At 50.5% G+C, this 141,904-nt stretch overlaps 2 protein-coding genes and 1 long non-coding RNA gene across 6 annotated transcripts; 1 reads left to right on the forward strand and 2 right to left on the reverse strand.

Moving 5' to 3' along the window:
* Positions 1-5,584: 5,584 nt before the first annotated feature.
* On the reverse strand, positions 5,585-6,475 carry LOC140844724 (olfactory receptor 9S13-like). The gene has a single exon (XM_073217754.1). The coding sequence runs from the start codon at positions 6,473-6,475 to the stop codon at positions 5,585-5,587; it is 891 nt and encodes a 296-aa protein (XP_073073855.1).
* Positions 6,476-28,249: 21,774 nt separating this feature from the next.
* Positions 28,250-61,527, reverse strand: LOC140844877 (uncharacterized). 4 transcript variants are annotated; one of them, XR_012123394.1, is made up of 5 exons: positions 61,347-61,527; positions 55,632-60,924; positions 55,287-55,514; positions 39,580-39,783; positions 28,251-29,410 (listed from the first exon to the last, which is right to left on the reverse strand). It is a non-coding gene; the product is annotated as an uncharacterized lncRNA (long non-coding RNA). The 4 variants fall into 4 exon arrangements; XR_012123396.1 differs by having other exon boundaries at positions 28,258-29,410; positions 56,921-60,924; positions 61,347-61,523; XR_012123392.1 differs by having other exon boundaries at positions 28,250-29,410; positions 55,287-60,924.
* An 11-nt stretch (positions 61,528-61,538) lies between these two features.
* NDUFA10 (NADH:ubiquinone oxidoreductase subunit A10) lies at positions 61,539-103,631 on the forward strand. Its single transcript, XM_037009611.2, has 10 exons — positions 61,539-61,696; positions 66,620-66,788; positions 67,503-67,718; positions 70,052-70,138; positions 72,685-72,806; positions 74,684-74,763; positions 76,882-76,936; positions 78,468-78,553; positions 84,397-84,505; positions 103,199-103,631. Exons 1-10 carry the CDS (start codon positions 61,622-61,624, stop codon positions 103,265-103,267), a joined length of 1,068 nt encoding a protein of 355 aa, XP_036865506.1. The 5' UTR covers positions 61,539-61,621; the 3' UTR covers positions 103,268-103,631.
* The last annotated feature ends 38,273 nt before the right edge of the window (positions 103,632-141,904 follow it).

Consider the following 141,904-nt stretch of genomic DNA (forward strand, 5'->3'; position numbering starts at 1 on the left):
GAACTGTCTGTTCAGCTCCTCTGCCCATTTATTAATTGGATTATTTGCTTTTTGTTTGTTGAGGTGCATGAGCTCTTTATATATTTTGGATGTCAAGCCTTTATCGGATCTGTCATTTATGAATATATTCTCCCATACTGTAGGATACCTTTTGTTCTATTGATGGTGTCCTTTGCTCTACAGAAGCTTTTTAGCTTGATATAGTCCCACTTGTTCATTTTTGCTTTTGTTTCCCTTGCCCGGGGAGATATGTTCATGAAGAAGTTGCTCATGTTTATGTCCAAGAGATTTTTGCCTGTGTTTTTCTCTAAGAGTTTTATGGTTTCATGACCTTACATTCAGTTCTTTGATCCATTTCAAATTTACTTTTGTGTTTGGGGTTAGACAGTGATCCAGTTTCATTCTCTTACATGTAGCTGTCCAGTTTTGCCAGCACCATCTGTTGAAGAGTCTGTCATTTCCCCATTGTATGTCCATGGCTCCTTTTTCATATATTAATTGACAATATATATCTGAGTTAATGTCTGGAGTCTCTATTCTGTTCCACTGGTCTGTGGCTCTGTTCTTGTGCCAGTACCAAACTGTCTTGATTACTGTGGCTTTGTAGTAGAGCTTGAAGTTGGGGAGCAAGATCCCCCCCTCTTTATTCTTCCTTCTCAGGATTGCTTTGGCTATTCAGGGTCCTTGGCGGTTCCATATGAGTTTTTGAACTATTTGTTCCAGTTCATTGAAGAATGCTGTTGGTAATTTGATAGGGATTGCATCAAATCTGTATGTTGCTTTGGGCAGGATGGCCATTTTGACAATATTAATTCTTCCTAGCCAAGAGCTTGGGGTGACTTTCCATTTGCTAGTGTCCCCTTTAATTTCTCTTAAGAGTGTCTTATAGTTTTTAGGGTATAGGTCTTTCACTTCCTTGGTTAGGTTTATTCCTAGGTATTTTATTCTTTTTGATGCAATTGTGAATGGAATTGTTTTCCTGATTTCTCTTTCTATTAGTTCATTGTTAGTATATAGGAAAGCCTCAGATTTCTGTGTGTTAATTTTGTATCCTGCAACTTTGCTGTATTCTGATATCAGTTCTAGTAGTTTCGGGGTGGAGTCTTCAGGCTTTTTTATGTACAATATCATGTCATCTGCAAATAGTGACAGTTTAACTTCTTCTTTACCAATCTGGATTCCTTGTATTTCTTTGTTTTGTCTGATTGCCGTGGCCGGGACCTCCAGTACTATGTTGAATAAAAGTGGGGAGAGTGGGCATCCCTGTCTTGATCCCGATCTCAGAGGAAAAGCTTTCAGCTTCTCGCTGTTCAGTATGATGTTGGCTGTGGGTTTATCATACATGGCCTTTATTATATTGAGGTACTTGCCCTCTATTCCCATTTTGCTGAGAGCTTTTATCATGAATGGATGTTGAATTTTGTTGAATGCTTTTTCAGCATCTGTGGAGATGATCATGTGGTTTTTGTCCTTTTTGTTGATGTGGTGGATGGTGTTGATGGATTTTCGAATGTTGTACCATCCTTGCATCCCTGGGATGAATCCCGCTTGGTCATGATATATGATCCTTTTGATGTATTTTTGAATTCGGTTTGCTAATATTTTGCTGAATATTTTTTCATCTATGTTCATCAGGGATATTGGTCTGTAATTTTCTTTTTTGGTGGGGTCTTTGCCTGGTTTTGGTATTAGGGTGATGTTGGCTTCATAGAATGAGTTTGGGAGCATTCCCTCCTCTTCTATTTTTTGGAAAACTTTAAGGAGAATGGGTATTATGTCTTCTCTGTGTGTCGGATAAAATTCCGAGGTAAATCCATCTGGCCCGGGGGTTTTGTTCTTGGGTAGTTTTTTGATTACTGCTTCAATTTCTTTGTTGGTAATTGGTTTGTTTAGATTTTGTGTTTCTTCCTTGGTCAGTCTTGGAAGGTTGTATTTTTCTAGAAAGTTGTCCATTTCTTCTAGGTTTTCCAGCTTCTTAGCATATAGATTTTCATAGTATTCTCTAATAATTCCTTGTATTTCTGTGGGGTCTGTTGTGATGTTTCTTTTCTCGTTTCTGATTCTGTTGATGTGTGTTGATTCTCTTTTTCTCTTAATACGTCTGGCTAGAGGCTTATCTATTTTGTTTATTTTCTCAAAGAACAAGCTCTTGGTTTCATTGATTTTTCCTATTGTTTTATTCTTCTCAATTTTATTTATTTCTTCTCTGATCTTTATTATGTCCCTCCTGCTGACTTTAGGCCTCATTTGTTCTTCTTTTTCCAGTTTCAATGATTGTGATGTTAGACTATTCATTTGGGATTGTTCTTCCTTCTTTAAGTGTGCCTGGATTGCTATATACTTTCCTCTTAAGACTGCTTTCGCTGCGTCCCACAGAAGTTGGGGCTTTGTGTTGCTGTTGTCATTTGTTTCCATATATTACTTGATCTCCATTTTAATTTGGTCATTGATCCATTGATTATTTAGGAGCATGTTGTTAAGCCTCCATGTGTTTGTGGGCCCTTTTGCTTTCTTTGCACAATTTATTTCTAGTTTTATACCTTTGTGGTCTGAAAAGTTAGTTGGTAGAATTTCAATGTTTTTGAATTTACTGAGGCTCTTTTTGTGGCCTAGTATGTGGTCTATTCTGGAGTATGTTCCATGTGCACTTGAGAAGAATGTGTGTCCTGTTGCTTTTGGGTGTAGAGTTCTGTAGGTGTCTATTAGGTCCATCTGTTCTAGTGTGTTGTTCAGTGCCTGTGTCCTTACTTATTTTCTGTCTGGTGGATCTGTCCTTTGGGGTGAGTGGCATGTTGAAGTCTCCCAGAATGAATGCATTGCATTCTATTTCCTCCTTTAGTTCTGTTAGTATTTGTTTCACATACGCTGCTGCTCCTGTGTTGGGTGCATAGATATTTATAATGGTTATATCCTCTTGTTGGACTGAGCCCTTTATCATTATGTAATGTCCTTCTTTATCTCTTGTTACTTTCTTTGTTTTGAAGTCTGTTTTGTCTGATACTAGTACTGCAACACCTGCTTTCTTCTCACTGTTGTTTACATGAAATATCTTTTTCCATCCCTTGACTTTTAGTCTGTGCCTGTCTTTGGGTTTGAGGTGAGTCTCTTGTAAGCAGCATATGGATGGGTCTTGTTTTTTTATCCATTCTATTACTCTGTGTCTTTTGATAGATGCATTCAGTCCATTTACATTTAGGATGATTATTGATAGCTATGTACTTATTGCCATTGCAGGCTTTAGATTCATGGTTACCAAAGGTTCCAGGTTACTTTCCTTACTATCTAAGAGTCTAACTTAACTCACTTAAGATGGTGTTACAAACACAATCTAAAGGTTCTTTTTTGTTTCTCCTCCTTTTTCTTCCTCCTCCATTCTTTATATATTAGTATCATATTCTGTACTTTTTGTCTATCCCTTGATTGACTTTGGGGATAGTTAATTTAATTTTGCATTTGCTTAGTAATTAGCTGTTCTACTTTCTTTACTGTGGTTGTATTACCTCATGTGACAGTTATTCCACCTTAGGAACACTTCCATCTATAGCAGTACCTCCAAAATAGACTGTAGAGATGGTTTGTGGGAGGTAAATTCTCTCAGCTTTTGCTTATCTGGTAATTGTTTAATCCCTCCTTCAAATTTAAATGATAATCTTGCCGGATAAAGTAATCTTGGTTCCAGGCCCTTCTGCTCCATGGCATTAAACACATCATGCCACTCCCTTCTGCCCTGTAAGGTTTCTGCTGAGAAGTCTGATGTTAGCCTGATGGGCTTTCCTTTGTATGTGATCTTATTTCTCTCTCTGGCTGCTTTTAACAGTCTGTCCTTATCCTTGATCTTTCCCATTTTAATTACTATGTGTCTTGGTGTTGTCTTCCTTGGGTCCCTTGTGTTGGGGGATCTGTGGATCTCCATGGCCTGAGAGACTATCTCCTTCCCCAGATTGGGGAAGTTTTCAGCAACTACCTCCTCAAAGACACTTTCTTTCCCTTTCTCTCTCTCTTCTTCTTCTGGTATCCCTATAATGCGAATATTGTTCCATTTGGATCGGTCACACAGTTCTCTCAATATTCTTTCATTCTTAGAGATCCTTTTTTCTCTCTGTGCCTCAGCGTCTTTGTATTCCTCTTCTCTAGTTTCTGTTTAATTTATTGTCTCCTCCACCGTATCCAACCTGCTTTTAATACCCTCCATCGTGCTCTTCAGCGATTGGATCTCTGACCTGAATTCATTCCTGAGTTCTTGGATGTCTTTCCGTACCTCCATTAGGATGTTGATGATTTTTATTTTGAACTCCCTTTCAGGAAGAGTCACGAGGTCCCTATCATTTAAATCTTTCTCGGGAGTTGTATTAATAATTGTACTCTGGTCGAGGTTCCTTTGGCGTTTCATGTTGTATATGGCGCCCTCTAGTGTCCAGAAGCTCTGCTCTGGAGCTGCTCAGCCCCTGAAGCAATGTTGGGGGTCACAGGGGAGCAGTACTGGTGCCTGGGGGAGGAAAGAGCTGTTCCCCGCCTCCTGGCTCCTGTGCCTGTCTCCACTGCCTGAGCCAGTGGGCCGAGCACACAGGTATAAGCTTTTGCCCCAGAGCAGCCGGATATGGATCCCTGCTTTCCACAAGCAGCCAGAATCCCAGTCTCCCCAGGAACTCTGCCTGTCTTAGCTTTCCAACCCCATAATCATTAGAATATGATGAAAGCACCATGAAATGTCGGTTGTGCTCCCAGCACACATCTCCGGAGCTGGGTATTCAACAGTCCCGAGCCTTCCACTCCCTCCCTGCTCCGTTTCTCTCCCTCCCGCCAGTGAGCTGGGGTGGGCAAGGGGCTCGGGTCCCGCCTGGCCACAGCTCTGGGACGTCACCCCGTTCGCTGAGGTCTGCTCTTCTCTCCAGGTGTGCGCAGTCTGACGCCGTCCTCTTCCTGTTGCTCTCTCAGGATTAGTTACACCAAGTACATTTTCTCATTGTATCCAGTTTTAGGAGGAAGCCTCTGTCTCTCCTCTCACGCCGCCATCTTTAATCCCTTTTCCCTTTGTTATCTTTTTTATTGTTAATTGATAATTTCTAAAAAAAAATATTTCATGTGCCTTACTGGTTTATATAACTTCATAACTTTGTTTTAACTTTTGGTGATTGCTCTAGAGTTTACAATGTTTATCTTTAGTGTGTCATAGACTACCTTTAAATTATATTATGCCACTTCACATATAATGTAAGAAACTTAAGACAGTGAACTTCTATGTACCACTTCCATACTTTGTGCTATTATTTTCATGTATTACCTTCTCCATATATTATAAAACAACAGATTTTATTATTTACCTCCATTGGATTGTGAGTTTTCAGAGAACAAGAACATTATCATATGTACCATTCTCAAGCATTAAGAAAAAGCCTGGTATATAGAGTGTTTTAAGTAAATGTTGATGGAAGGAAGGAAGAAATTAACTTGCTGAGTCCCATCCACAACCAAAAATTTCTTCTTCTGCCGAGTCCTCGGGACACTCTGTTTCTCTGGCCACCCACCTTCATGCGGCTGTGAGTTTCTGGCTCAGCCTCCGCAGGGCCTCCTGCACGTTCTTATTTCACAGACTGTAGATGAGGGGGTTGAGCATCGGGATGACCAGGGTGTAGAAGACAGACACCACCTTGCCCTGCCTCATGGACTCCACAGCTCCCGGCTGGGCATACATGACAAAGACGGTCCCATAAAAGAGGGACACGGCCGTCATGTGGGAGCCGCAGGTGGAGAAGACCTTGTGTCTCCCGGCTGCCGAGCGCATCCTCAGGATGGTCACTGTGATGTAGCCGTAGGAGATGAGGACCACGAGTGTGGTGCCCACGATGATGAGCCCACAGATGCCAAACAAGAGGAGCTCGTTGAGGGCTGTGTTGGTGCAGGCGAGCTGCAGCAGGGGGGGCACGTCGCAGAAGAAGTGGTCGATGTGGTTGGCGCATAACCGGAGGCGGAAGGTGGAGCTGGTCTGCACGATGGCGTTGAGGCAGCCCCCACAGTAGGTGCCCAGCACCAGGAGGGTGCAGGCCGAGGGGCACATGGTGACGGGGTAGAGCAGGGGGCTGCAGATGGCCATGAAGCGGTCATAGGCCATCACTGCCAAGAGGAGAGTCTCTGTAGTAGCAAACAGGGAGAGGAAGAAGAACTGGGCGGCACAGCCCTCAAAGGTGATGGCCTTGGACGGGGAGAGGAAGTTGGCCAGGGCGTTGGGGGCGGTGACAGATGAGTAGCACAGGTCCAGGAAGGAGAGGCTCTTGAGGAAGAAGTACATTGGGGAGTGCAGTCGGGCGTCCAGGCTGATGAGCACGATCATGCTGAGGTTCCCCAGCACGGCCACCACGTACAGCGCCAGGAACACAGCAAAGAGCAGGGCCTGGGTCTCCCGGCCACCCTCAAACCCCTCCAGCACAAACTCCTGCAGGGGCACCACTGAGAGGCTTCCATTTCTGTGGGGTGGCATGGCATTCAGGCCTCAGACCAAGAGAATTATACCATCAGTAACAGTAGACAAGGTAAATCAAACTAAACTTCTTGCTGAAGATTATTAGGAAAGATGAAAAGTAATAACAAAAAAACCTGATTAAATGTATGGGAGTTAATGATTTAGTAATGAATTAGTAAACAAAGTTCACGATAAACACAGAAGGTCAGGGACTCCATTATTGAGGCTCTTTTCCCTTGAGAAATATGCAATTTTGAAGAAGTCTGAGGGCATAAGTGGCTAAGCAGTGAGTTTTTACCTGTCTTGTGGAGCTAAAAGTGACAGTATTTGGTTACTAGGACCACCAAGGATACACCCAAAGGAGTAGGTTTAAATAAGTAGTAGGTATGCAGCTCAGCTTCTGACCATTTCAATAACTGAAACTGTATTAAAGTGAAATCTGAGTGCTGGTGACCTTGATATTTTACAAAAGCAAACATCTCTTCAAAAGGAAGACACATTAGCCTAGACCTCAAGTTTTTCCTGTAAAAATTGTGCATAATTAGTGACAGAAACACAACTTAAACATTGAGGAGTTAAGGCAATATGAATTAAAACAACAGGAACAATAGATAGTAGAAAAGTCCACAGAGGTTTCAGACTGAAAGACAAGAGCTATAAAATAACTAAACTATTATGTTTAGTGGATAAAAAATAAGATTGAGATTTCAGCAGAGATGTGGAAATTATGAAAAGAATTATATGTAACCTCTTAAATAGTACAGTCATATATAACTTTAAAAAGTATAAAATTAGGAACTCAGTAGATGAGTTTTATAGCAGATTAGAGGTAGCTAAAGAGAAAATTTGTGAGCTAGACTACCAGTCAGTAGAAAATATTCACAATGAAGCATGAAGAGACAAAAGGATGGAAAAATCTGAAATAAAGGTAAGAGACAGTATAGTTGAAAGATTTAACACATACATAGCATGAGTTTAAGAGATAAATAGGATGAATCAGAATTTGAAGAGATAATGGCCAAATATTTTCATAAGTGAATTAAAGATATTAATCTACAGATCCATGAACCCTACAAAATCAAAGCAGGCATAGTGCAAAGACCGCACATCATGGTAAAGATATTTCAAAATAAAAGAGAGGAAAGAAACTTAAACATAGCCTGAACAAAAGACATAGTCCCTTCAAAGGATCAACTGCAGAAGTAAGACTGCCAACTGGCTTCTTATCAGATTAAAAATGGAAGCCAGAATAAATGAAATTATATTTTCCTTTGCTCAAAGAAAATAATTGTCAACTAGAATTCTATACCTACCCAAAATATCCTTTAACACTGAAAGTGAATTCAACAATGAGTTGGAGACTTCAATACCCCACTTTCAATAATGGATAGAACAGCTACACTAAATATCAGCAAGAAAATAATAGATTTGGACAACATGATAAATCAATTAGACCTAATGGATGTATGAAAGGACTCCGTCCAACCACAACAGGACATATTCTTCTCAAGGGCACATGGAACATTATCTAGCATATGTTAGTTCACAAAGCAAGTCTCAGTAAATTAAAAAAGATTAAAGTCATGCTAACTATGCTTTCCAAAAAAATGGAATGAAATTATAAATCAATAACAAGGAAATTTGGAAAATTTACAAATATGTGGAAGTTAAATAACACATTCATAAATAACCAATGGGTAAAAGAAGAAATCCCAATGGAAATTTTAAAGTACTTTGAAATTAATGAAAATGGGAATACAACATACCAAAACAGATAGAAGATGCAATGAAAGAAAGACTCAGAGAGAAATTTATAGTAATAAAAACCAACATTAAAAAAATTCAAGTCAATAATTTAACATTCTATCTTAGGAAACCAGCAAAAGAAAACAAAACTAAGCTCAAAGCAAGTAGAAGGAGGGAAATAGTAAAGATAAGAGCAGACATAAATGAATTACAGAAGAATAAAATAATAGAAAAATATCAGTGAGACCAAATGTTGGTTCTTTGAAAAGTTTAACTAGTTTGACAAACCTTTAGCTAGACTGACAAAAAAGTCCGAAGATTTACATTACTAAAATCAGGAATGAAAGCAGAGAATAACTTCTGACTTTACAGAAATAAAGAGTATATACATTATATCTTTAAAAAAATATTTGTATTGAATTAAAAGAGTATATTAGAACAACTATATGCCAACCTAGATGAAATGAATAAATTCCCAGAAACACACACAAACTATTAAAACTGACTCAAGAACAAATAGAAAATCTGAGCATACCTATGACAAAAACATTGAGTCAGTAATCAAAAACCTCTAACGAAGAAAATCTCAAAACCAAATGGCTTCACAGGTGAATTCTATCAAAGATTTGAAGAGTTAACCCCAGTACTTCTCAAGTTCTTCAAAAAACGGAAGAGAAAACACTGGTAATTCAATCTAGAAGACCTGTATTATCCTGATACTAAAGTCACAAAAATATGCCATAAGAAAATAAGGCTACAAATCAATATCTCTTATGAATATAGATACAAAAATCCTCAACAAAAAACTAGTAAGTCAAATCCAATAGAACCTAAAGGGATTATACAGCATACCAAACGGGAGTTAGACCAGGAATTCAAGGTTGGTTCAATATAGAAAAATCAATCAATATAATACACCATTCAAATGGAATGAAGGTAAAAAAATACACGATTATCTCAATAAATGCAGAAAAACTACAAGACATTGCTGAAAGAAAGAAGACCTACATAAATGTAAAGCTATCTCATGTTCATGTACTAGAAGAATTAACAATGTTGAGATGGCAATACTCCCCAAATTGGTGTACATAGTGCAATTTTATCAAAATTTCACTGGTCTTTTTTTTTTTTTTTGCAGAAATTGACCCTAAGTAATGAAGACAATCTTTAAAAAGAAGGTACAAGTAGGAGGAATCACAGTCTGATTTCAAAACTGACCAAACACCAAAACAGTGTTGAGCTTTCAAAAGGACAGATGTATAGACCAATGCAATGGAATTATGAATCCAGAAATAAACTCATTTTCAACAAGATTCAAAGGCCATTTAAGGGGAAAGAAGTCTTGTCAACAAATGGTGTTGGGCCAACTGGCAAAAGAATGAATTAGGAACTCTATTTCACACCATATTCAAAAATTAACTCAAAATGGACAAAGACCTAAATGTTAAGAGGTAAAACTACAAAACTATAAAACTAGGAAGAAACATTGGTATAAAGTATTGTGACCTGAGATTAGTCACCAGTTTCTTAAATATGCCACCAAAAGCACAAGCAAATACTATTAAACCCGAACATGACCTGAAGACTGCAGAACAGACCATCTACACTTGAGGAAGAAGAGAAGACCACACAGAAAAGGGTAAAGTGGAAAAGCTAAGATTGAGTGGGACCCAAGCCCCCCCCGCCAGCGTATAAGCGGGAGAAAGAGGAACAGAGCCTGGAGCGGGTAGGGGCCCAGGAGCGCTGCACACCTGGCCCTGGAGAGCTGCTCTGGGAGCACGCGCCCACCTTACACTGGTTCTGGTGATTACTGGGGCTGGACCCCAGGGGCAGGGGGAGCACTCTGGGAGACTGAGACCCCAGCCAGTGCGGAGGACAGGCACGCTCTGCTGGTCCTGAGACCCAAAGCAGAGGCAGCGGTTTAAAAAACTTGCCAGCAGTGGGAGGGGTACCAGAAAGGGGAGGGCCGAACAGAATTCTCTCCTAAGAGGAGGTGGAGGATACCTCCTCAGCCCTTCCTTGGCCCAGCAGATCTGGAACTCTCGGGAGCTCCAGACACTCCGTTGCCCTTGTGGGCAATGCAGCCCTGAGGCACCTCCCTGCATGCTGCCAGGAACCAGCACACTCGGCCCAGAGCAGTGTCAGACTTTGCCGCCTGGCAGGCAGAGGGAGACTCCTCCAGCTTGCTTGGCTCCCTTTCAGCCCAGCCAGCGAGGAGCCTGCAGGACCCAGCCCCCAGAGCTCCTCCCTCCCTGTGGGTGTCCAAACGCAGTGCTGCATGTCTGGCCAGGGCAGAGCCATACGCCCCATTAACACTGCAGCCCTGACATTGCTGCCAGCCTGGCAGAGGGTGGCCCCACACCCAGCGAGCTCAGCAGAGATTCCCGAGCTAATCACAAAGGCAGCTGCTCAACCAAACTGCCCACCCAGACTCAGCCCACCACAGACACCAGACAGAAAGGCACACCACCCACAACATGTCAACAGCTGGGGCCCCCACAAAACCGAACCAGACACTAGAGAGTAAAGACTCTTGAGCTTCTGGGCACCACAGCACATGTTCTTCATAAAGCTATTATTCTATAGGCCAGAAGGAAGAGCAGAGACATCTAATAAAAAGGAAGAAACACAGAAAGCCTAAAAAATGAGTGGGCAGAGGAATATGATCCCAACAAAACTACAAGACAGAACCCCAGAAAGAGGGCTAAACGGAACAGAGATCACCAGTCTTATTAAGATTTCAAAATTAGAGTCCTAAACATGCTCACAGATTTACAGAAAAGTATTGAAGATCTCAGAGAGGACTTCAACAAAGAGATAGAAGACATGAAAAAGAGCCACTCAGAGCTGAGGAACGCAGTTATCTGAGATGAAACATACAATGGAGGGATTTAAATGTAGATTAGAATATGTAGAGAAGATGGTGAATGAAATGGAAATTAGAGAACAGGAATACAAAGAAGCCGAGGCACAGAGAGAAAAAAGGATCTCTAGGAATGAAAGAATAATGAGAGCTGTGTGACCGATCCAAATGAAACGGCATTTACATAATAGGGGTATGAGAAGGAGAAGAGAAAGACAAAGGGATAGAAAGTTTCTTTAAGGAAATAATCATTGAAAAGTTTCCCAGTTTGGGGAAGGAAATAGATACTCAGGTCATGGAAGTGCAGACATCCCCTGTACTTCCATGGAATAAAAAGAACCCCAGCAAGACAACACCAAGACATATAATGATTAAAAGGCAAAGATCAAGGATAAGGAGAGAGTTTTGAAAGCAGCCAGAGAGAGAAAAAAAGATTACTTATAAAGGAAACCCCACCAGGCTATCAGCAGACTTCTCATCAGAAACTCCACAGGCCAGAAGGGAGCAGCACAACGTGTTTAATGCACTGAAACAGAAGGACCTGCACCCAAGAACCCTCTGCCCAGCAAGGTCAGCATTTAAATTTGAAGCAGGAATTAAACAATTTCCAGATAAAACAAAAGTTGAAGGAATTTGCCAGCACTAAGCCAGTCTTATGGGGCATGTTAAAGGACTGCTGTGAATGGAAATGCTCCTCAGGCTCAACAGCTGTCACCAGTGACAGTGAACCCACAGTAAAGGGAGCGGACCAGCTAATCACCAAGCAAGTACAAAATTAAAACAAAACAAAAGAAGCAGCATCAACTATAAATAAAAGCAGCCAAGGGACACACAAAAGTGCAGATTATGCATCTGATATGAAAACTGTGAAGGAGGAAGAAGAAGAAAAATTGAAGCACCTGTATATTGTGTTTGAAATAGAGTTGAAATTAAGATAGACTATTATATACTAAGGAAGCCACCCTTGAACCTTGGGTGACCACAAAACTAAAGCCTGCAATAAATACATACACACAGAAATTAATTAAACAAAAGAGAAATCCAATTATGACACTAAAGAAAACCATCAATAACAAGGGAAGGGTATAAGAGAGGAAGAAAGGAAGTGAGGAGCTATAAAAAGCAGTGAGAAAACAATTAATAAAAAAGCAATAAGTATGTATCTATCAATAATCACCTTAAATGTAAATGGACTGAATACACTAATCAAAAGACACAGAGTGGCAGAATGGATCAGGAAACAAGACCCATCTATGTGCTGCCTAAAAGGGACTCGATTCAGACCCATACACAGACTAAAAGTGAAGGGATGGAAAAAGATATTCCATGCAAAGAATAGGGAGAAAAAGGCAGGATTAGCAGCACTTATATCAGACAAAATTGATTTCAAAACAAAGACAGTAACAAGAGACAAAAAAGGACATTACATAATGGTAAAGGGATCAGACCAAAAAGAGGATGTAACCATTACAAATATCTATGCATCTAACATAAGAGCACCTAAGTATATAAAACAAGTACTAACAGAATTAAAGGGGGAAATAGATCGAAACACATTCATTTTAAGAGATTTTAACATGCTACTCACATCAATAGATCAACCAGACAGAAAATAAACAAGGAAACAGGGGCACTGAACAATACACTACATCAAATGGATTTAACAGATATCTGCAGAATACTCTACCCAAGAGCAGCAGGATACACATTTTTCTCAAGTGTACATGGAACATTCTATAGAATAGATCACATACTAGGCCACAGGAAGAGCCTCAATAAATTAAAAAAGATTGAAATTGTATCAAGCAGTTTCTTAGACCACAGTAGTATGGAACTAGAAATAAATTACTCAAAGGAAACAAAAAGATGTACAAACACATGGAGGCTAAACAACATGCTTCTAAATAATCAATGGATCAATGAACAAATTAAAACAGAGATCAAGCCATACATGGAGACAAATGAAAACAAAAACACAGCAGCCCCAAATCTGTGGGACTTGGGAAAGGCAGTGTTAAGAGGAAAGTACATAGCAATACAGGCTTACCTCAAGAAACAAGAACAATCCCAAGTAAACAGTCTAAACTCACAATTAAAGAAACTAGAAAAAGAAGAACAAATGAAACCTAAAGTTAGTTGAAGGAGGGACATAATAAAGATCAGAGCAGAAATAAATAAAATAGAGAAGAGAAGAAATAAAACAATAGAAAGAATCAATGAAACCGGGAGCTGCTTCTTTGAGAAAATAAACAAAATAGATAAACCTATAGCCAGACTTACAAAGAAAAAAGAGAATGTGCACACAAAAAACAGAATCAGAAATGAAGAAGGAATAATCACAAGAGATACCACAGAAATACAAAGAATTATTAGAGAATACTATGAAAAATTATATGCCAATAAATTGAACAACCTAGAAGAAATGGACAACTTTCTAGAAAAATACAACCTTTCAAGACCGACCCAGGAAGAAACAGAAAATCTGAATAGATCAATTTCCAGCAATGAAATTGAATTGGTAATCAAAAAACTCCCCAAAACAAAATTCCAGGTACAGATAGCTTCACAGCCAAATCCTACCAAGCATTTAAAGAAGAGCTAATACTCATCCTTCTTAAAGCATTCCAAAAAGTAGAAGAGCAGGGAATACTTCCAAACTCATTCTATGAGGCCAGCATTACCCTAATACCAAAACCAGACAAAGACACCACACAAACAAAGAAAATTACAGACAAGTATTCCTGATGAACAAAGATGCAAAAATCCTCAACAAAATATTAGCAAACCAAAACTAAAAATACATCAAAAAGATCATCCATCATGACCAAGTGGGATTTATTCCAGGGATGCAGTGATGATACAATATTCGTAAATCATTCAGTATTGTACACTACATCAACAAAAGGGATGAAAACCACATGATCACCTCAATAGATGCAGAAAAGCATTTGACAAAATTCAACATCCATTCATGATAAAAACTCTCAACAAAATGGGTATAGAGGGCAAGTACCTCAATGTAATAAAGGCCATAATGACAAACCCACAGCCAACATCATGCTTACCACCGAGAAGCTGAAAGCTTTTCCTTTAAGATCGGGAACAAGACAGGGATGTCCACTCTCCCCACTTTCATTCCACATAGTACCGGAGGTCCCAGCCACAGCAGTTAGACAACACAAAGAGATAAAAGGCATCCATATTGGTAAGGAAGAAGTGAAACTATCACTATTTGCAGATTACATGATATTATACATAGAAAACCCTAAAAAATCCACCAAAAAACCGCTAGAACTAATAACTGAATTCAGCAAAGTTGTAGGATACAAAATTAATACACAAAAATCTGTTGCATTCCCATATACTAACAATGAACTAGCAGAAAGAAAAATCAGGAAAACAACTCCATTCACAATTGCATCAAAAAGAATAAAATACTTAGGAATAAACTTAACCAAGGAGGTGAAAGACGCATGCTCTGAAAACTACAAGACACTCATGAGAGAAATTAAAGAAGATACAAATAAATGGAAACACATCCCGTGCTCATAGGTAAGAAGAATTAATATTGTCAAAATGGCCATCCTGCCCAAAGGAATTTACAGATTCAGTACAGTCTCTATCAAAATACCAACAGCATTCTTCAATTAACTAGAACAAATAGTTCTAAAATTCATATGGAACCACAAAAGACCCCAAATAGCCAAAGCAATCCTGAGAAGGAAGAACAAAGCTGGGGTGATTATGCTCCCTGACTTCAAGCTCTACTGCAAAGCCACAATAATCAAAATAATTTGGTACTGGCGCAAGAACAGGCCTATAGATCAATGAAATGGAATAGAGAGCCCAGATATAAACCCAAGCATATATGGTCAATTAATATATGACAAAGGAGCTGTGGACATACAATGGGGAAATGACAGCCTCTTCAACAGCTGGTGTTGGGAAAACTGGACAGCTACATGCAAGAGTATGGAACTGGATTACTGTGTAACTCCGTACACAAAAGTAAACTCAAAATGGATCAAAGACCTGAATGTAAGTTATGGAACTGTAAAACTCTTAGATGAAAACATAGACAAAAGTCTCTTAAATATAAGCATGAGCAATTTTTTCCTGGACACATCTCCCCAGACAAGGGAAAGAAAATAAAAAATGAACATCAAATTAAAAAGTTTCTGTACAACAAAGGGCACCATCAGCAGAACAAAAAGGCACCCAACTAGTATGGGAGAATATATTCATAAATGATTTATCCAATAGGGGGTTAACATTCAAAATATATAAAGAACTCATACACCTCAACACCCAAAAAACAAATAACCCAATTAAAAATGGGCACAGGATGTGAACAAGCACTTCTCCAAAGAAGAAATTCAGATACAGACGGCCAACAGGCACATGCAAAGATGCCCCACGTCACTGATCATCAGGAAAATGCAAATTAAAACCACAATGAAATAACACTTCACACCAGCTAGAATGGGCACTAGGCAAAAGATAAGAAACAACGAAAGCTGGCAAGGATGCAGAGAAAGGGGGACCCTCCTACACTGCTGGTGGGGATAGAAATTGGTGCAACCGCTGCAGAAGGCTGTATGGAGATTCCTCAAAACACTAAAAGTAGAAATACCATTTGATTCAGTAACTCCACTTCTGGGAATTTACCTGAAGAAAACAAAATCCCTGATTTGGAAAGATATACATGCTACTATGTTTATCACCACACTCTTTGCAATAACCAAGACATGGAAGCAACCTAAGTGTCCATCAGTAGATGAATGGATAAAGAAGACGTGGTGCATATACACAATGGAATATTATTCAGCCATTAAAAGAAAAGAATCCTGACACTTGCAACAACATGGATGGAGCTAGAGGGTGTTATGCTCAGTGAAATAAGCCAGGGGAAAAAGGCATATACTAGATGATTTCAGTTATTTGTGGAATATAAAAACAAAGCAAAACAGAAGGAACAAAAAAGCATTGGACCCATAGACACTGAGTGGTCACTAAGGGGGAGGGATTGGGGTGGGTGCAGGGGGAGGGAGATAATGGGGCAATAATTCGCAGTCACATATAAGTCGATCATGGGGATTGTTGAACCACTGTGATGTACGTTTCAAACCAACATAAGACTGTATATTAATGATACCTTAATTTAAAAAAGGACTATTGTAAATGAAATCCCAAGAAAATAGAAGGAAAAAAAAGCAAAGAAAAAAAATTTATTAATTTAAGAACAAACATACAATAGAGAGACATTACACCAAAAGGTAATTATTTGAGAAGACTACTAGGATTGACAAGACTGATGGTGGATAAAGGAAAAATGCACAAATTACTGGTGTCAGGAATGAAAGGAGGGTATCAGCTGAGACCCCCAAAACATGGGGTGGATCATGAGAGAATGTTATGAATAACTAAGGAATTCAAAATTTCAACAAAATTGACAAATGGCTAGAAAAATACCACCTACCAAAACAGACTCCCAAAATAAGTAGAAGATCTGAAATTCCTGTAATTATTTGATAAATTTAATGCATACTTTAAAACCTTTACATGAAAAAGATTTCAGGATCAGCTGCCTTTACCTGTGAAAGCAGATACTTCTATGAAAACTACCAGAGTATTTCCAGAAGAAATAATGTTGATCTTACACAAACTCTTCAAGAAACTTTAAAAAAGGAACAACTGTCCACGTTATTGTGTGAGGCATGGGTGATCTTAATGCCAGAATATGAGAAGGACATTGTAAGAAAAGAAAAGTATGTGTTATTCTCAATCATGAACATGTATACAAATTTACCAAACAAAATATTACAAAACTTAATTCGGTAATATATAAAAAGGATGCTCTATCCAAAACAAAGTGGTGGGTAGTCTAGGAGTGCAAGGTCAACATCTGGAGATCAGCGCACTTCACCGCTGTAACAGAATAAAGAGGATTATCATATCATCTCAATAGATACATGAAAAGCACATGAAAGACTTTGATACCCAATCAGGAGAGGCTCTGATAATGAGTAGCTATGAAAAGGTAACAGCACACGCCTTTCATGGTGAAATATTGAAAGCTTTGCACTCAAATGGGAGCAAGACAAGGGGTCCGCTCTCAGCACCCTGCTCAGCATCGTGCCGGTGTGCTGGCCAGGCAGAAAGGCAGGGACAAGAAGTGGGGATCTCGTGCTCAGAAAGAAAGAGAGAAAAAAAATGTGTCATTAAAAACAGATGATATGATGGCATACATAGAAAACCCATATTAAGCTACAGGTAAGTTATTAAAATTAATGTGTGAATTTAGAAGCCTAGCTAAAGACATCAGTATGTAAGATTGTGGTTGGTCTGTAGAAATGAAATCAAGCAGCTAGAAAAGGAAAATTCAAAAGTGATACCATTTAAAATAACATACAAATACCCACTGCCAAGTATGTGTAAAACCTTTTTGCATAACGGTGTTGAGAGAAACCAACGTAGATTTGAACGGCGAGGCAGGAATACGCCAGGTTCACCCCGGAGAGCAGGTTGCCTGAATGTCAGTTCTTCCCCCAAAACTGAGTCAGTGTCCCAGTGCTTTTTCCTAACGGAATCTAAAGAGCTGCTCCTAAGATTTATATTGAAATGTGCAAAACCAAGTATGTCCAAGACATTCTGGAGAAGAGAGACAGAGGGGGCATCTGGGCTACCAGCCAGCAGTCAGTCTCAGCGATGAGAGCACATGGGCGGCATGAGGACAGACCCCTGCCCGGCGCCAGATCGCCCAGACAGCACCGGCATTTATAGAGACGCCCAATCTGCAAACAGGTAGTGCCATGGGAACGTGGGACGCCCTGGGACAACCGAGGCTTACATGCGGAGCGGTGGGATTCAGCTCCTACCTTGTCCTGTACACAAAAGCAATTTGATCTCGATTTAAAAGCAAAATGGAAGATCCTGCAAGACAAGATCTTCGTGGCTGGCCTCAGCGCAGGGGATGCTCAGCGGTCGGATTCGCATAAAACTGAGACGCTCTACCGAGTATGAACAGGCAGGCCACAGCTGGGGAAAACTTACCTGCAATGTATATTATGGACAAATGACTTTCTGAAAAATATACACACAATCCCAGACAAGATAAAGGCACCTCAGTGGAAATATGGGCAAGAGACTCACAGAAGCGCTGCATGGGAGAGAACAGCCGACTGGCCAGTGAATATGTGACAATGGGCAAAACCTTGCTAGTCACCCGGAAAAGGCAGCCCAGGCCTAATGAGACACCGCGTGCCCACTGGAATGGCTCCTATAGAAAAGACGGGCTGTGACCGGTGCCCTTGAGGATGGGTGTGGCAGGCAGGGAGTGGAAATTATAGAAGTTGGGCATTTTCTACCGTATCTGACCATAGCTGGCCTCACGCCTGGCTTCACATTCCCTCTGAAAGGCTTGCATGGTGGGGCTGTGCACACACACGTGCCCAGGGACACCCATGGGAGACTGTGGGAAGCACAAGCCAGCCTCCATCCCAGTAGAACAGATGAATAAATTATGGTGTATTTGCCTGGTGGAATACTACACAACAGTCAAAATGAACAGACATCTGGTACGTGAAACAACCAGGATGAATCTCACAGTGTAACATTAAGCAAGAGATGGGGACAGAAAACAGCATGTAACATGTTCCACTTAGATGGAGCTTCAGAGCTGGGAAACAAGCCTCAGACATGCCCACTTGGATGGAAACTAAGAAGGAAGGTGTAAACACGGTTCTCTTAGACATCAGGACCTTTTCGGGGACGGGAGGCCATAGTCCCCAGGCAGCTGAAGGTGGTGGGGAGGCTGGAGGTGCTGTCCTTGGCCTGCGGTGCTTGGCCGGGTGTCTTCCCTGTGGCCCCGATGCACGGTCTGGCCCCAGGTCTGCCCCTGCGTGTGTGGTAGCTGAGGGTGACAGGGTGGAGTGTATCACTGTCAGCCAGGCTGCAGCGTGGGGAAGTGGGGGCTGCAGGAGCTGTGCCCCTTGCTGACTGCAGGCAGCTGCCACCACCTGCTCCTTCCTAAAGGGGCTCAGACCAGACAGAAAGAAGCTTGGCCCCTTCACACACATCGGCTGAGCACCTGTCTGTTGGGGTCAGACGACACCTGTTAGAAGTGGCCCTGCCTGACTTCACGTGGGGTGAATGAGCGGCATTTAATGCCCTCCTTCCTCCTCTGTGACAAGGCTTTGCCCTTGGTGCTGGTGACCAGTCCTTCCTGGCTCTTGGCCTCCTTTGCCCACCTCGGCCCTCGTCACCCCCCTGCCCCACTCCCTGACCACTGTCAGTGTCCATTGGCATCACCTGGAGAGCTTGTTAAACTCAGGTGGCTGGGCTCCACCCTCAGAGGCTTTTCCCTGGCGGGTCTGAGGCAGGGCCTGCGAATTTGCATTTCACGCTCTCTAGGAGAGGAGGGTGACACCGGTCCAGGGACCACACTTTGAAAACAGCTGCTAATTACATTTCCTACTCACATTTCTCTCACTCTCAAGTCTCCTATTTCCAAATAGCAATTGGTGATGGGATCAGAGCCCAGGTCAGCATGTGCAGACTGCTGGTTCGCACCCTCATGTCGGGGCAGGGGCCTCACACCCCCAGCGACCCGGGCGGCCCCCTCCTCCCCGGAGCTGCCCCCTGCCAGCCCCTGCACCTACGCTCCTCCCCCCAGCTCTCCTGCCAACCCGGCCCGCCCCCACCGCCATCGGCGCGGCTGCCACGCTTGCGGTCGCTCCCAGCCTTGTCCCACCCACATGGCGCTCTCTGTGCAGGTCATAATGTCCCTAATGCAAAGGGGGCGGTAGTGCTCCTACCAACTGACGGAGGCCCGGAATGGAAGCCCTAGAAGGGTGGAGCCCAAGCCTGCCTGGGGGACCGTGCTCAGCCACGCCTGACCCTCTGGTCCCGCCAGCAGTGTCTGTCCTTCGGACTCTACCTTATGGGGTGACCAGCTCTCTCACCCCCTACACTGCCCCACAACCACACTGATGTGACTATTTCCCCCTTTGTGCCATCAGCAACCTGGTCCCCCCAAATTCCAGGTGGGCATCCCTGTGGAACCGCGAGGTCCCCGGGCTGGGCCCGGTCTCATCATCTCCGTGCACCTGCCGTAGGACCGCGCGCTCAGAAGTCTGCTGGGAACGGTTTGAGCCTGAGAAATGCACTCAAGCCAATGAAGGAGAGATGCTCTGTTTATAAGAAACCCTGAGGCTTATCTAAGTGGCCCGGAAGCCCTAGGGCAGGGGGTGCCCTGCAGGAGTGGGGCCACCACTGAAGCAGCAGGGAGCGGCCCCCAGTGCCTGCTGCACAGCGTGTCCTGCCGCCGCCCTCACTTGCGGCGTCCTCAACTCCTGGCAGCCCTGACGGGTGGCCTGGGCCTTACCTTCTCAGGTGAGGGTTACACCTGGCACGAGGCCACAGGCCAGGACCTGCCCTCCCAGGGTCTCCGAGCTTCTGACCTGGTCTGTGCCGATGACGATCAGGTGGCCCCGAGGAGCCCCAGCCCTCCCAGCTCAGCTCTGGCCTCCTGTGCAGTGAAGTGAGCGTGGGGAGGAGGGCAGGGGGCCCTGGGGTCCTGGTGAGAGGCCAGCCAGGCGCTCACCTGCCCCTCCACGTCTCGTCCTGGCGGCTGGCTGGCTCGTCGAGGCCCCTGCACCTCCGGGTCACTCTGCTGGGGAAGTTCTCTCCGCCTGGCACGGCTGGGACTCGGGGCCTCGAATGGCCAATTAGGGGAGGTTGTTTGTGTTCTGGGAATCCTGGTTCCTCTGGGTCCCCTGTCCCTGTCCTTTGTCCGATCCCGTCTCACCTACAGGGCTGGGACCAAAGCCCAGAAGCCCCCTGGGGCCCCAGAGGGGGGAACGGGAGACAAGCTCAGAATCCAAGGGCAGACCCCACGGCCCTTGACGGGCTGACCCCCAGGGGTGGCAGGTGTGAACTCCTGGGCCTAAAGCTGTCCCTCCAGCCGGTCACCCTGTGGAGGATGTGAAGCATCTCCTGTGAGCTGTTGGCCAGGGTCCTCTGGGCCACTCTGTGCGTGCTCTCGGTCTCCGCCCGGCAGAGCCTTGGGCAGGTCTCTCCCACGAGTGAGAGATGGACCCGAAATCCTTCTATTCTTGGAGGACGACTGGTTGGAGTGTAATATTGGAAAATACTGCTTTTCAGAATTATAAACCAAAATGTGTTTGAAAAATGAGAGTAATTACACAGTGTTTGGAGCCAACAGCTAGGGTCCCCTGGGTGCCCCGGGCACTGTCCTGACCTCTGTGGGTGGGTTGGTGTCTCAGCTTCCAAGCCTGTTGGGGGAGGAGGGGGCTTGGTTGTGCTCATGTCTTTAGATAAGTTTAAAAAAAATTTTCCAACGTATGTGGAAATATGAAAAATCACACTCTGCTCCAGGCTTACATTTCCCCCGTGAATCCTGTGTGGTCACTGTCTTTCCCTGCCCACAACTTTCTCTTTCAGTGTCTCCTGTGTCCCACTGTTTGGGGGACCATAACCCACTCATTAAACTCTAAATAAATAGGTATTTTTATTACGGAAAGAACACTTAACATGAGATCCGCGGTTTAACAAAATCCCAAGTGTACAATGTATTGCTGCTTATAGGTACAATGTTTTGCAGCAGATCTCTAAAGCTTTTGTTTGACTGAAACTTTATGTGTTAGTAACTGCTCTTGGCCCCTGGCAGCCACCGTTCCACTGTTTGATTCCATAGATTTCACTATTTTAGATACTTCATAAAAGTAGAATCATTACCATTCTTATCTTTCTGTGATTGGCTTATTTATTAGCATCTAGGTTCATCTATGTTTTCACATACTGAAAAATTTCCTTCTTTTTAAGCTCAGACGAGCACCCCACTGTGTGCATACAGCACACGCTGTGTCTCTGTATCTTGGCTGTTGTGAACAGGGCTGCGGTGAGCATGGGAGCGATGATATTTCTTGGAGACCCTGATTTCAATTCTTTAGGGTGTAAACCCAGAAATGGGATTCCTGGGTCATACGTAATTCTATTTTTAACTTTTTTAGCTACCTCCATACTTGTTCAAGCTGCAGCATTCTGCATCCCTACGAACAGTGTGCAAGGGCTCTACTTTCTTCACATCCTCTCCACATTTGTTGTCTTTTTTTTTTGATAATAGCCATACTGAGAGGTGTGATGTGGTATCTTCTTGTGGTTTTGATTTGCATTTCCCTAATGATCAGTGACATTAGCATTTTTTCATGTGCCTGTGGGCCATTTGCAGGTCTTGTTTGAAGATATGTCTACTCAAGTTCTTAGCCCATTTTGTTTAGTTGGGTTATAGGCTTTTTTAAAAAAACTTTTGAGTTGTAGGGATTCCTTATAAATGTGGAGATTAGCCCTTACCAGACATATGGTGTGCAAATATTTTCTCCCATTCTGTGGGTTGCCTTTTCATTCTAGAGTATTTCCTTTACTGTGCAAAAGCTTTTAGGGGAATATAGTCCCACTTGTTTTCATTGCCTGTGCCAAGACTGTCACAAAGCTTTCCCCCCTTGATTCTTCTAGGAGTTTTGTGGCTTCAGGTTTTACATTTAAATTCATTACATTTAAACCATTGTGAGTTGATTTTTGGGTTTGGTGTAAGATAAGGGTCCAATTCTATTTTTTTGCATGTAGTGGTCTAGTTTTTCCAACACCATCTGCTGAAGAGACTGCCCTTTCCCCAGTCTGTACTCTTATACACAATGTCAAAGATCAACTGAGCATATATGCATGGATTTATTTATGGGCTGTCTGTTTTGTTCTACTGATCTATATGTCTGTCTCTGTGCCAATATCACACCGTTTTGATTATTGTAGCTTTGAAATATATTTTGAAAACAGGAAGTGTGATCCTTCCAGTCTTGTTCTTTTTCAGACTGATTTGGCTATTCACGGTCCTTGTAGCTACGTATGAATTTTAGAATTTTTTTCTATTTTTGAAAAAATAGCTGTTGAGATTTTGATAGGGATTGCATTGAATCTGTAGATTGCTTTATGTGGTATGGACATTTTAACAATATTACAACTTTAGTGAAAACCATGTTAGTGTTTCACTGCTAAATATGTTTTTTACTATGGGGTGCTAATGGATACATTTTATCAAGTGAAAGCATTACTATAAAGTTTCTTATAAATATTGCTTTAGCTGTATCATCTATATTTTGATATGTAAAGTTTTCAGTATCGTTTAGTTTTACTTACTTAAATTTTCATTATTATTTCTTCTTTAACTTGTGAGTTGCTTATAAAGATGTATTTTAAATTTCCAGATATTTAAATTTTTTTCAGTTTTATTTTTTATTAACATCTATTTAATTACATTCAAGTCTTGGATCCTTTGTCATAAGTTAATTGACTATACATGCGTGGGCTTATTTCTGGGCTCTATTATCTGTTCCATTGATCTATCTGTCTGTTTTTAGGCCAAAATCATACTATTTTGATTTATATAGCTTTGTAATATAGTTTGAAATTAGGAAGTGCGGTTCCTCCAGCTTTGTTTTTCCTCAAGACTCCTGTGGCTCTTCAGAGGCTTTTGTGGTTCTATACAAATTTAACGATTGATTTTTCTATTTCTGTGAAAAATGCCACTGGAATTGTATTGGGGATTGCACTGAATCTGTAGATTTCTTAGGTAGCATGAACATTTTAGCAATACTAAGTCTTCCAATCCATAAGAAGGCTATCTTTCCATTTGTGTTTTCTTTAATTTATTTAATCAGTGTCATATAGTTTTCAATGAATGGATCTTTCATCTCCTTGATTAAATTTATTCCTAGGTATTTCATTCTTTTGATGCAGTTATAAATGGGAGTTTCCTTAATTCTTCTTTTTAATAGCCCATTATTAGTGTACAGAAATGCAATAGATTTTTATTGATTTTGTGTCCTGCAACTTTGCTGAATTCATTTATTAGTTCTAACAGAGTTTTGTGGAGTTTTCTACATATAATATCATGTCATCTACAAATACAGCCATATTTACTTTTTCTTTTTGGACTTAGATGTTTTCTCGCCATTGTTCTGGCTAGACTTCCAGCACTATGTTGAATAAAAGTGGCGAGAGTGGGCAATGTGATAATAGTAGGGGATTTCAACACTCCACTTTCAACAATGGATGGATCATCCAGACAGAAAACCAATAAGGAAACGTTGGACATAAAATACAAGTTGGTCCGGCTGAACTTAACAGACATTTACAGAACATTTCATCTAACAGCAGAATTGTTCTTCTCAAGTGCATAGGGAACATTCTCCAGGATCATATGTCAGGCCCCAAAATAAGACTTAATACATTTAAGAAGGTTGAAATCACATCAAGCACTTATTCTGACCACAATGATTTGAAACTAGAAATTAATTGCAAGAAGAAAACTGGATAACTCATGAATATATGGAGATTAAATATGTTGCTGACAACCTATAGATCAAAGAATAAATCAAAAGTTAAAAATATATATTGAGACAAATGAAAATGGGAATACAACATACTAAAACTTATGGGATGCAGCCAATGCAGTTCTAAGATGGAAGTTTATAATGATAAACATCTCCATTAAGAAACAAGAAAGCTGTACAGCAAAGGACACCATGAGCAGAACAAAAAGGCAACCTAAAGTATGGGAGAATATACTTGTAAAACTTTATCCGATAAGGGGTTAACATTCCAAAATATATAAAGCATTTATATGCCTCAACACCAAAAAAAGAAAAAAAATTATAATCTGTTAAAAAATTGGATGGAGGACCTGAACAGACATTTTTGCAAAGAAGAAATACAGATGGCCAACAGACACATGAAAAGATGCTCCACATCACTAATCATCAAGGAAATGCAAATTAAAACCACACTTCACACCAGTCAGAATAGCCACTATCCAAAAGATAAGAAATAACAAGTGTTGGTGTAGATGTGGAGAAATGGGAACCCTCCTACACTGCTGGTGGGAATGTCAATTGGTGCAGCCACTGTAGAAAACAGTATGGAGTTTCCTTAAAAAACTAAAAATAGAAATACCATATGACCCAGTAATTCCATTTCTAAGAATTTACCTGAAGAAAACAAATCCCTGATTGGAAAAGATATACACACCCCTCTATTTATTGCCACACTATTTGCAACAGCCAAGATATGGAAGCAACCTGAGTGTCCATCAGTAGATGAATGGATAAGGAATAGGTGGTACATATACACAATGGAATATTATTCAGCCTTACAAAAAAGAAATCATGGCATTTGCAACAACGCGGATGGGAGCTGGAGGGTATTGTGCACAGTGAAATAAGCTAGGTGGATAATACCATATGATTGACTTATTTGTGGAATATAAAAACAAAGCAAAACAGAATGAACAAAACAGTAGTAGACTTACAGACACTGAAAGTGACTGGTGGTTAACCACGTGGGAGGGACTGGGGTGGCTGGGTGGGAAGCATAAAGGGGATAAAGGGCACAAAAATTCTCAATCATAATATAAGTTAGTCACAAGGATAGTGGTACAGCATGGAGAATATGGCCAGTGACTCTGTAACATCTTTCTATGTTGACAGTAACTGTACTAGTTGGGAGGAGGATTTAATAATATGAGTTACCATTGAACCAATGTGTTGCACACTTGAAACTAATATAAGATTGTATATCAACTATAGTTCAATTTAAAAAAAGAAACAAGAAAGATCTCAACTAAACCTAATTGTGCATCTCAAGGAACTAGGAAATGAACAAGATAAGTCCAAAGTTAGATTTTCTTATATTATTACTTTCCAGGTAATTTAATATTTCCATTTTGATTTTCCCTCTTGATCCAAGGCATATCTAGAAGTGTTTTTAATCTCCAAAAGTTAGGATTTTTTGGTTTCTTTAATAAATACATTTAATTTTCTTGTATATGACTGAAGAACCTAGTAAAAAAAATCATTGTTTTTTAAACTTACTAAAATTTCAATTTATGGCCAAACCATGATCTATTTTTGGAGCATTCTATGAACAAACAAAATAGAACCAAAATATTTTTATGCAAGGCATCTAATGTTTCTCTCTATGAAGGTTACTGACTGATCTTTTGTATTTGTCCTGGCTTATAGTTTTGACTTAAATCTGTCCCATTCTATAAGAATTTTGTCTTAATATTTATAATGACTTTTACTTTATGGATTTAGCTCCATTTTTAGTGTGCATAGGTTCATTACTGTTATATCACATGCATAACTTTACCAATTTTCATTCCCTAATAAACTCTTTGTCCTGTTCAGAACTTTTATTTGTAAATTTGATCTTGTCAGCTATTAATAGTCACTCGTCTGCTTTGTGTGCATTTAGCTGCTATAGTTTTGTTCCTAACTTTATTTTCAGTAGTTCTTTATCATTTTAGTTATGTTTCTTGCTCTTTAGTCTGTGGCTGACTTTTATCTTATCCCAATATTACAATCTCTGTCTTTTAACAGAGTATTTACATTTCAGCACGTTTACATTTTGTGTGTGACTTTACTTCTTTCTCTCCCAATATTATTAACAACATACAGGAATGTTGTGCGGCAGCGCACAGTGGGCGATCAATCTGCGGGCACAAGCAGAGGCATCGATGAACACTGCGAGTATAGAATGAGCAAAGGAAGGCAGTCATAAAAGAATACCCACCACATAATTCCATTTATATAAATGTAAGAACAAAGATAATATTCAGCCTTGAAAACTAAGAGAGCAGTTACCTTTGGAGGTAAAAAAGAATGATTCTGAAGCGTGGCATTAGTCTATTTCTTATCTAGGTAGACTCACTTTTTTCAAAATTCACTGAGCTGTTTACTTCCATTTTATTCAGCTTCTGTAAAAATGTTATATTTACAAAATGTTTATTAAAATTTTCTGATCAACGAAGACAATCATATATTTGCAATCAAGAATTGCATCCTTGACTCACTTCCAATTTCTTTCAAATTTTTACCATTTAGGTATAATATTAGCTGTAAGTTTTTAGAAGATATCCTTTATAATGTTAAGGGAGTTTCCTTCTATTTCCAGTTTGTTAAGAGTTTTAATGAGAAATGGAATGTTGAATTTCATCAAATGCTGTATGTGTATATGTTCTTCTTCATTCTACTCATGAGCTAAGATACAACAATTGACTTCTAAGCATTTAACAAACCTTGCATATCTGAAATACACACAAGTTGGTTGTATTGAATAACCTATCTATCTATCTATCTATCTATCTATCTATCTATCTATCTATCTATCACCTATCTACCTTTCTACCTATCTACAGTTAGCTTTTTAAGTTTTATTTGTTTATTTGTTTGCTTGGAAAAACTTTCCATCTGCATTTATTAGTGAGGAGGGTCTGTGATCCTGTGACTCTCCTTGCCAGACTCAGGAATCAAGATTATGCCACCTGATAAAATGAGTTCATTAATGTTGCTTCTATTTCATTTTCAGGAATGGCATGATCATGCTTTTTGTTTTATATGTTTGAAAAATTATTGGCAGAGATTTCTGTGTCTAGAATTTTTCCACATGGAAAGTTTGTAATTTAAAATCCAATGTCTTCAATCTATAGATAATCATTCAGCTTCTACATTTCATTTTATGTTGGCTTTGGGAAGTTTGCATTGCTTTATAGCAATATTCGTCCTTTGCATCTAAATTGTCAGTCGACTTAAAGTTGTTCATAATATCTCCTTGTCGTTCTAAAGGTTTTGGGCTCTGTGTGATGTCCCCATTTTATTCCTGATATTGGTTATAGATGCCTTTCTCTTTGTTCTTGACCCACCTTGCTATGTGTTCATCAATTGCAAAAGCCTTTATGAAGAAGAAAATTTTAATTTGGTTGACCTCTATATTGAGTGCTTATTTCCTGGTTCATTGATTTTGGCTTTTATCATCATTTCTTCCCTTCTTCTTTCTTGGGATTAAATTTGATCTTATACCAAATTCTTGATATGGCCTCCATTATTAACACTGAATATACAGTTTTCTCTCCTATGAAGATAGGGCTTTTTTATGTGGTTACCTTTAGATTTTTCCATTTGTCTTGCCAATGGGTTTCATCCCCTGACAAGTTCACTCTTCATTCATTAAGACCAAAAAAATGACAGTGGAACATTCCTGGGGTGACAGGATTTACACCCAGCTTTATTCCCACAGTGGCAGGTCAGTCACTAGAATCCCGTCCACTCAGAACTGGTCTGCAGGCAACAAGCCGGTCTCTGCCCCTGGGCCCCTCTGCCCGCCCTGCAGCCTCTCAGCCTCTGTCCTCGGCGCTGCCCCCACTCCAGCCTCTGCTCTCCTGCAGCCGTGCAGCCCAGGGCCCTGGGCGGAGCTCTTTATATAGAGTCAGTAATGAAGTATTGCTCACACCTGTGCAGTGAGCCAGCTGACCAGGGCCAGGTGAGAATCCCAGCCACAGGAACCTTTACATTCTCCATACCATTTGAATCTGGTTTTCATAATTTTATTTGTTAGATGCATAGCTTTGTCTCAAAAAATATCCTATTTGAGGTTTTATCAATTTTGGAAAACTCATCTATTATCTGTTCAACTATAGCACCAGCTTATTTCCTCACTCTTTCATTTGAGGACTTCAATTATATGTATGTTAAGGATTATTACTATATCCTCTGTTTCTTACTACTTTTTCAGTATTTTTTATTCTTTTGTCTCATCATACTTAGTATTTTCTTTTGATCTGCATTCCAGTTTACTAATTCTCTCTTCTAGCTATACCTAATCTGTTGTTAGACCTATCCATTGAGTTCTTTATTACAATCATTTTATTTTAAAATTCATACTTTTAATTCCTTGAACATACTAGTCATAATTATTTTAAAGTCCATATCTGAGATATGTGGATATGTTTCTAATGTCTACTTCTTCTCTTTGTTTACTATCTTGGCTTCCTGAATGGATGGTTACTTTTTGTTACCATGCCAAATAATACATATTTTTAAATAAAGGGATAATTTGAAGCTCTGAATAAAGCTAATCCTGAGAAGACTTACTTTTTCTTCTAGTCAGCAGCCAGGCAAAGATACCCTGATCATGTTAATTAAATCAGTAACGAGAGTGATTTTGATCTGGGGAAGAAGTGTGAGACCTTGTTGAGCTGGTCTGATTCCAGTTTATGGTCACTTCCAGGATGTCGCCCTTCAAACTGTCCCCTATTCGGTACCCATTTTTGCCCTTCCAGCCCCATGAGTTTGCCAGTCTCTTCTCAGCATCAACTTTAGTAGTTGGCAACTTCCTCAAGGGAAAATTCCCCCTCGAAATTTTATCTCATCTGTCTTGGCTTATCTACATACCAATCGTTGTCCACAGATCCTTCCGGTGCAAGTTGCTATCTGTAAAGAAGAACATTTAAAAACATTTTACAATATTGCAGATTTCAGAAAGAGGGTGGGTCTGAAGTACTTTTTTCCCTTTGCCAGAATAGAATTCTGTTGTATCATTTCCCATTCTTTTCTTTATGAGCCTCCTATGTCATTTTGTTTTAGATGTACCTTATGGAATAAAGCATCAGAAAACATGTAGCTGTTTTTTCTTACCATTCTGAGAGCCATTTTTCTTAAATGGTTAATTTATTACATTTATCTTTGTTGTGGTTTTTGATATGTTTAAGCTTATAACTAATGTATTTTTAAATATTTTTGGCCATTTTTCTTATCTTTTATCTAACTAATTTTTGTACAAATGATTGATATTTTTCTTCCATATTTTACTCTCAGTATTTAGAAATTATACATTCATTCATTCATTTCTATTCTCCCAGTAGTTACTTTTACATTTTTAATACACATGGTAGATATTTTTTGCATTGATGTCTAGAGTGAATCGGAATTTCCTTTTTCAGGAAGCCAAGAACATTAGCATGCTCTTCTCCACACTATATGAATAACTCTAATATTAACATCATTAAGATCTTAGAACCAGATTTTATTTAAAAAAATATTGTATTACATTCCGTATCAAAAGTCATAAGGCTTAAAAATAATTTTTACTTTTTATGCCTTTTTTTTTACTATGATTTCTTTTTCTGAGCCATTTATTTTGCTGGGGTTCATCACATACATCTGTTTCATTGTTTTCTTGATAAATAGGATATAGCAGAAATCTGGTCTTTTGGTGCCCGTGGCTACCTACACAGGAGCACATCTCCCTGGCTCAAATTCCCACAAAATAGCACTTTTAGCCCTGGATAAATGCCCTGAAATGCACCCTAAGAAAGTGAGGAGGGACTGGTTGGTCTAGATTGGTTCAAAAGTAGTTTCCAGGTCAACCCCCCGGCAAATGCCCAGGAGCCCCGCTGCTTCTTGCACCTCCTGACGCGGCACCAACCGTGCCGGCCTCCACAGCAATCTTCTGCATACTTGGGGGTTTTGGTTTACACTGTATTGGGTGCTCCACAGATATTTTCCTTTCAGAAGTACTCTTTAAGATACCTACTCACTGAAGACATTATTTCTGATTTTCCAAATTATTGTGGGGTTATTACATTTGAGAAACTATCTTTTCTATCATTTAAAGGAATCTGGGTGGACAAGAGGAAAAGCAAATGTGCTTATTCAATCATCTTAATGCAATGCAGCTTTAATTTATGTATCAATGTAATAAATGGCAGCTTTTTTAGCCAAGTATTTGGATTTTTATTATGAATTTTCATTAACTGTCAAATGAATTAATCTTATTCAATAAAGAAGAGGTTCAAAAAGATTCAAGGGATTAAAAAAGATTAAAAAATTTCTGAACATGTGAACATTACTTATCATTTGTATGAACACAAGTATGTCACTTGAATATATTTGAAATATATATATTCGAATATATTCAAGTGATATGCGAGTAGTGTGTTGCGATACTATATTCAAATACGTGTTTCAAAATAATGATGTGAATAATCAACTTATTCTTACACTATGATGTGTAGCTAAAATGCATTTATGTGCTAAATACTTTCTAACGACACTATGAGTCATATTTATGAATCATGGTTGAGCAATGTTCAATGTCTTTCTTTTATTCAGAGATCCCACTGTTAGCGACAGAGCCAGGCCTGCAGCCCAGGTGTTCCAGCACTGGTTCTGTGTAGAAGCTGCCTTTCTATCTTCCCTCTCCCCCAGCCCTGTCAGCAGTGAGTCAACCATCACCTTGGCCTGTTTACTAATACTATCAGAGCTTATTTTTTCCCAACCCTGAAGTAACATACTCCCCTGAGCTCTGCCTTCAAACTAACTCTGCTGCTACCAGTCTTGAAACTCTCATCTCATTAAAGAGTTCCTAATGAGCTAACGAAACATGGTGGAATCTGGCCAAGAGAGGGCCCTCTGAGACGGGAAGGACAGGGATGTGAACCCCTGGAGAACTCAGCCTGATGACTCGGGGATCCTCACGAGCCCGGCGTGGCTCACAACAAGCCCCCAGGGAGCACGTCGGAGCGCCCTGCACATCGTAATGAGCATCAGCCTCCGGCGAGCCAGCCTGGCCGGTCACACCTGAGACGTTCCCACTGGCAAGTCACCAGCACCCGCGAACCTCGCCTCACAACCTGTGAGCCCCAGCAAGCGAGGTCCTGGCGCGAGGTCCTCACCTGCTGAAGCTATCAAAACACTGGATTCTAAATAGCTCGATTCCTTGTGGGACCAGAATCAGGAAACATCCCCAAGTCCACCTAGTTAAATCCCATCATTTCATGGAAGAAGAAAATGAGGCCTAGACAAACTGGGGTTTGAGATGCTCCATGAATTTGCATGTCAATCAAAAAGAGAAAAGGTGCAAAAATAACAAAGGAAACTTTGAAAAAGAACGAGTAGGGATTTTTTCAACAAGATATAAACATTTATTAGAAAAATAATGGTATCTTGTCCTGTTTGCTGAAACAACCAGCCACTTTCTCTATTATCTGTCTACTAGCACAGCAACCTGTCCATTACAGAGACTGAAAATACCAGATACTGTCTTTCTTAACCTCCCTTGCATCTGGGGGTACCTCTGTTTGATGTAGTTGTGACCAATGAGATGTGAAGGGGAATCATCTGCAAAATACTCATGAGCAAAGAGAGATGAGGCCAAGACAAACTGTAGAAAATACTAAGAATGCCCCTTTGCAGGGCATGTGTTGGCAATGAGCCATTATTGTCTGTGTTGCTGTACAAAGAGCTCCATCCAGGGCTCTGCCCAGAGGCAGGGGTGGAGTCTGAGGCAGATCACGGGCTTGCCTGATGCAGACGTGATTCTAGCACTCGAGGTGCCACTGTGAGAATAAAGTTTGGTATAAACCCCTTCACCCACAATGTTCCGTTGTCATCCTTCAGGCTCACCGAATCCAGAGTGAACCTGTTTGGAGCTGAAACTCTCTGGTGCTTTACTTCAACATCCATTTCCCTTATTATATTGTAATAGGATCCCTATTACTAACTGTTCATATGATCACCCAGAATAAAGACAATTTTTATTCTCTCACAATGGGTGTGGTGGTTACATAACTAAGTTAGGATTAAAATAACACAGCAACAAGTTTATCACAGACCAATGACCAAAACTTGGTAAGAACAACAAAAGCTATGGCATTTTGACTTGGGCTTCTCCCGTCTCCCTTTGCTGCCTTCAAGGGTTGGTACCCTTGAAAAGCTGCCTTGCAGACACAAGAAGGGGAAGATTGACTTTACAGTTCCTCAAAAAGCCTTACAGGGCACTGTCACTATGTGACTTGACCTGCAGTTCCCTAGAAAGGCCACACTCATGTTGTATCTGTTCGATCTGACCAGAGCTCGGTTCTTCCCCCAGGAAATTGCTGAGGAGTCAGCAGCAGCTGTTTAACATTGCGGCTGCCTGACGCTGCAACACCAGCATCACAACACCAGCATTATGGGGGCAAACAAGAGCTCAGTCAAAACTACCGGGAAGATATGGGAAATGAGAAGTCCAGAGGGGGCTTCAAAAATCTCACATTTTCCTGGAGCTCTAGAAGGCTGCGTGGGTAATATGACTGTTTGGTGCTCAAGAAACGCTGGAGGAACACAGACACTCTCCTTCCGTTTACCTTGAGGCCCTTGAGAGTAGGAAGGAAAGGCTAAGGCGACTTGCAAACTGCCTAAGCTTTGAAGGAGTGCTTCAGGCACCCTCAGATCTCAGCAAAGGGTGGAAGATTTACTGCTTGAAGGCATTTAAGAAAATCTGAACAACCACTGACTGACTAGTAAGTGAGGCTGATCCAGCACTAACTCTTAGGAATCCAGGCTTAAAAATAAAAACAAAATAAAGTACTCAGAGGTTTCAATGTGCACACACCATAGGGAATACAGACTAGAGAATTAAACCAGGAAAGACATTAAACAATCATCAGTCAAAGCAACTACAACAGCCCTGGTGATTATCTTATTCCACATTATATTATCTAAAATGTCAATTTATTAATGAAAAACTATGAGAGACACAAAGAAAGAGGAAAGGATGGCCACACTCAGAAATAAGGCAGTCATGTCCTTAAGGGGGTCTAGATGGTGGACTTACTAGCTAAACATGAAATGAATTATTATAAATCAAACATGAAATGAATCATTATAAATCAAAGAACTAAATAAAATAATACTAAAGAATTCAATGAAAGTATAACTGTCTTATCCAATTGAAAATATTAAAAGGTAGAGAAAATTATATATAATAAATATAACTACATATATCTCTAAATGGAAATTTTGAGATGAAAAGCACTGAAGTAACTGAAATGAAAAATTCATGAGAGGTGCTCAACAATAGAAGAAAGAATCAACTGGAAGTCAACTTGAAGACAGAGCGACAGAGATTCTTCAGCCAGAGGAACAGAAGAAAAAGAGAATGAATAAAAATGAGCAGAGCTTCAGACACTGGTGGGACATTATTCCACAAACATATAATAACATTCACAGCAGAAAAGGGAAAGAATGGAGCAGAAAAAAGATTTGAAGAAATAATGGAAATAATTGGAAAACTTCCCAAACTTTGTGAAAAACATTAATCTACACACACTAGAAGTTCAATGAATTCCAGTACAATGAATCCAAAGATATCCACGACCAGACGCATCATAGTCGGACTGTCAGATGCCAAAGAACATTGAGAGCATGAGATCAAAAATGACTCCTCACAAGAAATGAATCCTCAATCGTATTAGCAACTGAGTTATCAGAAACCATGGAGTTAAAAAATTAGTGGGATGACATCATCAAACTGCTGAAAGGGAAAGGTGCTGACCAATAAGTAGTCTATAGCGATCAATGGGATAATGTGAATATCCTTCAAAAATGAAGAATAAATTAAGACAGTTTCAGATTTAAAAAAAAAGACTGTCACTAGTCCTTACAAGAAATCCTAAAAAGTGTCTTCGTGGCTGAAAAGAAAGGACAATTGAAGGCAATTCAAATACACATGGAGAAATAAAGAACCCTGGTAAAGGTAATTATATAGGTAAATATAAAAGACAATAAAAATGCATTTTTGGTAACTTTTTTTCTCCTAACTTAAAAGGTAACTGCATAAAACAGTATTTATAAAACCACTGATTGCCTTATAACATATAAAAATGTAATTTATACAACATTAATAGCACAAAGGAGGAAGTAGAGAGGGAGCTATATTGGAATAACTGTTCTATATGCTATTGAAATTAAATCAGTATTTACCCACACTAAATTGTTTTAATTTAAGATGTTAATTTTAATCAGCAGGTTACTAAGAAAATTATTCTAAAAACATAGTAAAGAAAAGAACTAATCGTATACACTAGAAAATGCCTATAAACGTAAGAGAAATCAGTAATAGAGAAATAGAGGGGCAAAAAAGACATAAAACATACAGAATATAAACTCTACCATATTGATAATTACATTAAATGTAAATAGATTAAACACTGATCAAAAAGCCAAGATTTAGCAGAATGGGTTTTTAAAAAACAAAATTTACTGAATGTGCTATTACATAAGGCACACTTTATATTCAAACAAAAGATTGAAAATGGGAAAAAATGAAACCCAAAGAGAACTAGATTAGCTATACTGATATCAGAAAAAATAGACTTCAAAATAAGAAATCTTACTACAGACAAGAGGGAAGATTTTATACTAATAAATGGGTCACTTCAGTAGGAAGATACAGCAACTCTAAATGTATATGTGTCTAACATATGAGCCCCAAAATATATGAAAAATGTATATAAAATATGCATAGAATTATATTAAAGTAATAGAATTGCAGGAAGGCATAGACAACGATTCTGTGGATCAGAGAGAATCAGGACTGGGGTTGAATACGGAGCCTTTGAGGAATGATTCGGGGGAGTGCTGGGCAGACAGGCCCAGATGAGGAGGGGCACTTCCCTGGGGTAGGAAAGTCACTGGAGAATTCAGTACTCTCAATTATTGATAAAATAACTGGACAGAATATTAGCAAAAACAGAGACGACTTGACCAACACTATCAAACAATTTGATCTAAAAGACATCTATGAAACACTACGCCCAACAACACAGCACACAAAGTCTACTACAATGATAATTTTCAAGTATATAAATTCTACCATACTGATACTTTACAAGTCGACATGGAACATTCTTCAGGATAGACCTATTCGGATGCATAAAATGGGTCTTAATAAATTTAAAAGAATTGAAATCATACAAAGTATATTCCCTTACCGCAATGGAAATAAATTAGAAATAAATAACAATAATAACTTGGAAATCCACAAACACTTGGAAATTAACAACAGTTTATAAGTAACCCATGTATGAGAGAGAAATTAGAAAACATTTTGAATTCAATGAAAATGTAAACACAGCATATCAAAATTCATTGGATGCAGTAAAAGCAGTGCTTATAGGGAAATTTATAGCTTTAAATACCTATATTAGAAAAGAAGGAAGATTACAAATAAAAAGTTTTTAAACTTCTACCTTAAAAATCTGGGAGAAAAAAAGGAAAGCACATTTAACTAAAGGCAAACAGAAGGAAGGAAATAATAAATATTAGAGTGGGAATTAATGTACTACAGAACAGAACAATGACAGAGAAAAATCAATTAACCCAAAAGTTGACTGCAAAAATATCAGCAAAGTTGTCAGATCTTTAGCTAGATTAACAAACAAATAAAAAATGTAAGGGAATACGTAAATTCATAAAAAGGAGAGAAATAGTATATTTTACCATGGACTCTTCAGAGATCAAAAGAATTACAAAGAAATACTATGAACAACTTGATGCTAACAAATTTGGCAACTTCAATAAAATGGACAAATTCTCAGGAAGCCACAAATTACCAAGTACACTCAAGAAAAAAATATCCAAATCTGGATAGACCCATTACAAATAAATAAATTGAATTGGTAATTTAAAATTTTCCTACAAAGAAAAGCTCATGTCTGAGTAGTTTCACTGGTTAATTCTAGTAAACATTAAAATAGCCCCAATATTCCAAAAACCCAGAAATATGCCCATGCAAACATGACCAACTGATTTTTGGAGCTGTTGGATGTCCAGAGACAAAACAAACAAACAAACAAACAAACTATAACCTAAATTTTATATATCTTCTATAAAAATTAAAACAAATGGGTCATGGATGTAAATGGAGAACTTAAAACTATAAAACTATAAATTATTTCTCAGAACTGTATGTAAACCTACAAAAATTTCAAAGTAAAAATTTAATTTAAAGACTCATCAGTGAGCTTGCGGACAAAATGAAATTCATATGAACTAAGCTCAAGGTGCGCTAAACACTTCATAGGATGAGATGCAGAATCCATTGCCGAGTCGGGAGGGAAAACACAGGGGAGCTTCCATGAAGTCTTCGTCATCTCATTCTGCTGGCGTCGGAGTAACGCCCGGGGGAACCCTGCGGTGGGGTCCTACCCGCCGGCAGCTCAGTCGGGGGTCTTCCCCCAGCACAGGGACGGGATGCCAGTCGGGTGGGCGGGAAGAAAATGAGTCAAGGGAGCCACCCGCCGAAGCAGGCGAGGTCCCTCTTACAGCTTCCGAAGGGACGCGTGCATGTGGGACAGTGCAGAGCAGCCGAGAGAAATCCGTCAGAAGCACCCAAGGCCTCAGCTGCTCAGGGCCCAGAGTGCGTCGGCTGAATTGAGGAAAACACTGCGCACAATCCTGTACTTCACGTAGGAAAGACTGAAGGCTAGGCAGGAAAACTGAGAGCAACCCCCCCAAGTCATGGCCCACATTCACAGAATGGACCTGGTAGGGTTCAGGACACTCTGCCTTAAAATAAATAAGGCACCTTGGTATATGAGTATCTTAAGCTGAAGGACTTTTTTAAAATGGAAGGTGGATAAAATGAAAGTTTCTGTGGCCAGGATTCTCACCTGGCCCTGTCTGGCTCGCTCACTGCACACCTGCAAGGTTTGACATCTTCCTGCTCTGGTCACTTTTTCAGGTTTTCATTTGTGAGCGCTCCCATTTCCATGTAAAAATTCAGTAGAATCTACATACTTCTCTCCTGTTTATCTGTCCTTGATCTTCAAATCCAGCCAGGGACCCTAAGAGAGTCAGGGAAAACTTTTCTCTCCCAAAGGCTGGTAGGGGCAACAGGCTGAGGAGATGCCTGAGGACCGGAGAAGAAAGGGACCCTCAGTGACCTGGAATCCCGGATGTGGGGGGATAGAGTGTGGTGAGATTTCCCGGTTTCTAAAGCAGCAGCCAGGTTTCAGATCCCTGCAATCTCCCAACTGCTGCAGATGAGAAGCCATGATCCTGTCTGTCTTGCTTGAGGGTTTCAGCCCTGGGCAAGTTCATTATGGATTCAGTGAGACCAAGACATGACAACAGAACATTCTTGAGGTAAAAGGGTTTATACCTGGCTTTTTTCTCCCAGGAGTCATTCAGAGCACTGGAGTCATGTCTGCATCCAGCAGTTCGCAGGTCTGTGATCCAGTCCATCTCTGCCTCCACTCAGAAAACTGTGCAGAGCTCTTTAAATGGTGACTCAGTCAATACCAGCTCATTAACTATTGTGGGGAAGCATTAGCCCAGCAGTAGGACAACTACATCGTCAAGTAGTTTAGGCCGGGTGAGGATCCCGGCCACAGGAACTTCCATCCTCCCCACACCGTCCTCCCAGCATTTGGAGCTATGGTGAAATGGATCAAACTAAATCACTACAGAGGCCACAGCTATCCCAGTGCTACCCAGACTGACACATCTCTCACTCTGGTACAAGGAGCATCACAGTTCTGTGTGTCACAGCCAAGCTATAGAAAAGTAAAAATAAAGAGCAGATCTTAACAGCAGACTGAGGAAAAGATTACATTGCATACACGGGAATAACAGTAAAAAGTACTCCTGGTTTTACTTGTAAACAATGGAGTACAGAAGACAGTGGAACCAAATCTTAAGTTACTGAAAGTCAGTGGAGAGTTCTATCTCCAGGAAAAATGTTTTCAAAATGAATGCAAAATAAGGACATTCTCAGACAGAGAGAAGCTGAGATCACGTGGAGCCTACAGATCTTCACTATGAGAAATTCCCAATGAAGATCTCCCAGTAGAAAGAAAGTGATATGAGATAGAACGCTGAATCATCAGTGAAGGAATAAAGAGAACCTTAAAGGTTAAAAGTGAGCATATGGGCAAATATAAAACTGAGTTTTTAGAAAATCTAAGATAACAAGAGCAAGGAGTTCAGGAGGGGAGTAAGTGGAATGAGTGAGTTGTAACACTCCTGCATGGTTCATGTTGCAGTATAATGTTAAAGAAGACAGACTTGCTCTGTGAGATGCATATTTCAATTGCTAGAACAATGCCTGAAACTAACCATATTTGTTTCCTATGGCTGCTGTAACAAATGAATGCAAGCTCAGTGGCTCAAAATAACCCAAACTATCATTTTACAGTTCTGGAAGTCAGAGGTCCAAAACAGGTCTGATGGGATTAATCAAGGTGTAAGAATAGTTGTACCTCTTGTGGAGGGCCTGAGGGAGAATCAGGTCCTTGCCTTGTCCTGCTTCTTGAGGCCCCTAGCATCCATTGGCTCATGGCTATATTGCTCTGATCTGTGCTGCCATCGTACCTTCTTCTCTGACTCTTTTGTCTTCCCATCTGTATTTTAAGGATCCTTGTGATTACACTGGACCCATCCAGATAACCCAGATAATTCATCTACCTATCTAAAGGGACCCTTACCTTAATCAAATTTGCAAAGTCGCTTTGCAGTGTAAGGTAACAGTCACAGATTCCAGGAACCAGGCTGTGGGCAGCATCACTGTTACTCTGTTTGCCACACTAGCCAAAGATACAGGAAGACATTAATATGGAATGCAACTAAATGCATGATTTATTCAAGAGAGGAGAACAGAGAGACAAAGAACAAAGAACAAAGGGAATGGGTAGAAAACAGATCCTAATAGGGGGGACTTAAAACATTTATGGCCTCAATTACATTAAGTATAAATGGAGCAAAAGTCCTAAATAAAAGACAGAAAGCTCTCTTTGTTTTAAAAAAGCATGTTCTAATTTTGAAATCAGTGACTTTACCTTGAAAAGGCAGGTTGTTTTGAAAGTGCTGTTCACTCAGCTTGACCTCTGGCAGAGAAGAGCAAGTGTCTTTCTCCTCAGATAAATATCCAGTGCAAAGTTTGAAGAGTATTAATTTTCCCGTTCCCAGGAAGAAGGGGGAATGTGGGCCAAGTGAAATAGAAGCTTTCTCCAAACATCCTGGACTGTGACATTCTCAGCCCCCTATGGGTTGAACAGACAAAACAATTTTCATTCTATAATTTAGCTCCAAAACTCCAAAAATTCCATACTCAAACCTAACGTAGCCTATGTGGTTAGTATTTGCATCCCGCTGCTTAGGAAGGAAGCTGCTCCAAGAGGATTCTCTCTTCTTCTAAGTTCCAGGAGCCTGACAACATTTAAAGTCGGCGGAAAGCATTTTCGTAGCAAACTACCCCAAATGCTCTGTGCGGTGCCCATATTTTTGTGAGCACAGCACACCTGTGTCTCTGCAAGTGCGCGATCCCGTGGCTCTGTGGCCTGGATGGACGCTGCCGCCTTCGCACCTACTCAGGATCTCGGTCCCTCCTGTTTTGTTGGGAGAAGGCACCAGACAGAAGGTGGGGCAGTGGCAGGTGTTCCCGAGATTTTTTAAGGCTGACCAGAAAGGTGACTTGCAACTTCCAGAAGGGGTGAAACAGGATGGAAACTGCTGGCAACTGTTTTCTGCTGTGTAGGGAAAGAATCTCTGTGCCCAAGAAGCCAATGGGCCAGGGAACGTGGGCACACCTGGGGAGAGTGAGAATAGCATTGAGCCTGGGGCCCCGGAACCCCTGAGGCCAGCTAATCATCTGCTCTGTCTGTCCTTCCATAAAGCGGCCAACAAATCCCCATCCCCATTGTATTAGTTATAGCCGAACGCCTGGCCTTTCCAAGGTAAAATATATATTTTTTCTCTTTCTCATGGGAGGGTCTTCTCCAAGCCACCACAAGGTTCTCTCCACCAGAAGTGAGTCTTCTCCAGGGAGGTGAGAGTGACTTCATTAGGGCTGAAGGCTGCAGCTATTTCACAAACTCAGGGTTGGAGAACATTAAAGGAGTGCATCACTGTGATTTACCATATTAATAGAATAAAAGAAAAAGAGAGATCATCTCAATAAATGCAGAAAAAATAACCTTTGACAAAAATTCAGTATTCATTCAAAGTTAATATTTCAGAAGTAAGGATAGAAAAATTGAAGAAATTTCCTCAAGCTGAAAAGAACATCTTCAAACTTAAAACAATATCATACATGATGGTGGAAAATTGAGTGTTTTCCCCTAATACCAGGAACAAGCAAAAATATCTGCTCTCAGCATTTTTATTTAACATTTTGCTAGGGGTTTCAGCAAGGACAAGAAGACAAGGAAAAGAAATAAAAGACACAGGTTGGACAGGAAAGCAATTAAAATGTTGTTTACCTACAAATAACATGATTTTCTGTGTGTAAAATACTCAGGAAGCTACAATCCAACTACTCAATCTAATAAGTGAAGTTGGTTAGGCCACAGGACGTAATTTATACAAGTTATAGGAACTGTTTTCCTATAGACTAGCAACCAATAACAAGTCACTTATAATAGTAGTGAAAAAGGAATACATTTAGTAAAAGACATGCAAGATGTCTGCACTAGAAACTGCAAAACTTTGGAAAGAGAAATTAAAATAGTCTTAAGTAAATAGGACATACCTTTAAGTAAGTAAAAATGTACCATGTCCACACTGTTCAAATGTCAGTTCCTCTAAATGATCCCAAATGGAAACATCAAAATATAAAAATCACTGAAGAGTAATTAAAGCATAAATAAATGGATAAACATGGGTTATAATTTACACAAGGGCTTTAAGATTTATGCAGATTTTGCAAAAGTTGAGAGAGAATAAATTAATTTAAACTTTTAAGAAGATCAAGCATTATCATAGTGGTGACACATGTGGTGGTTCTTGGGCTGCACTAAGAGAATAATGCATGTTGGCTTGATAGAATGACAAGAAAATCATAGTTAAAGAATGTGTAATAATGTAATAAATGGAAAATAGAAAGCTAAAGAAGTTTAATTCATTCTGTTACAAGTAGATAAAAGTAAATATAGAGGGGTCAAATAAAAAACAAATAGGCAATAAATGTCAACAAAATTATATCACTTACATTAAATTTTAATGGACTAAATATTTTATTTAGAGGACTAAAATGATCAGATTGGCTAAATAAAAACCTTATATGCTTCTTTTTTTTTAGTTTTTTATTAAGGTATGATTGATATACATTCTTATGAAGGTTTCACATGAAAAAACAATGTGGTTACTACATTCACCCTTATTATCAAGTCCCCACCCACACCCCAGTACAGTCACTGTCTGTCAGTGTAGTAAGATGCCACAGAGACACTGTTTGTCTTCTCTGTGCTACACTGTTCCCCCCGTGACCCCCCACACCATGTGTACTAAACAAAATACCCCTCAGTCCCCTTCTCCCTCCCTCCCCACCCGCCCTTCCCCACCCCTCCCCTTTGGTAACCACTGGTTCCTTCTTGGAGTCTCTGAGTCAGCTGCCATTTTGTTCCTTCAGTTTTGCTTCATTGTCATACTCCACAAATGAGGGAAATCATTTGGCATTTGTCTTTCTCTGCCTGGCTTATTTCACTGAGCATAATACCCTCCAGCTCCATCCATGTTGTTGCAAATTGTAGGATTTGTTTCTGTCTTATGGCTGAGTAGTATTCCATTGTGTATATGTACCACATCTTCTTTATCCATTCATCTACTGATGGACACTTAGGTTGCTTCCATTTCTTGGCTATTGTAAAAAGTGCTGTGATAAACATAGGGGTGCATACGTCTTTTTGAATCTGAGAAGTTGTATTCTTTGGGTAAATTCCAAGGAGTGGGATTCCCAGGTCAAATGGTATTTCTATTTTTAGTTTCTTGAGGAACCTCCATATTGCTTTTCACAATAGTTGAACTAGCTTACATTCCCACCAGCAGTGCAGGAGGGCTCCCCTTTCTCCACGTCCTCGCCAACATTTGTTGTTGTTAGTCTTTTCGATGCCGGCCATCCTTACTGGTGTGAGGTGATATCTCATTGGGCGTTTAATTTGCATTTCCCTGATGATTAGTGATGTGGAGCATCTTCTCATGTGCCTGTTGGCCATCTGAATTTCTTCTTTGGAGAACCGTCTCTTCATGTCCTCTGCCCATTTGTTAATTGGGTTATTTGCTTTTTGGGTGTTGAGGTGTGTAAGTTCTTTATATATTTTTGGATGTTAACCCCTTGTCGGATATGTCATTTACAAATATATTCTCCCACACTGTAGGATGCTTTTTTGTTCTGTTGATGGTGTCCTTTACCATTCAGAAACTTTTTAGTTTGATGTAGTCCCATGAGTTCATTTTTGCTTTTGTTTCCCTTGCTTGGGGAGATGTGTTCAGGAAGAAGTTGCTCATGCGTATATTCAGGAGATGTTTGTCTGTGTTGTCTTCTAAGAGTTTTATGGTTTCATGACTTACATTCAAGTCTTTAAACCATTTCGAGTTTACTTTTGTGCATGGGGTTAAACAATAATCCAGTTTCATTCTCTTGCATGTAGCTGTCCAGTTTTGCCAACACAAGCTGTTGAAGAGGCTGTCATTTCCCCATTGTATGTCCATGGCTCCTTTATTATATATTAATTAACCATATATGGTTGGGTTTATATCAGGGCTCTCTAGTCTGGTCCATTGGTCTATGGGTCTGTTCTTGTGCCAGTACCAAATTGTCTTGATTACTGTGGCTTTGTAGTAGAGCTTGAAGTTGGGGAGCATAATTCCCCCAGCTTTATTTTTTCTTCTCAGAATTACTGTGGCTATTTGAGGTCTTTTGTGGTTCCATATAAATTTTAGAACGATTTTCTCTAGTTCTTTGAAGAATGCTGTTGGTATTTTGATAGGAATTGCATTGAATCTGTAGATTGATTTAGGCAGGATGGTCATTTTGACAATATTAATTCTTCTTCTCCATGAGCATGGGATGTGTTTCCATTTATTGGTATCTTCTTTAATTTCTCTCATGAGTGTCTTGTATTTTTCAGGGTATAGGTCTTTCACTTCCTTGGTTAGGTTTATTCCTAGGTATTTTATTCTTTTTGATGCCACTGTGAATGGAATTGTTTTCCTGATTTCTCTCTCTGCTAGTTCATTGTTAGTGTATAGGAATGCCACAGATTTCTGTGTATTAATTTTGTATCCTGCAACTTTGCTGAATTCAGATATTAGATCTCGTAGTTTTGGAGTGGATTCTTTAGGGATTTTTATGAACAATAGCATGTCATCTGCAAACAGGGACAGTTTAACTTCTTCCTTGCCAATCTGGATGCCTTTTATTTCTTTGTGTTGTCTGATTACCGTGGCGAGGACCTCCAGTACTATGTTGAATAGAAGTGGGGAGAGTGGGCATCCCTGTCTTGTTCCCAATCTTAAAGGAAAAGCTTTCAGCTTCTCGCTATTAAGTATGATGTTGGCTGTGGGTTTGTCATTATGGCCTTTATTATGTTGAGGTACTTGCCCTCTATACCCATTTTGTTGAAAGTTTTTATCATGAATGGATGTTGAATTTTGTCAAATGCTTTTTCAGCATCTATGGAGATGATCATGTGGTTTTTGTCCTTCTTTTTGTTGATGTGGTGGATGATGTTGATGGATTTTCGAGTGTTGTACCATCCTAGCATCTGTGGAATAAATCCTACTTGATCATGATGGATGATCTTTTTGATGTATTTTTGAATTCAGTTTGCTAATATTTTGTTGAGTATTTTTGCATCTATGTTCATCAGGGAAACTGGTCTCTAATTTTATTTTTTTTGGGTGTCTTTGCTTGGTTTTGGTATTAGAGTGATGCTGGCCTCATAGAATGAGTTTGGAAGTATTCCGTCTTCTTCTACTCTTTGGAAAACTTTAAGGAGAATGGGTATTAGGTCTTCACTAAATGTTTGATAAAATTCAGCAGTGAAGCCATCTGGTCCAGGGGTTTTGTTCTTAGGTAGGTTTTTGATTACCAGTTCAGTTTCGTTGCTGGTAATTGGTCTGCTCAGATCTTCTGTTTCTTCCTTGGTCAGCCTTGGAAGGTTGTATTTTTCTAGAAAGTTGTCTATCTCTTCTAGGTTATCCAGTTTGTTAGCATATAATTTTTCATAGTATTCTCTAATAATTCTTTGTATTTCTATGGTGTCTGTAGTGATTTTTCCTTTCTCATTTCCGATTCTGTTTATGTGAGTAGACTCTCTCTGTTTCTTGATAAGTCTGGCTAGGGGTTTATCTATTTTGTTTATTTTCTCAAAGAACCAGCTCTTGCTTTCATTGATTCTTTCTATTGTTTTATTCTTCTTGGACTTATTTATTTCTGCTTTAATCTTTATTATGTGCCTCCTTCTACTGACTTTGGGCCTCATTTGTTCTTCTTTTTCTAGTTTCATTAATTGTGAGTTTAGACTGCTCATATGGGATTGTTCTTTCTTGAGGTAGGCCTGTACTGCAATATACTTTCCTCTTAGCACAGCCTTGGCTGTGTCCCACAGATTTTTGTGGTGTTGAATTATTGTTGTCATTTATCTCCATATATTGCTTGATCTCCGTTTTTATTTAGTCATTGATCCATTGATTATTTTGGAGCACATTGTGAAGCCTCCATGTGTTTGTGGGATTTTTCATTTTCTTTGCACAGTTTATTTCTAGTTTCATACCTTTGTGGTCTGAGAAACTGGTTGATACAATTTCAGTCTTTTTCAATTTACTGAGGTTCTTTTTGTGGCCTAGTATATGATCTATTCTTGAAAATGTTCCATGTGCACTTGAGAAGAGTGTGTATTCTGCTGCTTTTGGGTGTAGAGTTCTGTAGATGTCTGTTAGATCCATCTGTTCTAATGTGTTGTTCAGTGCCTCTGTGTCCTTACTTATCTTCTGTCTGGTTGATCTGTCCTTCAGAGAGAGTGGAGTGTTGAAATTTCCTGGAATGAATGCATTGCATTCTATTTCCCCTTTTAATTCAGTTTGCATTTGTTTCACATATGTAGGTGCCCCTGTCTTGGGAGCATAGATATTTATAATGGTTATATCTTCTTGTTGGACTGACCCCTTTATCATTATGTAATGTCCTTCTTTGTCTCTTGTGACTTTCTTTGTTTTGAAGTCTATTTTGTCTGATACAAGTACTGCAACTCCTGCTTTTTTCCTATTAGTTGCATGAAATATCTTTTTCCATCCCTTCACTTTTAGTCTGTGTATGTCTTTGGGTTTAAAGTGAGTCTCTTGCAGGCAGCATATAGATGGATCTTGGTTTTTTATCCATTCAGTGACTCTATGTCTTTTGATTGGTACATTCAGTCCATTTACATTTAGGGTGATTATTGATAGGTATGTACTTATTGCCATTGCAGGCTTTATATTTGTGGTTATCAAAGGGTCAAGGTTAATTTCCTTACTATCTAAGAGTCTAATTTAACTCACTTAATATGCTATTGCAAACACAATCTAAAGGTTCTTTTCTTTTTCTCCTTTTCTTCCTACTCCATTCTTCATATATTAGGTATCATATTCTGTACTGTTTGTCTATCCCTTGATTGACTTTGGGGATAGTTAATTTAAGTTTGCATTTGCTTAGTAATTAGCTGTTGTACTTTCTTTACTGTGGTTTTATTACCTCTGGTGACAGCTATTAAACCTTAGGAACACTTCCATCTATAGCAATCCCTCCAAACTAAACTGTAGAGATGGTTTGTGGGAGGTAAATTCTCTCAGCTTTTGCTTAGCTGGAAATTGTTTAATCCCTCCTTCAAATTTAAATGATAATCTTGCCAGATAAAGTATTCTTGGTTCCAGGTCCTTCTGCTCCATGGCATTAAATACATCATGCTACTCCCTTCTGGCCTGTAAGGTTTCTGCTGAGAAGTCTGATGTTAGCCTGATAGGCTTTCCTTTGTATGTGATCTTATTTCTCTCTCTGGCTGCTTTTAATAGTCTGCCCTTATCCTTGACCTTTTCCATTTTAATTACTATATGTCTTGGTGTTGTCTTCCTTGTATCCCTTGTGTTGGGAGATCTGTGCACCTCCATGGCCTGAGAGACTATCTCCTTCCCCAGATTGGAGAAGTTTTCAGCAATTACCTCCTCAAAGACACTTTCTATCCCTTTCTCTCTCTCTTGTTCTTCTGGTACCCATATAATGTGAACATTGTCCCATTTGGATCGGTCACACAGTTCTTTCAATATTCTTTCATTCTTAGAGATTCTTTTTTCTCTCTATGCCTCAGCTTCTTTGTATTCCTCTAGTTTCTATTTCATTTATCGTCTCCTCTACCATATCCAATCTGCTTTTAATACCCTCCATCATGCTCTTCAGCGATTGGATCTCAGACCGGAATTCATTCCTGAGTTCTTGCATATCTTTCTGTACCTCCATTAGCATGTTAATGATTTTTATTTTGAACTCCCTTTCAGGAAGAGTCACAAGGTCCCTATCATTTAAATCTTTCTCAGGAGTTGTATTAATAACTTTACTCTGTACCAGGTTCCTTTGGTGTTTCATGGTTGTATATGGCGCCCTCTAGTGTCCAGAAGCTCTACTCTGGAGCTGCTCAGCTCCTGAAGCAATGTTGGGGGTCACAGGGGAGCGGTACTGGTGCCCTGTTCCCGAGGTCTGCTCTTTTCTCCAGCTGTATGCAGTCTGGCACAGTCCTCTTTCCTGTTGCTCTCTCAGGGTTAGTTGTATTAATTATATTTTTGTATTATATGAGGTTTTAGGAGGAAGCCTCTTTCTCACCTCTCACCCCACCATCTTTAATCCTCTCCAGCCTATATGCTTCTTATAAAAGACAAATCATAGATATAAGGACACAGAAGAGATGAAACAGGAATAAGGTGGGAAAATGTACATCATGTGAAGTTAACCAAAAGAAATTTTGTGTAGCTATACTAACATCAGGTGAGTGTACTTTAAAGCAAGAGGCACCTCAAGAAAGAAAGAGAGAAATTTTATAACAATAAAGGCAGGTTTGCATGCTCTCCAACCCGGGCAGGTGATGACCTTTATAAAAGACTGTGGTTTCCTTAGCTCAGGGTTGCTTAGCAGTGATGTAAACTCACTCTGTATGCAGTACCCACCTGGACCACCCGACATCATCCCCATGGCATTTGGGGGTGGGCCAGGGGAATCAGTGCAGGTATGAAAATCATTCTGCCTGCAGGTATGAGTCATACAGCCCTTTGTCTCTGATCAGGGAACCTCACGTCTCTGCCCACAACCATGAAACTCTGGGAGACAAAATTGTAAGTTTATAAGCAGGTAAACATCTCAGGTCCTTTACAATTCTTGACACAAATGGATGGCCAATAACTACACAAAAAGATTTTCAACATCGTCAGTAATTATAGGAATGCAAATTAAACCCACATAAAATGACCATGTTCCCTAGAATGGCTAATATTTAGAAGAACAGCATTTTTAAATCTAGGTGAGGATGCATAGCAACTTAAAACCCTTGAACATTGCTGGTGAGAATGTAAAATGGTACAGCCACTCTGAAAAATTGTTAGTTTCTTACATTTTCTATGTAACACAGCAATTTCATTCCTTGTGTATTTACCCAGCAGAAATAAAAACTTCTATACACAAAGATGTATATACAAATTCTTATTAGCCTTATTTGTAATAGACAAGACAACTCAAATGCCAGTCAACAGGTGATAAAAATGTGTGGTATATTCATGATATGGGATACTATTTGGCAATAAAAAGGAGCAATTTACTTATATACACAACATTATGGATAAGTCTTAAAAACATTATATTGAGCAAAAGAAGCCATACTATGTGATTCCATTTACATAACTTCCAGAAAAGGCAAATCTAATCTACAGTGACCAGAAATGGATCAATAGTTTCTTGAGACAGAGGGCGGGGTCAGCGGGCAAAGGACAGAAAGGAATTTTAGGGGATGATGGAATGTTGATCTTGTTTGTAGTAATGTTACTCAACTATATGCATCTGACAAAGTTAATGAAACTTCACATTTAAAATGAGTGTATTTTAATAAAGATACTATAGCTCAATAAGCTTATTATCAAAAGGAACAATATAGGAAGTGTATAGCAAACATGATGCTTGGTAAAATATTAAAAGCTTCTCCCAAATACAACTCACATTCACTCTAAGTTAATTTCTTTTTATTTTGATTGTTCCAGGGTCATTTATTGAAAATACTATCATTTCCCCACCATGGCACTTTTCTCAAAGATCTCTTTACCCTTTATATATGGTCAATATCTGGGGTGTAGTATATTATGATTTATTGAGCTATATGTCTATTTTTATGTCAATCTCACATTGACTTGATTACTGTGACTTTATAGGAGGTCTTGAAATCAGGTAATAGGCATCTTCCAATTTTCTTACCTTTTTCAAAAGTGGTTTTGGCTCTTCTAGGACATTTCCTTTGCTATAAAATCTTAGAGTAAGATCTTCAATTTCTAAAACCTGCTTAGATTTTGATTGTGAGTGTATGGAATCCATAAATCAATTTGCAGAGAATCAGCATCTTAACAATATTTTAATTCATGAACATGGTATATCTCTCCATTTAATTCTGGGTCTTTGTTATTTTCTCTTCGGCCATGTGTTTTAGTGCGTAGTGTTTTTCTTGTCAATATTTTTCAGTCTTCAGGTTGAGGACCGACAGAAGGCCAAGGTCTTCTCGCTCAGTTACTGGTTGGGGACCTGAAGCCATATGGCCATATGTGTGTGAAATGGCCAGAGATGGAGGAAAACCTCTGGGATGCCTGGACACGGGAGCCCCGTGCACAGTGGTTCCAAACCCTGCTGGCAAATTCGTAATGGGGCTGCAGTTGGATTGGGAGGATGTAGAGTTTCACTGGAAGGTTGATGGAATTAACATGAAAGTTTGGATGAAAACTGGAATGTTTGAATGGACTTTCTTGAAGTGGCTGTGTCTCCTTCACGCGAATGTACTATTGGGACAGATACTGTGTCCGACGAGGGAACGTTTCCCCTACCTAGTTTTATACAACAGAAGGCACATAAGGTCACCCTTCGGTCAGTGTTAGTTGGACATAATCCATGGGAACCCACAGAATTGCCTGAGCCCACGCAGGTGGTTAATTTGAAGCTGCATAGAATTCCTCGTGAACAAAAAGAGATGACCACCCCACCTAGTAATACGTTAGACACCGGGACGCCTGTAAACACATTCTCTGTCCAGTAACCCCGTGTGGCCTGCGAGGAGGCAGACGGCTCGTGGAGAGCAGCAGTGGGGCCACCGAGGCTCGGGCGGAGCAGCGCCACCAACAGCGTGGGCCCCTCTCACGAGGCCTCCTGCTGCAGAGGCGCGGCCCGCTGACCGACGCCTGCGCCCGGCCTGGGTCTTGCAAACGCTTCTTCCTCAATCTCAGTGTGAATCCCAGAAGGCAGCTGCGCGCGGTCCACCTTCGTGCGCTTAGGATCCCAACTGCGGTTACCGAGCAGCCACAGGGTTCTCCGAACTCACCGGCTCACGCTCATCACTCGGTAAGAAGGGATTTGCACGTGAAAAGAGGCCTGAGTGTAATAAAACACTAGGGTGACGTCGCAATAGTATCAGCAGCTGAAGAGCGGGCTGGGACCGACAGAAGGCCAAGGTCACACAGCGCAGCGCCCACACACAGGACAGGGGGGGCTGGGTGGCCATTCCGGCAAAGCTTGGCGGGCGCACCCAAGTGGTGAGGTTCTTGGGAATGCACGGGCAGAAGCCACCCTGGACGTCCCGCAGCGAATGAACACATGCTGCGGCCATTGGCCGTCCCCGGAGCCACGCAAGAGGCACAGTGCCCGGCTGGGGTTCTGGGGTATGGGGGGGCTGCATATTCCACGTGCGGGAACCTGCTGGCCCCTCCCGCCCTGACGAGGCCGCCGCTGAAGGGGCTTGAGGGCGGCCGGCCTGTCCGGTGCACAGAGCAGTAGTCCCACCGCCGCGGGCCTGCTGACCTGCATGCGGGTCGGGTTCGGGGAGCGTCTGCCCCAGACCGGGGCGCTCGGCTAAGGCCCGCGAGCGCCGCCCCGTGGGGGTCACTGGGACTTTGCACCCCAGCACCCCAGATGAAGGGACAATGCGCAGGCCGTCTAAGAGACAGTTGCCAGCTCGCTATCGGCACTGATGGGCGGTGTCCCTCAGACTAAGGAAATAGAACAATCCTGAAGCCCCCAATACCCATGAGGACTTGGGTGATGGCAGAGAAACACTCTCATGAGAGCAGTGCCCAGGAGAGCAGGGGCAGCTGCTGGGGTGGGGGGCAGAGCCTCTTCCCTGTGCTGCCTGCAGGGCCATCCGAGGAGCTGCCGGGTCCTGCGCCGCGGGGCAGTGTCCCGCGAGGCCCTGGTGGCTGTTAGAGAGCCCTCGGGCTGGGCGTGGCAGTTGGCAATGAACGGTGTCCTGTTTGGAGTTCAGGCCCCTTGGACCGACCCCGGGGGAAGCCCCGACTGAGGAAGGGCAGAGCCAGTCAGCTCGTGGGCTGAACTGCGTGCTGTGCCTCCTGCAGCGATGGGAGAATTCAGCAAGAGTAAAGGCCCCTGTATGTGCGTGTTCATTCACTCGTGGGTGGGGCTGTGTGGCCAGGCAGAAGGGTAATGGAGAGCTGGACGGTCATAAAGGAGGCTGCCTGTGTGGGGCACTGCCCTGCAGAAATCACTGTGGGAATTTGGGGGCCTGTTAATGTAGGCTGTGTCAGTGCCCTGCAGGGGAACCCCTTCTTAGGGTCAGAAGGCAACTGGAACCAGCAAATGGATATCCTGGTGTGCTCACTGGAGGTGGCCGCCTGGGCGCATGGAATGAGCAGGCTTGGAGGCTGCAGCCACACGGATATGGGTCACTGACACCCCCCTCCTGCACCCTCTGAGGCACAGAACGCCAATCAGACCTGCCCTCCCTTCCAGCACAGGGCAGACTGCAGACGGCCCCGCACACAGCAGGCACGGACCGCCTCGGACTGCTGCCGCCCACGCTGGGGGCTACGGCTGGGTGCTGGCAGGAGTGGGCACCTGCTCCGGACCAGGCTTTGCGTACAATGGTGGATGAGGATGCTGATGGTGCTAGAAGAGGACGGGAAGGAAGATGCCCTTCGGCGTGGCCCCGAGAGTCACGTTTCTTCACGCTGGGGATGCCTCACAGCCCGCTGTGTCCAAAAACAGGCCGAGACACTAGGTCAAAGGGTCGTGTCGTGTCGCATGCCATCCTCAGAGCGGTGGCTTGGCAGAATCAGAAGGGCAATCAAACACGTGCTGTTTACAAGGGTGAGAGCTTGGGCGTGAAGCACTGTCTCGCGTGCTTCGTGAGTGTGTGCTCACACTCAGCAAGAGGGAGGCCAAGGGAGGCCCTGTGCTGGGAACGTTGTAGGGCGCCCTCAACCCTCCCTCGCCAACCTGAGGATGGTCCTGGGAGCAGGCCTGAGAGCTCTGTTGACAGCATGGACCATCCCTCAGCAAGAAACTGTAACTGGGCTTTAACCCTTTATGCCAGAACCCTAAGGGTTCTGGGTGGATTGTGGAAAATGTCGAGCTGGCAGGGAAGGCAGCTGCGGTGCCTAATGTGTGCCATGTGTGGCTCCACCCTACATGAGGGGAGGGAACAAGGGGAAGCCCATGATCTGGTGTCACTGCCTGAGAGCTGGGCCAGCACCCGGTTGGACCCAGGTGGGAAGTGTTGGGGCTAAAATCAGTGACAACTGGAGAGATGCAGAAACGATGCCTGAAGGTAAAGGAAGTCGCCACTGGCGTGCAGCAGGGTAGGTGCAGCCCACCTCTCTAGCAAGGAGGGGGGACCTTCACGACTGCCTGGAAGGCAGACATTCCTGAAACCAAGCATTAAAAGGGCCAGTCTAAAGGAAAAGTGAATCAGTGAGACTTTTCATGGCGGGGTGTCTCTCTGTTAATAAGGATTAACACCTCCCTCCCTGTATCATGGGCCGACTTAGGGCCCATACATGCCTGAAACCGCGAACTGTGCGGCAGGCAATACCATGAGCTGGTTTTCTTAATTCTGTGTTGCTGTGCATCTCCGGAGGGCAAATGGAATGAGCAGCATGTTTAGCTTAGAGGCCAGGGCCTAAGGCTCTCCCTGCAGCGAGGTGGGGGGCGTCTTGCCCTGATCCATGGACTGGGTGGGAGAGGGATGGCCACCTGAGAAGTGGGACACAGAGCAGAGAACATGCTTGTAATATTTAAAAATTACAAAAATGATATATCTAAAGAGCTGAAAAAGGTGAAGTTCCCTACAGGCCAGTGAGAGAAATGTGGACCCACTGAAAGGCAGTGACAGACTTCAGCATTTGCTTAAGTTGGAGGTGGCCAACTGGCTGAGAAGCGCATTTAGGGCGCCCAATCCTGCCGTGATTAGGGGGACGCACACTGAAAACATACGACCCTGTGTGGGCAGCAGACACATGAGTGTGAGCCTCATCTACACCACTCCACAGGTCGCTCTTACTGTTCATCGTGCAGACACACTGCAATCTGCTCATCCGTCTACTTGTTGAAGGGCCTCTGGGTCATTTCCACCTTTTGGTGACTGCGAACAGGGCTCCTATAACACTTGCGCCCAGTCATCCGCGTGAGTACACATTTGACTTTGCCCCCTCCTAAGACACGGCCGCGCTGTGGCGCACAGTGGCAGCGCCCGCCTCTCTGGCCTGAGTGTGGTGTGCGAGGTGCTGTTCCCGCCTGCTCGCCGCGCTGGGCGCTGCGCCTGTTCTATTTCAGCCACACGGGCAGCTGTAGCGGATACAATGGCTTCGCCCTGCATTTCCCCGACACCCAGTGGCGGCCACATCTTTCAGGTGCTTATCCTCTCTTCTCTGATGAAGTGCCTGTCCGCCTGCCCATTTTGTGACTGGCCACCCTCTGGTCTTCCTGATGGCCTTCCTGAGGGGAGGAAGGACGCTGGCCTGCTGGAGTGATTGTCCACCAGAACCACAGCCCCCCGCCCCCACTGTGTCCTGAGCCCAGTGACTGTCTGACAGGTGTGGCCCCCCGATGTCCTCAGCTCCCGTTTCTTCTGCCACCAGAAAACCGTCTTAGGGAATGTCTGCAAGATGCGCCTCCTTTTTTTTTTTTTTGAGAGAAGATGTGCCTCCTTTTTGGCTGACAGTGATACGATGGTGTTTGGGTTAATCATATATGGGGAAAAAGTCTTCTCGTGTTAATTCCCTGTCCCGTTGTGAGTACTAACACTCAAGGACTCTGGGGCAGAGCAGGGTCCCTACTGACTCCATTTCCCTGGACTAGGCTGTGCTCACTGCACCCAGAAAAGTCCCCTGTCCCCAAGCAGGAGTCGTACCCCTCTCTGGCCCTGAAGGGAGCGGGTAGCAGAGTCATGGTGGGGACAGTGCTGTGTGTCTGGAGACTGAGTGGGCAGGGCAGGAGGCTTGGCCAAGGAGCCTGCATGCCTGGACAGGGCATGGGGGTGGCCCGCAGTGAAGCCCAATAGGACTCTGCCCCTCAGTCAGGCATTCTCACAGGGCCCAGAGGCCGGCAGAATGAGATTCCAAGCTAATTGGCAATGTGGGGCATCTCCGGGTGGGGTACATGATGGGGAGGCCCCTTCTCCCTGCCCCTCCTTTAAACCCAAGTCGCTCAGAGCAGGGTTGGCCACCTCTTAGGTGCCCCTGGCAGAGAAGCAATTGCCGGCCTGCCTGGGGCCGAGGGAGGCAGGGACCCTGACGCTCTCCCAGGTAGGTGCCCCTCTGGGCGGCTTCTGGACCTGGCCTCTCAAGGGAGGGGCCAGAGCAAGACAGGACTGGGACCCCCACTGCCCGGCTGGCTGTCATCAGACTTCCTCCCCTGCACCCACCGACCCGCGCTCCCCCTACCCGCATCCCTCCCCACTGTGTCCTGCCCTGCATTGCCTGCCCGCCCCACCCCTCCCTGCCAAGCACTGCAGGGAGGTGTCGCCTGCTCAGGGCGCTCTCTGCCTCTCCTGCCCCCGTGCCCGCGCCTGCCCGACTTCTCTCTTCCAGAAGTGAGCTGAAATCTCTCCCTGCTGTTTTCCTCCTAATCTTTGTGGTGCTATGGGGTCTCTTTTCCTTCCTTTGCCGTATTTTAAGGGGGTCTCGAGGCAACACAAAGGTAGACACGAGTGTGACCACGGCCTGAGAGGCCCCTGCCGCCGCCGAAGACAGTGGCCCTGAGGTGCGCCTGGTCAGCCCGGACCCCTTGCACCCCACCGTCTGGGAGACCTACTGGCGTCACTTCTTCTTATAAAATCAACCCTGAAACCAGGCAAAAGCTCAAGTATCTACTAATGTAGAAAGAGCGTGCCAGACACCACACAACAGACCCAGACAACCCGGGTGCAAAGAGCCGAGGGCTTCCTCTGTCACTATTGGGTCCCCTGGGGGATTTCAGGCATAGCCAGTTTCGGTACCCCTGGGGGATACTCGTGGGGAGGGGGCGTGGGGGTACCCAGGGCCCCGCTCTCAGTGGCCCTGAGGAGATGGGGGCCCAGGCAGTCCTGCTCTCTCTGCTGGCGGTCCCCTCCCGGCCCCGCGCCCCACGCACTGGCGCCCTGCAGGCCTGGCTCCCTGCACGGATGGTGCGGGGGGGAGGGGGGGAGGATGCCCCCCAGGCCAGGGGGTTCATTCTGGTGGGCTTCCCCACGGCGCCCCCGCTGCGGCTCCCGCTCCTCCTGCCACTCACCTGCCTCTGCGTCCTGGTGGAGCCCGGCCGTCCTACTCCCCGCCCGGGGCAGCCCCTGCCTCCGCAGGGCCGTGCACCGTTTCCTGAGCTCCACGTCGTTCCTGGGGATCCGGCACGTGTCTGACGTCGTCCCCGAGGTGCTGGACGGTTTCCTCCCGCAGCTCCGACAAGCTCATCTCTGCCATGTGCACTGTCCTCAGCCCCATCGTGAACCCCTTGATCTACTGTCTGAGGAACAAAGAATTTAAGGACGCCTTGAAATAGACTCTTGGGCTTTGGTCAGCCTTCACAGAAGGACCATTGAATGTCCTACAATCTAAATTGCGGTGATAGAAAAAATCTTACATGGCACTGGATGCTTTTAAAGTGAATCCTTAAATGAAATTCAGCAAGCCTGCAGAGCTGTGCACACACAGTAAGCCTTCACCTGGACCTGTTTTCACAGAAGGAACACAGTCAGGTAAGCAGCACTCGAGTCGAGAGCTGGAAGCCCCCTCACACCCTGACCCGTGATCGCCATGATCCTGGCTTCTAACGCCAGATGCCAGTTTGGGTGGTTTTGAGGTTTTTATGAACACAGTCACGAGAGACACTTTATGTTCAGTGGCGTTCTCTCTGCGTGATGCCTGAGGGGACCCTTGATGCACTTGCATGTAGCGATCGCTCATGCATGTAACATGTACTCTGCTGTGTAAAGGCATCCAACATTTTCCTATTCGATGAAGCTGTGAACAGCACTCTGGGTACTGCCCGCTGTTGTCCACAACACTGCCTGGATGCCTGTGGGAGTGCTGCGAAAGCACCCTGGCTCATGTCTTTTCATTCATACAGTTCTGTGAGCCATGTGCCTAGGCTAGACCCAGGTGTGCACAGGCTATGCCTGCAGTTGCCGTGACCTCAGCGATGTGTGTGGCCGGGCTTAGGAGAAGCTCCAGCAGTGTGCTCCAAAGGGGGCGAGTTCATCTTCGCGCCCACTAGCAGTGTGTCCAGTAGCTCCACATCCTCACCACACTCGGGATCGTAAGCAGTTTTCAGTTAGGCATCCTTCCAGCTGTAACGGTGCCTTCGCTTCAGTTTGCATTCCCCGATGGCAAATGGTCTGAGCACCTCGGTAGTACTTGCTGGCTATTGTCCGTTTGGATGCGTCCTTCCTGAAGTGCCCATTCAACCAAGTCTTTTGCATATTTTTATATTGAGTTGCTTTTTCTCCTTAACCTGTAGGAGTTCTTATATATTCTGGATAAACACCCTCTGTTTTTTATACTTAATGCAAAAATATCCTGGTTTAGGGGTGTGCCTTTTTATTCTTAATGGTGTCTTGAAGAAGAGAAGCTCTTTATTTCCTATTATAGTGTTTTTTTACTTTCCATTTAAGACATGATTGCCTATTCCAAGGTCATAAAGATGTTCTTCTATTTAATTCTGGAAGCTTCATTGTTTTACCTTTTGTGTTTAGATTTAAACCATTTGAGATTGATTTTTATTTATGGTATGAGACATGGGTCTGAATTCATTCTTTTCTGTATGGATATCAGATTGAGGCGGGACCCACCATTCATTGCAAAGAGCATGTGCTCCCTTCTGCAGTGTCACCCTTTTCATGCACCCGGTATCTATCCACTACCTGCACTCACCTGTCTGTCCTCAGCTCTTCTTGGGCTTCTTACTCTGTCCCATTTGTGTTTGTCTTTTGCTGTGCCAATGCCACGTCATCATAATTACAGTAGCTTTCTGATATTTTGTCATGTGTGGTGGTGAAGCCCTCCATCTCTGCTACTGTTCTTCAAGGCTGCATGGTTATCTCGGCCCTCCCAAATCAGGGGAGGGAGACAGGCATTTTCAGAATCAGCCTGTCAATTTCAACAGAGGAAAAGTATTTTGGATAGTTATTGGGATTGTGTTGAATCTATAGCTCAATTTGGAGATAACTGTCATCCTCACAATTTCAAGGCTCTTAATCCAAGAAGAAGGCATAGTCTTCTATTCATGTACAACTTCTTCCATTTCTCGATACTGTTTTATTTTTGGCATAGGGACCTATTATATTTTTCTAGGTATTTGAGTTTTTAAAATTCTTTTAATTACAAAAAATAGTTGATTGTATTAGTATGGGGATTTTTCTGGCTTCTCTCTTCTGTTCCATCAGTGTTTGTGTCTGTCGCTGGCCAATACCACGCAGCCTTGATAATCAGTCTTGAAGTTGATGGACTGATTCCTACAACTTTATTCTTTTCCAAAATTGCATTAGCTTTTTTCCCCCTTTTTTTCTTCTTTTGATTTTTCATATAACTCTCAGGACAATCTCTGTCTGTACAGGAAGAAACTCTTGCTGTCATTTTGATAGCAATTGCGTTAAACCTGTACAGCGATTTTGGGAGAATTACCCCCTCAGTGTGCTGAGTCTGGAGGGCAGTGTGCTGCGCATAGGAATTGTGGCTCGGGCCGGCCCACTCTTCATCTGGTTAGTGGACAGTCCCTCCAGCACCACCGAGGGAGCCTGGCAGCACCGGAAAACTGTGTGATCACACACTGTCATCCATCGGGGACTGTCACTTATCTCTGTCACCAACCAGAAGTGGTCAGGGAACACAAAAGAGGAATACTTCCTATATAATTTTATTAATTCAAAATAAGCCTGATACCAAAACCATACAAAGTCCAAAAATGAAAATTACAGATCACTACCTCACATAAATATAGATTAAAAAAATTCTTTAAAAATATTTGCAAGTAGGATTCAGCGATATATAATGAGAATGACACATGATCGAGTGGGGTTTAGTTCAGGGATGCAAGGCTGGTTCAAAATGCAAAAACCAATTGCTGAAATCCACCACGTGAACAGGCTAAAGAAGAAAAGCTGTGCGATTATATCAACTGACACAGTGAAACTGACAAAATCTAACATTAGCAACCAAGGAACACAGACAACTGCTTCAGTCCTAGGGAGCATTTACAAATCTAGACTAGCATTATGCCTAACCAAAAACAGAATGTTTTCCTAAGAATGTCAGCTCTTGCCACCGCTATCCAACATAGTAGTGGAAGTTCCAGCCAGCACAATATGGGAAGGAAAAGATGGGCATTCAGGTCGGAAAGAATGAAATAAAATTACTCCCATCTGCAGATGACATGATTGTCTACACAGAAAGTCCCAAGGAATCTACACAAAACCTAGAACTAATATGTGTACTCAGCAAGGCCACAGGATACGAACTCGACACACAAAATCCAGCTGTATTTTTATGTACTAGCAATGAATGCAAGGCAACCAACTTTAAAATACCATTTAAAAGCACTCAAAAAATTTGAAGTACTTGAGTGTAAATCTAACAAAACATATACAGAATTTATATGCTGAAACCTATGCAATGCTGATGGAGGGAATCAAATGGAGGCACACGGTCTGTGCACGGACTGGCAGACTCGACGTGGTAAAAAGGATTCTCCCCAGATTGCTGCCCAGGTTAACACAATCACTATCAAAATTATAGTTAACAGTTTCTTTCTGTATATACAAAGAAGATTATCTTAAACTTTATATGAAAAGAAAAAAAAGAAAAAAGAACAGCTAAAGCAATTTTGGAAAAAAGTTGGAGGAATTAGTAGTCTACTGACTTGAAGGCTGATTTTCAAGGTTGTGTGATATTGTGCAGTGACACACAAACATTGATGGAACAGAAGAGAGAAGCCAGAAAAATCTCCAGATAAGACCATCTAATTTTTTTAGATGAAAAATCCTATTAATTATAGATTCACATGCAGTTGTAAGAAATAACAGGCAGATCTTTTGTGAACTTGGCCCACTTCCCTACAATGATAACAGTGGCCAAACTATAGTATGATATCACAGCCAGGATACTGATGAATCCACCTGCCTCGTTCAGGCTTCCTGTTTTACCTGTATTTATCTGTGCATCTGTGTTTGGTTTATTATAAAATTTCATCATCTGTGTAGGTTTGGGTCGACTACCACACTCAAGAGCCTGCATGATTCCACCACCACGAGGATTCCCTGCTGTGGTATGCATGCATCACAGTCTGTTTAACTGCTTACCTTCTGAAAGACATCTGGCTGCAGTCCAATTTCTGTACATTATCCTAAAGCTGCACTAAATATTCACCTACAGGGTTTTGTGTGGACACAAGTCAGGGAAGCAGAAGTGAGAAGTGACACAAGGATAGTATTGCTTGAGATCTGGATCAAACTATACCTGCAGCCAGGCACATGCACTACCTTCTGTTACTATGAGGTTTCCATCACTTGCTTTACGTTACTAAATGACACTGACATGCCAGGTATTATACAGCATCTCAAATGGAGACTTGAGAAGATAATTTGAGGCCAGTAATCACCACACCTTGCATGATTTCAAGGTAGTGCAAGTATCTTCTATTGAATCAGAAACACCAACTATTTCTATTATGAACTATTATTGAATTTTCTCTCACTTGGTTTCTCGGCTGTAGTTGAGTGATTATACCATCAAACGGAAGCTGGGCAGAACGCTAACTTGTAGCATATTTATACTTGGAGCTCATGTGGAAGTGAATTTCCCAAGCATACTGTCCCCATGTTTTGGACGGTGAGGGGCAGTAGCTGGTTGCAGCTGGCTACAGAGGTCCGTCCGTAATGGGATGTTTATGATGGTGTCGTAACTAGGGACACTCAAAACACATTGTTTACTTCTGTGCACCAGAAGGTCAATTTAGTTACAAGACTGATGTTTAAATTCTGATTTAAAAAAGTAGTTGGGACACATTATACCTAACAAAGCATCTCTTGTGTTTGACACTCATCAGGGACGTCAGTGCTAAGAGCCCTGAGGAGGCCTGCTCTTCCCTCTCAGGACCCGGACTTTGAAGGTGCCTGGAGGAGAGGAGGGAGGCCTGGGGAGGTTCTGACAGGCAGGTCCCCAGGCTGGTGGGTTAGGGCCTGACCATGACCCCACACCGTAGGGATGTTCGAGAAACTTCAGGATGTCTGAAGCTCAGTGTTATTTCTGTTTCCTGCTGCGCTCTTTCCCTTTCTCACTATGCCATCAGTGAGAGTTGTTCAACACAAGGATCTTGTCTTGGCAAGTAAGATAAAGGGTGTGTTTTCACCTGGGGTAAAGCTGCGAAAGACAGTTGCAGTGCTCAAGGCCGAACAGATGGACGATGGTACAAGGTGAGGATGCCCAGGCAGGCGCCCTGAATTCGGACACACTGGGAAGGGCACTGGGCTTCCCGGAGGCATGGGGACGTGGAGGGAAGCCCTGGAAGACCGGGGCCTCCACGGGGCTTGGAGGGCTGAGGGCTGGCCACACCGGCTTACTGGGGGTGTGCTCACCCAACTGCTCTTGCAACACATGTGTCAGTTTTGCTCCAGGCTGGGACACTCGTGTGCAGGATGTGATGTGGCCCCTGCTCTCAGGAGGGTCTGTGACAGTATCTCTCTCCATGTGGCCCATTTATATCAGAATAGCTGGAAGCCTGTTACACGGATTTCACGGCCCACCCTGGGTCTTCTGAATCAGACGCTCGGGCTCTGGGATCGGGAATCTGCTCCTTCGCACAAGCAGGAATGCTCCTCTGGCAGGTGCGTTTTCACAGCTGCATTCCCGTTCTGCTTTGCATTCCATGACCGTCTGGACAGCTGAAAACCAAATGAACGTTAAACGAAAGAAAAGTTAGGATACTCAGAACCGTGAGACCGAGGGATGTGAACATTATAGCAACTATTCCAGAGGCCGGCGTGGCGGAGGGCCTCCCCCGGTCGAGTGAATCCGCGCGGCGCTGCGCGGACCGAGGGCCTGGAGCCCAGCGGGGCCGGCCGCGGGGTGAGGGCACCCGGGGCGTCCGTCCGACCACGGTGCGCAGGCGGGAGCCCCCCGGGGGCCCGCGGGGAGGGGCGGCCTCGGCCGGCTGCCGGGTGCCCGTCGGCCGGTGGCCCCTCCTCGCGCGCTGGGACGCCCGCGCGGTCCCGGTGCCGCGCGCCATCCGCCCCTTCGTTCCCCAGCCCCAGGCCGCCCTCCCCGCGGCTGCCGGACGGCTTCCGGGGGGCTGAGAAGTCGGCACCTGCGCCCTGGACTTGGCGTGAGGCGCAGTAGCGGCTACAGGCTGCCTGGGGCAGCTCCCCGCGCGGCACGACCTCAGGTCCGGCGGCGCCCGGGCGACTCCGGCGACCCGGCCGCCTGGGGGAGCCGCTGACCCCGCTCTTCGCGCGCCCGGAAGGCCCGGCAGGCGCCGCGCGGGCACCCCCGTCTGACGTCACCGAGGCGCGCCGGCCGCGGGAAAGGACCTCGTCGCGACCGCGTCCGCTCGGTCCTTGAGCCGGCGCCGACCGCGGAGCCATGGCCTCCGGGCTGCTGAGATTGGCCCCCGCGTCCGCGTCCGCGCGGGGCCTGGCGGCGGGCGCCCAGCGCGTGGTGAGGCGGCGGGCGGGCGGGGAGCGGGGCCCTGGCCTGTCCTCCCGGCGCAGCCCCTCTCCTCTCCCGGGCCCCCGGGCTGCAGCTCCCAGGGTCACTCTGCGGGGCCCCCGGGGCCTGAGTCGCGGGCCGACTCAGAGGGGCGGCGGGCTGCCCAGGCCGTTTCATCTCGGCCCCACGGAACGCCCGGGCGCGGAGGCGAGTCGGCCTCGTGGGCGCGCTGGTGGCGGAGGCCGGGCGCGGGGCGACTGTCCCTGCTGCTGCGCGGTGGCCGGCGGGCAGGATGAGCCCCGAGGGCCTGGGCGCGCGCAGCAGAAACGGGAGAGAAGGCAGCCGAGTTAGATACGCAGGGTCGGGAGAACTTGAGTGGCGGAGAAACTGCGGGAAGACGCTGTACGCGGAGGGAACGAGGGAAGCAAAGAGCTGGGCTGGAAACCGTCGGAAAACTAATACGGCCGTGACTGCATCATAGCTGCTTTGCGCGCTCGTGGCCGGAGCTACACTGGTGTCCGTTTGCAAAGGAAGTTGACCTGGCTAAGGTGGCTAAGCATTTTGGTCAGCAGAGGATTTTGGACAGAACAGTGTAACAGTGTTATTAAGAACTCATATACGTGTTTTTAGAAGATAACCCGGGCTTCTTTTTACTACCCAGTGTACTGGGGCCTGTGTCAGGGAGGTCAGGACCCGGTGCTGTGGTGCAGGGCACACGCTAGACACAGCCGCCCGAGACAGGGCGCGCCCCGATGGGCACTGCCCTCTGCAGGGGGATATGCGCGAGCCTCAGCAGGTCCGGAGAGAAATGAGTAAGATGAACAGGGGTACCCCTGATTACTTGAGGAATAAAGCAAGGAATTGGAAATTCATCCTAAGATCGGTTATTCATTGTGACTCCAGAGAGAAGAATGAGACTGAGGATGGGAATTTAGAGAAGACTATGGTTACTTTGTAAAAAAGCACTTTCTAAGGATTTTGAAGTGAGGAAATGCTTGATTGCTGGGTTCATTACTTGGAACATTACTGTGCATCTGCTTTGTGCCACACCTGTGGTATGTTCAGGTTGTGGACACAGCTGGGAAACAGTTTGCCCATGGCTCATAGATAGCCTAGAGGAGAGAGTCTTTAATTTCTGGGGTGATATGATTAACACCCCCTCACATACCTCTTCTACTCTCCCTCAGCCGCCTTGGTGCCAGCCTCGCCGCCTGGGCTGGGCCTTGCAGTGCTGCGGCCTCAGGGCATTTGTCCCCTCTGCCTGAGAGACCCTCTTTCAGGGGGAGGTTCCCTCCCTGCCTTCTGGTCTGTCCCTGCGTCACTCCTGCAAGAGCTCCCCCGCCGCCCACTTGAACATCACAGCCCATTACGGGCACCATGCTCCCCTCCACAGCACTTATTTAATGAGCTGTATAGCGACTGTTTTGTTTTGTTATGCCGTGGAGTCCTGTGGCTCCCTGCTGTATCCCCATTGTCTAAGGAAGGTGCTTCACATAGCATAGGCTCCTAATAAATACTTGAATAGTGAAGAAAAAAATGAATGAATGACACACAGTTGCTACTGAGTAAATTAAGTGTTCACAAAGTGATGGGACGTTGAGATTTTGGGGCATATAGAGAATGCACTCCGCGCGCTAACCTGCTTTCCTGTCGATGCGCCTCTGGGTGGTTCCCTTTTGCTCTTGCAGGCATCACTCCTGACTTTTCATGTACATCCTTTCTCCTGTATTTGTCTCAGTTTTTTCCTGCTGTGAATGTATCTGTGTATATATTATTTACAAAAAGGGGATCATACAGTGCATTCTTTCTTTTTCTTTTCAGTAACTACCGGTGGGCTGTATTCAGGTTCCCTCAGTTTTTCTCTAATGTCCTTTTTCCTTTCCAGGATCCCACCCAGGATCCCACATCACATTTAGTCATCATGTCTCTTCAGGCTTCTCTTGGTTTTGACGGTTTCTCAGATTTTCCCTGTTTCTGATGACCTTGACAGCAGCCCTGGGCAGGGGTTTGTCCCTCAGTGGGACTCATCTGATGTTTTTCTCATGATTGGAGCGGGGTTGTGTGTTCTTGGGAGGGGGAGCACAGCGGGAAAGCCATGCCCACCACATTGTACGCAAGGAGCCGTCCCTGTCGATGTTGACCGCTTGGCTGGGGTAGCAGGGTGGTTCCACTTGCCCCTTTCCCGTTGTGTCCCCTCGGAAGGGCAGTCTCTGTGTGTAGCCCACACCTAAGGAGTGGGAGATTATGCCCCCTTCCTCAAAGGCAGAGTATCTACAGAAATGATGTGTAACTCTTCCGCATGTGTGCTCGGGGTGATTGATACTGGGGACAGTATATTGCTTCTGGGTCCTCTCAGCAGGCAGCAAATACACGAACCTGTGTGTATGCTGATACCTGTAAATACTTCTCCGTGTAACCATCTGCCCCTGTATCGGATGAGTTCACAGTAATGTCTGTGGTTCAGAGCTACATGGGCATTCTAGCCTCTCCCCTTGCTCATCTGTAACTTCCCGAAAGTCCAGCAGGTAGAAACCTGGTTCCCACCATTTGCTGTCCATCTACGTAACCGCTTGATTCTAGGATGCATGTATAGTAATAATCAGAGTTGTTAACCTTTCCTCTGTGAGAAACATCTTTACCAGGCAGAGTACAGTTCCTCTTGCCTGCGTCTCAGACCACTGAGTTCCAGACCTTCCCCGGCCCCACAGGGAGGTGGTTTCATGCCTGGTGACGCTGTCGGTTTGTCACGTTCTGCATTCCAGTCTGGATTCCTCAACCTAAGCGAGTTTTCAGAATTGTGCCTATGTTGAAGTTCGCTCTTGGTGCTGTAAATTTTTGTGGGTTTTGACAAGCGCAAGTGTCACATGCCCACCGCTCGGTGTCACACTGGGTGGTTCCACTGCCCTTCAAATCCCAAGCTCTCCCCGCTCAGCCCGTCCTCTTCGCCCCAGTCCCTGGCAACCACTGATCTCACCACCTCTCATTCAGCGCTTCCTAGAATGTCATCTATCTGGAAGCCTACAGTACGTTGCTTTTCGTATTGGCTCTGTCACTTAGAGATGTGCATTTAAGAGTCACTCATGTCTTTCTGTGGTTGAATAGAAATGAGTGGAAAAATAGAAAAATGCGTTTCTTTTTATTTCTGAATAATATTCCATTGTATGAGTGTATCACAGTTTATCCATTGAGCTACTGAAAGACATCTTGGTTGCTTCCAGTTTTTAGTGAATATGAGTAACCCTGCCGAGGCATGTGGATTAGCCGGATCTGTGGTAAGACTGTGTTTAGTTCTAGAAGAACTGTTAAGCCATCTTCTAAAGGGACTGTGCCATTTTGCATTCCTGCTCTCCCTAAAGGGCATTCCTGTTGCTCTGCCTTCTTGCCAACACTTCTTGGTGTAGATTTTGGCTTTTTGGCTGTTCTCCTGAGTGAATGGTTGTATCTTTCTGTTTTAAGTTGCCGTTTCCAAATGACAGGTTGTTGAGTATGTTTCTGTCTGCTTATCGGCCCTTCCTTAGATGTCCTTTTGTGACATGTGTTCACACCTTTTGCCTGTTGTTAGCTGTGTTGCCTTTGTGTTCTCACCTGTAACTGCTTTTGCACCAGCTCATAATCAAGACCGTAAATCAAGCTGGTCAGGATTGAAACAATCTCGTTGTTTTATGTTCTCTTATATTATTTTTATTCCATAACAAAAAGAGTACTTGGTATTCCATCAGATGGATATACCTTAATTTTTAAACTACTTCTCTGTTGTTGGGCATTAAGGGTTTCTTTTACATTTTTGATATTATAAATGACATTTCTTGGAGCATCTCTGTAGGCAAATCTTTACACAGACCCATGTGTAGTCCCTTAGGGTCGAGTTGCTAGTCTGAGGTCCAGGGCCTGGGTCTACAGCACCACTTGCAGGTATGAGGATTGTCCTGTACCAACACTGCATATCATCATTTAAAAAATTAAATTCATATGGTTTTTGGTTACTTTTAGTACTTCTAAAATAAGCTGTGGGTTCCCACCCTTGCTCCTGTCAGCGCCCTTACTAGTCTGTTCAGCCTCTGTGTGCACTAAGGCTGTGTTCCCTCGTATGTGTTGAACTTTCCTTAGTTGTTTTCCTTTCAATTTGTGTTTCTTTCTTATCTTTGTGTTGTTCGGGGCGGGGGGATGGTTTGGCTTTAGAGCGGAGAGTAGCCTGGGTGTGTTGGAGCAAGGAGATGGGGCAGGTGCCTGCCGTGGGGGTGGAGGTACAGAATGAGCCCTAGGGGTTGGGGGGTGGCACCGCGCCAGAGTCAGACTGGCAGGAGTTTGCCAGCGGTTATGGGCTGGGCAGGGGGCGGAGGATATCAAAGGTGATTCCACGTTTGCTTGGTTTGCCTGGTGGATAGGGGATGGGGAGCTTGGGACGGTGAGCAGATTTGGGGGTTAGGGTGCAGATGTTAAATCTCAGATCCAGGTCAGTTAGCTTTCAAGTACTTTTCAGGATATGGAGTTGGAGCTGTTTAAAGACAGTGATATACGCAGGTCTGGAGCTCAGGCCAGAAGCCTGGACCAGAGAAACGTTCTTTATTCCTTTCCCCTCTCTCTCCCTGCCTCCCATCCATCCATCCATCCATCCATCTGTCTGTCCGTCCGTTCATCTACCCATCCATCTGTGTGTCTGTCCGCCCAATTTTTATTGACTGGTGAGTGTGTCTATTCCAGGCACTGTTCTGAACGCAAGGATGCAGCAGTGAACAGGAGACAATTCCCCTGTCCTTGTGAACCCACAGTGCAGGCAGGGCAGGGGACCTTAATCAAACAAATCAGGAGGCGATAAAGATGTCGATGTTGGCATTTTTATCAGCGGGGCCTTCTTGGCCTTCTTACCGAGTGGTTGCTCGTTTCTCGCACCCAGAAGGCTCACGTTGTGCTCTTTTGTGATGTTGTTTTCAGGAAGGGATTCACACAAGTGTCCAGCGCAAGTGGCAGTACGGCCCTTTGGCGTACATCCTGGGCGAGAGGGCGAGCAAAAAACTGACGGAATACAGCAGAGTGATAACTGTAGATGGCAACCTGTGTTCCGGGAAAGGCAAGCTTGCAAAGCAAATAGCGGAGAAACTAGGTATGAACCTATGTCGTGCACAGTAACTTTTTGTCAGATATACAGTTGCTCATCTGAGTTTGGTATTATTTTAATGTTGATTAGGTAGAATTGGGCCTAAGGTAGGCATTTTACATTTTGACATGTTTATTGAGAAGGCTGCTTTTTAGCTTTCAGACTTGGGAGATTTAAAAAATGCATGCTGGTTGTTGATTTGAATTTGAATTTTACCTTGATGATCTGAACTTGGAGATGAACAGATTTTGGGCTTTGTAGCAGCCCTTGGAAACGGGACTGTTGCTGTCATTGGCAGACGTGTGAACTCGGGGAGAAGCCGGTTGCACCCTGGTCCCTACACAGCCGGGGTCTGAGCCCGTTCTCAACTCCTGTTAGTCTGCTGTACCCCAGTTCTGCCAGGCGGGCGCTCACTTGCACCTGGGGGCGAGCAGAGTTACAGGCGGCTCTCATTCTCAGGAGGAGGGGACACTGGGACACGCTGCAGCCTAGCCCTTTAGCTGACATGCTCTTACACGCGTGTTTTAGACATGCTCTCTTCTGTATCCTGTATGTTCCCTTTTGTACATGTGGAATGCAAGCATGAGGGTCACTTTTTCCAGGTCTGAGCTCCAGGTCTGACCAACCAGCTCAGACGGGGCTGTGTTTCTGTCGGCCATGCTGCGCACTGGTGGGAGGTGAGGGACCCACCTCACGTTTCCTCTGGTTATTTCTCCTCAGGCTTAAAGCACTTCCCCGAAGCAGGGATACACTATGCAGACAGCACCACGGGAGATGGGAGGGACCTGGCTGCTGAGTTCAGCGGCAACTGCAGCTTGGAGAAGTTTTATGACGACCCCAAAAGTAACGACGGCAACAGCTACCGCCTGCAGTCCTGGCTGTACGCCAGCCGCCTCCTGCAGTACGCGAACGCCCTGGAGCACCTGCTGAGCACAGGTGCGGCGCCCACGCAGGGGCCGTAGGGACGCCGTGCACCTGAGCCCTGCTCTGGGCTTCGGAATTCAGTTTTACGTCGCTTGCTAAGTAGGGCTTTGCTCCAAGGGTAATTGGTGGGGCAGACTGTCTTCCCAGTAAGATCATAAATTCCCTGAGACCCATGTTATAGTTGCTTTAGGATAAAGTTCACTTAATATTACTTCGTTTTTGTGTGCTGGAGCATGATCTTTGGGCTGTGTGGAATTTCCACGCCACCACTCTAAGCTTATAGAAGTGTGTCAAAGTAGTGGAGGAAAGAGAGAACCTGTAGAAGTGGAATTGCCCTTGGGAAGGTGCGGCTGTGCATCATGCAGACATGCAATGCACAAAATAGCATTGTCTCCGAGCAGAGGTGGGCTGGGGTTTACCATCAGTCTGCAGGGTAGAAGTCAGACCTGGAGAAGGTACAGCAGTGGGGGAGGGGGCACACATTGCCCCTGGGCCCATTCAGGAAAGGTGATGTGTCCCTGGAAGTTGTCCAAAGCAGCAGGAAATGGGCAGGGCTGTTTATTGGGGTAGGCGAGGTCTGGAGTCTGGGAGACAGGTATCAGGGGTAAGGACACAAAGTTTGGGGGCTGGAGTGGGGAGGGTGGGCGGGCAGAGGCACAGGCTGCTCACAGAGTGAGGTGGGGTCCAGGCAGGATCCAGGTGCATCCAGGCAGGTCAAGGTGCATCCAGGTGAGTCATGGTGCGTCCAGGTGGGTCCAGGCAGGTCCAGGCCAGCTGTGCCGTCACCCTGTGGACCAGCCCCGAAACGTCCCCGATGCTGCCGCCTTGACCAGAGCCACCAAGCCGTGGCGGGTCTAAACTCGGGCAGAAGCAGGTGGCATGTGTGCGTGTGAGCAGGCGGTGGGGTGTTTGTGTGAGCTCAGTGTTGGCCGCCACAGTTACCTGGTGAGCTTATTTATAAACAGCTCAGCAGCCTCCTAAGGCATCTACTTCGTGGGTGTGCGTGTGAGAACAAGGGCCCCAGGAGCCATGGCTTCCTGTCTGGTAGGGCCGCACGTGTATGGTGTGTGCCACCAGACGCACGAGGATGCTCTGTGTCTGAACAGGTACAGAGGGACCCGGTTCCCGTCTCGCTTCCTAAAGTTTTACCAGTGACGCTTTTCCTTCGGCCAGTGTAAGCCCCGCTTCGGGTTAGCACTGCTGCCAGGACAGGGCGTGGCCCGCCTCCCGTGTTCAGCACCAGGACGCAGCTCCCCGCAGCCGGTCAGCGCTGGGAGTTCATACTGACACTCACTCCGCTCATGTTAGATTCTTTTTGAAGTATACTTAGACCTGGTATTAGGACTCCCCACGTCTTAAAATTAAAAAGACACATTTTAAAAGAAAACTTACCTTGTTTGATTTTGTGTCACTGTAATTTGTCGGTGACGTGAGTGTTCAGTGAGTGCCTGCAGCGTAGCAGGTGCGCAGACGCTAGGATGCTGCGCAAGGCGAGCCCCCGCCCCTCCTGGGGCTGAGGGTAAATGAGGGGAGAGTCCGGCCCTGTGTCCCATCGAGCTGAGAGGAAGGGGTTGCGTGTAGGGCTGGGGGCCGCACTTCCTGATGGGAAGGTGAGAGGGTGGGCACAGGGATTCTGGCCGGGCCCCTGGGGACCAGCCCCGAGTGGCAGTAGAGCCCTCTGTGTGCCACAGGACTGTCTAGAGGCCTCTGGCCCCCGTGCAGCAAGCAGGGCCGGGGGGTGGGATGAGGTCAGAGAAGTGGGCGGGTGAGGAGGTTTTCCTCCAAAGCAGAGAGGGGGCCGTGGGGTTTGAGCAGAGGGCTTACAGGGCCTGGTTTCAGCCTTGGCAGTGCCGCCTGCTGTTGGGGGGCCAGGGCAGAGCCGGGGTTGGGGTGCAGAGCCTGGGGAGTTGGTGCTGTGGCTTCGTCAGGTGCGGTGGCCGCACGCTGAGGAGGTAACGGCGGCTGCTGTGCATGGTCAGGAGCACGTGGGCGGTGTGCTGATGGCTGGGGGCTGAGGTGACGTCGGGATGGTCTTCCTGAGCCGCTGGCGGAGGTGGGGTTGCCGTGGGCATGGTGGGGTGGGAGACCCATGGTTTAACAGAAGCACTTTGCTGTTAACTGGGTGCTTTTGTTCAGCTGAAGGACGAACAGCATGTTCACCGTTGACATCAGGGTGTTAGGTTTTGAAAATTATTTCCTACTTACAAGCCCATGTGTGTTCTTTTGAAACTGTTTGGTGAAAGTATGCAATTGTAAGTAGATTTTTTCCCCTTTCTAAAATGAAATTACTAGCTTCCAGTGCTGGCTTCATTACCTGATTGTTTTTGTCTCCCTGCTTTACACAGGACAAGGTGTTGTACTGGAACGCTCCGTGTACAGTGACTTTGTTTTTGTGGAGGCGATGTACGGCCAGGGATTCATCCGGAAGCAGTGTGAGTCAGGGCTGCCCACCAGCCTTCCTGGATGTGCTGGGTAGCTTTGTGAAGGGGCTGGGGACTCGTCTCGCAGTTAGTACGGGTCCTCTGAGTGACTGTTACATGGATGTGAATCAATACCATTACCTGTTGAATTTCCACAGGGAAAAATGATTCTTTCCACCCCTTTTCCCTCCTAAATTCACACGTCCTGTGAAAGCAGTGTGGTGTCCTGGGTCCTTGAATAGCTGAACCCCTGGGCTTACGCCGTCTTGCCCAGGAGCCCCTCCAGCTCTGCTAACCTGCGCTCTTCAGCATCAGCCTGACTGAACTGCCCAGTGTCCGGTGCCGTGTCTTTACGTATCCACGTTGCCTGCGCCTGCCTGGTAGTGTCACTGCCCTGCTCCCCTTCTCTCTGACACAGGGCCGTGCCAGCGCTTTTAGGGACAGCAGCTCTGGGTTGGGGAATTGTTGGAGGTCTGGCAGGTGGCAAAAGGGCAAGAATAAAAAGCTCCTGGTTGCAATAGCCAGACTGTGGGGAGTGGTGGACGCCTGTCAGGGTGGGGCCAGGGCTGTGCGAGTCCTTGTGGCCAGCCAGCCTGTAGACGTGCTCGTCTGCAGGGGACATGGGCACCGGCGTCCAGGGAGCCGCTCTAGCTGGTGGGCGGCTCCGATCCGGAGGGCGGACGAGTTGGTAGATGAGCAGGGAGATTGCAGGAAGCTGAGGGAGTCGGGAGGTGGGGCCGTTGGCTCTGCCTGCTCACCTCCTGCCGTTGAGGGTAGTCCACCCATGTGCTTGCAGAAAGGGCAACTGGGCCCTGCTTCTGACCAAGGCACCGGCCGATCCGCGCCGGGCCTTGTGAGCAGCAGCTGAAGTCGGTGGACCGGCGTTGCTGGCACGCTGGCTGAGCACCAGGCTCTGCCGTAGGTGCGCTGACTGCCAGAAACAGCACTGACAGCCCCTCTGTCTTCTCAGGCGCTGTGGAAGCATGCAGGAGGGTGTCTCGCCAGCAGGGGCGGAGGTGGTCGGGGACAGCGTCCCTTCAGAGGGAGCCCTGGCTAGAGGTCGGCAGCTGGGGCCCTGGGGCTGCGCTTGCAGGCCTGCACCGTGGCTGGCATGCGTGGGTTTTCATGCGAGTGCTGAGGAGCCATGGAGGGTCTCAGGCAGTGGGGGCTGTGGTGAGATGGGGGCTCGTTCATTTGAAGGGCACGTTTGGAAGGGACAACAAAGCAAAGGAGACCCTTTGGGAGGAAGTCGGAGTAGGATGGGTGGGCCCTTAGGATGAAGGCCCACAGGGGAGGGTGGTCTGCACTTGGTGAGCTGGGGGGCCAGCTTTGTGGGGGATGTGGGAGAGTGAAAGCAGGCCACAGGGCTGACGGAGCCACCAGGTGGGCAGGATGCCACGGGGCAGTGGGCTGAGGAGGAGGTTTTGTATCTGGAGCGTTGAGTTAGAGATTCCCTCCTGTGAGGTGGCCAGTTGGTGATGTCTGCCAGGTAGCCGCATGTCAGCCTGACGTCCAGAGGACCAGTCAGGGCTGGAGACAGGTTTTGGGGGAGCTGGTGCTCATGGTGGACACACACGTCCCAGGACACGCCAGCACGTGAGAGATGAGGATGAGCGTCAGAGCTGCAGTGTATTTCCCAGGAGAAGAGGCCCTGCCAGTGCTCCCAGCCCACGAGAGGGTGTCAGTCGTCATAAGGAGTGTTAGTGTCCAGTGGGTCAGGACCTCAGAAGTGACTGTGAGGGGCTGGTGGCTTTAATGAGTTGCTTCTGTGTTGGTTTGGTGAAGAACGTCCCCTTGAGGGTGGCTGGATCCCAGTGAGGTGGAAGATGACCCGGGGAGTGGGAGTGCCCGCAGGACTGATGCAGGTGGGTTCGCGGGGCAGGAGGAGGTGGAGGGCAGTCCTCCCTGGCGGCGGGGCGACTGGACTGTTCGGGCTGAATGGGGAGGGGGCACCTGCACCGAGTGCATCCTGCCGGGACAGGGGCAGCACCACAGCCCAGGCTTGGCCGCTGACTTGGGCTCCACTGCTGTGTGGTCCTCGTGGTCCTGCAGCTCAGAGCCTGCCAGGCCTCGGATCCAAGGCCCTTCCTAAGTAGCTGCTAGAGCAGGAGTCAGCAGGAGTGGCCACCTGAACGTGTTCTTCAGAGCCAAGTGATTATCTTTCTGTGGATCTTAGCATGATCACACAAGTATATTGCTTCTGGAACTTTCTACCACATGACAATGTGCAGGGCCAATGGTTTCTTCCCATTGCTCCCCTGTGGGGAGGGGGGCGTGATTTCATTTCAGTGGCCTGTTGAATTCTAGTAACGTCAGTTACACTCAGGGATTTCAAGGTGCAGAATGTCTTCAAAAGAACGTGTGCAAATGCCCTGGCACTGTAGTGTGTGCACATCAAGCGTGTGGCCAGTGCCGGCGGCTGAGAGCGGTGTGTGGTTCACAGACTGACCCGAGGCTCTGAGAACTGCACATGCCTTGCCCTTTACTCGGAGAGCAGAGTGCGCCTCAGAAATGTGCCCGTGGCCTGCTGATGACAGGCACCTCTCTCTCGCGTCCAGGTGTGGACCACTACAACGAGGTGAAGAAGGTCACCATCTGTGAGTACCTGCCTCCCCACGTGGTGATCTACGTCGACGTGCCTGTGCCCGAGATCCAGGCTCGGATTCAGAAGAAAGGAGACGTACGTTCACTTTTAAACCAAAGACCAGCCTCCCTCTGTGTCCTGATTACTTGTGCCGCGGGTCAGCTCTTAGACGAGGGCCTCTGCGGTGGCGGTCGGCTGTGTGGGTTGCGCGCAGCCCTCGGGAGGAGGCAGGCGCTGGGGCCCCCAGGGCACGGCCACTCTGTGAGGGCTTATGAAGCCCTTGCCACCCTCTGTCCTCTGCCAGTGCCCTCCAGGCCCCAGCGCCTGCCCACTTTCATCCCTGAACCCGTCCCCCAAACCGTCGTGTGAGGCTGGGTAAGTCTGCTGGCAGATCTTCCCCTGCTCGTACCTGTCTGTTCTCTGATGGAGTTTTTGTGTCTCCTTATTTCAGACACATTGAAAGCAATTTCTGATATCCTTTCAGTCCCCGCTCCTGCCCATTCGATTCAGATTTGGCCTCTCTCCTTGTCCTGCTCACTGATTCTAGAGCAGAGGAGTAGTGCGCCCCACACACGCCCACTTCCTTGTCGGATGAGGCTGAGTCAGGCGGCCTGGCCTCTGCAGGTGGAAGTTGCCTGGGGGTGCTGTAGGCACGCTTCATACGGGCTGGCAAAGGCCTCTTCGCCCGGGGAATGCCGCTCCTGCTCAGGGGACGTTTTCCTGGGGAAAATAGGGTGTTGTCTTGGACACTGAGGAGAGCGTGAGTGGCCAAGTGTTTGTCAGCCCCCAGCTTGTCCTCAGTGCCGGGACCCTCGCAGGTGCCCTGTACATGCCAGCCTGGATGGTGGGCCCTTGGGTGGGCAGTGGGAGAGCACCAGCTACCCTGGGCTGCTGCTGAAAGATCTGTCGGGCACGCTGTCCTCTTCTCTCCAGTGGTGGGCACTAGGCCATGTCTGCCTACCCTGTCGATTGCCAGTCGGTGTGCCTCCCTTGCCTACGAGTTCACTCCTCAGTATGGCGTGCGATTAAGATGTTCAGTGTCCCACCGGCTGCTGAAAGGTGGGAACTGCGAGGCAGAAGTGGTTTATCTTCCCTCGGGGGTAGTTCAGATGCCTTTGCTTATCATGGTGCTGTTCAGACACACAGATGGGTACATACAGAATTCTTGAGGCAACTTAATCTGGGAAACAATATTTCAGAAACAATTTTGAGGCCCACATTAGAGCGGTGAACTTTTAAATTTCTCCAGGTAAAGTCTTCCATGAATGCTGTCACCAGCTAACATGAGCACTGTGTGAGCATTTTATCAAAGAAGCATTGTGTTATTTATCAGTGTGTTCCTACATTTAGTGTGGGAGACTGGCAGGTAGGAAGCAAGGGGATACATGAGAAGTGTACCAGGAGGAGGTGACGCCGGGGAGGCGGGTCAGGGGAGAGCCGTGTGCGCTGGCCTGCAGCGCTGCTCGGCCGCGGCAGGTGCCAGATGTGGAAGTTCGCCCCTCAGGTTGCAGTTGTGAATTCCTGAAATTGGCTTAAACCTCAGATGATAAGGGAAGTGAGCCATGGGAAGCGGGGAGAGGTGGCTGGAGGACTGGGGAGTGGTGGGCGTGCTGAGGCTAGCGGGGGAGAGATGAGCTGGTCCCGCTAGCGTCTGGAATCTTCCATTGCCTGCAGCCAAGCACACGGCGGGATCGAAGGCCAGCTGTGCTAACTACCAAAGGACTTTTTCTGGTCCCAGTCTAAGCCACATCTTGAAGCGCTTGCGCAGAGCCCGCATGCTGGGCCCACCAGAGCAAACCAGGTGCTCGTTGTAGGGCAGTAATTCTGATGCCAAGGCCGTTCCCGGCCACCCCACAGTCTCCACAGTGCTCCGCACAGTGGGTCTGAGAAAGCTGTTTGTGCTTGTTTGCACATTTTACATATGCACAGGGACCAGGAGAAGTACACACTTGTATTTTTCTGCTCCTGTGTAGCCGCATGAGATGAAGATCACCTCCGCCTACCTTCAGGACATCGAGAATGCCTACAAGAGAGTCTTCTGCCCACAGATGAGGTAAGCCGAGTGCACGGTGTCTCTCGGGGCTGTGCCCCCCTCACTGGTGCCTCAGGCCCGGCGGCCCGGCTCCCCGCTCACCTGCGTACCTGTGCCAGTGGGCGTTGGGACCGTTGTGAGCGACAGCGCCGGCACACATCTCAGCTGGAGCTGGCGGGGTTTGGGCTGGTGTGTTTGGTTTTGATTGGGTTATCTTGCCAATACTTTTTGTTTTACTTTGTTTCTAATAGTATTTGAAGCCAGAAATAGACCCGTACTATACTCTGTGGCAGGTTTTAGCTTTGGGAACCCTTCAGTTTTTATGTCAGGTGGCAGCCACATGCTCATGTTTACCTAGAAAGATCGCCTGTAAGGGCTCAGCAAGTCTGTACGGAAGATTCACGAAGGGTAAACCGCCTCCTTAGAGTCTTTAAAAGCTATCCTCTGGGTGTTTGGACTGACAGAAACACTGCCGCGTCTTTCTTCTCTCTTCACGCTTGCTCACCTTTCTTCTTTGTTGAAAGCACACAGGGAAATAGGTCTTGCTGCGCTCCCCGAGTGTGTGCCTGTGTTTGGGCGGTCATGGCCATCGCTGCAGCCTCTCGCCGGTGGCTCTCCCTCCGTGCCTTAGTCCCGGCGGAGGCCAGCAGGCGCGGAAGTGGCCAGTCCGGCCCGTGGGGTCGGTTCTGTCCTATCTGCCAGGTTGCTTGTGCCTGAGGCGGGGTGCTCGCCTGGTATAGGCACCTGTGAAATGAATGTCTGTGGAGTCAAGCCCCATGGAAGCCCAGTGTTTGGCTGTAAAATCGGCTCTAGGTTGTTGCTGGTAGTAGCTGAGCTCTCGCGTCTGTGGGGGCAGGGCCCTGTCTGTGTCACCTGTGCACCCCACACAGTGCACCCTACACAGTGCCTGCCGCCTGGCAGGGGTGTAGTGCATGTGCTCAGTCACCTGTCACGTGTTTACCTGTCCCCTCTGGTGGCAGACACATCAAGGATGCCACATAGGCTGCTGTGTGAGAAAAAATAATGCTCTTTCAGTGCCAGCCGCGTCCCTGGGACATCCAAGGAGTGTTTGCAACTTTTGTCTCTTACACACTTGGGTTTAATTGTGGCTTCTGAGGCTTGCAGGGGTTTCTGTCCCTGCAGTGATCTAGTTGCAGTGAGAGAACACCGTCTGGTTGGATAACTTCCTCTGAATTGGGGAATGAAGTTTGTCTATAATCACAGTGCCAGAAAGCCTTTCTCTCACACTCGGTATCAGTGTGAGCAGGTGGTGGGGACATGTCGTATAGATCCTTTACCTGTACTGCCTCAGCTGATTAAACCAGCCACCTGCTGAAGATATGGTAGTTTGAACATAGCTTGTAATTCTTGGACTGTTTACAGATTTACAGCCCATCTGTGAGAGGGCTATCCAAACGAGGAAAAGTCCCCTGTTGATGCCATGCAGGTGGTCCACGGTGACTGGCCCATCCTTGGCACCCTGCTGTCTCCTTGCTGGGCGGGGCCTCAAGCATTCCTGCACGGGCGGGCTCCCCTGTGGGCTACTGCTGGCCTTCACATCTGTCTAACATACTTAGAAGCCTGCAGGTTTCCAGCCAGGGCCTGGCTGGGCAGCCAGCTCTGCGCACCAGGGGACGTAGTGAGGAAGTGGGCAAGAGTGCGGAGATGACACACAGGGGCAGCTGTCCCTTTCCTTCTGGGGCCCCGCTGTGGTATCCCAGGGTGTAGACCACAGGCCGGGGACGGGGGCTGTTCTGAGGGTGTCATTTGTCTCCTGAACTGCAGCAGCCCGGAGAGCCTGCCCCCCTCCAGCCCACACCACTTGGTGCTCTGTACCCATGCCTCCTTGTACTGTCCTGTGACGTGTCCTACAGCAGGGGACTGTCTCTGGCAGCAGAGGCCACGCGGGTGCCCTGTCCCCGTAGACACCGGTCTCACTCACGGAGTGAGCAGGGAAGCCAGGACACGTGGCCAGCCACGGGCGCACTTCTGCCGCTCATGTGCCCCTCTGGTTGGGCTGTGGAGCCAGTGTGGGGCCCAGCTCAGAGAATGTGGGGGTTCAGCTCAGCATAGGGGCTTTAATGTACATTACTGTAAGCTACAGAGTTTACACTGAATTTGTCTTGCTTTGTCTTACAGTGAAAAATGTGAAGTTTTACAGTATAGTGTAAGGGAAGCTGAAGATGCAGAAAAGGTAAGGAGATGGGGGAAAGTTAATAGTTCCTCCTAAGTGTGATTCATGTGTAAGGTTCTTGCAGATCAGATCATCAGTTGAGCTCACACTGGTCTTAGAAACGTCTTTGTTTTATGACCTAAGTACCAAGCCAGCCCATCACATTCTCAGATCATGAGGTTTCCATTTTCTTTTAAATAATTCAGTTTCTAGGATCTTGACATTATCAAATGGTTTGTTCCAACATTTTTATCAAGCAGATGGTGAAATTGAAAGTTGAATTAGTTAATAGGAGAGACTTAGTAATATAAAAATATTATCTTTCCTCAGATTAGTAGGTACGTTTTGTGAAATTCAAGTCAATCTCAGTGCTGTTTTCGTGAGAACTTAGCAATAGCCAAAAAAATTGAAAAACAGAATAATGGGAACATTTGTCCTCTCAGATACAAAAGCACACAGCAAATTGGCCATGAATGTGTCTTGTAGTCATACAAGAATGACAGATGACTTTGTGGGGCCAAACAGAGTAGAGAAATGGGTGCGTGTGTGTGCACGGTGTCAGTTTGGTAAGTCAGTACTTTGAGGGATAATAATGAAGCGGAAGAGAAAGAATCATTTCTTAAGTGGTATGAGGCATTTGACCACGCATTTGGCAAAAAACCCCACAAAGTTCCAGATTTTGTATAACATACGAAGCATAAAGTACTAAATAACAAAATAACAAAACATACAAAAATTCTAAAAGAAGATGCAGGTTTTATGCATGGGGATTGAAGTGTAGGGATATCAAACAGGAAGAGTTGCAGAATTAAGGACTTTAATGAAGAGGGCCCCTCAGGGTGTGGGGAGAGGGGAGCGCCGGCGCCGCCTGGGAGGGGGCTGTCCTGCGGGGGGTGGGAGCGGCCCCAGCCATGGAGTCCCCGCCCTGAGGGCCGCCCCTGCGCCTCCTGCTTGGGCTCAGCAAGCTGCCATTCTTCCCAATCGTTTCCAGACGGTGTGACGCACTGTTCAGAGATGGTATGTATCTGAGAAGAAAGACGATACATTTTATTTCTGAGACTGTGTTGTCTCTTGAGTTCATAAATGAATGTCCTCAAGTTCCTGACCCTGCGAGAGTTCCCCGAGCTGGCCGGGCTCTGGGCGAGAGGCCTCCGGAGGCCTGGCCGAGACGCGGTCGGCGCTCTCCGCTCAGTGCCCTTTCTCACTCTGCTGCCACCGTGAGAGGCTTGGCCCTGCCTTCTCGGGCGTCCCTGGGAGGACGTGAGTGGCCTGCTACCAACGCACGCTTCCCCAGTCTGGAAGCTTTTCCTCTCCGGACCCTTTCCTCCCAGCCAGCTGGGTATCTTCGCACCGCCCGTGTGTCAGCTGGGCCAGGCCACTGCTCAGCCGTGCTGCTCCACTCAAGGCCGTGTGCCCAACATCCTTTCTTTTTGAGGCTTGTGGTGTGATTCTCTCTGCCACATACTTCTGGCTTTTGATGTATTAAAGTGCTGTGTCGTTCAACATTCTGAAGTGGGGCTCGCCATTGAAATAGGGATTCCTTCTGTCTTAGGTGGTAGAAGACATCGGATACCTGAAGTACGACAAGGGGCCGTGGCTAGACCAGGATGACCGGACTCTTCACCGACTGCGGATGCTGTGAGTTGGGGGGCAGGGGGTGGGGCTGGCCTTTTGGGGGTGCTGGGACCTGGGGTGGGGGTGAGAGCTGGCCTCTGGGGGGTGCTGGGGCCTGGGATGAGGGTGAGAGCTGGCCTCTGGGGGGTGCTGGGGCCCAGGGTGGGGTGCAGAGCTGGCCTTCTGGGGGGTGCTGGGGCCCGAGGTGGGAGTGCAGGGCTGGCCCTCAGAGGGGCCGCTGGGGCCTGGGGTGGGAGTGTGGGGCTGGCCTTCTGGGGGGCGCATCCCCTGCTGAAGACACTTAGAGAAGTTTGAGGAGTTCTGTTTCAGTTTAGGTGTTCGCATGCCGGCCAGCACAAGGTGTATCTGCTGTTGTACACAGGCTCCATGTCTCTCCTCTGACGGAGCTTGGCTGCCATTATTCATTCAGCAAATACTTAGCTTCCACCACGTGCTGGGCGCTGGCCCAGATTTAGGGGATTTAGAATCAGCTAAAACTCCTGCTATCATCAGACGTATTTCAGCGGGGGGATGGAATACCCAAATCACCAGAACGCTGTGGGTGCCGAAGGCTATGAGGAAAGGTCCCCGGGTAACGGGATAGCAAGGGGCTGGGGTGTGAGCGATGGGGGCGCTCCGGGGAGGCTGAGAAGGCCTTTCTTCCGAAAAGGCCTGAGTGAGCACAGGGCAGTGAGGGCAGAGCGCCCGGGAGGGTGTGCTGAGTAGCCAGCCAGTGGGACGGAGCGAGGTGGGGCGGAGGGGGGCCGCTGCCGTGAAGGGGTGCTGGCCGTGAAGAGGACATGGTGGGAGGGGCGGTTCGTGGGGGTGGCGCCATGGAGGAAGCAGTGGGTCGTGGGGCCTCTGCTGCAGTGGTGAGGACTTGGGATTTCTCTGAACCAGACGAGACACTGTCTTTGAGTCTGAGCAGAGGAGGACGCATACCGTACATTCTGAGAAGCTCATTCTGGCTATTGTGAGGTTCCTTGTTACCTTCTAAATAGGAAATAATACCATACAAATCTGCTAAATAGAAAGAAATGCTGCTTCCTGCTGTCATGAAACTGCTCTCGCCAAGGGAATGGCCTCCCTGCCCCCCAGTGAGGGGACCCTCCTCTGCCTTCATGCCACCTCCCAGGGTCCCTGGAGACGGTGCCCGGCTGTCCTCCTGACGTCTCCCCTGCTGGCTTCCCTGTGCCCCCGGCTCAGGGCCAGGGCTCCTTGACTGGTACCTTGCCCTGCTCCCTGGCCTCTCAGGGTCCCACCGCCCCAGGCAGGGGTCCTTGGGCTCCAGGTGTCTCCTGCTCCCATCTGAGGTTCCAGCCCACCTATCCTGAGCACCAGAGGGTGGCCCTGCTGGCTGCCTCTTGCAGTGGGCAGGTGGCACTCGGGACTCCCGCCCCGTCTTTGCTCTGGTCTTACCCTGCCCTCTGCCTGCACCCTGCTGGGGTCTCCCGACTCCCTCCTGGCTGCTGCCCTGCCCTGCGCCTGCTCCCTTTCTGGACGTAGCGTGTGTTGCTGGGGGAGTGCCCTGGCCTTTCTGGGAGGTCGGAGGCTCTGCTGGCCCTCCCGTGTGGGGTTGCTGCAGGTCTCTACTGTCCGGAATTCCTGGGCCTCCTGGTGAATGCGCTGGCCTCCAGACGAGCCCTTCCCGCCTGCCCGGCTTCCCCTGGGGACTGAGGCCCCGTCCCTGTAGCTCAGGACAGTGACCTCTGTCTGCCTCCTCTTATGGTTGGTGGAGTAATATGCGGAGCTCAAACCACTCGTGCCGCCTCTCTGTGTGCCACGGTCACCCAGGACTTGCTATGGCTGTTCCAGGACAAGTAATTGGTCTTCAGGCCTCTCGGTCTGATCGTTGTGGGACAAGAGCGACGGCTTGTAAGGTCTTCACTTGTTGCGGCAGAGACTGGAGGACCTGCTTTGGTTTCTAGAACTCTCTGGTTAACTTTTGTCTGGATGCTTCTGTGTGTATATGTTTTTGTAAGCTCACCAGAATGACAGCACATACCGTGCCATTCTGAACCTTTCAGAACTCTCTGTCGTTTCTCTGACCTGCCGTACGGCGTCCTACCAGTAGGTCTGAAATCTCAAGCTGCAGCCTTCACCAGTTACCCAGTATGCGTTTCACAGCTCCTGACGTACTGCAGAATGGGTCTCCAGAAAACGTACCTGGAACGTGCTTCAGAAACTCTCCTGACCCCACAGCGCTCCTGCCTGCCTGGGGGCTCCCTGCATTTCCCAGGTGGGGCACCGTGGCTCAGGGAGCTCGACTTGCTGCAGGCCGCCTTGTGCTGCGAGGGTCCCACGTCTGCCTCCGGGAGGTGCGGCCCGCTGGCCTGGACACCCCCCCCCCCCCCGTGGCCCTGCGCCGCACCCCCCTGCCCTCCCTCCTTTCATGGGCTCCGGCTTGACCCCGGTGGGGTGGTCACCGCCTGCTGCAGCTGCCTCCCGCTGAGCCCGGACCAGCACCCTCCGTGACGCCCTCAGGTCGGCGTGCTCCGTGCCCTCCGCACCCTGTCTTTCTTTGCTCCTGCTGCCTTTGGGGTTGGGGTTCGCGCTCCATTCCTTCTTCTTGTGCACACGCCTGCCGGGTTAATTTTCATAAGAATGTCGGCGACCCTGTTTCCCCTCGACTCAGAATCTCCCAGTGCCTGACCTCTGTTTAGTCATGAACTTGAATTTCATTTCCTAGAATTAATTGGGTCCTGGTCATCCGGTTCTGCCTGCGCAGCAGGACACCAGACCGTCTCCTGGACCTGCTTCCTCCCCTCCCTGCCCAGTAATTACCAGAAAATCCTAGCGGTCACTTTCTGCCCCCCTCTGGGAAACGTTCTTTTAACTTTTCCAGGTTGTTATTTTTTATGGAGTTATATGTGATTCTTCTTAATATTAACTGCTGCTGGGTAGAGTGAGTGAAATATCATATAAGGAAAGGTGACTGTCCTAACATCCTGACGTCTGCTGGGACCGAGCAGTGTGGTAGGCTTTTCCACTCCTTCCATTGATAATACAGTGTCATTTTCTAAATGTAATCGGAAATGTGTGTTAATTTGATTGCTTATTGTGTCTAAGTATATGTTTTAAGATCATAATTTCACTAGTTATTTGGTTATGTTATCGGAGCGTAGATAAGGAGCCTGTAATTCCCTCAGTTTACCTATTGCAACATTCAGCTATTTTAGTTTATTAAATTGTTTTGTCTTTTCCTTCTTCCGGATTTTGCTCCTCCGCCCCGCTGAGGACATTTCCTAACAGTTTACAGTGGTGGTCATGTTTATTTTCATTTGAGTGCCATTTCATAATTTGGGGGACTCAAGTGAAAATTGTGACCATTTGTCTGAGATAATCTTTATAAACATGCCATTTACTAGTTATACACATTTTGTCCAGAACCTGAGCAAGTCTTTGGTTTAGAGCATTTTTGTGTCCAGTTTGTTACCTGTCTTGGTGTGGAATCGTGTGTGTGTGCTTGGCTAAGAGCCAAGCCGGATGGCATGTGGGGTTCAAACCCATGACCCCGAACTGGTGCCATGACTGGTTGCCTCGGGCCTCTGCTGGTGAGGGCTCAGAGCCCACGCACGAGCCTGCCACCCACTCGCCCTGTTTGCTTTGACTCCTGGGCAGTGTCTTTCTAATACAAAATCCCAGTGCTACAAAAATCGTGGGGTATGAGTTGGTGTGAGTAGTGTTCAGGCAGAACTTTGCAGTTCTGGGTAAACTGAAAAACGTGCATTGGACATGCCACGGGAGAAAGTGTGGACGTTCTTTTAATTGGGAAGCAGTTTGAGTCATAAAAGATAATTCACATTTTATTTTTTTCTGTCTTTCCCCGCCTTGCTCTTTAAAAATATGTGGCCTAGACGTCCTATTTTAACCAAACTCTAGTACATTGTGTCTTCCTATTCGGGTGCTTTGGCATGTGAGGTTAGGAGGGTATATTATTCTCAGTCAGTGTTTGAATTCTTCTTAATTAGACTAAGTGCTCTGCGAACAGAATGTTTTCTTTCACCACTTTTGCTTCCTGAGTCATAAAAAGCTTCCGGTTTTGATCTTCACAATCCAGAATATATCGTGGAGGCTGGAGTCTTAGGGGTTGCTGGAGGTACAACACCTCTCATGATAGGTTTGCTTTTTAATAGTCATCACTTAAACTCAGAATAATAAATTGACAGTGCAGTTTAGCCATTTGAGCAAGTTGTAGAACAGTTGCAGTAAATTACTTTTTTAATCTTCAAAAACAGTGTGAAGCATATTTATTGAAGGATACACCCTGCTGGGGGCATTTTTATAGACTGTAGTTCTGGCAAACTAACGATAGGTGGTGCTGTTACCCGGTGTAGGCTGCACACGTTCCCTGGCCAGTAAGTTCTTCCACATTTTCCAGAATTTTTCTAGGTTTTTCAAACTATAGAGAAAACCAAATCATACCCTACTTTGATATTTGTTAACATTTAAAAATGTGAACTTTGGTTTTAGTTGAAATCATTCATTGTTTGGATCACTTTAAAAAATTACTCTTATATAATAATTATAGAATAATTTTGTTTGTATTAAAAATAAGACTGCTTATACGTTTTTGATCCATGCTTACGAAAGATATGTTATATAACTTACTGTCATAACTAAGGAAAACTTCTTGTCCTGAATATGTGCGTTCCAGCTGCCCCGCATGCCTGGCAGGGCCCACTTACTATGTTTGGAAAACACTCCATTGTCCTGGCAGCTCCTGGGGAGTGAGCTTTGGTTATTGGATTATTAGTCATGGTGCAAGTGGTCTAGTTTTTACTGTTACTTGGATGGGCCTTTACTTGCTGTCCATGCACATTCAGCCTGCGGCAGGTTCTGATGCTCGGGGCCTCCGTGGAGGTGGGTCCGGGGACCACCGGGCCCAGGGTGGGAGCCGGACTGCTCTGACTGTGACACCTGCCCAGGGTGCCAGGGGACGCACGTGGGTCTGGGCTCTGCCTCACAAAGTGGCTGAGAGCCAGATGCATTGAAGGACTTCTACTTGGGCCATTACGAACAGAATCCTCTTCTGCTATTATAACTCATTAATGGGAAGGTGACCATTTAAAATAATTATATTCTTTGTTTTAAGCCCTTAAAAACAGAGACTTATTTTAATGTTTCTTTCTAAAAGCCCAGAAGATGTTTTTCAAGTATGGTAGTTATATTCAGACTACATTTAATTTAAAATAAGTAACTTATAACAAAGTGTAAATATTTTAGCATTCAGCAAAATAAAACAGTGAGGCAAGGAGAGAGTATCCTATGATTTGTATTCATTGGTGCAAGAGTTTAGACCTTTTATAGGCGGTGGTTCAGCAGGCCAGCCTGCGGGCTTCCCCTGACCCCCTGCCCTCGAGTCCCGTGTGCCCTTGTCAGCTCCCGCTCCTGGCGTCGTCAGACAGCTCCCCATCCAGGCAGGGCAGCCTGACGCCTGCTCTGTACCTCTGGAGTTACTCGTCTTTCCCTTGAGATTCATTAATTTTGCACGTTTTAATGAGGGCATACTATGTGCTCAGCATTGTAACAGTCGTGTTTATTTTTGGCACTTTGTTCTTGATGTTCCCGAGTTTAAAGCATACTCTGGCACCTTTTTTGCTTCCAAAACTGCATCTATTCCCCAGAGGTCGCTGAGGCTTTGAAAGGCTCAACCTCAGGTTCTGCAGGTCATTTCAGAGAAGCACCTACATGCAAACAGGTGGTCCTTAGGGCGGAATTTGTGTTTCACTGTGACTGGCTGGGAATGAGTGGCATTTATTTGAATGTATGAATATTTAATATGGATGTTTTTAAAAATCAGCCTTAATAGCTTATTAATTTACTTCTTTGGTTTTAATGTGAGCTGTATTTGTCTTATTTTGTAGGGTTCAGAATAAGCTGGAGGTGCTGAATCACACAACCATTCCCCTCTATCTCCCAGAAGTCACCATCGGAGCGCACCAGAGCAACCGAGTCTTCCACAGGTTCATGGAGGTAAGATCTCCGGAGCTGAGAGCCAGCCCACGGCGGTATGAACTCGACGCTAGGAGAGTCACTGCTCTAAAAAATGGTTTTGTTGGTATTTTTCTTTTTGCTTCAGTGGAAGTTTCCTTTACACTGAGGTCGTCCTCCCTTTTCCCTTCCTCACGGCACGTCAAGCTGGGGCCGTGTCCCCGGGTCGTGCGCGGCAAGCTGTCCCCGGGGGCCAGTGTCGCGGCCACCCTCTCCATCAGCATGTCATCTCGGAGTGAAGCGCTCTGTGCTTCAGTCTTTACATTTCTTCAGTGCCAAGTCTTACCTCTGCTTTGCCCTCCTCTTTGTGGCACCTCCGGCCACAAGCAAGGAAGGCACGTTTGAGCAGGGGGGTCCCTGAGCAAATGGGAGCACGCAGGGCTGGGGTGAGGCAGGGCTGGGCGAGGGTGGAGGCTGGGCTGCTCCACTGACGTCCTCTGATCTCTTTACGTCTTCAGTGAATTGGTTTCAGAATGGTTTGGAGCGTCATTTCAGGCAAGAGTGCACAGACTTGGAGAACACTTCTAAGTTCTGGGTGCAGCCCTCTCTGGGAACCCTGGTGTCAGTGGGCACTGAGCGTGCCATCCATCCCACACAGGTGGCGGGGCTTTGCTGTCGGCGAGCGCAGAGCGATTGTACTTGAAGCAGAACTCCCGCTAAGCCCTGAGCACTGAGTTAAATCCTGGTTAAGTATTTTCACGTTACCGTGCCTCTCACCTGCTGTGCGCCTTGGCAAGGACGCTGAGGGGTGCTGGGCACGTCCGTCCCGCTGTTTGCTTTCTTGCTTGGGGACTTGGTGTTTTCTTTTAAGCTAAGTTCTTTTGGTGGTTATGATGGTAAGTTTAGTCAGCCTAGAAGTTTGAGGAAATACATAAAACTGCAAAGGTGTCGCTCAGAGGCGCCTCCGGTTGGTGTTTCTGCACGCCCGTCTCTGGCCTGCGCAGGTGGCACATGCCTGCGGTTTCTCCCTCCCTCCTGAGTGGACGTGTGCGGGTCTGAAGCGTCGACTGTGTCCAGGGCTGGGATGCCTGCTCACTGCACCTGGTGACCGTTCCCGCTCTACTTTTAAGATTCACCAGCTCCTGTGGCATCATACACAGGCCTCACTTTCTCCTGTGTCGTCACAGCCATGGCCTTGGTGTGTGTGTGTGAGCGTGTTTTTTCTTGTCATGTGTAACTGAACCTAATTTCCACATTCAGTTGAGGACTTTAGTTTTCTGGATTCTTGAGAGATTGGATGGTAATGTTCCCTTTTTGTAAGGTCCCTGTCAGGTTTCACCCTCAGGACCTCAGTTTTTATTGTCTGGCCGAGTTTGCATGGGCCGCTGACTCTGGCCCCCCGATGTGGGCGGCTGACCCGCAGGGCTCTGCTGCAGTGTTTGAGAGGATGGATTCAGTTACGTTAATGGGGAGGGGGTATACAGTGTTCTATTTCTTCTTGGATTATATTTTGAAAGTTGCATTTTTCAAGGAATTTGCTCCCTTTCATTTAAATTTCCTAATTTCTGGCATGAAGTTGTGTAAAATGTCCTGTTCTGTGGTTTTAGCTCCGTTAGATGTGAGACTGACCACGTGCCTCCTTTGTCCCTGTTGCCGGGCCTTGGTGCCCCTTCCCTCTGGCAGGGGCTCATCATTTGAGGGGGCCGTTCCCACTGCCCTCCCCGGGGCTCACTGCTGCCATGTAGGCCCATCGCCCTGTCCTTCTGCCCCAAGACTGTGCTGACAACGAGCTCTCACACTCAGTGTTTAAAATGGTCTCTATGATTTTGTCTGTTTTTATTTCGGAACGTTTCAAATTTGACAAAAATAACAAGAATAGAAAACCGGCTTTCTCTGAACCTTGGTGAGTAACTAATCCACAGGGTGCCCTGCCAGCGTGAGACTCTTCAGGTGGCCATTGCAGTGCAGTTCCTACTCCCGCCCCCTGGCCACCACCACGGAGTGAAAGTTGTCAGGCCCCTGTCCAGGCCTGCCCACTCAGACCCTCTGGAGATGGGGCCCAGAAGCCTGTTTTAAGGAGTCCTCCAGTCAGTCCTGGCGTAGGCGAAGGTGCGAGAACCAGCCGGGAAGCGTGTTCCCACAGGGGGGACCCGTGTCCTCTCTGACCACAGCACAGCCACCAGGACCGGACGTCCCCGCTCAGCGTGACTGTCTCTGGTCTGCGGGCCTGTCCCAGGGCCTTTCCTCAGAGAGAAAATCAATCCATGGCACCTCGTCTCCCTGGTCTCTGACTGCCAGTCCTCAGGCTTCCCCTGGCATTCATGACCTGAGACTTTTGAAGGTTACAGATGACAGGACAATTACTGTTTGAATGGCCCTCAGTTTGATTTTGTTGGATGCATCCCGTGATTGTAGGGGCATCCTGGAATTCATACATTTCGCAGGATCCCCATTTATTTCGTCCCTAGTTACTTTAGCTTTGGCCGCGTGACTCTGAGATGGTGCCTCACGTAAAGTTTCTCTTTTGCTCCCTGTAATCAATATGTATTTTGGGGGGAAGTACTTTGAAACTTGTAAATGTGCATTTTGTCATCAATCTTTAACCCAGTAGTTTAGCATCCGTTGATTTCCTTGGCTATGTTGTTAATACTGTGATCGCCAAATCGTACTTCCTGAATTCTCTCATTCCTTCTGTGTTCCTAGTGCTGTCTTCCATAAGGGAATGCTTTCTCTTCTCCTTTTTATTCAATTACCGTGTCACTGTGGACTCCAGATTCCTATTTAATCCTTGCGCATCTATATTTTATTTCTCTCTGAATACTGACAATTTTGAATTGCGTCATCCCTCCAATTCCAGGGTGACATGCAGTTCATCCTAGTGTCTCCCACCCTGTGTCCTTCTCAGACAGCGAGGCACCTTTGCCTCAGGGTACTTACTGGGTTACCCAGTGCGTGACCAGCTTCCCACCCCCCGTGTGGAGGCAGAACGAGCCCAGCCCTGCTTAGTGGGTTTTGGGCCAAACTAATAAGGAAGGAAGATTGTCCTCATTACTGACGGCTATGTTCATTGGGTATGGAATTCTAAATTGGCATTTTCCGTCAGCACTTCCAAACTTCCAGTAGTAGATGCTTCTGACCTTCATGTTTCTAACAAGAAGTTTGCTGTTCCTCAAGATGTTTCCTATCTTTCTGGCAGGGTTTATTATTTAGGTTTTCCTGAGTTGGTTTTGAGTATTTATACTGTCTGGGGCATGCCGTGTACTCATGTCTGTTCTTTGCTTGGGACCCAGAGCGTCCCTTGGCTGGCAGCCCTTGTCAGTCTGGGGAAAGCCTCTGAGCGCTGCCTCAGTGGTGCCTGCGCCCGAGTCCCCTGCGCCCTCCTGGGCCCGCAGCCCCCACTGGGCCCGCACCGGCTCTCCGTCCCTCCCGCCCTGGCCCGCCTTTTCATCCCGACCTCTTCCCCAGCCAGCTCTTCCTGCCTGCCTCCCGCCGTGTTGGCCTTCTCGGCTCCTGCTCACCTGTGTCTAGACCTGTACTGCTTATGTTTGGATTTTTAATGTTAGTTGTAGTTATTTCCATGTCTACAGTTTCCATTCTTTTATAATTTCAACTTATCTGCTGAAATTGTTTTGTCATCTAACTTCTTGAACACATTAATCAAAGGGTGTCTGATAGCCGCTGTATCTGGGCCTCTGTTGAATCTGTCCCGATTGTCTGGTGCCCTCCCATCCCTTCGTCTTTGGTCATTAATCTTGTTTTTTTGGTAAGCATGTTTTTTTTTTAAGCGACTGTCATTACTTTTGAAGAACTCTAAAGGCACTTGAAGCTCTGGATGGTGTCGCCTTTTTCTTGAGACGAGGCGCTTACCGTCTCCGGCAGGTGTTCAGGTCAGGACAGATCCCCACGTCCCTTCAGAAACCAGCCGACTGATGCTGAGCTGAGGTCGGTCCTCCGCCTGGGTCCCTGACGAGCGCTTCGGGTGGGGCCCTGTTTCCTGGCGGCGCCGACCTGCGGCTGCTCCCTGTGCCCCCGCTGCTGAGAGCGTCTCAGCTTCCCGGGCTCCCGGCTCCTCCAGCGGCTCCTGCCCTGCTGCCCGTGCCCCTCCCCCCTCTGCTTCCTCTCCCTGGGACTCGGGGGCCGCCCCGCCCTGATGCCTCTGCCCAGACGTTCTGTGACCTGTCCTCCCCCTGGTGGCCCCGGGAGCGCTGTCTGTACTGGTCTGCCGGAGGCTGGGCCTGTTGGCCATTTTAAACGGTGACGTGCTGAGGGCGTTTGGCAGTGTTTCATCATCGTTGTGTGTGTGTGTTTTTGTCTGATTTTTAATTTGAGAGCATTGAAGAGAATCTACTGTGTTGGACTTAGGATTTTAATGAATGTTCGGAGTTGTTGAAGTTTTTAATCAAGATTTAAATGATTGAGGAAATGTAATTTTTAAAATTCCTAAGCATTTTAAAAACTAACCTAATTTTTTAGCAGAGTTTTAATTTACAGAAAAATCATGAGGATGGTAGAGAGCTTTCATGCCGCGCCCCCAGTGCCCCATGAGCGTCTGAGCTCAATGCACTGTGTTCGTCACTGGGCCCGCGCTCGTGTGTCTCTGCCAGCCAGAGTCCCCGCCTGCTCAGGCTTCCGCAGCTTTCCCTGGCACAGGCGTCCCGGCGGCCCTGGGGGTCGGCTCTCCATGGGCTCCTTTTGGCCGTGGCACTGTCAGACTCGTTGTTTTCGGTGGTTCTGCCTGGTAGTTTAAGGAGCGCTGACCAGGTATTCTGTAGAGTATCCCTCATGTGGAGTTTGCTCTCCTGTGACTGGCCTGGGCTTATGTATCTTTGCCATCCTCTCAAATAGCGTGCTGATGGCAACCTTGACCACCTGGCTGAGGTGTGGGTCAGGTGTGTCCACCGTACGGCCTCATTCCCCCTTCCTGGAAGTCACTGTGCACATTGTTGGCTTTACCTGTCCTCTGAGGAAGGATCGTGTGTGTGTTTAGTGGAACACTGACTTTTTTTAAGGAAATTCATTTATTTGATATTAAAAAAGAAATTGAAATGAGATAGAATACAAGTAATAGTGGCTATTTTTCTTCAGTCACGGAATTCCCTTTGGACAGTAAAGACATGGGTGATGATCATGGCCAAGCCGCCTTCTAGAAAGCATGTCAGGGGGCCATGCAGACGGCTGAACCAAGTGCTGCCGGCTTCGGGTGGAGCTGTTTCCCAACTGGAAAGGCCTGCGGCCCCTCGAGGTCCCCGGCCAGGCGGCTGAGCCTGCTCGGGGAGAGCCTGAGTGTGAGCCAGCCACCGGGAGGTGAGGCCTCTGGGGCGCCCCGTGGGGGGCGGGCATCGCGGGGAGTGTGTCGTTCAGCAAGAGGAATTGTTCAGTGCTCGAGCAGAGGGCATTTCGTGGCTGGTTTCCCTGGAACGAGTCAGGGTGACCTGGGGCTCTTCTGTGGCCGGCAGGGGCCCACAGAGCTCTGCTGCCCAGTAGGCAGCTGCTCATTTTCTAGGGAAAGCATTTTTAATGTTGAAAATGTGTTTTGGCCAAAGCCCACTGACAACATGAGAGTTTATATAATCCTGATTAATGTAATAAAGGAAATAAAATCACTAAAAACATGCTTCCGAATGTCATGGAAATGTGTACGTGCACTGTGCATACAGAGCCGCTGAGGGAACCTGAGGAGGGTGGCGTCCCACGAGTCACGATACGCCCGTTAGGTGCTGTGCACATTTCATGGCCAGTTCTGAACTTGCTGACGCTCTGTGGCTAGAAATTACTGGGTAGCACTTCTAATTCCTGGAAAAAGGCACAAGGCTGACCTTCTCCTTTTTAAATTAAGTATTACAGTCGTCTTTTGCCTAGAAGGGATTTTCCTGCTCCGGCTTTGAGGTTTTGTAGCGCAGCCAGGATAGGTTCTCCCGTTACGCCAGGGCTCTCTGAAGCTTGTTGATACCATCTTATTTCTTACTTCTGTTTTCAGTTGTTTCTCTTTCTTCAAACATCTTAAAGGTAGTCACTTTATACTCCGTATCTGGTGACGCTGAGGGTCGGGGAGGGCGGTCTGTCATTCATTGTTCCCTTTGGTTCCTTCCGTGCCACGGAGACTTGGGACACTACATCCGTGCTTTGTGGGCATTTAGTGAGGGCAGCTCCTGCCCATACAGGGTGCCCATTATACTCGACTCAGGTGAACCCAGACACTCTTGTGCCCCAAGTATTTCACTCAGCCGGGCAGCCTCTGTTGCTCGCTAGGTCTGGTAGCCCTTCTCTGAAAGGCCAAGGTTCATGAGCAAGTGAGTGACGGGTGCTCGTGGGATTGCAGGCCCTGGAGGTGGTGGGAGCTGGAGGCCCACCTGTGTGAGGACAGGCGGTGGCTGGATCTGCACAGCGCGGGCTTGCTTTCCCTCTGCCTTCGGCCGGGGGCTGGTCTGGACACTGCCCTGCTGTGCCTCCCTCAGCCCCTCAGGTGTCCCCAGGCAGCCGAGGCTTCAGTCCCCACTCCAGCTCTGGTTTGCAGCTTGCTCCTCGTTTTTAGCCCCTCGGGGTTTCCTGCAGAGCCCAGCGACGCATGTCAGCGCATTTCTAGGGATTTTGCATCAGGAGGCTTCCAGGCGGCTGGCCCATCGCTCTGTGGGAAACGAAAGGCTTCTCTGTTTTTTCAGTGACCTGAAAGCCTGTCTGATGCCGGTTCTCCTGGTGTCCGTTCCAGAGGCTCTGTCTGTCTGTGCTCAGAGGGTGTCTGCTCATGAACCCTCCCACAGAGAGCTCATTTAGTCTGCCACCCTCGGGGCAAAGAAGGGAAGCCTGGCTGATGACATTCTTGTCTTGTGTCATCATCAGAGCACTTTATCCAGGAGGTGCATTCAGGCATCCTGGGAGTGCTGAGACATTATGAGGAATGACAGTTCACCCCTGACACTTGCCGCTAAGCCTGACATTGCAGGCACACACATCCCCCAAACACTGTCATCTCAGTGTTTTACATTGATTCGCTTACACTCAGTAAATATGTATTGTGACAGGCCCTGTTCTGAGCATTGAGCCTACGTCAGGGAGCAAAGCAAAGTCCTGCTGCCGGGAGTTTACATCCTAGCTGGCGATACACAGATGTACAGTGGGGCACCCCGGGTGTTCCGCAGAGAGGCCTTGGAGCCTGCGGGCGGGAGCGGCCCAGCCGTACCTTGAGCAGCATTCAGAGGTGAGGGAGGCTTGGGTGTCCTGGGTGTAGCAGGCCCACTGAGATGGCATGGCGCCAGGAGGAGGGCAAGCAGGGACGAGCTGAGCTCGGGATGCGGGCTGGAGGCCGACACTCCGGGTGAAGCGCTGGTGCGGCTGTGGGCCGGAGGATGACCTGAGCGTGGGGGCTGAGCTGCCTCTCAGCGGGGTCGCTGCTGTCGCCTTGGCTTTGACGGGGGCACCGGTGGAGGCATGTTCCTGGGGTCTCGGGGGAGATGGAGCCACAGGGCTGTGCCTGGCATGGCTCGCCGTCCTCTCCGGGAGTCCCCGTTTCCCGATGGTGGCTGTGCACTTGTTCTCACCTCTGGGCTCAAGGACTGGACGTGCCATTGTTGAAGGGCTCAGACTGGAGGAGGTGGCCACGGGGTGGGTCCTGCATGCAGGGTGGGAGAGGGCACTTTAGGCCCGGTGCGGGCGTGGGTCTACACTTTGCTGCCTCTCTTTTAGACTCGTGTGGTTGGGATGGATGGGAGGAGGGGCGCGAGTGCAGATGACGCTAGGAGTCGTGCTCTGGAGGGGCTCCGGTGGAGGCGGTAGCTGGGCCTTGCTCCTCGGACCGCGCATGCGCGTGAAATGCCTTTCATTGTAGGGCCCCGGGCACGCTGACGTGTGGCTGCCTTTCCTTGGCCTGATGGTGACTGAGTTCACAGGTTCCCTGAGTGAGCCCCAAGAGCGGCCCGCTGGAGATCTTTCGGGGAGCGGCTTGCCTCTGCGGACGCCTGTGCAGTCGCTGTTCTCACCTCGTGTTAGGAGAGGGAGGGGGTCAGGTCATTGTTTTGGTGGAATTTCCGTTCTTCCCCAAGTGGGAACTTTGAACTCGGGAAAGCCTGTGACATGAGAGAACTTGCCCCGCGGAGCCCCAGCGGGCGGCTCGCCCACCCCTGTTTGAGCACTTAGTGTAGCAACTCCCCTGCATCAGATTGTCCCAGAGCATCTGGGCTTGGTTCTAGCAGGGCAGCCCTTTGTAGGTGCTACCTGGTTGGTCTTGATAAAATGTGAACCGACCACCGACTCACCCCCCTCAGGGCTGCACAAGCCCCTCGGCCCCCTGGAAAAGAGCCTCTGCCCCACGCTGCCCCTCTGCCTGCGCTGGGCTGGCCTGGGCTGGCAGGCAGGGAGGTGGGGTGGGGCTGTGGGGAGGACTGCCCTCCCAGAGAGCCTGCTGGCTGCCCCCCGTGCCAGGGGATGGGGCTGGGGGGCAGAGAGTCCCCAGCACTATTCAGGTGCCACAGGAAGGTCAAGAGGGTGAAACTGGAGAGAAGAGCTTCAGTAGCGTGGTAGGAATTGACTTTCCCGTCCTTTATTGGCTGGATATTATGTTTGTGTTGAATGGCCAATGAATTCTCAGTGTGTTTATAGGCAGAAGGGCAAGTGCCAGTAGAAGTGGGAGAGAAGGTACAGGAGGAGGGCCTGGGGGTGCAGAAGCCGAGAAGGGGCCCCAGGTCCACCCAGCACGCCGTGCTCCGCCCTCATGATCCGGAAAGTTCCCCGCAGGTCCCTGCCAGGACGTGCCGGGTGCTACGGAGGAGGCCTTTGAAGACAACAGGGGAGAGCTTTCTGAGACCGGGGGTGGAGTAGGGCACCCCCTGTGGGGGCAGCCAACGTGCAGCTGGAAGACTCGAAACCTGTCTGCGAGGTGGCGTGGGGCCAGTCCAGCTGACCTGGCTGAGCGCTGAGACCACCCCTGCTGCCCTGTGTGGGGCCAGGCTCGCAGGTGTGGCTGCTGCACTTCCTGCGTGAATGTGTCTTTGTGACTCAGGGAGCACTGTGTTCGGCATCCTGCCACCCCTGATGTGAGAGCTGGTGAGTCTCTGGGGACGGACTTCCCTGATGACATCTTGACCAGGTGTTAAGGTGGTAGTGGGCTCATGGCTGTCAGACACCCCTGGGGTCAGACTTCCATGTGGTGGGCTGTGTTCCCTGGACCCTGTCGGCTGTGCAGGAACCTGCCCTTGCTCATCCCAGAAGCCTGTCCTTCCCAGGGCACTGCACGCTGGGTGGACACCCCGGCCGCAGCCCTGGGGAGCGAGGGCTGGCAGCCTGAGCTCCGGGACCGCCGTGAGCACGCTGGGGCCCGTGCCGCCTGGGTGCTGATGGGCGGTCAGCAGGAAGCACACAGGGGATGGCAGTTTGGGGCCAGGAGCCTGTTCCGTTGTCTAGGAGTCCGTTCCAGACTGTGCTTCTCGGAGCTTTGTAATTTCACATGTGCTTGGCCTGGAGCGGCCCGAGACACACACTTACCTTTGGCCTGGCAGGGGCCATCTAGGCCCCTGGCATCTCCAGACAGCCCGTATCCTCAGAGCTGGTGCCCAGGGGATCACGTCTGTTTCTGCCTTTCAGCTCCTGCAGCTGCAGAGCCAGGCGCCTAGTTTCTGGTCTGCATCTTGCAGTTGTGGCACTTCTTCGTGATGGCACCACTTGTCGCAGGAGGCTTCCGGCCTGTTTCTGGGGCTCGCCTAGTCCGTGTATTCATCTGGTGCCCATTCACTGAGCCCTGGAGACCCACCGACAGTGGGAACCACAGACCCGGGAACACCGACGTGATGTGGGTCCCAAGTCCCGGGGACTCTCGGGAGAAGAGGGGTTTGCGGGGTGGCCCAGTGCCTAGGGTTTCAGGATCTCAGCCTCACAGGATGCAGGAGTTGGCCAAGTAGAGAAGGCACCTGGGCCCCAGTTCTCCTTTGGAGAAGGAGTGGCATTGTGGTGGCCCGGGTGGCTGGTTTGGTGGCACGAGGGCATGAGTTACTTGAAGGAAGAGAAGAGGTGAGAGGAAGGTGAGCTGTCAGATCTGGGGCCTCACGGCGCAGAGGAGGCTCGTCCTGGTGCCAGGCTGCATGGGGAAGGGTTCTGGTGTAAGAGCGAGAATCCTGAACTGCGGTGTAGACAGAGAGCCTTCCGTCAGTCCTTTATGTGGTGCATGGCTTTCTTTAGAATCACTGACAATGAGCAACTGTGAGGAGCTATTGTAACCTGCTGAGAGGGGAGGCGCGTGGGCTGTGAGCTGGATGGCGCTCTGGAGATGTCTTCCTGGCTGGCATGTGGTTTCGTCAGCCAGCGGCAGGGATGCGCCACGGGCCCACTCCTGGCAGGGCCCGGCGCTCTCCTCGCGGTTGAAAAGAAGAAGGTGGGGACATGGGAGCTGGGAGGCTCTTTAGCACAGATTTGGTCGTCATGGTCCACAAGGAGGGGTGGGAGGCTGGGGGCAAGGCAGCCCCTTCGGAGGAAGGGCTGGGACAGAGGTTGGCGTGTCAAGGGCAAGCAGGACCTGAGGTGGTGCTATTAGAACGTCCAGGTGGGGCCACCAGCTCACTGTGGTCACGTCCTGTGCGCTGGCCCTGGGCTGGCCTAACAGGAGGCGCTGTGACTGTCATTCCCATTTGTAAGTGAGCCATGAGGCACAGAGGAGCCTGTCCAGTTCCCTGGAGGGAAGGTCCCTGGCTGCTGCCTGTGTCAGCCCTGTGCCTGACGTCCAAGCAGGGCTACTGGGGGCTTGGGGCCCTGGGCCGCCATCTGCACGGGAGCAGTTCCCGTTGAGTTGTGCCGATGACAAGGGCCTAGACTTGTGAAGAAGGACCTTTTCAGGAGAGAAAAGATCTAAGATTTCACATGAGTGGAAGGATTTTTATCTTCAGTTTAGTGCTGTTTGGGTGATCCTGTGACCCTGTGTCCCTGGTGTCGGTCCTGTCACTGCTCTGGCTGGAGTGCTGTGAGCTCTCAGGCGCCCATCGGTCTCCCAGGTGATGCGGGGTCCCCAGTTCCTGTGACTCCCGTGACGTGACACGGGTACCTGGGTCTGAGAAGTACCCGTCCGCACGGTTTCCCTCACACACCCCCACTCTGCCATTGGAGCTGGCCCCGTAAATGCCCCGTGAACATAGAACGTGTACGCTTACTTGCTGAAGTCAGTTTTCAAACACCGTGTCAGGTCACTTTTTATTTCTGTGCTGTCCTTCCCTGGGGTGGTCGGACGGCACTGGTCTCTACCTCCCTGGGCAGCCTCTTCTTTGTTCAGGGAGGCCAGATGCTGCTGAGGTGCTGGGCTCCCTGCGTCCGACTTTGTCCAGGACAGTCGTGGGAGGGCAGAGTCTCCTGCCTCCCCTGCTGTTTGTATTTCTTTACTGTCTCAAGTTGTTTTCATTTTCAGAAACAAGTTCCCCTTCACCGTTTTTTGAAATAGACGTGTTTAATGACTTGACTGTGTTATTGCTGCATGTTCTTGCTTTTATGAAATTCTCTTTAATAAAGACAAACTTGCAGTAAGCAGAGAAACATTAACGTGCTGGGGGAGAAAAGGTATAGACTGAGCTGTTTTAAATTTCCTCTTGGCATTCAAACCTTAGTTAGAATTTAATTTGTCTGTGTTTTCTGTTAAACAGATTCTCAGTTTAGAAGTTGCTTGACTGAATGGGAAACTAAACACCCAGTATCTTCAGCCTGCCCCTTATCAGTTAGGGCTGGAGGAGACCTGACCATCTGCCCGGCCTCTGCCCCATGGGCTCCCAGGGAGCTTGCCGACCAACCTGAACATTAGTCTGCGTGTCCCCTTATTTGTTTATATTTCTACTTGCAGAAAATAACTGAGGTATGTCTCTTGGAGAAGAAAGTGAGCGTGAGTGGTAGGTTTCTCACCGGCTGAGCTGCTGTGTGTGGCTGCAGATCACCGTGTGGCACCTGCCCGTCTGCCGGTGCGAAGGGACCGGTGACGGGCGTGTGACTGACAAGCCAGCAGTGCCTCGGCTTTGCCCGTGTTCCGTCGCTGCTCCCGTTCAGGGTTTTCAGAGAGCGTGCTGTGCACAGGTGTCCGAGGAGGCGCTGCCTGCACCTCTGTGAGCGGGGTGGGTGGAGACCTGCGGAGCCTGTGATATCGCTGTGTGTTCAGCAGTAGGACAGGGCAGCCAAACACAAGGGGATTTGTAACAGGGGGAGATGTTTGTGTTCAAAATAGAAGACACTTATTTTTAAAGTAAAAAAATTGTTTTTGAGAATTGATAATGATTTTTGAGGGTTGATGTCAGTGTCGCTGCCCTTGATTTACGCTTAGCAGTAATGGAAAACTGGGGAATTGTGTATCAGAGAGTAACTTTATTAAATAATTTCTAGGGTGCTCTTTTGAAGTAATGAAAAATTCTTAGCCAAGCTCATTAGCATTTACTTGTAATAATGGAGAACAGGAGTTGGAAATTGGAATCCCCAGGTCACACCAGGATTATCTAGTTGTTTTAAGCCCCTCAGAGCATCTGGAGAGAGCAGAGCCAGTCACGCCCATTAGAACCCCTTCAGCCCCAGTGGAGTGGCTCGGCCCCAGATGGGCAGGTCTCTGCCCTTCCTATAAGGTCAGCGTTTGCGGCAGTGCACCAAGGGGCTGAGGCGGGAGTTGGTCTGTGCTTCGGTGCCCCAGCAGGGCTCTGTGGGCTGCTGCTCCGGCACCATGGCAGGCTGTGTGGAGCGTGGCGGTGCCCGCAGGAGGGTGTGGAAGGCGAGTGGATTGGGGCCTACACCCGCCCCGCACCTGGGAACTGCACACCTGGAAGCTCAAGCTGCAGAACCTAGGACATGCTGACTGACAGCTGAGTGAGAGATGGGCGGGAACGAGTGGAAGTGGGTGAGGCCGAGCAAAGCAGCGTGGGGTGGAGGGAGACATGGCGATCACTTTGTTTTCACACTGAAGCTGCCATTTACTAATATTTGCATGTTATAGTGGGAAGAGATGTCTGGACGTGAGAGCAAAAGCGTTCAGCCGCTTGCTTGCCCAGTGGCCCCGAGCAGATCTCCGTTCAGGGTGGAAATGGTGCCACGCGAGGTAGCGCTGTAGCAGGTGTCAGAGGCGCTCCGCTGGGGTCAGGAACCAAACGATCGCATTGGGTGTCACTTTGAGATGAGTACCAAGGAGGAGACGGCAGATTTGGGAACTTCTGAGGAGCAGCTGGCCATTAGCTTCAGGACAGGGGCCATGGATGCAGGGGCGTTCTCATGGGAGGGGTGAGAGGGCACGTCAGGCCCGGGCAGCAAATGAGGGGCGTGGGGACTGCAAGCAGCTGTGGACTTGGTGCCGCTGGGACAGCACACCTGGGCAATGGGCGTGGTGCCTGGGCAGGTCACACGCTTGGCTTTCTCGCGTGGGACGCTTCCTGGGCTATTCTGCCACCCCCCATCCAACTCACTAAGTGTTCTTTTCCTCCTTAGTTCTATTTTTCATAAATAGCAATTTTTTATGGTGCTTGTTTCAGAAAAGGGATAGCTGAGGACTGCCTGAAGCTGCAGCCAGGCTGTCTGAGTCTGAGGCCATAGAAGGTGGCCCCGAGAAGCGGCGACTCTGTGGTGCCTGGTGCTGCCCTCCAGCCTGGGGCGTGCATTCCTGGGAGGGGTGGGGTCTCCTCCATCCGAGGGGCTTGCTCTCACCTCGCGTCACCCAGGAGTGGGTGAGTGTCAGATGTACATCTCATTTCCTCTTTTCCTGGCCTCTTCTAGATTAGTTGATCATTTTCTGTAATTCTGTTGTATTTTTTTGTAGACTGATTAGCCCCACCTCTCTGTTTCACTGGTAGTGACGCTCTGGGGTCTGCAGTGCATGTCTTACCTTGTCACAGCCAGCTGATGCTGACAGGGAGTCAGTAGTCACAGCAGTGGGGCACTTCCCACGTGGCCCAGGGCCTTGCAGGACCGCACTCTGCCCTCCCCGTCCCCTGTGATGTCGTTCCCATGCCCTCTGCTTCTGCAGGTCATAAGGCCGTAAACCTCACAGCATTCTGTGATTGTTCAGGCTGTAAGTAGTAGGTCATCTTCTGAAGAGCTTAGAAGAGTCTCCCTCGTCTCTCACTGCCCCTCCAGAGCCGCCCTCCTGGGCCCCGTGGGGAGGCGTGTTCCAGCTCTCCCCCCGCCTGGGCGGGCACCTTCCTTTGGCGACCCACCTGGCGGTGCAGGTCTGCTGGCAGTGAGTTCTATTAGCTGTGCTGAAAAGAGTATTTATTTCAATATCATTTTCACAGATATTTTCATTCACCACAGATTTCAAGGCTGACAGTCTCCATGACGCTGCAAGGCTCCTGGCTGGGCACGGCTTCTGATGAGAAGTCTCACGCTTCTTGCCTTTGGTCCTGTTCCTAGTGGGCCTTTCTTCTCTGGCTGCCTTTAAGACCTTCTCTTCATCTCTTTACCACTAGTTTCCACTAATTTAGTTGTGGTGTCCATCCGTGTGTCCTTGTGTGTGTGGACCCTGCTTGGTCTGGGGTTCTTGGACATGAGGGTTTAACGTTTTCGTATTACTGGAAAACATTTGGTCGCTAAATCTCAGGTTTTGTTTCTTCCTCACCTTCAGCGACTCTGAAGCACACATGCATTGGGTGACCTGGCACTGTCCCATTGGTCACTGAGACTCCCCATTCATTTTCCACCTTTCTTTGTGCCTTATTTTGGATAGTTTCTGTTGCTCTGTCTTCAAGTTCACTAATGTTTTCTTCTGTGTTTACATAATGTGCTATTAATTCAAGTCCTGCAAGAAACAGAAGCCCAGATGGGACTGGCCGTTGACAAGATTTTGGTGGAGGACAAATGGGAGAGACCCGAGCTGCAGCGAGAGCCTTCTGTCCTGCGCGTCAGGCTGACATCTGTGGCTGGAGGAGGGAGGGCAGGAGGGTGGGAGGGAGCCGCCCAGGAGGGATGGTTCAGGCTGAGGGTCCTGGCGCCACAGCACCTGCTGGGACAGGCCCACCTGCTGCGGGAACAGGCTGGCCAAGGACCCCTGCTTCGCCGTTGGCCGCAGGGGGGGGGGGCAGGCCTGGTAGCTGGGCTGTCAGGGTGGGTGCCCCCCCACTGGGGGAGCACCTGGCAGCACCCTCATGGCCAGCACACCTATCCAGGGAGATTTTATTTCCAGAATCCTTTTTTTGAAAAACTCTTTAAAGTTCATTTTGGATCTTTTTGTATTTTCCAGTTCTCTTACTTTTTCATTTTTCATTGAATTCCTTGAGCATATTGAACATTTTTATAATACCTGTTTTAATGGCTTTGTTTGCTGATTCTCCATCTTTGTCATTTCTGAGGCAGCCTGGTATTTTCCCTTGATTATGGCTTATATCTTCTTTCTTTCACGTGTCTGGAAATTTTTCATTGTGAATTTTAGGTTTTTGAGCACTGGGTCTTGTTTTATTCCTTTCAAGTTAGAATTGTTCCTGGTAGGCAGTTAATATCCTTGCCAATCAGTGTAAGCCCTTGGGGCTTGATGTTCTAGCTTTTTGGTGAGTCTAGAGTAAGCAGCCCGTGTTCTGGAGAGGAGCTGGCACGGCGCCCGGCCGCTGAGGAGCCTGTGCGTGCCCACGTGTGCGGTGGGCGGTCACCCTGCTCTGGCCAGCGCTCCGTGCCGCGACCACCTGCCTGGCCGCCAGCAGGGAGTGACAGGAGCTCAGACCCCTGGGCGCGCCGACTAGGGAGGCCCGGGAGCTGTGGCTGGCCGCTGTGCGGGTTTGCTGAGGGTGCTGCTGCAGTCGGAGGGCTTGTCAGATGACCGCTCACCGAGATGTGGGCTTTCTGTTCTTTGGCCTCAATGCTGTAGTTGGTCCTTCAGATAAAAAGAAAATTTACTTGGCAATATGGTGAGAATTACTGCTGTTCTTTTCTTACCATGGCTGCTGCGTTTGAATAGCAGTTTGCTGGGCACTTCATGGGTCAGGAACCAGATGGGGGAAGGAGCCCAAGCTAGTGCTGCATCAGCAGCCCTCTGGCATGTCCTCCGTCCTCCTGGCCCCCAGTGGGTACCCGTTGTGCCGCAGCCGCTGCCGGGCCCCCCACCAGTGTCCTTTCTCTTGTGCAGACGTCTCGTCTGAGTTTCCTGCAGCTGCTGGAATGAACTGCCACAAACCAGGTGGCCTAAGACAGCAGGGCTGAATTGCCTTAGGGCTCAAGGCCAGGACAGAGGAAGGTGTGTGGGCAGGACCTGTCCCTGGAGGTGCTCTCCTGGCAGGGTCTGCTTCCCCTCGTCCCCCCTGCTCTGGCCTGTGGCGGTGTCTGGACCGCCCCCTGCTCATGAGCCTCGACTTCATCACTCTGCACAGTCCCTTTAATGTGTGAGATCACGTGTCACCGTGCTGGGGAATAGGGCACGCACGCCTTTGGGGGCAGCACTCTGCCTGACGCAGCCCCTCGGTCCAGACTCTGCCCCGCCACCCCCCACGCACACGCACGCGGGTGCTTTACCTTGTCTCTAGTTCTGCTTTTCAGAGCAGCCCGGACCTTGTCCCCCTTTCCTCATCTCTGTTGTGTCTCACACGAGTGGGTCTCTGCTCTGCCGTCCTCCTGTCAGAGCTGTGGGCATTTCAGTCCTGGCTTCAGCCGAGGTCCCTTCGTGTCCTGTGCAGCCCAGCCCCTTCTCCAGCCTGCACCCAAGGTCTGCCCGCGCCAGTCCTCTGTCCTTCCTGCCAGGCTGCTTCACCCAGGGACCAGGACTGTTCTCATGCACTTCCTTTTCTCATGTTTGCCCTGGATTTGTGCATGAGCCACTAGTCACCTCCCCCTCAGTGCTGGATGGTGGCTGCATGGCCCTAGCCCTCTACTGTGGCCCTGTCTTCAAAGCTACAGGCCCAATTTTCCAGCTGCCCATTGGTCACCTCCAGGCAGCCCCCAACACCAAGCTGCTCCCATTGTTTCCATAACCAGGCAGGGGGCTCAGCATCCCTGGGAAACCACCTGGCGCTCCCCTGCACCTGCTGCCCCGTTAACCAGGACTTCCCGAGCCCTCAAGGCATGTGGGAGTCACTGTGGCTCTCATACGAGGCAGGGCCTGCAGCTGTCTGGCCCACTGATCACCTTGTGCCCAAGTGCCTGTCAGAACTGAAGTGGAAATGCCTGTCTCATTCCCGACCTCTTCCTGCCACTTCCTGTCTCCCGGAGCCCGTGCAGCAGCCCTGGGAGTCCATCCTCCCCAGAATGCCCCCCACTCTGTGCCGCCTCCCTGGACTCTGCCGGTCAGCTGCACACATGCAGGGCTCTGCTGAGTCAGGCGCACTGGGCGCTCATGCACTCCTGGGTGTGTATACCTGCTCCCTTCCTAGTCTCTTCCAGAGATTATGAACTCGTGGGGCGGCGGGGCATTCTTTTCTTCTGTATTCCCAGTGTGCTCCTGGCGGCTGGATGAAGCCTTATCATCAGGCATCCCAGGCCAGAAAGCAGGAGGCAGGCGCACGTCTCCTCGCCCATTTACCGGCTCCCTGCCTCCCGTGCGCCGTCTCACCTCGCCCACGTCCTCCGTCTTCCTGCAGCCGGGACTCCCCCTGGAGGTCGCACAGTCCCCCTGCAAACTCGTAGAACAGTCGAGGAGGCCTGGCCAGGCCGCCCGGAGAGGGAGCCTCGGGGTGCCGTCCGAGCTCTCTGCGGCCCCAGGAGGCCCGGGGCCGCCTCGGCTCTCCGAGCACCTGCATTCTAGTGACTCACCTTGGGGTGCCTGCGTTTGCTGCCGGGAATAAAGGAAGAGCTGGTTTATTTTCTAGTGCTTGCTCTGGAAAGATTTTGTGTGCAATATATGGAAATCGACTGTCCACATAGATTTGAAAATGTGAAAAAGCCCAGTATTTTGTTCCCACCTGTGGAACTTGGCAAAACGCAGTGTGCAAATGTTTCCCTGGCACTACGCGGACTCCCATCAGGTGGCGTGAGCCCCCTGGCTCCGCGCGTGCGGTGCCCGCAGCTCCGAGCCTGCGCCCGCCCCGCCTGCCCCGCGCACCCCTCGGTCCGTGGGCGCTCTTGTGCCGCCCCCATCCGTCCCGGCCCGCCCCGGCCACGCCCCCGATCCGCCCGGCCACGCCCCCGCTTCCGGTGTGCGCGCAGTGGGAGGTGCTGGCAGCGGCTGCCGCCGGCGGGGCGGGGTTGAGGCGTCCGTCCACCCTTCCAGCAGCAGCCGTGCCCTGCCCCCTGGGCCGCAGCTCTGCGGGCCAGCGTCCTCCCACGGCTCCTGGGGGTCTGGGCGCCCACAGTTCCCCCGCGGTTGGCCCCGGTGGGCGCCCTTTGCCCAGTCACACGCCTTACGGAAGGCCCGTGTTAAACTCAGGTCAGCATGGCTGCCATCCTGCTGGCCCAGCCTGGCCCTGGAGAGGCATTGGCCATATTAGGTGTGATTTTGGCACGAGGTTTTTCTGAAGTTAGTATGTTTTCAAGTCATAATGGTCAAAGCATAAGAACAGACATGCTGTTTCCCAGGCCAGATGCCCCCCAGGGGGTCGGCACAGCTCACTCCCATCGCCGGCTCTCACCCAAGTGCCGCCCCCACTGTTGCGTCCCCTCCCATGGCACTTGTCACCCTCCTGGTGTTCACAGGAGCGCTGGCGCGGCGGTGTACGTCTGTAGCGCCCTCGGCCAGGATGGGAGCCCCGCGGCTGCTGTGTTGCTCATTCCTGCACCGGTGCGCCTGCAGCAGGGCCTCCACGGGGCCCGGCAGAGCCGAGAAGCCGGTGGAGGGGGAGCAGGGGGAACGGGCGTCCTTGTGACCGCATGTGATGATGGCTTTCCCTCCCACAGCTGCCGGGCCGCAGGTACTGCCCTGGGTACAATGCCGACGTGGGCGACAAGTGGATCTGGCTGAAGTGACGGGCCCCGCCCCGCTCAGCTGCAGCGCAGTGGGAGAGGCTTCCGGTCTGCCGCCCTGGGACTCCGTGTGGCCTCGAAATCAGGAAATGTGAATGATGCGAGAATTGCACGGTGGAAGCAGCGGCCCAGCGAAGAGCAGCCTGCCTGGTAGTATGTAGTTAGGGGAGTGGAAGGGAGCCTCCATTTGAAGGGTCCTGGGGACCTCTCACTTCACTCTGCAGCGATCCATGATTATCAAAGTCTGCGCGGAAAGGCTGGGCGTTACTAGAAGAATTTAATTTCACCCCAGTCATGCTGTGTGTCATGCGGATTTTGTACATTGATTTGTCAGACTTCAAAAAATAAAAGTTTCAATGGCCCGTGACTCCACGTGTTTGCAGACGTGGTGGTGCATCCGGATGCCCACGTGCGTGCTCGGCACTTCACTCACGTTTGCTTGGCTGTGGCTGGTATATTTCAGACATACGTTAGGGTTAGGAGCTCTTCTGAAGCATTAACTTTTTTGTTTTAACAGTGTAACTACATCAGAGAAAAGGGAAAAAACCTGAAGGGGAAATAGCAAAATGGAAGAAAAGGTCATAGATTTATAGGACCGTGTAATAGTTTTGCAGGAAATTCTGAAAGCTCGATGTGATGACCTTCATTCACCAGCTGGGCTCATGGTTCCTTCCTTGAAGATTGATTTGAGCTTAGAGTGTTGATGGGATGAAACACAAAAGCAAAATAATATACTGTCTTAATTGCATAAAACCCAGGTTATCAACCAAAAGAGTAACAAGAGGGAAAATCACGTTTCTTTATTCACCTCTGTGGAAACGTAGAAAACAAGTAAAATTTCTCGCAGGCTGAGGGTAGAGTTCAGCATCCTGGTTCAGGAGGGAAGCTGGAAGTCGTGGGTCCTGCTGACCTGCGTCTCCCCTAGAGCCCCCCTGTGCTCCCCGTGGCAGCTGTGGCCACAAGTGGCTCTATAAATCCAAGTGAATAAAGTGTGGTTTAAAATTCAGCTCCCCAGTCACACTGGCCACAGCTCAGGTGCTGAGAAGCCAGCTGGCCAGTGGTTTCCGTCACGGTGCGGAAGGGAGCATTTTCCTCCTGGCAGACAGTCCCGGTGGGCCTCCCACCATGAAGCATGCTCCCCCCACCCCAACCTCAGCCGTTCCTTTCTTTTTTGGATTTTAAGAATGGAAATAAAGTTTCCCAGCAGCCTCTGAGTTGGACCCAGACTTCAGTCCCCGAGGGTCTGCATCTTGCTGAGAAGCACCCTGCTCTGAGCACCAGGGACCCGTAGCCGGGCACTGGCCCGTGGGGCAGTCTTTGGTGTAAGCGCCTCGCGGGCTGTGCGTGGAGGAGGAAGCTCCAGGGAAGAAAAGCACCTGTGATTGTCTTGGTTCCTGCTAAGCGTCTTGGCTCTAGTGAGCCAGCTCTTCACCTCAGCCTGACGCTGCACTGCAGCGTCCTGGGCAGCTGGGCGCCTGCCATAGTCAGGAGCACTGTGGACAGACAGCCCCCTCCTCAGACACTGAGAGTCAGATGCAGTTCGCGTGGCTCCCTCCACCGCTTCGGAGCGCTTCCCCGCACGGAGTGTGAGTCCGCCTGTTCCGTCACTGGCATTTCCACGCGTGTGAGTGTTGCAGAGAAAAGCAGCCACATAGTGCCCTGGTCTCCTCCACACTGAAGCCTTGAAGAGCTGGGCCGATGCGCCCATCATCCTAATTCAGAGCAGTGTATGACAGTTTCACAGAAGTGCTTACAACCCTTAAAAAAGCCAGGGTTGAAATACAACCATACAGTTTTTAATATTCCACGTTGGAATATTTTCAGTGTGTTGAGGATCAGGAACTAGATAATGTTAGAACAGTGTGGTTCTACAGCTGCACTTTTTCTTACAGGCACTGCTTATAGACATGAGGTTTTATGTTGAGAAAGTACTCACTTTTTTCTAAAGTACCTTTCGATTCTGTCAGGTTTTGTAGCCAGAAGTTCAAGAACATAGCTGCTTACAAAGAGTCACAGACGGTCGCTAGTGTCCACCGCAGCGGGTCGCTCCGGCCTCACCTTGTCCCTCTGCTGCTGATGGGCAGCCGCCCAGCAGCCACCCAGCTGGGGCAAGCAGCCATGTGCTACCTGGGCGTGCGCCAGAACAGCAGGGGGCCAGACCTCCCTCTTCAAGAGCAGGTGTGCCACAAGGCTGGTTACCTTGCGTTTTCATTCAATTTCAAGTGTGGGTTCTGGCATACAACAGAAATGAATGAAGCGCTTGCGTGCCAGAACCCATTTTGTTTGTCGGAAGCCCCTTTTTTCCCCTCAGAAGCCTGCTGGCCAAATATCTGTTTTGGAACCTTTCAGTTACCAGTCTTCCTGTTACCAGTTCAGGATGGGTTGTTCTGAATGGCTCATGTGTCAAAACAAAGAGGCAGTGGGTGTCTGCTTTCTCATAAGAAAGCACAGTCCATGCTCGCCCTGGGCGCAAATCTGCATGATTTGCAGGTCTGGCAGAGCCGGGGTGCAGAGGGAGCCGCAGTCACTGTCACGCTTGGGCTTGTAGAGGACAGGCGTGCGGCACCAGTCTCAGGCTGCCCGGGGCTGGGGATGGAACAGCTGCCCATTCATTCTGTTTTTACTCTGGGTAGAGATAAAACTGCGAACCTGAGGAAAATCACACCTGCCAGGAAACAGGCGGCAGTTCTCGTAGACACCCCATCATGAGTGTGATGGCGATTTTCCTGGTCCCCCATGGGGGACCCACAGGTGAGGACAGCCCTGCAGGTCCCCCGGGGCCTGTTGTGCAGCGCCGGGAAGATGCCTGCAGCCGTGCCCACTGTGTCAGCAAGCCCGCCGGAGCCCCGCGCCTGCCGTAATGTCCAAAGCAGGCAGACCACCTGGTCCCCACACCCTTGACCCACTTCCTGACTCTCGCCCCGTCTCACACATACAGAACTCCAGGATGTGCACAGTAAGGCCCTGAGGGTCTCCTTGACACACTGCTTTGATGGGTGGGTGACGTCCCCCGTTGTGTAAAGGCATGTGAACTGTTCTTAGGTAAAGGCTGGCGGAGGAGTTTGACCAGAACTCTGTGACCCGCTGTCATTCGTGAGTTGTGGACACAGCAGCACTGAATAAACTCTGTCTTTCTGAACAGCAGTGGCCGTGTGGATTCAGTCCGCCTGAGGGGTTGCCCGATACCGTGTTTGGATTTTACAAAGGAAAATGCACTTTGAGGAGACGTGTCCAAGACTTGAAGGGGAGCGCGTCCCCAGGAGAGGGCGTGCTGGACCTGGTCCCACAGATGCCTGGGGTTGTTTATTGGTTCCGATGTCCACGATGTGTTGGGGATCCCCGCGGGCACCCCACCAGGCCACACGGCTGCAGGTGGAAGCCCCTCCCCAGAGGAGCGTAGCTGGTGCAGGAGGCTGACCGTGGGCTGCAGCTTGGCTGAGTGCCAGAGCAGGCGTCTCTAAGGGCTCTTCTAACAGGAAGCCGGAGATGCAGATTTTATCTTTAAAGAAGTAGGTTTCATTTGTTCATACTATGGGTGTGAAGTTTTGAAGTTCTTAGTTAAGAAATTGTTTCAGCAAGGACAGCGACGTCTCCCACATGCTGCCCCTGCTCCTTACCCGTGGGAGGCCCCCTGCTCAGCCTGCACCGCGGGCTGTGCTCCAGCAACAGGCCAGTGTTTGCGTCTGAGTTTTGTGCATCTTGCACGTGGTTCCAGGGCGATGAGTCCTGCTGCGAGCATCGTCCTGGGGCCTAGTTGGGGCTTGGGTGGGCAGGGGGTCAGCACCTGGTTCCAGAGCGGGTGTCTGTCGGGAGCTGGTGACCAGCATGCTGCATGCGTCTCTGCGGAGAGACTGCGTGAGATCTGGTCCCTTTCCCTGCTCGCCTGCTCTACGTCTGCTCCTGGGCGCATCTCCCTTCATAGCGGTGGTGTTTCTCCCCATAGGGTGCAGTGTGAGAGGCTCCTGTGGGGTCTGCCCCTAGAATCCCCCCACTTCAGAGTCCTGCCCTCTCCACCTTTGGCCCCGAAGGTCGGGGTCAGTGTTGCCCCTGGATAAGCACAGTATCCAGAGAGGTGGGACAGCAGTGGTTTCTGTCAAGCCCTCGATTCAGAGCTGCTCACTGTTCCCTCCCTGAGAACCCGGCCTCGCTCCCAGCCTCCCCGCCCTCCTGTCCATCATTTTGAGGGGCTCTCGGCAGTTTTCTGACATGTACCATCTATAGTATTTGTGTACTTAACATGAAGCTTGCTTTTCTGGGCGATAACATTTCTGTTGAGAACATAGCGGAAGGAACTTGCCGCACACCAGCCAAAGCCGAAATTAAAACGAACCCTTCTGCAAACGGAGAATAGTCTTGCTGAGAGAATATAATTTAGATGCAGAAAGAGTTCCAGCTGGCTGGAAATCCCCACTGCAGAAAGCTGGCAGGGCCATCAGAATGAGGAGGCTCTGCTGCCACGGCCCGGAAGGGGTGGGCACGGCGACAGCCGTAGTGCGTGGCACTCGGGATTCTGGTTCCAAGGTGCAGCCAGCGCGATAGGCAATTGATTGTTCCCTACCGGCGGTGGGGACAGGGGGGCCTTTGCCCAGCTGTTAACAATTTTACATTTGTGGGTACAAAATATACATAATAATTTTACCTGGTCGAAAATGAAAGGCCCCAGACCTTTTTGGTATAACATGAAACAGTGCTTTTCTGTACCCCAGCAAATCCCGCTCTGTCTGCTCATGCAGTGGGCACCCCTGATACGCACTCAGCCACCTCTGAGCGGGAAGTGCCTGCGTGCGGGGGCTGCCCCCTGAGAGGCGGGCGCTCACCCTGGGGCCGTCTGCTCCCAGCCCGTGGGCCTGGCTGGGCCTCTGCGGGTGTCGGTGCAGGTGCCGTGCAGAAGCAGGGTGGCGGCCTGCAGTGCTTCCGAGGGGTCGGGCCTGGAGCCCCCGGCAGGGCTTCTGGGGGCTGCCCACCTTCCCAGGCCCATTGCTTGGGAGCTCGGGGGACGCGAGATGCCCCATCCTTGCCCCTCCCCAGGGACACACCAGTGCGTTGGTTCAGGAAGCAGCGGGTTTGAGGTCGAGGCTTGCTGTCCTTCGAGAAGCTGTGCCATGTGCTGAGTCTGCGGGAACGCAGCCCAGCAGCCTTTGGCCTGGCACTAGCGTGGATGAGCCACCTTCTGTGCTCTGACCCAAGAGGGCAGGGGATGGGCAGGTGGAGGCTCTGGGAAGGGTGTGAGCAGCCGCAGTGCTTCTGAGGACACGGCCGGGTGCCTGGCCTGGGCCCATCCCCACACCTGTGCGGGTCCAGAGCCTGCCCTTCGGATCCTGCCTCCACGGGTACCCCCACCGGAGACCTGTGGTGCCCATCCCAACTATGGGACCCTTATCTACCCTGCAGGTCTCCAGACTCAGTGGCCAACACAACAGGTCTATTCCTCTGCCGTTCTGGAGGTCAGGGGGCCTGACGTCAACGTGTAGCTGGCTGGCTGCTTCTGGAGGCTCTGGGGTCACTGACCCCCGCCCCACCCCCCGACGGCGTGAGGCCTTGACTGGGCCCCCCTGACCGCCGCTCCCATCCTCGTGGCTCCTCGTGAGCCTCTGTGTCAGAGGGTCCTTGTGAAGGCCCCGGGCCCCTCGAATAATCTCGGATGACCCCCGCCCCAAGGCCTGTGCCACATCTCAAAGTCCCCTGTGCCACCCGAGTCAGTAGTTCCTGGTCCTGGGGCTTAGGATGGGGGTCCACTCACATGGCAGGCCCAGCAATGCTCCTGGCTGTCCTTTGCACCCACCTCGCCCTGGCCGCTGGCGTGGTAGTGCCAGCATTAAGACCCATCTGCACAGGGGTGCGCTGCCGTCCCTGCAGCTGTCAGCGGCCGTCCCTTGCTGGTGTGGCCCAGACCTGAGTCCATTCTCTGGGATCCTTGCAGCTGGCAAGGTGGGTGGCACCTCTGCCCTGACCCAGGCTGGCCCCTGTTAGGAGGCTCACCCTGTGTGGCAGGCACCCTTGAGCCATTGTGTAGCATGCGCCCCGAGGGCCTGGGGCTGGGCTGCTCAGCGGGACCCCCTGCTTGTCAGTGGGAGAGGTAATCAAAGAAAGCTGCGTGCCTGTGGCCACCGTCACAGCGCCCCGCTGCCTCCCCACCGTTCATCTCCCGGGACACCAGTTCCTGCCGTCCGCCGGCGTCTGCTCCCCTCCCGTCACCCCCACTCGGGGCTCTTCTGGAGCTTTGACTTCTCACTCCCACTCCCACCCGGCAGGGCTGCGCCTGCCTTCCTACTGCCAACCCTGCCTACGAGGCCCCAGAAGACGCCCCAAGCTCGGCGCTCCCCCAGCCCCCCGAGGTGGTGCACGCTGCCCTGTCGTCATGGGCCGAGCTTGTGGGGTCACGAGCGGCTTGTGTGCAGCCTCGTGTGGACCATGAGCTGGACCCAGGAGGGCTAAGTGGGGGCATCCTCTGAGCGCGTGTGTGTGTCTGTGGCCCTGCTATGGCTGCAGGTGTCTGCAGCGGCTCTGAAACGCAACTGCTTCAGCTTCAGCCGAAGGGAGCAGAGTGCTGGCAAGCCAGGACCCGGAAGGGACCCAGACCGGGGGACACCAGAGCCTCCGGGAGCCCCAGCCCCGTTGCCTTCCCGCTGCCCGTGGTGCCCGGGCCCCGGGGACCAGCTGTAGTGCACTCCAGAGCGGCAGAATGTTTTTCTTTCTTATTAAATTTCCTCCTCTGCTTCACAATTATATAAGTGCTCCCTGATCATTGTGTAAAAGTTGAGAATTTCTGGAAGTCGGACCAGGAAGAGAACCTCAGGGTCATGCCTGTTTCCCTCTTGCTGCCACTGAAGATTCTCTGCAGACAGTTTCCCAGGGTGCCCGACAGACATCGCACTGCCCGGAGGTGATGGCGTCTGTAGTCCCTCCCCTGAGCCCAGGGGCCAGCAAAGCCGTGGGAGTGCGGGGGTGGGGCAGCGGTGCTGAGCAGAGGGCCCTAACCAGCCCCAGGCAGCCTCCCGCGGGGCGCGCACACCTCCTCCGGACCCTGTGCGGCCTGTGGGGCTCGCTGGCTGCCTGCCACCTTCCCTGTGACGCCGGCTCTGTCTCCCTCGGGACCGGCCTTCCCTCTGGATTCCTGCAGCCAAACGTTTCTGGTCCTTCTGTGCAGGCGCCCGAGCTGAGTGCCCGCAGGCTCAAACAGGCGTGGGGGAGTGTGTTTATGTGTGCTTCGGATCCCCAACCCAAGGCCCTTGGGCACTGGGATTGGCCGCGCTGCTGCTTTCCAGACGCCCGGACCCCCAGCCGCAGCCTGGTGGGGTGGGGCTTCCGGGAGGGAAGGTGCACAGCCTCTTCCCTGCAGACCCAGGCCCCCGGCTGCCCGAGTGGACATGCACTGTGGTCCCTGGGTGCGGTGGACCTGCGGGCTTGTGGTTCTGACGGCGGCGAGGCTGGCGGGGCGAGAGGGCCTCTCTGTCCAGGACCCTCCTTCCCTGGAGTCACAGGGTCGGCTGCCCTGGTGGCGGTGGGGACGCTCCGTCGCTCCCAACAGTGAGGTAGGGGGCCAGGCCTGCGGTGAGCACCTGCCATCTCCTGGCTGGAGCACGACCGACCTGGGGCCCGAGCTCCCAGCCGCCCTGCCAGCCCCACGCAGCCGCTCTGGAAGAGCCTCGGGACCGGAGCTGGTTCGCTGATGTTCACCTGAAAATCCGATCTGCTCCTCATCATGAGTGAACTACCTGCCTGTTACCCTGAAACTTCAGCAGCGAGGAGGCCCATCATGACAGCGGCAGGCAGGGCGCCCCAGCGGGCCACAGGGGCGCCAGCACCGTCTGGGGCTCTGCGTTTGGCGGGCCCCGGCGGGCCTCTTGTCTGGCCGGCCCTGTGGCTGGGACGGTGTGGGGCTCCGGAGGCTCCGGGGCAGCGGTGCTCCTTCCTGCCTGAACCTGCGGGCCTGGGTTTGTGGGGGACGAGGGGACCGCCTGAGCTGTGTCCTCGCCCTGGAGCCAGTCTCCCCAGGGCGGGGCGGGGCCTCACTGCATCCAGGCTGTCAGCCCTTTGAGGTCGAGGCTGTTGTCCCCATCTCACTGAAGGGAGTCTGAGGGTCAGAGAAGTGCAGGTGTGCAAGGACCCACCGCAAGGGAGGCTGAGGTCCCGGGCTTGAGCACCGGCTGTGTGACCCCCAAGCCTGCGGGAACTGTGCTCCGACCTTCCCAGGAAACGGACTGAGAAGCGCTGTGATTGCCCCCTCGGCATGTTGACAAAGCCCCGGGTTCTACCTGGTTCTAAGGTCACGCAACCAATTTCAAGGGCCCCTTGAACACACAGCTCTTAAGGAGAGGAAAGGAATTTGTTGACAAATGCTGAACACTGGTAGGATGAGGTCTTATGTCCACTGACCGTCACCCTGATCCCACAAGGACATGCAGCCATCTACGATTTCAGGTCACACCCTCTGACGTCTGACCCCACAGCCCTGAGCCCGGTGCCTCCACAGGGGAGACTTGGAGGCCTCGGCCTCCATGGCATGACGGAGCCGCCTCGCAGCACTCCCTAAGGAGCTGACCTGGGTGGGAAGTGGAGTCTGCCCCTCTGGTGCTCTGCCCGCACCACGTGTCCGCTTTGCCTTCTGTTGTGGTGTCTGAGCGCAAAGCCTCCCCGCGCCCTCTGCCTCCCCGCGCCCTCTGCCTCACTGTATCAGGTGCCAGAATTCCAGCAGGTTCTCAGCACCTCCACCCCACAGGGCCAGTCCACTCATTTCATGAGAAAGTGGTCATAAAGCCCCACGTGTGGCATGCTGCTGTGGCCAGTGGCAAGCAGGGAGCATGGAGCCATGCCAGCGTCTCCTGGTAGAACCAGGAGAGGCCCAGGGGCTGCAGGGTCTCCGTGGCCAAGTGGCTCTGTGTCAGCCCACTCTGCCCGTGTCTGTGCTCTCAAGAGGGTCCCGGGTGGGTTCCGCAGGGCGGTTTACCCCAGTGGGGTGAATGGGGCAGCTGGAGATCTGAGTCAGTGGGTCCAGGAGGCAGTCGGGTGGACGGGGGCGTGCGGGGAGGGTGGGTGTGCTCGGCTCTCTGAACCCGGCGCAGCCCAAGCCCCGAATGGGGGCCGTTTTCCCCCCAGGTCAGTGTTTCCCCAGGGCTTGGGGAGTGGCAGGGGTGAGACCCGGAAGCTCAGCTACCCCGGCCAGCCCTGCCTGCGCAGAGGCCCCGGGCCCGCCAGGGGGCAGTGGAGCCACGTGCTCAGGCCTGGTGGGAGTCTGGTCCTGTTTTCTGGGTAGACTGGCTTTTGTTGGATCGCAGATCATCAGGCTGCCAGTTCTGGCGAAGAAAAACACTCCCAGACAGGTCGGCGGGAACCGCCTCCCTGGCTAGTGGTGCCTGAGAGAAGCCTCTCCCAGGGCTCTGACGCCTGCAGGCTGGGGGTGCTGCGCAGGGACAGGCGCCGGAGGCCAGGCCTCGGGCCGGGAGTCTCCAGGGTGAGGGCCCTGCTGTAGGCCCGCCCCGCAGGCCCGGAGGCGCTTCCCAGCCGCGTCCCGGGCTCTTGTGCTCGTGGTCCTTCAGATCTGGTGTTGGGACTTGCAGGAGGCTGGCGGGTCAGGCAGGGTTGTGCAGTCCCCCCTCAGTCACTCGGGTGGGCCAGCCCCGTGTCCTCCCCCCGCCTCTGTGCCGGGCGGGGTCCTGGGGGCACCAGCTCTGGGGCAGCCTCTCTGGAGGGGTCCGGGGCAGAGGGGCCCCAGCTCCCCTTACTCCTGCTGCTCTCCCCACCGAGCTTCGTCCTCGCCTCCTGCCGTCCTGGCGTCCTCCCTCCGACGAAGCCAGCAGCTGGGGCCAGGGCGGTGCTGAGAGCCAGGCCGGAGGGCAGGCCCCTGGGACGCTCACGACGGGAGCCTGCTTCCTGCTGCGGCCCAGGCAGGGAGGCCACCTGGCGGGAAGGGCTCCAAGGGCCTGTGAGGGGAGAGCTGGGGACGCTGCGGGGCTGGCCCTCTGCTGTGGCCTGGATGCTGAGGGCCTGGGAGAGCCGGGGTGGGGCTGGGAGACACACGGAGAGGGCCGTGTGCAGGGCCACCCAAGACCCTTCTCCAGAGCTCCCGGGCCCCCTCCTGGAGGAGGTGCTGCGCTGCGTGGCCTGGCCCAGCAGCGGGGTCACAGCCCACCTTCAGGGCTTGACAGCCACCGGTCTCTGTCCACTGTCAGCTGTGACCTGGGAGCCTTGGCTTCCCTGGAATAAGCGAGGACGCCATGTCCCCTCGCTGTGAGCTCTGGGACAGGAAGCCCTCTACCCTGGAGGCTGCCTGGGGGCCCCCTGCCCGAATAAGGTTTTTGCATCATCTGTGGGTGACATATCGGGACTGGCTGCACGTGGGGACAGCACGGTTCCCAGGCTGAGTGGTGGGCGGGCTGAATGACCCCTCTGGGCCCCCTGTCGCTGGCCCTTGCCTGTCATGGTGTCTTCTTATCCGACAGAACCCAAAGGAGCGAAAGGAGCAGCGGAATCCGCCCGGTCTTGTTTGGCTTTCGTGCTTTCCTTACTCTTGGTGCTGCTGTTCCGCCTCATCTACGTGATGTCTCATGTCAGGAGGGGCGGCGTGGCCAGGGAAAGACCCCCTGGGAGGTCGCCGGGAAGCCCCTCACCCCCCCGGGGGTCCCCCTTGGGGACCGTCTGTGGGCGGCGCCTGCCGAGGGGCCTCACTTCGGCCTGTCTGTTGTGTCTCCCCTCCTGCCCTAGACTGTGCGTCTGTCTTGGCTCTTCCCCTCCTGGGTGATGCACCCACCATCCCTCAGATCACGTACGTGCCTATGGGACGAAGTCCTGTCCCTGCTTTTGGATATTGGAAAGAAATACGGAAGACAGCAGCGTGAGCAAGAACAGGAAGAAATGAGAACCAGAATCCACCAAAACTAACAAGGCCGTGACCATTGGGACCTGGGGGCCGAGGGAAGTGGGAGGCTCTGTGGTGGGGCCAGGGCACGGCCAGCGTGGTCCAGCCACCCTCCCACCCAGGGCTGTGCCGTCTGGTGGCAGAGCCCTGGGAGCCCCACTCATGCCTCACACGTGGGGACGGGGGATGCTGGGACCAGCCCAGCAGAACGGGAGGCCAACTGTGGGGTGGCCTTGCTGGGGGACGTGAGGGCTCCAGGACATGGCGCCCTCCATCTGGACTTGGATGCACCGTTGTCCAGCTGTGAGTCTAGGACATTTCTCAGGATTCCAGCAGCGCCTGCCCCTCTCAGCTGGGCCCTCTTCATGCCACCGCTCCAAGGTCCCCAAAGGTATCACTAACTTGTGCCTCAGATGGAAGAAAAACCATCACCAGGCTTTGTGGAAGAGGGTTAAAGGCTCACGGGTGCCGTGTCAGACACACAGACACAGGCTGGAGCTGCTCAGTCTAGGGCAGGGGCAGGGGCAGGGTGGGAGGGAGGGAGAGCAGGCCGTGCGTGGACGGCTGTGGAGACCGGTGACTCCGTGCACGCGGAGGAGCCATGGCATGCACAAGAGGACGATATACCCGACCCAGGAAAATGGACCTCTGAGCAGGAAATGCACCTCCCACGCTCTGCCTGAGAGGCCAGTTTGATAAGAACAGTCCGTGGGTTCAGAGACCACTGACAGTATGTGTGTTGGGGGACGTGTCCATGCACGATGCCACGGAGTGTCCAAGAGTTCAGCTCAGCCCTGCTCATCTATGTGGACACAGCATCAGATCCCACAGGGAAGGCTGCGGCCCACAGCTGCCCCACCCCCACCCCAGATGCCAGCCGCAAGCCCCAGGCTGCTACCTGTGCTTCAGGCTGCAGACTGGAGGTCCCAGCGACTCCTCCCTGGGGTCGGTTAGTCTGCCAGAGCAGCTCACAGACCTCAGGGAAGCGCTTTCACTTACCAGTTTATTGAAGGACGTGGTAAGGATACAGATCGGCAGCCAGATGGAGATGTGAAGGGCGAGGTCCTGAACAAAGGAGCCTCCTTCTCGTGGAGCCTGGGCCCTGGCTCCTGGCACATGGAGGCGGAGGCGAGCTGATTCCCTAAGCCTGGAAGCTCTCCCCAAGGGAAAAGGGCCAAAAAGCTGTTTTCCTGGTTTTTCGTGGGGTCTTCACTGCAGTCATGATTGACTTAGTCACTGGCCGTTGGCTGAGTCACCTTCCAGTCCCTCTGCCCTCCCTGGAGGTGAGCCCTGGGGACCTACAGCGTCTGCACCCTTAGGTCACCCAGCAGTCCCCCCAGCAACCAGCCCTGCCCTTGGGTGGGGTCCCAAAGTCTCATTAACCAGACACCCATTTCGCCTTTATGACTCTGAGGCGTTTTTTTTAGGAACTGGATGAAGACCAGGTATAACTGAGAAATATATTTCTTTTAAATCATACTGCACATGGATTCAGTAAGATAAATGTCAAAAATACATAAAAGACTAAGAAATGAAAATAGGATTCCAGACCTCAGAAAGCTAATTGAAACCAAAACAGTATCAACAAAGAACCCAAAGACGAGTCACAGATGGCAAGGAGCAAGGTCAGCAGGGCTGAGGTCAGACGTCGGCAGAAAGCAGCGGTTCTCCAGGTGTGGCTGCCGGACGCCCGTCAGCCTGGCTGGGGACTTGCTAGAAATGCACACCCTCAGGCCGCCCAGCCTGTTGTGCCAGCGGCCCTAGGGGGTGGAACCCAGCAGTCTGTGGTTCGGCCAGCCTTCCAGGGCACCCTGGTGCTGCCCACGAGTAAGAGCCACTGGCCTCGGGGAGAGGCTTTAAATGATCAGAGCAAATGTATGTAAATGATACAGAGAGTAAAACAGTTACATTGTTGTTAAGAGCTTATAAACCTAATTTACATTAACAATAGACAAAGACAATCCAGCATAAGGATAAGTGGGGGTCCTGTAGTAATGCTCCAGCAGGCGGAACAGAAGAAACGTGTGGGGGTGCGTTACACATGTGATCTTTCTACACAGAACCAGCTTTTTTCTCATTTCTCGTTTCGGGGGTTTTAACATCACAGGCACAGACTGTCATGGTGCAGAAGTATTTCAGGTTTAGAATATTCGGTTACTTTAGATCTATTTGCTTATGTTGAAACCAACAGTAAATGAAACTAAATGCAATTTAAAGTAGCATCCATGGTAAGATCCGGTTTCATGAAAGCGTCGCTATCTTTTGTGTTTGCGTGCACAGAAATACCATATTCGCTGCTGTTAATGAACAAAGGTGATGTTCGCTTGTTATGACGGTTTTTCTGAAGAGAAGAACTTGGCATGTTTTCTTTCCTCCCCTGAACAGTGTTACTGCTGTTTAGCTGGAGTGGACAGGGAGGCCAGCAGGGCTCCGCGTTCTGGGAGCACGATCGTGCGGGACCCTGGCAGCCCCTTCTTGTGTGTTGCTCATGAATTCGACGCACTCGGTCCTCAGTGCCCCTCTGTGCAGGCCGCCAGGCTCTTGCGCCCCGTCCTGCACTGTTTGTATGTGGTCCTGCCTCACCACTGTTGTTTGGTGTGCGTTTTAATGCACATGTGTGTCGTGGGTTCTGCACATCCTACTTCTTGTATTTTTACTCAGCACCACATTGTTGAGATCCATCCTTGTTGCCGTGGCACCTATAGCGTGGCTGTCTAATGGCCTCGTGGCCTCCGCGATGCTGGCTCACGTCACACCTCTCGCAGTGCTGGGCACACGCTGCCTGCGGCTCGGTGAGGACAAGCTCACATCCGGAGGGCCTCTGTGCTTCAGCCTCAACGAGGGCACACGAAGGTTGAGTCCAGCCTGCCTTTGCCTCGTTTGGACGCTGATGGCACTGCCCAGTGAGGACGCCAGCTCACCTCGTTTGGACTCTGATGGGTATTCCTGACCTGCCAGCGTGTCTCTTCTTTGTACTCACCTCTGAACCAGCTGTGATGTTGGTCGGATTCCCTCCCCGAGTAAAATGAAATCTCTAACCTGGTTTCCTTTTTATGTTTTATGAGAGCCTCCATTTTACTTTCTTTCGGAAAATGTTTGTGTCCCCTCAGGGGATGCATATCTCCTTGTGGAGCTGTGTGAGCATTTCTTTGAGAAAAATATCCGAGGATGAAACTGCCGATGTGCCAGGAGACACAGTACCCCCTGGCCACAGCGAAGGAGCCTGTGGCAAGGTCTTTACCATCTCCTCTCACCCCCCTGGCCATGGTGACTGGCTGTGTTTTAGGTCAGGGCTTGGCAGACTGTGGCCCACAGGCCACCTCACTGTCTGCCTTTGTAAATAAAGCTCTTTTGGAACACGGCTGTGTCACACTCATCGACATTGCCACCTGTGACCCCTTTTGCCCCATAAAGGCAGAGTTGAATATCTGCAACAGAAACTGCGTGGCCCACAGAGCGGAATACATTTCCTGTCCGGCCCTTGCAGAAGCTGCTGACCCCTGCTGTAGGTGGAGGAGCTCCCATCAGGCTGGTCCCTGGGCCGCTGTGTGAGGCAGAGCTGCTTTCAGCCTGTTAGGTGCTGAGCCAGACGGTCTGTGGCTGGGTGAGCGGCCGAGGCGGGAGGCTTCCTCTGGCCGTCGCTGCTGCCCGGCTCTTCCTGCAGAGTGTGGGCCTCCCACCAGGGCCATGACTCCGGGCTGCCCCCGGCCAGTTCCCAAGGGCTCCCACTGCGCCTGGCTGAGGTGCAGCCCTGGTTCCGTCCCAGTTTTCTGCTCCATCCGTTCGAGCCTTGCTTTGTGGACTTGAACCTTGGGGTTCTTCTGTGACTCCAGCTGCCTTCTCTGCCCCTTTCCGGCTGGGAGAGCCATTCTCTCCTGTTGAGGCTTCCATTCTAGAAAGTACAGACATTACAAATATCTCTTACCTTTTCTTGAATTTTCTGCATGTCTCTAATCCTTTAAAATGAACGTGTCGAATTTTGCCCCCCCAAACAAAAGTGTGGCGAGAACAGAAATGCCCTAAGTGATGGTGGAAACCTTGGCGTCTGTGAGTGGCCACCCAGGAAGCCGTTTGCAGTGACCAGGCCACCCCCTTCGTGTAAGCTTTGTAGTCTGTACTTCTTTCAGTGCACGAAGCACTGCTTGCCTTCTCCCCTCAGGCCTTGCAAACATCTTGGCGTCGCCTGCGAGTGGGGCTGAGTAAGTCGCCCCTTAGGAAGTCGCCAGCAAGCTCTGGAGTGTCTGGGGCCCGCTGGGGCTGAAACCCTGTGGACCCCAAGGCAGGCCTCTTTCCCCTCACCAGGGAGCCAGTGAGACTTTGGACAACCCCCCAGGGAGGGCAGAATGCCGGCAGCTGGGATCCCAACAGCTCAGAGGCCCCAGGGGTTCCCGGCGTGGAGACTCGGTGTCACTAGCTTGCACTTCCCTACGCTCTGAGGATACTAGTCACCTGTGCGGCAAAGCCTTTCCACCAAGCAATGTTTCTCCCACCTTTATGGCTGAACAGAAACCAAATCGTCAGTGGGAGGCACTGATAACCCCCTTATGCTCTGCTTGTGTGATTTATTAACCTTTCATGCTTCTGAGTTGATGCTAAATAGTGCGTTTGCTGTTCTGTCTTCTGTGTGCTGTTCAGACCATCTTTCATCCCTCCCGACAGGCCCGGCGGCCTCCTCTCCCAGCCGCCTGGGCTTATAGGGTTTGATCTGCCAGGCCTGCCACGCTGGAACCCGGGCCTGGCCGACACCACCATGTCCACAGAGGCCCGTCCGGCGCTGCCCCGTGGCCGGGCACAGCTAACCACAGCAGCTCGGGAGCAGCAGGTGCCCAGGAGGGGCATACCCAGGAGGCTTGTCATACTGTGCACAGTCTGGAGGTCACTTCGTGAAGTATTTGTGAAGCCTCTGACAAAATAGGAGGCAGTCAACCTGTTAGACGAGTCGCAGATGATGCACAATCTCCGTGTGCGCTTCCATGACGTCAGGCCAGCAGCTCCGGTGTGTCTGTGTGGCACGGCCCAGTGGCCCAAGATCTGGGCGGCCAGCTGGGCCAAGCTGGTATGTGACACAGTGGCGGGTACCTTGCCAGGGCGTGCGTGCACCAAGCCTGCCCTCTGAATGCTTCACCCATACGGGTCTCCCCAGCTTCTGCCTGTTAATCCATCCGGAAACCGGAAACGGGCTCCCGGGAGAGGAACTCGACTGCAGCCCTCGTCCCCCAGCCTCTGCGTGCGTTCAGGCCGCACCTCATGGAGCATCGCTCAGACCGCGGAATCATCGGTGCTTGGAAGCGTTTCCCATGACACCTCAGAACCCCCAGCAGCACCGGGACGGCCCCTGAGGGCTGGGGGTCCCTTGCTGCATGTAAGTCGAAGGCTCCGTGGCAGGTGGCCTCCCAGTCCGGGGAGCACCCTCTGCTGGCTCCTGGCCGGGGCCCCTTTCCCCGGTGCAAATGGAGTCTGGCGGGTCCGGGGCCACGGGAGCAGCAGGAGGTGGGGAACCGTGGGTGGAGGGCAACTGGGCCTTGCAGGCCTGTGCCAGTGTGAGAAATGCCCAGACCAGGTGGCAAGCGGGACGGGATGAGTGTCTTGTCAGCCTTGGAGTGGGGGGGCGCCAGGGGCAGCCCCCACTCTGCTGCCCTCCTGTCCCCGTCCTGTGTTCCTGGTCCTGCCCAGGCTCTGTGTCTACACGGTGGGCACCACAGAGCCCCCCACCGTCTGGACGGACCCTTGTTAGAACTTGGCCCACATGGGGCACTGCTGTTTGCCAAGGGAAGCTTCTAGAGTGTAGGATGGGGTCATTCATGGAATACACCTTAAAATGACGTTTGAATCACTGGAGTGATGACACTGAGAACATACAAAGTGCGCCCAGAGAGTCCCCCTTTGGAAACATGTCCAGAGGAAGGCCTGCTTTGCAAAAGGCTCCCAGCCCCCCTGTCTGAGATGGCCAGACCCGGGGTGCCCATGCGCCTCGCCGCTGAATGCAGAGAAGCAGGGCACCTCTAGACAGCGGCAGCCATGTGGACCTCGTGACTCTCGGAAAGTGGTTTGTAAGTTGTCGACAGAAAGTGACAGGACAGGTGCGATTCCTTCAGCACGTAAAAAAGTACAAGAGTGGGAACCCAGCCCATGAGTAAAATCCCTCATGTTATGCGGTAAAAGGGTATTTGGGCTTTTATTTATCATTATTCCCCAGATATAAAGATAGCCATTCCATAAAAATAAAAATGGACCTGGGCTTTTCAGGGCTGAGACCGAGCCTGGGGTTTGGCGGAGCCGTTCAGGAGGCCTTGGTGACTGGCTGTCCCCCAGAGGCCATGGGCACGGCTGCCAACTTCCCACGGGGCGGGAGTGCCTGGGGCCTGCATGCCCCCACCCCCCCCTGCACCGGGCTTGTTGTCTTACTTTACGTTCACCCAGTGAGTGAACACACCTGACGGGCACCTGTTGTGGCCGGACACTGGTTCGGGCCTCGGAGATTGGAGGGAAGGGTCTGGCAGTGACTGCCTGGTGGGTGGAGAGCATGGTAGTGGGCGAGGTGGCCCTGAAAGGGCATCCCCAGTGTCTGTGCACATGACCCTATTTAGCAAAAGGGTCTTTGCAGATGCAATTATTTGAGGATATTGAGATGAGATCGTCCTGGATTTAGGGTGGGCCCCAAAGTCCAACTGTCCAACTGGTGTCAGATATGAAAAAGGAGAGGACAGCGAGGGGCAGGTGGAGGCCAGTTAGAGACAGGCAGGAGGGGGCGAGGGCCCCTAGAGGCTGGGACAGGCACGTGGCAGGCTCCCCCTTGCTGCCGCAGGAGGAAGCCATCCTGACGGCTGTGGTTTGGGGTTCTGCCCTCCAGAGCCCTGGGAAAGTAACTTGTTCCAGGCCAGTTTGTGGTACTGCCCTGGGAAATTCATGAGCCATAAAGAGCTCAACAGACAGCTGTGTGCTGTGGGGTTGCCTGCCATGAGCCTGGGAGAAAAGCCAGGGGGTGGGGGGCTGCGGGACATGGGGGGTGGGCCGCCTGGGGGCTGGGGAGGCGGCCCAGGATCCGAGGCTGTGAGCATTTGGGAGAAGGATGCTCCAGGCAGGGAGGCCCCAGGGTGGAACATGTGTGTCCAGCTCAGAAGCCACACAGCTGGGGCACCGTGTGGGGTGTTCTTGGGGGACAGCAGGGCCCCGAGACAACGTGTTAGGGCGCTTCCAAATGCATAGTGCATACCTGTGTCAAGGTTGAGGGCACGCAAAAGGCAGGGGGCCACGTGGACCAAGGTGTCAGCGGCAAGCAAACACCTTTGGGTGGGTGGTGGGTGCAGTGCCCAGAGGAGACCCCTGGGTGGGCTGCTCCTCTCAGAGGGCGGGGGCTGGGTCTCCTCGCCCCAACTTGGTGTGGGGTGCAGCCCTTTGTCCTGTGCACCCAGAGAAGGTGGGCTTGTGGAGGCCCATGAGCTGACTGGCTGCCCTCTCAAGGTCCTGTGATCTGCAGGACGTGGGGAAGGTTTCTAGGCTGCATTTGCCCCTGGATTTTATATCTTTGACCCCCCTGACTGCCCTGGTGGGAAGGACCACCACATTACAGATGAGAAAGGGGGTTCAGAGAGAGGTGCTACGTGATCCCGGAGTGCTGCCACACGCCAGTGCGGGCCGTGGACATGCGGTCCCTGCAGGGGACTGGGGATCACCCAGGAATCCTGCCACATGGCCTCTCTGGGGTGGGTGTCATGTCCCTCCAACGTGCAGGGTCACCCTGCCCCATGGAACAGCCCCTCCATCCTGCCCACCAGCCACTGGTGGGAAGAGCAGAGTCCAGGCAGGTCTGAGCCCGTGGTCCAAGCCCCACGTTGTGGCCTGGGGCTCACGCTCCTCCCTGAATTCGCTCTTGGCTCTGGCAGGGGGACAGGCGGTCCAGCACACCGCTGGGAGCTGCTGAAATGCTCACAGGGAGTGCTTTCCGAGGACACAATACCAGGATCTCTGAGTAAGCGATCAGCTACTCACACAACGAGCAAAAGATGTGTGTTTACTAGCTGTCCAGAACACAGAATTACTGTATTTGAGCAAGTAGCAAATAGCCCTGGTGTAAACCCGCTCCGCAGCAATCACGAGGACGACCGACCCCTCTGGGAATGGAAGGCGTGATTGCCCGTCTTTGGCAGGTAAGAACACCTGCTCTCTGGTCTGGCTTTCTCCTTTGGGGGCGCTCAGCAGCCCCTGCCCCGGTGGGGCTGTCCTGTGGGTGGTGTGCCGCGTGGAGGCTGTGAATCAAGCCAGCAGTATTCGGAAAGGCGTGGATGAGCAGCAGGCCCGGGCCGGCAAGCAGGGAGAGAACGCGCTCCGCCTGGCCCCTGCTCTGACGCCCCGGGGTGCACAGCTGCCGCGGGACGCCAGAGTCTCTCCCAGTGGCCCCGTCTGCCCCCGCGCGTCGGGGTGGCATGACCACAGGGTGGGTAGTGCAGGGACATGGCCTCCTAGGCGTGTTTCTGCTGAGTCATGGCCCCAGCATGCAGGTGGGAACGACAAGTCTGCAGGGTCTCCCTCTGCATCGCCAGGTGGATCAGGTTCCCTACCAGGAGTCAAGGAGCAGTAGGTCCCCAGGCCTCTTGGTGCCCAGGCCCACGGGGGATGGGGCTTCCTGCCTTGGGCTCCCTCCCTCCCCACCTCTGTCCCTGCCCACCCGGCACCTGTGAGGGGACTGCAGTTACAGGCAGCCCCGGGGGCCCTGTCCCCGCTCTCCTGCCCTTCCTCTGGGTGCTGTCGCCTGAGCCGCAGGGCCTGCCGACTGTTTGTTCCTGGGAGGGGGAGCTTCTCCCCGACCCAGCAGCTCAGATCCTACCTGCTGAAAGAACCGATCACGGGCTCCCCAGAGAGGGAAGGGGAGACATCTGCTCAGGTTTTAAGGAACTGGCTCTGAGTGTGCGGTTGGCGGGTCTGCATCCATGAGGCAGGCTGGCGGGCTGGGAGTTCAGGCAGGACTGCATGCCACGGTCTTACACGATTTCTCTCTTTTCTGGGAAACTTCAGTGTTTTACTCAAGATGGGACAAGGCCACAGACATCACAGAGGGTGATCTGGCAGGTGCCCCCACCTGCTGCCGTCACAGCAGCACCTGGGCCGGTGTTTGAATGGTGCGTGGCCAATGGGGAGCTTGCCGTCCAGGGCGCCAGGTGCAGGCGCCAGAGCTGGCAGCCTGGGTCATCGTGGGAAGATGACCCAGATACAGAGCAGAGGGTCTGAGATGAGCTGCCTCTCGGGGTGGGGGAATGACTTGGGGGTCTTTCCTTACATGCAGCAGACATTGTGAGGGAGTGGCTGCCATGGGGGTTGGTGAGGATGGAACCTGGGGGTGCAGCCATCTGAGTGTTGAAACGAAGTGCTCAGGAACAGCAGAGGTGCCAGCATGACTTGGGGGGGTGTCCCTGGGTCTGTGGACGCAGGAGGCAGTGTCTGGGAGGTGTGGACTGGGGGCCATGGCAGAGCAATGGGGTGGGTTGTGCTGGGGACTGAGCAGCAAGGGGCAAGGGGCTGCCCCGAGGAATGCACCGAGGATGGCCCCCCTAGCTGCGGGCCAGTCCCCAGGGCCCCTGCAGGTGGCCCGCGGGGTGCATGGGCCGACAGCTCATCGTGGTGAGGATGAGGCGGAAATGCAGAGATGGGAGGTTACCAGGGTCCATGTGCCCTTAGAAGGAGTGCATGGTTTTGAGTGTGTGGTTCCGAAGGACCAGCTGCAGGAAGGTGGACACAGGGTGGGTGGTGGAGCAGGGCGTCAAGGACACAGCAGCCACGGAGAATGGGCTGTGGGGCAACCCGGGAGGAAAGCAGACCCCCCGACCAGTGACGGTGTGCCGGGCCATCGGGCAGGAGGGCCGGGCTCTCTCACCACAAAGGGGGCCATGGGGCTGCAGGGCTGGGAGAGGTGTCCCTGAGGAGGTCCCAGAACATGGCACCAAGACAGCCGTCTGTGAGCCTGGAGGGACGACTTGGCAGGTGAGGCAGGCGGGGGGCCTGGGGACACGCGGGGCACAGTGGTGGGCAGGGAGGCCAGGGGCTCCCGCGTCCGCCCACCTCCCGGGATCCGGGCTGGAGGGGCGCAGGCACACACAGGCGGGAAGTCGCTGCCAGTCACGTGATCTTGAGACGGGAAATGCTGTGTCACCGTTTATTCCTGGCCGAGTGGCTCCTCGGACTCTCTCTCCTCCTCATGGGCACGGGTGACACAGGGCGCCGCCCCAGCGTCCACCTCCGGCTCAGGGACGGGGCGCCATCTTGTCGGCCGGACAGAGGGTCCCCACGTCTGAGGGTGGTGGGCGGCCCTGGAGGGGCAAGGCACTGTGGCAGCGCGCTGCCCCTCAGGCTCAGCCGGGCTGGGGGCAAGGAGGGAACGCCGCGCAGCGGGGCCTTGCAGAGCCGGCAGCAGCAGATGCCCGGCGGCAGCTGGCCCAGCACATGGGGACACCCTGCCACCATGGGCCCCGTGGCCTGCCCACCCTGACAGCGGGGCCCAGGAGCCTTGGTGGAGGCCGGCGCCTGTGGCGCTCACGCACACGTCACTGGCCCCCTGTCAGCGCCCAAGGTGTCCTCGTTTCTGTTTTTCTGGGCTTTTCCAGCCCTGCTACTTTCCCTCCCTTTTGCTTTCTTTTCCCTCATGATTCTTGGGGTTCACACCCTCTTTGATTTCTTTGGAAACATAACTTTGGGCATAAATTTTCTTCTGTGTCTGGAATTACCCCTTTAGACTGCCATTCTTCCCTGCCTCTTCCCAGGTCGATTTGTTTCCTTCACCTGCCATTTTGAAAGCCCGGGTGTCTCTGTGAGGACCCTGCAGCCTGGCCCCACGTCTGGCTGGGGTGGCGGGCTGGAGAGGCTGTTTCCCAGGTCTTATGGGGCCTTGTGGGCTTCCGTCCTGTTTTCTAGCGGACTGGATACGGCCTGGGTATGGTGTTGTCTGTATTCACTGTTCATTTGAAATGGTCGTGGGGCACAGGAAATCGCAAGAAGTGTGCATGCACACCCTTCACATGGTTCCCCTCGGTGGGATAATACAGGAAAAATGAAACCCGGAGATGGCCTGGCACAGCCCACCCCCGGAAAGAAGGCCCTGCTGGCCTCATCTGCACGTGTGCGTGCCTCTGCGCCATCTCACCACCTGCAAGCACCTGCACGGCCACCACACGGGGGTGCAGCTGGGCACTGTGAGCATGGCCAGCACCCACCCCCCCACCCCCGCCCACCCCATGGTCTGGATCAGCTGCGGCTCGCTTCACCAACTCACCTGCCGGGGGAAATCCAGGTGAGGTCCACATCTGGGCAATCCCAAATAAACCTGCCATGAACGGTCGTGTGTAAGCGTTTGTGCGAACACCGTTCTCCCTGGTGACACGCCCAGGAGCGTGATTGCTGGATCATATGATAATGTAGATTTTGTTTTTATTAAAAAGCTCCGAATGTTTTCTACGTGTGTCCCCGCTTTACATTCCCACCAGGAAGGAGTGAAAAGACATAATTTCTCAGTATCCTTACCAGCCTTTTTCCTTTTAGGTGTTTTAAAGGGTGTGGTGACATTTCACTGTGGTCTTGGTTTGCATTTCCCTATATTTACAAATAATGTTGAGCATCTTCTCATGTACTCATCTGTTTATCTCTTTGGCAACATGTCTGTTCATGTCTTTTGCACACTTTTTAATTGGAGCATTTGTGTTTTTTACTGCTGAGGTTTGACACTTTACATACTCCAGATACAGGTGCTTTGTCAAATGGTCCCCACTCCATAGCTTATCTTGTCCTCGCAGCTGCGTCTTACATAGAGCAAAAGGTTTTGGTTTTCATGGGGTCCATTTCTATCGTTTCTTCTTTTATGGATCAGACATTTGGTGTGAAGCCTTCGATGCTTCGTCTGGCCTGGATCCCTGAGATTTTCTTCTGTGTGTTTTTCTACAAGTTTTATAGTTTCACGCCCTACCTCTGGGTCTGTGATCAGTTTTAAGTTCATTTGTTTATATGGGAGAGTTTGTTCACCATTCATTTCTTCTGCCCACAGGTGCCCACTGGCTCGGGCACCATTTGTGCTGACAAATTCTCTTTGTTTCCCTTCACCGTAGAATCCCTTTATTTCTGCCTTATTTTTGGAGAGCATCTCACTGCATATTCAATCCAGGACTGACAATTCTTTTCCAGAAAGTGCTGTGCCAGTTCTTCCTGGCCTCCAAGCTTCCCAGTGAGAAATCCGCTGTAGTTCACATCATTGTTCCTGTAGGGGCCACGGGCAGGGTGCCCCGGATGTGCCGCTTAGGCATGCTGGCTATTTTGAGTTAAAAGTCACTTACAGCCGGGGAAGGAGAAGACTGGCCGTCCTTTCGTCTCCAGAAAGCGGGAAGTCAGTCTCCCATAGGAAGGGTGATCCCTGAGCTGGGAGGCGGGGAGGCGGGGAGGCGTCCTCGCAGCAGATGGCGGGCGGGCAGAGCCAGCTGCCCCCACACACCGGGCACTTCTCCTGGTGGCGCTGCAGCCGGCTTGGCTCGGATGCCGCGCGGATCCCGCTGACGGGAGCTCCGGACAGCAGTCCTCGGTCCTGCCAGTCCTCGCTGAGCTGGTGTCTCTCTGACGGGTGAGAAGCGCCTGCCCCGTCATCTCTCCTGGTTATTCGGCTTCATCACTGGGCCTCTGTGTGCGCGTGATCAGACCTTCTCTGTCCCCTGTTCTTGTGTCAGTTTAATTCTTAGAGCAGCCGGAAGAGCCTGGAGGTGGCAGAAGAGCTTCCCTCCCGCAGCCCCTGGGTAATGCCTTCCGTCCACCTTCAGCGTTTGGGTGATACAGAAACAAACAGATACTCTCCCAAGTTGGCAAAAACACCTTAGGAAGCCTCAGGCTTCTCGGTAGCTCACTGGTCTGTGCTTGCTGACAGAGAAGCGTGAGTGTGAGGTGCCGTGTGTTATCAGCATGTTAGGGGCACCGCGGAGCCCACTTCCTCTCAAGCCTCAAGAGAGCGAGTCCCTAGGTGAAGTCTGACAGAGACAATGGCCGTGGTGTGGGCAGGCTGCATGATCCAGCATTCAGCCCGGTCCCGACCACTGCCCCTGCTCCGCTGCCATCCAGGCCTGGGCCCAGGGGTGTCCTCTGGTGTCCTGCAGAACTTGGCTGGCTGCACAAAGGCCACTGGGCTCTGAGCTTGGAGCCCGGGAATGCCGGCTGCACCTTGGTTTGCAAAGAGAACGCCCGGTCAGCAGCCCGTCCTTCCCAGGGCCCCAGGCTGGGCTCCGGTGTGTGTGGGATGGAGGAGCCAAGGGACGCAGCTCAGGGTTTGCAGACAGCAGGACTGAGGTACGGGATGCAGACCCTTCCAGGCCGCACCCCCATATGCCCCGCAGCGGCTCCAGGGCGTGGCTGCCTCAGCTCTCCTGCCCTCCCCGTGGCAGGTCACCACCATCCTGTGGGAGCCCAGCTCCCTGCAAGGCCGAGGGACTCTCAGCAGGGCCTCCGGGTGTGGCACAGACTTGCCTCTGCACAGCCATCATGGAAGGTGCAGTGGGGGAGGCTGAAAGCCCCTCTCATCCCGGGCTCCCAGCTGCCTGCCCTCTGTCTGGTGGCTCTGGGGCTGCCCAGTGACAACCAGGCACCTCCCTCAGGCTTTTCTGCCAGCCACCTGAGGTGCCAAGCTGTCTCTCAGGGGCCCCAAAGCATGAGGCTGTGTGCCAGCTCAGGGTGGGGTGCCGACGTTCAGGGCCGCTGGGCAGGACAGAAACCCACGCAAGGAGTGGCCCATGAGCATTTTCACTCCTGTTGGTCAGTGGGACAGGCAGCTCAGCCTATCATTTCTGTGGCCAAGGTGGGGATCTTGCGGGTCGGCGCCGACCTCGTCCTGGGGGACGAGGGGCCTTGGTCCTGTCATCTCAGTCTTGGGAAGGGAGGGTCTGTGCAGCAAGGCCCTTTCCTGGGGCACCTTCCCGTGCTCCAGGGGCTCTGGGCTCAGGTCAGATTCAGCGCTGTCCCGCGGCAGGCAGAGCCCTCCCCTGTCCCGTGGCAGCCGCCCCCACCCCCTGGCCCCGTCCGCCTCCTCCTCCCCAGGCCGGAGTGGGAAGGGGCAGGGCTTGGGCGCCCCCTGAGTGGGGCCTGCATCAAGGAGCAGTCCAGGGGCCTGCTGCTGCGAGTCTGCCAGGGTCAGACCACCCTTTGGGTTTGCAGGGAGTGGCCCAGCCCCGGGGACGCCATCTGGGGCGCTTTGCTCTCTGCTGCACGTTCTGGCGGAGACGTGTGCGGGGATGGGATTCCGGCTGGTCTTCTCCCTGGTCGTCATGTCGCACCTCCGGCCTTTCTCAGGGCATCCAAGGGTGACAGGGATGGTCAAAGCCGGCCTCCTGCAGCACTACCCCGTGGGGTCTGAGGCCCGCTAGGCCAGGTATTCAGCCTCGGGGCAGCCAGGGACATGCCCCCCACACGGGGACTGCTGGCCCTTCCCCAGGCGCCCTGCTGTCACTCTGGCTTCAGCACTGCTTCCAGAAACCACTCAGCCAGGCAACCGGCCTCCAGGCAGGTTAAGGGACCTCAGCCCCTTCGGTCAAGTGGGGCCCCTGTTGAGGGACGCCTGTCCTCAGGTTGGGGCGTGGGGAGGACACTTCAGGCCCAGCCCTGGTGGGGCGCCTGTCTGCTGAGCCCTTGTCCCCTCACTCTGACGCCCCTTCCCTGGAGCCTCAGGCCCCGACTCCACCCCAGGGGTTGGCCTAGCCCATCACCTGCCTCGTCCCAGAGAGTCACCAGGCCCAGTCTTTGAAAGGGACGTGTCCTGTCCTGGACTCCGGGTGGTTCTGCCCTGAGTCTCTGCTGGGCAGCCTTGTCTTCAAAGCCCGTGTTAAACTGCCTCCCCGTCCCTGGGAGGGAGAGACCCCGCCCAGGGTTGTGGCGTGGCCGAGCACCTGACACTGGGCAGAGGAGACCGCAGAGGTGATTGGCCGCAGGTGCTCACAGCCCAGGGGAGGGGACGCCGCACACTATGCAGGGCCACGCGGGCTACACAGGGAGCAGCCGAGGTCGTGGGAGGCGGGCCTTGCAGTGACAAGAGGGAGGGGCGCCCTGGTTCCCAGGAGGGGAGGGTGGCCTTGTCTAAATAATTCAGGGGCTTGGGGACCTGCAGGTGCTCCTTGGGGACAGGTGGGCACTGGGCCTGGTCCCTGTGACACAGAGGGCCGTCTGGCTGGGACCCGTCCGTGGGTCTCAGTCTGTTGAGGCTGCCATAACAAACGATCATAAACTGGAGGTCGGGGTCAGGGTGCTGGCACGGAGGGTCCCGGTGAGGCCCTTGTCCTGCCCTGCAGGTGGGCACCTTCGTGCTGTGTCCTCACCTGGTGGACAGAGGAGAAGTGGGCTCTGGGGTCCCTTTTTTCAAGGACACTGTTCCAATTGTGGGGACCCCATTTGTGACCTCATCCAATCCTAATCTCCCAAAGCCCCCACGTCCTTGCACCGTCCCATGTGATCAGGGCTTCAACATGCGAATCTAGGGGACGCATGCCACCCACAGCCCCGTGCGAAGGGGGCGGAAGAAGCGCCTGAGGTGGGCATCCGAGGCCCCCCAGCCCAGCCACATGTCGAGACCCACGTAATATCGTGCCATCATCTTAGGCCTCACCCCACGGTCCAGAACTGAGGAAGAGGCCTGGGCCAGCCCCGCATCCTTCACCCATGACTGAGGCGGCCCACCGACACCCTTGTCCAATGGCACAAAGATTCAGCGTGTCACAGACTGGACGTGGGGAGGGAGCGGTTCGTAGAGGCTGCAGGTGGAGGGCCAAGCAGGCGGGGCATTCCTGTTTGCTCAGGGCTCTGGGTGTGGCCTCGGGTCCGCCCTGCCGTCCGCAGGGGTCACCAACAGCAAGGACATGGAAGTCACCTGTGTCTGCCGACGCCTAGAGGCGAGCACTGTGGATGCCCTGGTGGAGTTTTGAATGATCTTTACTGAGACCGAATGCGAGACGGAATAAGGGGAGGCAGACGGGGCAGCTGCACGGTCAGTGATCCCAGCCCCGTCCGTGTTTCCCGCTGGAGGAGGCGCGGAGGCTTCCGCAGACCCGCAGGCCTCGCTCTCCCAGGACAGAGACCTTGAGGGCAGGAGGCACGACAGAAGTTGGCCGCTCACCACGTGGGCCCCACAGCTGGAGGCACTGAGGTTCAGGTGCCTGGCACGCGGGCCTCTCTCCTCTGGCCCCCGGGAGGGACGCCAGTAGCTGCTTCATCCCGACTTCCTAGGACAGGAGCCACTTAGGCCCTCAGGTCCCACTCAGGGGATGAGTCCAGGCCCCAAACCCAGCTCCTGTCTGCGCTGGGCCTCCTCGCACAGAGCCCACCTCACTGCCCCTGCCCGGGGACCCCGCTCCCCACCTCCACACAGAAGCTGTCCTGGTGCGGCCCCCACCCCCAGGGACAGGGCAGGATGTCGGGGGTCAGATGCCTGGGCTCTGGGGCTCAGTCACCATTCAGCCACAGCAGGGCAGGGCTCGGCCACCAGGCTCTTGGGCAGTTTGGTCCAGGTTTTTGTGGCAGGGAGTGTAACCGCGGCCCCAGAGCAAATGCCTGCTGCAAGCTTAGGGTAGCTCTTCTCTTCAAGGATGCCCAGGTCTGCAGGGGTCTGCCTTGGCCCTCCTGCCTTACGTGTGCAGAGATCACACTGGCCAGCCGGAAGGGGTCATGAGAAATGCCTGGGGGCTCAGCCTGCAGATGGGGGGAGGGAGGAGACCCTCGGCTCTGGTGGCGGCTGCCCGGCCCCTTGCTGGGCCTGGTGGGGCTGACCTTTTGGGGGTTGGGAGGCCAGGGCTTCAGGCCTACTGAGAGTGAAGCTCATGGTCTCCCGGGAATGTCAGCTCCCAGCACTGGAAATGCAGTCAGGGGTCGGAGCGAGGGGTCCGCCCTTCTGAGCTTGGGATGCTGACAGGAGGGGAGGGGGCAGGAGGGGAGGGGAAGTGAGGGAGGGAGGGGAGCAGGAGAACTGGGCCCGCAGGGAAGCCCCTGGCCTGGAATCCCAGAAGCCTGCCTTGTCCGGGCGCCTTGGGCCCTGCACCGTGCCCGCTGTCTGGGCCAGCACCGCAGAGACTGCACAGGGGCCCGGCAGGGGGAGCACCCTAGGGCGCGGCCACAGCAGGGCACCCAGGCCTGGCGGAGGCGCTCAGGCTGAGTTCTGTTTCCACGCAGAGGCCGTGGAGAGCAGTGACGCCGTAGGCCGGCTCTGTCCTCCTCCTCCTCCTCCTCCTTCTAGATGGTTCTAGCGGCCAGGGAGGCCAGGCGCAGGCTTCTGCTGGCTTCCCCTCTCCCCTCCCTAAGACGGTGGCAGCCAGGCAGCCCCAGGAAAGGAGCCCTGGACATCGGGAAGCGGTGAGGCCGTGGCCGCGGGCCCCAGGGTCATCGTGCCGCGTGGCCTGGGTGGCGCCCAGTGTGGCGCTCGGTGCCTCCTGCTTTCTGGAGCAACGTCCCCACACGGGCTGAGGCTGACTGGGACCAGGGAGGCCTGGTTGATTGCAGCTCCCAGGGACTTCCGATTGGCCACAGGCCCTGAACCTCGTTAGCACAGAAGGAACAACATTTGGGCTCAGAAAAGTTTTGAGCCTAGAGACATGGTATCTATTGGACTCCCCAGCAGGTCTTCCAAAGGCAGGGCTACAGTCACTGAATAGTACTCCAGCCCGCCCCCCAAAGCCCCAGCCCCCCCAAAGCCCCGGCCCCCAGACCCACCCTTCCAGGCTCTTTTGGGGTTTTTGTCCTTCTCTCTGTAGAGCCCAGAACTGCACTGATGGAGACACAGACATGAGACCCTGTGTTCAGGTTGGTCCCCCATCCCTGCCCACACCGGGCACCCGCCAGGTCTGTTTGCTGAGCTTCCTTGGGGCCAGGGCCCACCCCCCCGCCTGAGCCAGCCGAATGCTCACGGGTCCCACGCCTGTCTGTGTGAGGGCCTGGAGGCTTGTCTTCCACTCGGGGAGCCGCTACTCCTCTCTGTACCTTTGTTTCTCCTTCTTCAAATGAAGACTTTGCATTAGCATCAGGGGCTTCCAGCTGAGCCTTGAGCAGCCCTGCAGGAGTAGGGGTGGTGGGGGCAGTGGTGGGGACAGGTGGGCAGGGGTGACGACAGCCAGTGTAGTGGCTTTCCCCTGTCCGTGCTGAAGGGCGAGGCTGTCACCTGAAGCTGCTCGGTGACACCCAGTGGCCTCCATTACAGAGTCAGGTGCTCACATGCTTGGCTCTGCAGTCAAACAATGCACGCTTCCCAGCCGGCCAGCCTGCAGCCCTGTGCTGTCTGACTGAGAACCCAGCCCACCGAAGGACGGTCAGGGATGCCACCCTGTCCCAGCTCCATCCCGCGGGCGATGGGAGTGCCTGCCTGGAGCCCTTTGAGGACTGAGCCATGGTTCCAGAGTGGTCTCCCTGGCAGGTCTGCGCCAGAGAGCTGTCCACACAGCCTGACATATTTCCCAGGTGGGCCGCCCATGACAGCGCATTGCCCACCTATGGCCTCCCTTCGGGCCGGGGCTCTCCTCTGACAAGGTCACGTCGCCCTCAGGCACCCCCAGACTTCCCTGCTTGCCAGCCTCTGGAGCACATGGCTAAAGAAGCACCCGTGTGGGAGCTCAGCACGTCGCTGGCCCTCTTCTTCTCTGTCTCCAGAGGAGAGGATGGGGTAGCTTTCACAGCCGAGCCCCTGCCTGGCACACTTATTCAGAGCTCTTGCCAACCAGCAGTCACCCCACCAGGTGCCTGCTCTGCTCTGGGGCTGGGGCTGCTGTGGTGGCGGGAGCAGGGCATGCAGTGGGAGCAGGGGATAGCAAGGTCCACTGCTGGGCTCCTCGCCTGCAGGCCTCCGGCTGTGCGTGGCTCCTCGCGGTCTGTGTTGTCCTTCTAAAATGGCGTATCGAAGAGCTGCAGGCCTTTCTAAGGACTTATTTCCACCATCTGCATTGCATACAGCTATTTTCAAAATATAATCCTTCAGCAATGACAAAAAGTCCCCCTTGGGCTCTGACGTTATTAATGTAAGGCCACAGTTAGTCAGACACAATCTATTTCTGGTCTTCGGGCGCCTCTGACTCGCTCACCTGTGATGTATGCTTGTCACTTTTTTTCACTTTAAGAATATAACGTAAAAACTCTGTTTTTCCTTTTCCTTAAAGAGTCATGAGAGGTAATTTATCACCCATAATTTTAGTGATAGAAATTTCAATAAAAATAGGATTTCTCTTGAATTTGTTATTAAATAGAAACTTGAAAAATTAGCCACTTAGACATACATATTTACATTTTTAAGAAAGAACGTTCAAGTGTGTCTGTGTACTGGGAGAATTTCCATATTCCTCTAAGCAATGAAAAGAAGGGGTACGAAGTTGAGAGAAAATGATTTTCATGCCAAAATCCTCATGTGTAGATCATAGAATTGAAATGTTTTCACTAGCTGGTTAGTAATTTGTTGCACAAAAGATAGTTCAGTGTTGAAAACAGAATCCTAATAAACTGCAAGAAAATATTTGTTGTTTAAAAATACATAATAAAAATGGTATTTTGTTTTCCTTCTCCTACAGAAAAATTTTAAATATTTACAAACATAGAATAAAGCGATGTTCCTAGGACCCAATTCAAACACTTTGAATATTTTTTCAATCTTGTTTCATCTCCTCCTGTTCCCTTTTTCTAAAACACTTTAAATCCCAAACATCTTGTCATTTATCTATAAACACATTAAGCTGCATCTTTGATAAAAAACTTTTTCCCTCCATAACCACATAAATATTATTGCCACTTCTGACTAAATTAACAAGACTTCCTTTATGCCATCAAATGATAGTTCATATTCTAATGTCCCTAATTGTCCAGAAATGTGCTTGTGTGTGTGTGTGTGTGTGCGTGTGTGTGCGTGTGCGTGTGCGTGTGTGTGCGTGTGCGTGTGCGCGTGTGTGCGCGTGTGTGCGCGTGTGTGTGCGCGCGTGTGTTTGCGTGTGTGTGCGTGCGTGTGCGTGCATGCGTGTGTGTGCGTGCGTGTGCGTGCGTGTGTGCGTGTGTGTGCGTGCGTGCGTGTGTGTGCGTGTGTGCATGTGTGTGTGGTGTGTGTGTGCGTGTGCGTGTGTGTGCGTGCGTGTGTGCATGCGTGTGTGTGTGCGTGCGTTTTTGTGTGCGTGTGTGTGTGTGCGTGTGTGCGTGTGTGTGTATTTGTTGCAGGCTTTAGTTTTCCGATTCCCCAAAGGTTCAAGGGCAACTTCCTTAGTGTTAATAGTCTATCTTAAATCGCTGATCACTGTATTTCAAATACAATCGAAAGGTACTTTTTTTCCTTCTTCTTCTTCTATAACATCTTTCATTTGGATTTCACAGTCTGCGCTTTCTGGGTGACCCTTGACCGATTTTGTGTGTAGTTGATTTCGCTTCTTGTGCTGTGCTTGCTTGGTGATTAGCTGGTCCGCTCCCTTTACTGTGGGTTCACTGTCACCGGTGACAGCTGTTTAGCCTTAGGGTCATTTCCGACTAGAGCAGCCCCTTTCCTATATCCTGTGAGGTGGCTTAGAGGTGGCAGTTCCTTCGACTTTTCTGGAAATTGTTTAATACCTGCTTCAAATTTAAATGCTGACCTTGCTGGGCAGAGGGTTCTTGGGTGCAGGTCCTTCTGTTTTAGCACATTAACCACATTGTGCTGCTCCCTTCTGGCCTGTGGAGTTTCTGATGAGAAGTCTGCTGATAGCCTGATGGGGTTTCCTTTATAAATAATCTTTTTTCTCTCTCTGGCTGCTTTCAACACTCTGTCCTTACCCTTGATCTTAGCTATTTTAATTATTATATGTCTTGGTGTTGTCTTGCTGGGGTTCCTCTTGTTAGGAGATCTCTGCCCTTTCCATGACCTGAGTGTTTATTTCCTTCCCCAGATTGGGGAGGTTTTCAATAACTATTTCCTTAAAAAGACTTTCTATCCCTTTGTCTTTCTCTTCTCCTTCTCATTACCCGTATTACGGGAATATTGTTTAATTTGGATTGGTCACATAGCCCTCTTAGCATTCTTTCCTGCCTAGAGATCCTTTTTTCTCTGTTCCTTAGCTTTTTTGTTTTCCTGTTCTCTAATTTCCATTTCTTTTGCAGTCTCCTCTACATGTTCTGATCTGTGCTTAAATCCGTCCACTGTATGCTGCATCTCAGGTACTGCGTTCTTCAGCTCTGAGTGGTTCTTTCTCAGGTCTTCTGTCTCTGTGTTGAAGTCCTCCCTGAGATCTTGAATACTTCTCTGTAAATCTGTGAGCATGCTTGTGACTTTCATTTTGAAATCCTTAACTGGAAGACTGGTGATCTCTGTTCCGTTTAGCCCTCTTTCTGGGGTTCTGTCTTGTTTTGTTGGGATCACATTCCTCTGCCCGCTCGTTTTATCAGGGTTTCTGTGTTTCTTCCCTTGTATTGGATGTCTCTGCCCTTCCTTCTGGCCTAGAGAGTGATAGCTTTATGAAGAGGGTGTGCTGTGGTGCCCAGAAGCTCAAGTCTCCACTCTCCAGCACCTCAGAAGTGAGCTTTCATAGTTGATGTGACTGAGGATGCCAACCAGCCCACATTTCGTTTGGTTGTGGGCTTTCGCTCAGTCCCTCTCTCCCTTTTATTCCCACCGCGGGCTTGAGAAACAAGGCGTGGACCCTGAGAGTGCCCTACTCCCTGGATTTGCCCAACTGTGCGCTTGGGTGTCTTTTAACTTGTTCCTCTATTTCTGAATTCCCTATAAATTGCAGTTAGAACTAGAGGCTGAGTTATTTTCAGGTTCAGTTTTTTAGGTGGTGAGGTGTACTTTTCTGACATCTGTGATATCTGGCTGTGCCACTTTTAATGAGGCCCAGGTTGATTGGGGGTCAGGTGGTATTCCACACAAGCTGCATATTGTTTTCTGAATCCTTATGGCAGAGAATTCTGTTTTGCCGCAAATCGTAGTAAGCACAGATATGAAATTAGACAGCCTGGTCGAGGGTGTGTCCGGGGGTGTCACGTGTCACAGAACTCTCCGTGGAATAGATACTCACCTCTGTATTGCAGCAGACCAGAGAACAGGCTGGTTGGTTCCACTCAGTTCTCTGGGTTCCTTGTGCTGAGCACAGTCTATACCTGGAGAACTCAGAAGTGCCTGTGAAAAACTCAAAAAGTGGACATGGGAGGCCTCGGAGTCGTCCTGGCTGGGGAGGATGAACATGTGAACTGGCCGGTGATGGTAGGGATGGAGAGGAGAGGATGAGGTCAAGATTCTTCTCTTCAGGGAAGAGCCAGCCGGCGTCTAGGCCAGGAGAGACACAGGCGAGAAGGACAGGAGAGAAGATGGGTTCCAGGATTCTGTCCGGGTGGCCGGGCAGGTGGAGTGTGTAGGGAGGGAGGTGGTACCTGCAGAAGGGGGTCAGGCTTGTGGGAGGCTACACCCCGTTCCGCTTGGGACTTGCGGAGGTTGAGGTGCCTTGGGAGCATTCCTGCAGCCATACCACCACGGGAGAGGGCACCCCACGTGGAGGTCGGCAGCCTGTGCATTCTAGCCCGTGCTATGAAAAAGATGCCAATGATCAAAACAGAGTTGTGGAGGGAGAAGAGACACGATTCAAGGGGAGCCCTCTGGGTGGGGAGGTCTGAGGGGTGCCTGTGGGGAAGGTGAGAAGGGACAGGCACAGAACCCCGGGGGAGAGCCGGGAGGGGGCACTGTCACAGGGGCAGGGGCTCGAGACAGAGAGGGTGGGATGAGCAGCATGGCAGGGAGGCAGGGGAGCCCCTCCAGAAGCCCTCCGGCCCCCGGGACGGAGAGGGGGACACAGGCTGGGGTGGAGGCAGAAGAGACGGGCCTGGGGGTGATGCTTATGCTGAGCAGAGGGGGCAGCTGGGGAGGCTGCGAGGGCTGGGCCGAGAGGGTGCAGGGGGGAGGGCACGAATGGGGGATGGGCGGGGGTGGAGGGGCTAGGGCATGGGGGTGTGGGGGCTGTGCAGTGGGGAGGGGGTGCCAGCATACCGGGGCAGGTGCTGTAAACTCACAGCAACACCCCCCTTGTCGGCTCAGGAGCCCTTGGAACTAGATGGGGTGTCGGTGGTGCAAGGCCGGATTAGGACGCTCCTCAGTGCCATCTTCACACAGAGCTAACGTCAGTTGCCGTTTGACATTCTCAACAGTCTTCTGTGTAACTGAAAAAACAAGTGTGGCCAGGACAGAACCAAACACTGTAAACACACCCGCACGAGCCGTCCGTGCGCGCCGAGACCAGCGGAGGACTGTGCCCCACGTTTCCCTACGCCTTTGCTTCACTTTATTTAAATGCAACAGTGTGTAGTGGGGGGACGATGTCTGCAGGGAAGCCTGCGCCCACCTGTTGCCCTGGTGGATGGGGCCCTGATGCCCACTTTCTCGCCCGCGGTTTAGGGTCCCCTCCGCCAGCCCTGTCGTAATCCTCTGCTGATCCCCCCATTGCCTTTACACGACGGGGCGTAAAGTCGCAGAGCTCTTTCTGGTCTTCGGTGTCGAATGCCCGTCTTCCACAGGAGGGCCTGGCCCTCTGCCACCCCCACCCCCCGTGTGGCCTCCGGCTGGAGCCCATCCATTTCGTGATGACACGGCCTGCTGGTGAGCCAGCTCACAGGGTGCAGGCCGTTCAGTGACCCCAGGTGCAAATCCTCGCTGCTTCGCGGCCTGAGACTGTCCTCTGAGCCCCGATCCGCTGGGAGGCCTTTCTTCCACGCTCTGAACAGGCGACTGCCTCGAGCTTGGGGAGCACATCAGAGAGCAGGGCCAGGCCCAGCCCAGCAGTGACCCCCCTCGGCCCTCCGTGTGCCTCAGCAGAGCCCCCGGTGGCTGACACGGGAGTGACGCCCCTCCCGGACCCCGCCCCTGCTCTTGGGGGTGTCGTCGCCGGGTTCCCCAGATGCAGCCCCATGGCTGCTGTTAGGGCCACATGCTGCACACACTTCAATGTGTTTGTTCCAGGGAAGACGAGAACTTGTCCTCTGGTGTCCACTGGGGACTCCTGTGGCAGGCCTGGCCCCAGCCCAAGCCTGAGTCTCCCACGACTATTATTCGCAAATCAGTATGATGATGTGACATAAAGTGAGGTCCACACAGGCCCCAGCCTGCAGGCATGATGGTGGGTTCATAGAAGCAGGCCCCTGGGGTGCCACCTGATCAACGCCCCACTCAGGAGGGTGGCGTCCAAGTCCTGCCCTCCCCCACTCCTGCGTGGGGAAGGTGGGGCAGGAAGGGTGGGCTACTGTAGGCACAGAGCCAGGGCTCCGACGCCCAGGCCAGAATGCCCTGGAGAGAGCCACCTTGGGCATCTGGGATGGAACTGCTGCCCTGGGGTCAGGGTTCTCTCACGTGGGGTTCAAGCTGGTGTGAGACCAAGTCGGACATTAGCAGTCCCGTGGACGCCGGTGGATGGGGCTCCAGGCTCGTCATTACGAGTGGGCCTATGAAGCCAGGACCCGCTGGACCTTGGGGTCCGGCAGGTGCCCAGGTTGACTGGAACCTCAGCCAAATTCCAGCTGTCGCTTGGCCCCGGAAGGGCCGTGTGCGTGTGCCTGGCCACCCTCACGCTCCGTTACCCCCTGGGCTTTGCAGGGCTCAGGGGGCTCCCCTCCGTCAGGCACGAGCTCCTCTCCTATGTGTCTTGCTGCGCTCAGCAGCCCCACGTCTTCGTACGCTCCGTGTGTTAGTTGTACGATTCAGTGGTTTCTAGTGTATCCGCAGACACGCACAGCCAGCCCCCAGCCGATTCTACATTTCCTCATCTCAGAAACCCCGAACCCTCTGGCCGTCACCCTCATTATCCTCCCGTCTCCCCACTAAGCAGCCACTGCCCCCCCCACCCTGAGTCCAGATCCAGCTGCCACTTCTGGACACTCCTCTGTGAGTGGCCTCTTCGACTGAGTGTAACGATTTCACGGTACGTCCGCGTTGAGGAACGTACCAGCGCTTCTTTCCCTTTACGGCCACGTGATGGCCCGTTCTGTGGACGTGCCGCCTTTTGTTTGTCCCCTCATTGGGTGGTGGACATTCTGGGCTGCTTCCGCCTCCTGAGCATTATGAATACGGCTGATATGGACATTCATGTGCAGGTGTTTGCGTGTCTTCTCACCTCTCCAGGGGGCTTAGCCAGGACTGGGACTGCCGCGTCCTGTGGCGAGTATCTGATCAACTGAGGAGCTGCAGGACCGTTTTCTGAAGTGGCTGCACCATTTTACCTTCCCACCAGCAGAGCCCAGGGGCTTCCATTTCTCCTCATCTTCAAAACGCTGGTATTCATCCGTAATCCTTTTTATTTCTGTAAGACTGGTAGTAATGTCCACTCTTCATTCCTGATTCTGGTCGTCTGGCGTCGTCTCTCTTTTTATGACCTTTTCCAGGAACCTGGCTTTGTTTCATTGATTTTTCTCTATTGTTTTTCTACTCTCTATTTTGGTCATTTCTGGTCTGGTCTTTATTTTCTCCCCTCTGCTTCCTTCCCCCTTTCCAGAGCCTGCGGATGGAAGGTCAGAAGGTGAGATGCATCTCTTCTCTTCTAATATCGTGGCTTACAGGCACACTCCTGCCCCGAGCACCGCCCCAGCTGCCCCTCATGTGTCCTGGCGTTGTGTGCGCCTGTTCCCATTTTTCTCAAAGTGTTCCGAGCTTACCTTCTCATTTCTTCTTTGACCCCGTAGCTATTTTCAGCATGTTCTTTACACGCATCTGCAAGTTTCCCAGTTTTCTTTCTGTTACGATGCTCAGTCCACTGCGGTCACGGGATATAGTATTACCCCTGTCCTTTTACAGTCATTGGGGTTCACTCTGGCCTAGCACCCCTGTGCTGTCATGCGTCACCCCTGTGTGTCACACTGGTGTCTTGCGTGTCGCATGTACACCACAGCCGCAGCATGCATGGGGTCACAGCCTGGGGAAGGGGGTCCTGGAGGCTTTCCCATCTGGCCACCTGTTTGCAGCCAGGACCCCGAGGCTCAGAGCATCTCCCCAGGACACGCTCGCTACATGGCCCAAAAGCTGATGCCGGGTTTCCGGCAGGGGGGTATCCTGCTCAGGGAAGGCCCGGTCTCCTGGGCACAGTCAGCCTCCTGGGAGGTGCAGGTGAGCCTCCCAGTGGCCCTCACCACACTTGGCCCCTGTGGGTCCCTTCCCTCTGCCCGGGGCCATGTGGCCTTGACCCTGTAGCACAGGGGCACCCATAACAGAGAGCCCCTCCCACTGGGCCTCCTTCCAGTTAACCCCAGCCTGTGCTTAAATCCTGCAGCTGACAGGGAGCTCTGCCTGGGGCCTCGCCTTCCGCTTGCTGGGAAATGCGACTTTAGATCACGGCCCTCCGTCAGGGCTGCTCTCCAGGCCTGGTCCTGGGTCACAGCTTTCCTGCTGGAGGGACTGTGGAATGTCAACCTGGGGGTGGGGGGTGGGAATTGTCCTTGTGCCTCCCAGCCTCTGGGACAGCCTGGGTCAGGGCCGGTTCTCAGAAACACTGGCTGAATGAATGGACCCAGAGAAAATGTTCCCTGGAAGCTCCCGCCCCTGTGGTCTTCCTCCCTGGGTTGGCCGTGTGGATCCATGCCCCTCAGAAGGAGGGCACGCAGGCACAGGGTCTGGAGTCACCCCTGAAGCCAGCCCGAGACCAGAGGGCCTGCTGGGGTCTCCGGCGCCCTCCACCCTCCCCATACGTTCTGTCAATGGACTGTAGCATGGACTTGGTGAGAAGAGGGTGACCTGTCACACAGGCCACGTGAGGGCCCAAACACTCACCAATTTCATTTCCTTTCTGAATACAGAGTACTCCACATGCGCAGGTGTGGGCAGTACTTGAATGCGTGTTCGGTGTGTGCCCACCACCCAGAGCAGCCAGACTTGGTGCAGAGCGCATCTCACATCCTGTGCCGAGAGTCAGGGCCTGGGCGACACAGAGTACCACCCGAGTGCGGACTCCAGGGCCTGGCGTCGGGCTCCCTGCAGCTGGGCAGTTGCTGTCCCGGCCACAGGCATGGGAATTGGACCCTGAGTGCCCCTCGCGCTGGTCCTGGGCTCAGAGAGAAGGGCGGGCTCTGCGCCTGTGCGCCCGGCCTTTCCCTTTTATTGTTGCTGGTTTGCTGTGGCCTGCATGGCTGTTCAGGCATTTGCTCCAGGAAATCCCTCTGGGCTGGAAGAGCTTCACACAGGGCGCTCGGTTTGGGAAAAATCAGACTCCACTTGGTTATGATCAATGGAGATCCATCTGCCCAAAAGAAGCTGCATTTAACAGAAATGTCGGCCCTCCACCTCCACACTCCGCCCCGAGCCACAGGCAGGCGGCGTGTATTGCTGTTGGCCAGACCCCAGACGACATCAAGAGGTGGAAAACAATCCCCAGAAATCTGAAAAATGTTGAACAAGGAAAGAAAGTGTTCAATCGACCAAAACAAATAGAGATATGATCTCACCTCCTGGGTTTTTGCACCACTGGGTCTGGGGAAAAACCGAGAGACTGCAGGAGAAAAATGTGCACTGAAAGCACACGGCCTGTGACGGGACAGCGAGGGCAGCGTGTCACTCAGAATCGCAGCCCCAAGGGACCCAGAGCCCCCGGACAAGCCCCTGGTGAGGTGGAAGTGGGGCAAATGGCCCGGGCAGCGCTGGGAGGACCAGAGCCCCGTTTGTGGAGCCCACACGGGCTCAGGCGTGATGGCCCTGCACACCTGGCTTCCCCTCCCCACCAGCTTCTCTTCCTGTCTGCTGAGACGTCAATAGTCTCTGAGCCTGGAAAACACACTCCTTCATTCTGTCATTCATTCTGACGTCTCTGATGGCCCATGTAACGTGCATGTGTCCCTGAGCA

Source organism: Manis javanica, chromosome 12, assembly GCF_040802235.1.
Source record: "Manis javanica isolate MJ-LG chromosome 12, MJ_LKY, whole genome shotgun sequence".
Lineage (NCBI taxonomy): Eukaryota > Metazoa > Chordata > Mammalia > Pholidota > Manidae > Manis > Manis javanica.

What these genes read in the sequence shown, in the direction of transcription:
- LOC140844724 (XM_073217754.1), bottom strand. Translation starts at nt 6,475, where the DNA reads ATGCCACCCCACAGAAATGGAAGCCTCTCAGTGGTGCCCCTGCAGGAG.
- NDUFA10 (XM_037009611.2), top strand. Translation starts at nt 61,622, where the DNA reads ATGGCCTCCGGGCTGCTGAGATTGGCCCCCGCGTCCGCGTCCGCGCGG. An exon ending in CGGCGGGCGCCCAGCGCGTG is followed by an intron (nt 61,697 to 66,619) that starts GTGAGGCGGCGG and finishes TGTTGTTTTCAG; the next exon opens with GAAGGGATTCACACAAGTGT. An exon ending in CTTCACCGACTGCGGATGCT is followed by an intron (nt 78,554 to 84,396) that starts GTGAGTTGGGGG and finishes CTTATTTTGTAG; the next exon opens with GGTTCAGAATAAGCTGGAGG.